This window comes from Raphanus sativus, chromosome 4 (assembly GCF_000801105.2).
Source record: "Raphanus sativus cultivar WK10039 chromosome 4, ASM80110v3, whole genome shotgun sequence".
NCBI lineage: Eukaryota > Viridiplantae > Streptophyta > Magnoliopsida > Brassicales > Brassicaceae > Raphanus > Raphanus sativus.
Genome location: NC_079514.1, coordinates 45192265 through 45330060, shown reverse-complemented (window position 1 = coordinate 45330060; position 137796 = coordinate 45192265). Strand labels below are relative to the sequence as shown.

The following is a 137796-nucleotide window of genomic DNA, read 5'->3' as shown; positions in this document are numbered from 1 at the left end:
GTGTCGTTCCTGCTTGTTGGTACCTCAAGCTTCTGTATACAATCTTTCTGACTGTCTTCCTTTCGATATTAATCTTTTCTTCTTCAGCTCCACCTCTTTGGAGTAAGATGAAGTCACCACCTCCCTAACCGTGAGAGTATCTTTCTATCTACCATATTGTAGGGTATGAATCAGTGGCTCAGAATGGAGGAAGTCCTGATAACAGTTGTATGACTTGATCTTCATCTGAGATTGAGACTTTGATATTGGCCAAGTCATCAATCAGCTTCAGAAAAAAATCAAAGTTTTCTTCCATAGTCTTGTTTTCTTCCATCTTGTAACACAAGAACTTCTTATTTAGTAGAGACTCTTTGGTAGGGATTTTGTTTGATAATCCTTCTCGAATGTCTTCCATATTCCAAAGACTATTGTCTCATGCATAATCTACCTCATGATCACATCACTAAGACATGTGCTGAACAAGCTTTTCTGGCTTGTAGATCCCGTTCTGACTTTCTCGAGTCTTTCTTCACCTCAGTACCGTCCTCAATCTTCGCTAAGTCTTTAGATGATTTTGGTTCCTTGTTGAGAACTGATAACAATCCTTGAATCTCTAGTTGTGCGAACATCTTGAGTTTCCATAATCCAAAATCTCTTTCCCCGTCAAATTTCTCAATCTCAAACCTTCCTGGTGTTGGATCCATATTTTATTTTGATGAACCTTCGTGATCATGTTACCTGCAGATAACAAACACAATCTCACTAGTAACACCGTACTACACACTCAAACCTAATCTTAACATTGCTCTATGAAACTCCTAAAGAAACAATCTATCGAGTAACAATATTTTCCTTGTAGATCAAGATGATCTTAAACGATTGCTTCTCGTGCATTCCATTGAATCCTGATCTCTCCTTCTTGTGTACCCGATCAAGTCCTTTACACGTTCTAACCGAGCTCTGATACCAATTGTAGAAGAATCCGATCAAGATATATAAACTCTAACGTTTGAACTCTGATACCCGATCAAAACTGACTCTAAGAACAATAAGCAAAGAGGAAAGAAGACACACAAGACTTTTAGAGTTCCCCTTCAATATCCGGATACATCTCCTCCAAGATCGTAACATGGTAATCCACTAAATCCTTTAGTGAGTTTACATAAGCTTTTCTCAAATCACCACAATGTTGATTCTCTTGACTCTCTCTTTCCTACAACTTAAAGATGGAGATGGTGGCTGTTAAGAGTTTTTTTACACGGGTTATAATCTGATAAGAAGCAATCACTTATAACCATGTGCACTATGGCCTTTCACTTAATTACCAAAGCCCATATCTGATACTTCTGTTTCTGTATCGACTTATGCTGAAGCCACTTGAACTTTTCAGTTCATGTGGACTGATTCAACCACCGCACTTCTCACATTTTCGTATTTTAAAAAAAAAATGATAATTCTTTTTACAACACTCTTCTGAAATAATGATTTTTACCATTAAAGTTGACAAATATATCATATTTCCTTTAACATTATGTTTTCTAATTGTTTTGACGAATTGAATTTTTATGAAATGTTAATTAGTGGGATGATTGAATTCTTTTCCGGATCATATTAATGAGATATAATATGAGTTGGTTTTGGTATTTTATTAAGGGTCTAACTGGTTCAAATGCAACTGTTGTGGGTGCAAAAGTTTGCGGATGCGAGAGTTTGCAGATGCAGGTGATTGCGGTTTCAAGCGTAATTAAGCATTTTGTATGACTAACACAACTTTTGAATATTACTGAGATATTTGTGATTTTTTGATTATGAGATATTGCAACGGCTTAATAAAAAACTACCAATGTAAACATATTATAACATTACAAAAATATAAAAACACAATATTGTGATAAAATATAATAATAATTAATATTATATGATTAATAATATTATTTGTACTTATTTAATTTTTAATTAGTTAAAATTTATACTTTTAATAATTTTTGAATATTTATATTAAAAATTTTAAAAGAACATTTTGTTTCATTTTATATATTTGTATATCTTTATATATGTATGTATATTAACTTTTAAAAAACTTTAATGAATAGCTAGTTTAAAGTTTTTATAAAACAAGTTATGATACTCTTTGTGAATTTATATATATGAAATGTGTATATATTTATATTTATAATATTTTTATTTTTAGTTTTTAATTAAAAAATTTATAATATTTTAAACATTTAATTTTATATTCATTTATCTACCCACAACTATCCGCAACCGCAAACGTTAATTAGAACCAGATTTTGATTTTAAGAAGTTCAGAACGGTTTGAAACAATTTAAGTAATTTGTATGATTATTTTAAAAAAACTGTCAACCGTTACCAACCACAAAAACTGTGTTTGCTTGTTGTAGCAAAGAAACTAATTAGGCCCTAAAAACAGCCTCAACAGTTGATATACCGAAAAAGAGTTTTTAGTTTTTTTTAATATGTTGAACAAAAAGAAAAGTTTTTAATATAAAATCTTTTCTCTAATTGTTGCGTTTATTTTTTCAATATAAAATATTTTCTCTAATATTAAGGGTCTGACTGGTGTAACCGCAGCGGTTGCGGGAGTTTGCGGATACGGGTAGTTGCGGTTTTAAGCGTTTTCTAGAGATTTGTACGACTGGTACAGCTGTTAGAAATTGTTGCGTTTGCGGGATTCTTATGACTGGTAAACTACCAAACGCAACATCTATTAAATAATAATTTAACAATATTTACATTTTAGGTAATTATAAAAATATTAAAAATCATAATAATATGATAAATATAAAATTTATATTTATAAAATCATATTATTCAATTTTAAAAATTTATAGAAAATATTTTAGTTTTGAATTTTTATAATATAAATTGAAATATAATATGAATATATTTTTCAATTTCTATTATTTCAATTGAAAATTTTTATTGGATATTTTTAGTATTATTTTATTTATTCTGTTTTTAAAGAAAAAAAATTTACCCTCCCGCAACCGCCCGCAACCGCAAACGCTAGCTGGAACCAGCTTTTGATTTTAAGAGGTTCGGAACGGTTTGAAGCGATTTGTAGCGTTTTCTGTGATTGTTTCGAAACGCCAACAACTGGTATGAATCGCAAAAGCTGCGTTTGCGGGTGGTAGCGGGAAAACCAGTCAGCCCCTAAGTGTCCAGGTAAATTTTATTTTTAAATGGTTTCGTTTACGAGTTAAGAGTTATGACTAATTTGTTGGGATGTTTAGCAGTTGTGTTGTCCAGACAAACTTTTAGAACACTTGGTGGAAATTCACGTGAGGAGAGAGCTATGAAATAAATGGATGACATTGCTAACCAGTATTGGCTTCAAAGAAGATTATTGTTTATTCATTTATGCTGATAAAACCCGAAACCTACCCAATCTAACCCGACGACTGAGTCAAACCATTAAATGAAACGAAGAGCTCAATAATTGATGGATTTTCGAAATCGATAGAATAATTATCAGCGCGTGAGATATAGCAACCAGTGGCTGCGGGTGAATGTCTGAGAGAGTGGAAGCAACTAAAATTAAAATGATGGTGTCAGAGGGTTGAATGCAGCACAACGTGCAATTACCTTTTCTTGTCTTAAAAATGGTCCCACATTTTTTCTCTGTTTATTTGTGTGATTATTTTCAATTTATAGCATTTTCTACAAAAGCAGAGTGGAAAGATCTGTTCGAGTAAAAATCTCCTTATTATTAATAGAGAATCAATTAATAAGAGTAACTTTGCTTTGGTAGATTAATTTCAATTTTGCCATTATTACTGATGTGGCAAGCTCACAGCTCTCCTCATCAATCTTAGTTAACAAGCTTTTAATTACTAGGAAATTTACAAGTATTGCCATTGGTATCTATTATACATTTTTTCTTTAACATAGGACATTACACGGTACATAAAATTAGGGGTGGGCAAAATATCTGTAAATTTTGATTCGATCCGTTATTCGTTCCGATTCGATCCGAAAAATCCGAATATCCGTAACTTAACGAATCGAAGCAAATACTAAAATCCAATATCCGTCAAAGACGAAGCAAATCACAAATACTAATATTTTTAGAAACAGATATCCGATCCGATCCATTATATACATATATATGTATACATGTTTATAAAACTATATAATATACATACTTTTATATCTTTATATAAGTTTTATAATGTTTTTATTCACTAAATTAATTATTTAGTTATTAAAAATTTTGAAAGTATGTAATTTTTTATAAAAAAAATAATAAAATATTATTATTTTATTTCAGATTTTCTTCTTTTTCTTTTATTTTTATTTATTTTTTTATTTTTTTTTTATTTTTTACGGATCGAATCGGATATCCGGAAAAATTCGGATATTCGCGGATATCCGATGTTCCGGATATCCGAAGAGTTACGGATCGGATCGGATCGAAAAATCGAATATTCGTAAAGCACGGATCGGATCACGGATATCCTTAAAATCCCGGATATCCGCTCCGTGCCCACCCCTACATAAAATAAGTCAATAACTCACTTTAATTGTCAAGTTTTCTTAACGGGTTTTCTCCACCACAACTTCGTATATAATCTCTAAAAGCTCGAACTGTTTTACAATGGAACTCCCTCCAGCAAAATAATTGACTTATTCATTCTCACCTACGATATTAACGAAACGTATCCCAATTAAAACATATTGTCATGCACAAAAATCAAGCAGAAGACAGTATATATTGTAATTGTCTTTGTTCATGACAATATGTCATTCGGTTCAAAATAATGTCAAGTTATTTTGTACAAGCATATTCTCAATAATTAAACTCAAGCTTACTACCACACTTTCTGTTCAAAACGATATGTCATATTTGCTCTATAAAACATATTAATCAGAATTAAACTCAAACTTACTATCACACCTATTGGCACCAGTTCTCCTAAAGAATTGGATCCAAGATGTCTCAAAGTCTTATTTCATTGTACTCAGAGACATTTTGACATTAACATTTCGAAGTCTTATTCATTAATATAAACTAATGAATTTACACGTACCAAAGACACTTAATCCATTATACAAGCATGTTGACGAACAATACTCACTAACTCAACTTAAGTTGTGCATATCTCATGTTAATGTTTAAAATTTTTGAAACAAAAATCAAAAACAACTCATACAATAGAGAAGCTGTTTAACTCAGACAACATATATTTGAAATTATGATTTATTATATATATATATATATTTTTTGAGAATATGATTTATTATATTCCATTCTATGATCCGGCTATCGTTTCATATCTTATACGTATGTTTTAGCTCATATGTTTATATCTTTCATGTGACCTTGAGTTATGTTTTATGTGCAGACAGAGTGAACCTCTCCTCAGTATAGGCGTAATGCATCAGTTAATTATGCAATTATTTTTGAATATATGTTAAGAAATAAATATAGAATGTTGTTAATGTGAAACTTTCTTATTCACGGCAAATCATCTAACTGGTGACCATCTCGGGAATAGTAGGAACAAAAAGGAAAATAATTGATGGGAATAAAATTATGGAAATAATGAGGAACGGTTATTCTATATCAAATTTAGTGAGGAATAATTTTGTTCTTTAATTCTCTACAATAAAAAGAATGAGAAGGAATGAAAATGAATGACCATTCCTAATGAATGGTAAAATTTGTTAGGAATATTAAAGAATGCATTATTCCTCTTCATTCCTTGGTCACCAGTTAGACCAGTATATAAATTGATAACTTCAAATTTTGGGAAGATATGATTGAGCGCATCAATCTAAATTAAATATCTTGCTAAAAGCCGGTAATTTTAATGTCGTGCTTTGATTATAAAATATTCTAATTAATCACATTGACTATATATATATATATGTATTAATTTTGTAAGTGAGTCACTCTATATGTCTTCTTACAATAAAAAACCTTATAAAGATAGATCTATTTTTTATGTAAGATTCCAATCACCTCATATAGAAGATACAAAACGAAGTTTGAAGAAACATTTAAGCTTCTTATTCAATTTTTTTTTTGCAGTTTCATTATAGGGTTTTTGTGTTATATTTTATATTTTTTATATGATATTGTCTACATACTTTCAGTAAGATTTATTGTAACGCAATTGTTTACTTTTAGCCTAATGAGTGATTTGCAAGACAAACCATGGCAGGTGTGCTTGAATCTGTCACAAAAGATAAGAATAAATAAAAAATAATATTAGTTAGAAACAAAAAAAACTTTAAAAAAAAATAATTTTAATGACATCGACAAAACACTAAACCCTAAATACTAAACCCTAAATCCTAAATACTATATCCTAAACTCTTGGGTAAATCTTAAACCCTTGGATAAATCTTAAATTCTAGGGTTTATGATTTATCCAAGGGTTTAAGATTTATCTAGGGGTTTAGGGTATAGTATTTAGAGTTTAGGGTTTAGTGTTTTGGTGACGGTACTAAAACTACTTTAAAAAATCAAGAATTTAGAATTTTTCCAAGGGTTTAGGGTTTACCCAATGGTTTAGGATTTAGGATTTAGGGTTTAGGGTTTAGCATTTTGCTGATGGTATTAAAAGTTTTTTTTAAAAATATTTTTTTTCAACTACTATTATTTTTTATTTTAATTATTGAGCTTTTATCTTTTAATTTTTAAAAAACATAACATAACTTGACAATATTTTATTTTCTTTTTAAAAAAATATTTAATATAAAATGGTGAACTCCTATTGGTGGGTGAACTTAGAGGTTCACCCTAGGGAGTGAAACCAAGAATTACTCTTACAACGGGTTGTTAGACAACTAATGTTTTTTTTTATGATTAACTTGGGGGTATCCCAGGCCCATAGAGAGGCACAGTCTAATCCCAAGGAGAGGTGCAGCCCACAGATAGATCTTTTCTTCGGGTATTCAAATGAGCTCTAAAGTATGGACTCATATCCGTGTTAGGTGACAAAGACTATTGTTACTTAGTTTCGAAGCAAGTGAGTCGAACCTGAAACATGTTAGTGTCCCAGATTCGCCACCTTACCCGCCTCTTTACCACCCGACCACAATCACTCGGTCGAGACAACAAATGTTTCATCCGTGTTGTCAAAGATAATTGTTATTAATTTTATTCCAAATATCTACAGAATGCTAAAGTATATAATAATTTTTAAATCAAATATTCACTCCGCGCAAGGCGCGGATCTTATCCTAGTAGCAATATTAAGAGCGAATCGAACATGGAAGGCGACGTCATTTTACTGATGGAGAGCAATTGAGTAATGATTGTCCTTATACACCAATGATTCAATAAGCGTAACTTTATTTACTTTTAGTATTGTTTGAATAGTAAGTGTGGTCAATGTATAAACGCAGATACACGCGTACGTTTTGCTATTTTTTGTACTAATTGAATAGTTTTTTTTTTTTGAAGACCTCCACATTTTTTCTCTGTTTATTTGTGTGATTATTTTCAATTTATAGCATTTTCTACAAAAGCAGAGTGGAAAGATCTGTTCGAGTAAAAATCTCCTTATTATTAATAGAGAATCAATTAATAAGAGTAACTTTGCTTTGGTAGATTTACTAATTGAATAGTTATGGTGACATTTTCATTTAACGTTACAAAACAAGATCTTCAATCTGTGGATATGCACAAAAGATTCTTGAAAAAATAGATAAACCAGCAAAACTTTGTCTCCTTGCTAACGTGGTACTTTACTTACTATATAGAAATGGAAAAATTAATTAATTTTACTTTGACCAACAAATACTACTTTACTAAGAAAAATTGTTTAGACGTTGGAAAAGAGAGAGTTCGTGAACGTTTTTTTTTTTGGTATAGTTTGGTGAAAGTTCCAAGGGATAGGAAGGACACGATTAGAATCACTCGCATTTGTTGATGCTCATTTTCGAAGCCAGTAATTTTATTTGAAGAAAAAATATGGGGTGGACATTTCGGTTTAGTTTCGGGTTCGGTTTGGGTTCGGTTTGGTTTGGGTCATTTGGATTTTATAAAATTCAAACCAATTAAAACCAAAGTAGCTTTGGTTTGCGTTCAGTTTGGGTTTAATTCGATTCGGTTCAGTTCGGTTTGGTTTAGTTTTGGTTCGATTTACATTATTATGGTCTAATTTAGTTCATTATAGTTCGGGTTGGTTATAAAATATGAAGGCATCAGTTTTATACTTTTATTAAAAAAAGGGAAAATTGCCAATAGAGAACAAAAAAACAAGGGTGTTGTCCCTTTGGTATAAATCTCTTTTTGTCCAATTTTTCTCCTTTTTACCCTTTGTATTTCTGAAAACTAATGAAATAAATAGTTTTGTGAATAAAAAAATATATTAAAAATATAAACAATTAATAAAACACCCATATACACAAGTTGATATTTTTTTTATTTTCAAAAAGGTTATAAATAAAAATTTGAAAATACGTTCTACTAAAGGTAGAATGTGCCTTCTACGGAAAATGGTATAGTAGAAAACGATTTCTAAAATAAACACGTTCATCTACTATTTTTAGAACGTACATTCTACTATTTACTAAATTTCTAAATAAGTAGAATGCGCATTCTACTAATCCTAAAGCTATCTACTTTTCGTCCGGATGCATCTTCTACTTTTATTAAGTATTCTAAATTTTGCGGAATGTGTTTTCTAAAATGTTTTCTTACGTCTACTAAAAGTAGAAAGCGTGTTCTGGATTTTTGTCAATCTTCTAAACTTTTAGAAGGCGCATTCTACGGATAAGATTACCTGATTTTTGCGAAAATTAATGAAAGTTTCAGTTAAGGAAATATTCTAAAAATCTCTTAAAAATATTCTAACTTCCTAAAATGTATTATTTTCGATTTTACTTGTCAAATTTTTTTAAAAATTTATTTTCTCTTGTCTTCTTCATTAATCTATGGTTTTCCCATAGTTTTTCTTTTGATTTTTTTCATAAACTCTTGTTCTATATGATACATATCTATACAACATATGGTATTTTGAAATTAGGTGCAATTTTTGTAGAGTTTTATTTTTATTTTATAAAGTTTACAAATTTTATTTTTATAAAAACATTTTTAAAAGTTTTATTTTTATTAAAAATTTCGATAAAATTAAAAAGGTTACAAAAATTTAAAACTTTTTATAAAAATAAAAGTTTCTAAAAAGTTTTTTAATAAATTTAGTTAAAGTTTTTATTAAAATTTTTTGTAAAGTTTTATTTTATTTTTATAAAGTTTAAAAATTATATTTAATTAAAGTTTATTAAAAACGTTTTAAACTTTTTATAAAAATAAAACTTTGTAAAATGTTTTTAATAAGTTTATTTAACGTTTTTATTAAAAAAACTTTGTAAATTATTTTTACTTTTATAAATTTTATTTTTATTAAAAAAATTTAAAACTTTTATTTTATTTTCCCTTTTTAAAACGTTTTTAATTAATTTTTTAAAAATTCTTTTAGTTTAATGTGTTTAATAAAAACTTTAAACAAACTTTATAAAATTTGTAAACTTTATAAAAATAAAAAGTTAAACAAACTTTATAGAAATACATTTTAATTTTTTTTTATTAAAAATTTTGATAAAATTAAAAAGTTTACATACATTTTAAACTTTTTATAAAAAATAAAACTTTGTAAACTGTTTTTATTAGGTTGATTTAACGTTTTTTTAAGGAAATTTGTAAATTATTTTTATTTTATAGATACGAATTTTATTTTATTAAAAAGTTTTAAAAAGTTTTATTTTTACATTTTAAAAACGTTTTTATTATAATTATATTAGTTTAATGTGTTTAATTAGATTAATCAAGGGTTATTTTTGGGATTATGAAAAAAATTATACTAAAGGGACAACTAAATGATGGTTTTATACTATTGGGACAACCATGCTGAATTTTTGTTCCGTTTTGGCAATTTTCCCTTAAAAAAAATCAACTCATAAACGATAGAGTGAGAACATAAAAACTTATGCTACATGATTTTATATATAATAGTATTATTTGAATCGTATTTATAATTTTTTTTAAAGATATGGAAGTTATGAAAAAATGAAAAACGAAACTTTAACTAAAATTTACAATATGTTAATATATATATATATATATATATATATATATATATATATCATATATATTTTTACTATATATATTGGATTATCGGTTTGGTTCGGTTTAAAACCTAAACCAAACCAAACCGTTCGGGTTGAGTAAAACATGAACCAATTGGGTTACATAAAGAGCATGGTTTGGGTTGGTTCGGTTTAACTTTGGTTTGATTGGTTCGGTTCGGTTCGGTTTGGGTTTTTTGCCCACCCCTAGATACTAGTATGTAGTAGTAGTAGTAATTGACTAACTAGTAAAGTTGTGAGAGTTCGAGAAGCTTGGTCCCAAAAGAAAGCCCGAAGCCGATAAAACTTATATGGCTGCTGATTAAGGACTTGATTTCAAAAAAGAATATATGAGTTTTATACTTTTGGAAACCAGAGCCAGAAAAGATCTAAAAGCTACGTAGAAAGAGAGAATTTCATTCAGATTGCAAATGAGTAATGATGTGTCGTGGTGATAATCTTATGGTTACTTTTGTAATGTTGGTTTATTTTAAGAATGCTTTTGCTATAAGCATTAACTTTCGGAAAATAAAGCTTACCTTGTTCTAGGTGGGGACCAATAATTTTGTATTTTTAACAAAAATAAAACTTTTGTATAATAGTCAAAAGAGTTGCAAGACTTTTGAGTTTAGCGTCCTAAAACGACGCTTTTGTGAGTATTGCAAATGTATCTAGTCTCTACAGTTTTAACGAAATATTTAGGTTTTAGTAGCCCTAAAAATTGTCTTCAACTTTTGGCCCATTTATAGCCCGAACGTAAGGAATTTGAGCCGTTACCAAAATTAGGACTTATTCTTTAAAAACACTTGACTAGCTTATAAAAACCTAATGGTGAGTGATCTGTCTTTTTCTTTGCTAAAGTTCTGGTAAAAAAACTATGTGAGGTGATTGAATCAGTGACATGGCAAAAAGTTGTTGCAACTATTGACTTCAAAGAGCTGGTACAGAGATAATTTAACAACTTAAGAGTGATTCTGCCTGCGAGGAGACATTCCACTATGGGAGAAATCGGTTTTGATCACAATCTAACGGATGTGTCGAGACAAGTGTTAAAAAAGTGTGGTTGTAACCTTGTGCCCATCTAAGAGACTCGTATGTTAAAGACTACGTGGGAAGGCAGTGACAAAGTACATGATGTTAGAGCATCTCATCAACCGCAATGCATAATTTTGTGATACCCGTCACCTCCAATATGGAGAATAACTTGTCACCAACAATAGTTCACAGCACACAGCTCATAACTTAATATCCGCTCATCCTAAACCCATATAAATATTCGTATGAAAAACGTCCAGTAGCAAACAATTCGTCCAAATATCATCTACTCGTCTGTCTCACTTGAAATAGAAAAAAAAAGAATGAGTAACAAAGGAATCACTTAGTAAGATATGGAAGCTAAACCCGAAATCCATTGACTCTGTCAAAACACTCCGAATAAATATAATTTAATCCTAACATATTACAAATACAACACCTAAAGTACCCAAAAACAAACAATGGTCATAATTATATACTCACACACACCCCTCACACCCACACCGGAGGGTTCATAGAATTAGGAGAGTGCCAGGCCACCTACAGTCCGGAGAGTACCATGCCACTTACAGTCTGGAGAGTGTCAGGTCACCTATAGTCTAGAGAGTGCTAGACCACCTACAGTATGGAGAGTGCCAAGCCACCTACAATCTAGAGAGTACTAGGCCACATCACATACATTCGCACATACTCATCTTAGTATCCACATATATCTATCATATTTAAATGAAACAAAAAATATTGAATATTTGGGCATCATATTTTCAGTTTAAGCAAAGAATCTAAACTAGATTCTGACCCGCCTTTAAAAGGGCGGGTATATTTTTATTTTACATTTTTTAAAAGTTTCATTTTTATATTTGTGTGTTTTAATTAAATTTGTGTTTTTATTTTTATAATATTTTTAAATGATAATAAGAGATTTTAATAATTATATTAAAATAGTTGGATCACACATATATCAATAGGTCATGTTCATGTTTTAATAGTATTGATTAATGTTAAAGTTAAAATGTTAGACTTCAAGAAAATGACGTTTGATTAGTTATTTTTAAATAATCAATTTGTATTTAAAAAACTCATAAATCATTGAAAATTCTATTTTGGAAAGTTAGATTTCTAATTGATTACGCTTGATTTTAGGAAGATAGTTAAGAAAGTTAGTTATTTTTGGTAACTGGTAAGTGAACTCTGCGGCAAAATATAAATAATTAATGTAATAGTTATAATTTGAATTAATTATTTATTTTAAATGTAGTGGCATAAGCTGTAATTATTTAGGAAAAGTCAGGGTTAAGTACTAAATGTACTTCAGTTTTAATAGTTTAGATAACTATCAAATAGATTCCAAACAGACATCATATAGACTCAATTCATGAAGACGGAAACATATTAAAACTAAATTATAGTTATTCGAAGTCCTAAGTCTGTACGAGAAATTACGAGAATATCTTTCACCTTAGTCACTGGTTGGAATAATTGACGGAAGAAGCGGTCAACTGCGACACGATAAATAAGTGTTTAGATTCCAAGTTTTCTAAAATAAAGTTTCCAAAAATGTGAACTTTCCTTAAATAAAAACTTTCTTAAAATATATTTAGGGTTTCCAAATTAAAAGATTAGGTTTATGATTTTTGGATTTGAACATATTTGATACCCGAAACTAAAATGGCCATAACTTTCTAACCGTACCTCGGTTTGTCGATCTGAAAGATGATCTGGAAAAAAGTCAACGAGGCATTTCCAATGATATCTGGCTCGTTTTGGGGTTAGGCTTCGAATGGTATGCAGACCAAGAAAACGCAGATCAAACCTAAATTGCAGATCAATCAGAACAAATGCAGATCTAACTGGCTAAAAAAATCATCAAATTAATGAATTTAACCAAATGTTAAAAATGATTTTGTAAATTAAATATTTTTTAAAAGTATAAATTTTTATCAATTATTTTTATTATTTCAATATATACAAAGAAAGTTTAAACATTATATAAATTGTAAATATAATTACAACAAAAAATCGTAAAACAATAAAAACTCTGAAACTCGACGTTAAACTCAAAAAATTCATAAATATTCAGATATTTAGGTTTCTGTAGTAAGTTTCAATTTATAAATTACATATTTAAACAAAAATTCAAAAAATATATTTGGATATTCGGATAAAAACTTGATAAAATGTTGAAAAATTTAAACATAACGTAAGTTAAATATCTTAAAACTACTTCTAGTTAAAGAGAAAAATTGCATGTGTACTACATATGTTATAATATATTTGTTAAAAGATCAACTAAACAAACGATAAAATACATGCATGTGTTATATGTTGACAAAACATGTTATAAATATATATACGAAAGAACAAAAATAATATCTGATATTTTATTGTGTAAAAATCTGAAGTAACTATAAAATAAAATTTATAAAGACTTTCAAATAAAATAAGTGTTACTAATAACATGCATGAATTTATTAAACTAATTTATGTGAAAGTATTATAAAATAAAAGTTATTTTATGTAACCAAGTATTAGTTGTCTTATTTATAGTAATTATTAGTATCAATTATGAAAATAAAAGAACTATAACGTGTATGATGTATTATATATGATTATGTAAGTTATATATTAAAATAATATAAAATAATATAGATGTAAAAGAACAGATATTTTATTAATAAGTTTGTAATTAAATTAATACATAAAATCAGAAAATTTAATAAAATATTAAATTATATTTTGAAAGAATTTGTATTATTTTTAAAGTGAATGAAATAAGTTATTAGTAAATCTATTTATAAACAACTAAAAGAGAAAAAAGGGTTAAAACATACTCCGTCAAAAAAAAAAAATTAAAAGCATGCATTATGATTGGCCCTCAGCAAGGTTATAGCAGCTGTTCAGTTTTCCTCTGCAGATCAAAAAAATACACTAGTTATTGATCTGCATCCAGTTCATTAGTTATTTTATTATTTATTTGTGTTCTGCATTTTTTTGTTTGAATGGGGAACAAATGCAGTTTAATCTGCATTTTACTTGTACTGCATCTAATCTGCATATGTAATGTTCACATTCAAAGCCTTAGTCTTGTTATATTGGAGAACGTTTATGAAGTTGACTGTTCATGGACTCGCTTTGCAGAGTTCAGTCCCAAATAGACAACCATAACATTTCAACCAAAATTCCAAATTATGATCCGTTTTCTGCTATAGATACATATAACTGTTAGTCCAAAACTTACAATGAAAGTTTGGCGTCAAAATTCAATGATTTGATCATCCGTTTCTGTCCTTTGTTTCTTCTGATCTCATATGCGTTTTGCAGAAATATTCCTTAGTAAAATACACATAACTTTCAGAATACAATTCCAATTGAAGATTCGTTTCGCTAGTACTTAGAGAAAAGAGTAGGCTACTTACTCCCAGAAGATAAAGATCAAATATGAGGTCGCAAAAGTGCTCGTTGTCTCAGTTGCGTATGATCCGATGAGGACTTGAAAGAGATGATGAAGCAACTAAGAGAGGAGAAGGGCGTGGTCTGGCTAGTAGCGGCTAATCATCTCATTGAAGATACAATTGTTTATATAATGATTAGTCTTGGTTCAGTTAACAATTAAAAACCAGTTGACATCAGTTTAAAAAAACTTAAATCTTTACAAATTTGTTGTAATAACTTATGCAGTGGGGTTAGAAATGCTATTAGTGCATCGAATGGCTGGAAGCTAAACCTGGTCATGGAAATGAGAAAGCAAATGATACAACATATGGCCTATGAGAATTGCTTGACAAGAGAGGAATGGAAGGAGACAAATTCGAAAACCAAAGATCGGGTAATGACAGGAAGGTAAATTTCTCATAATTTCTCATTTAAGTAGTTCAAATGATCAAATAGGTTTTGGGATGTCTTTTTGCGTTTGATGACTTAGTTTAAACATATAGTCAACATCATTTATATATTCATGTACCATTTTTGATGATAAATAATTCAGGGTTTTTGGTTTTGGGACTGGAAAATGATAATGTTTCTTTCTGAAGAGGTCCATAATCACATTTTACCTAATCCCTTCCTACTCAAAAAGAAAGGCATATATACACATGAATACACTTATTTTTTGGCTACCTGCATCCCTTCAAAGCTTTTTCATTTCATTTATATATTAAAAACTGAGGAATTTTTCTTTTTGCTGGTTCTATATTTGTAATAAACAAAGCTGACTATATGATTCACTTTCAAAACAACAGGTTGGTATGGCTGCACCTGATTAAATAATATAGAAGACTAATTGAACATGGTTAAAGCATATGATTGTGATGGAAAAAGTTGCATAACTCTTGTTTTGATAATTGGACGGCGATTAAAGCTCAAAAGTAGGCTCAACACAATATATTGTCCAACGCAGAAACCATTACATTCCATTGCTACAGTTTCAATACGAAGCAAAGGCAACCCCAAGACTTTACTTTATTCTATTATATCAATAAGACCAAAAACAGTTGGTAGATACACATGTTAGTTAACAAACTAATTAAGAATCCCACTCATGTTCTCATCAATTCAACAAGTAATTAGTAATACATGAACTTAATGTAAGCCAAGGATTATGTTGATTGCAAGAACAAAAGTTTATATAAACGAATCATATCTTTACATATCTTGACTTTACAAATCGAATAACAAATTACAAATATAAACCAAAACGTATATGAAATCCCACAAAAATAATACCAAATAAAATATCTTTCACTCATCCCTGCTGCATCAACAACGTTTCAAAACTTGTTTTCTTCTTCCCTTCTTCTTCTTCTAAGGTGTCTTGTTTTGGCACCCACCAAACCCTAATGCTCTTGTCAAGACCTCCACTGTAAAGCATGAATCCAGCACCCACATTGTTGGGAGAAGCTTGCAAGCATTTCACCGGACCTTCATGTCCATGTATGACTCCAAATTTACAGAGCTTACCACTCTCTTCTCTCTTCCACAGTCCAATGCTCTTATCAGCCGATCCGCTACACACCATTTCCCCAACCAAACACATACACAGAACCGCCATCTTATGTCCTCTCATCTCAAACCCTAACTTCCACTCCTCAAAGTCTCCTCCTTTCTCTCTCTTCTCCCATCCCATCACAAACCCATCTGACCCTCCTCCGTATACCCACTTCCCGTCGCCGGAAACCACCACCGAGTTCACCGAAACCTCCGCACGACCCTCCAGTGTAGCCTTCAGAACGTGTGAACAAGAAGAAGAAGAATGAGAAGAAAAAGACGAGTCCGTCTGCTTTTTCTTCTCTTTCCCCCAAATCTTGATCTTCCCGTCCGCAGACGCCGAGTACACTCTACCTTCTCCGGCGAAAAGACCGTTAATGGCATCGTCATGCGCCTTGATCGACTCAAGACACTTAAGATCCGACAATCTCCAAACTTTGAGAGTCTTGTCCCACGACCCTGAGTAGATTATTCCAGCGTGGACCGCAAGGCAAGAGATGCTGTCCGCGTGTTCGATCCAGAGACGCTTATGGTTCCTCCTTGTCTGAACGTAGTTACTCTGTTTCATAAACTTCCCCAAGTAATCTTTAGTCGTGGGCAGGGTGTCGACAAGGCGGAAAGCGTTCTCGGAGCTTCTACGAGAGACTTTCCAGACTCTGATTCTGCTGTCTTGATGAGCGGTGAACACTTTGCTTCCCACGCTGACCAAAGCCTTCACGGACCCGTCTCCTTGTCCGAACTTCGCGAAGATCTTGAGATCCGGCTGTTGCCAGACGATGATGTCTTTCCCCTGAGATGCACTGAGCAAGAACTCTCCGCAGAGGGCCAGTGAGGAAACAGAGCCGACGTGAGCGGAGAGGACGGTGAGTGGCTTGTACGCGGCGGTGATAAGGGGAGGGAGAGTGGTGAGGATGAAGCTTTTTGAGGAGGAGGATCGGCTCAGGGAATCGTCTGAGTCGGTTCCGTTGGTTGTGGTTGTTGAGGAGGAAGATGGAGACGTCATCAAGACTCCTTCTTGAATTGATCTCACCATTGCATCAAGAGATTCAAGATTTCTTCTTCTTTGTTTTCTTTTTCTTTTATTTTTTGGTACAGAGAAACCAAAAGTGGAGCGTTTGAGGAAACGTTGAAAGAGTATTTAAAAAGGGTTGAGAAGAAAGAGGAAGGTGCAACGGCTACATGACAGATGGCGTGACTTCCTTTTTCGCCTTTTTTTTCTATTAATATAGAAATAAATAAAATAGAGAATGATATGTAACATTCCTTTTCAATTCGTATTATTGGCTCATGGAATCTTTATGTACTATATAATAACAGACTGATCGTTGGTCTCTTTTGTTGACCAGTGAAATTTTAGTTGTTAATGAGGAATTGTGCATATTGACTTATTGTAACGTTAAGGACTATGTTAATTAAGATACCGATGTTTACATCTAAACATAACATAACTAGGATTTTATTCTCAACTTATATTACTCTGTTAGAATTACTCAATTGATAGATCGGATCAATGGAGCTTGGTGCACAAAAAAAAGATCAATGGAAGCTTAATCGCTTTAATGATTACTTGTATTGTTCCTTTATGTTTGGCTTTTTTCCCCCATCTTTGTCTATGTAACATGTATGATGTTATTATTCGTGGGAGAAGACAAAATTTTCAGGGAGCTCGGCCATTTAACACGGAGATCAAGAGACATATAGGCTCGAAAAGTTACCATAAACTAGTGTGGCCAAATGGAACATTTAGTTAATAAGAATTAAAAAGAGTTTGGAAAGTTAAATTTAATGTAATTCTCAAAAAAGAGAAGCTAATTTAATATAAAGATTTGTGTAAGTGTAAGCTCATGTGCTCCTTGTATGAATCATATCTTATCTACCAAATCAAACATTCCCTTGTTCTTTGTTGATATGTTGAGTTGTCCGTATTTGGTAAGATAATAGATCTGAATGAAGTCATGGATATATATTACCAAAATGGCAATGCCTACTTGTTGGTTATTTGGTCATTTACATTGATCACTGTTATGATTTGTATTAGTTGAAGTATCAATATTAGTGATGAACTAGCTTACACCCAAAAGTTAACTAAGAATAGATGATTAAACCATACATTTATATATTGTTCAAAAATCACGATTTTAACAGATATGGACTATCTAATAGCCTCTTTTAAAATGTAGGTGGAAATAGTCTATTAGAAACACTTTAAACTCAACATCTCGGAAATACCACAACAATATGAACCACTTTTACATGATATATAGGTAGAAACCATTTATGAAAAATCATATGCTAGGTCAAACATGGACTTTAATATTATATTAGTAAATAATTTAACTCACACCTAAAATTAGCTCAAAATGGAGGATTACCTATATACTTATTTATTGCTCAAAAATCACAATTGTAACCGATGTGGCACATCTAATAATTAGTCTTTAGGGACTTGTTATATTTGAATAAGCGAAATCATGTACTATTTCTAGTTGGTTCAATTGTTGATGTAAGACTATATAAAACCCATTTTTGATATCAGAGCCAGCCTGTAAAAGAGAACAAATAAATTTCAATGGAGCTTAATCTTCTTTTAATTTTTGCAAAGAATGTGAATATTGTTAATGAAAATGAACATTTGATAAAAGTTGTTAGCTGTGTTTCAAAACAAAAATACAAATGATTAGTTTGGATCCCATTCTGGTTGAAAGTTTGATGGTTTCTAAAGTGTCCAAATTTTTTAAAACAGTTAGGAAACTGATAGAGGCCTAATCTATTTATATTACTATTGATTTTAAATATTGGTATAAACACTTAGGAAACACTTAATCTATATTTTTTTCAAAAGAAAACATTTAATCTATTGATATTACTATTTGAAACATGCTCAATTTTTGTTTACGTTTTGCGAGATCGGATCAATGGAGCATACTCGATTTGATGCTAACTTGTATTGTCATTTTCTGTTTGGCCTTCCCCATTCTTTGTCTACGAACATGCATGAAGTTATTATTCATGGGAGAAGACATAATTTTCAGGGAATTCTGCTATTTAACACGGAAATCAAGACATAGGCTCTAAAATGAAACATAAACTAGTGTGATGTAATGGAACATTTAGTTACAATAATTATGAAACAGCATTGAAAGTAACTAAAAAGTAAAGATTTGGGGAAACAAATGACATATCTGCAACTAGCTAAAACAGAATGGGAGTGTAGGTTCACGTGACTCCAATTATAAATCAGATCTTATCTGCCAAATCAAACATTCCCTGTTCTTTCTTCATTTGATGAGTTGTCCTTATTTGGTAAGTAATAAAACAAAAGAACAGATCTAAATCAAGGAATGGATCTAGATACTAAAATGGCAATGCTGATTCACACCCATTTACAGATATTTACACCGCATCTTAAACTTCCCTCTATAGTCAGTTTAGCGCCAGAGTAGTGGCTAGTTAGAAGTGCATTTACGCAATTATCTAATAACTACTAGCTAGTCACAAGATAATCAAAAAATTTCAAACCTCAATTGTCTTTTTTATTGTGAAGCCCATTTATATGTTATTTTAAATCCTACTGTAGTGACAATACATTTGTAACCATGTGATTGGCGTTTCAACATTGTAACAAACAAGACATTTTAATATACTTTCAAACCTTTTTTTTTGTAAAAATGTTAGTTATTATACAATTTTATTTTTATTTTTGACAGATATTACAAAAAGCTAATAGTAGACAGAGAAACAAAAAGACAAGTAGCAAAAAAATGCATAATCTAACTAAATAAACAGCTACACACAATAACTTAATCAGAACAAAAGCAGTTAAGAAGACAACTTAGAGGTAAATAACAACGAAGAGAGCTTAGACCAAAATCAATGGTAAAGAATGAGGTGATAACTCAATTGCTGCGAGCTATCGGTAGAAATACGCTCTCAACCTTGAAGCTACGGTTCCTACAGCTTCGACCATACACAAACCAAACTAGAGAATCTAAACACGAATTCATTTCTCGGCTAAACAATAAACAGTGGTGACACGAGGAAGAGATTCTAACTGATAATGCCGTCGTTCGAAAGAGAAGCTCAAAATTGTTATCTCTAAACTTTTCAACTGTGACCGGTGTAAGATGAACCAAAAGCTCATATAGAGTTTTTTTAAGACAGACATGGAGGTACCCCAACCTCCAGAGAAACCACTCTTAGAAAAGAAAAAAGCCTTCATAACTGTCACCATGCCTCCAGCCAGACTATCCATCCCACTCTTATGACGAGCAGTCACTGTAATGTAGGACCAATGGTGAGGAATGAACTCCAAGCTAATGCAACATATGGCCAATCTGTCACAAAAAAACAGAGACAACAAGCATACACAAACAATTCATTACAAAACCGGAGCTTCATGACAAGGACAAGCCTGCACCTCACACGTTTCCACCGAAAGTTTAGAGAGGAAAGAACTGCCCCTCAAATGTGACGCTTCTCTGAGGACTTCCAGTGGAGACAGAGACTTGTACAAAATCAGAGGTCGCCAAGACTGATGAGTAGACGACACATCCAACTCACCCATGCTCAAACAGAGCACAACCACCGACTCACCACGTCAAAATCCTGGATCTGAGAATGAAGGTGAAACCAATAGCCCACACGTCATCAAACTCTTAGGAGAAGAGAAACAACAAGGGAAAACTGGATAACAATGGAGAATAGCGGTAGATATGGCGAGGAGGCCATCCACCGCCATTAACAACATCAGGAGAGCTCAAAGAGAAAAAGATCTGAGCTGTGACGCACGAGAGAAAACCACCGAAAAGATAAGAAGCCAAAGACGATAACGGGTTTCTGGCGACTGCCGTCAGATGCAGCGGCCGCCAGCGAAAATAGTGTGGCTAGGGTTTGAGTTGTGGTCGAAAGAAAGTAGAGAGGATAGTGTTTAAGAAAGAAGGGAAAATGATTTCAAAAGTTTAAAAGTGGTCTAATCTTTTTGTTGGGAACCAAAAAATGTAAATACTGTATTCCCTTCCAGCACGAGAATTAAACCTAAGTGACAAAATGCCTACTAGACGCTCTTTTACCATTAGACAAAATTTTCAAATAACAATCACTATTAACACCTGTACTTCTTCGAAATGGGGTCATTCATAATCAACATAAGTTAATGTAGTTCTTTTTTTTGCTTGAGTATGGTTGAAAAAACCATGAACTTCTTCGTAGACCATTTGAAACCTCAACTTATCTTCCGTTACATTGGTTAACAGATTGATTTAACTATATTAGTGACCAATTTTTTTTTTTTGTTAAATCCTTCTGAAACTCTTTTTTCTAAATGTTCCTCCACGGATTCGAACCCGCGACCGGAGGTACAAATACAACAAAGCCGAACCACTGAGATACTTATAATTTTATTAACTAGTATAGATACTAATAATTATTATTATTAATTTCACCGTCATCTGAAGATAATAGATTGTGAATCCTCTCTTCATCCCAGATCCCTTCTTCTCGAGCATATTCTCTATGAGCCGCACTTCCTTCACCCACGAATTCAACATTCTCTCTGTTTGGTCATTGGTAATTTGTTTCTTATCATTCTTTCAAAGTTCTGTTCACATTTCTCTTTTCTCATAACTAAGGATTTAGGTTTGAAGAAAAAAGAAGTTGGGGTTTATTAGATTTGAAAACGATATTATGTAGTCTAACAGAGATTAGTATCTTTTAAATTTAATAATATTATAAGTAGTCTAGTGGTTTAGCATTGCTGCCATTGTAAAACGCCGTTATATATTTTAAGAGAGACTAGGATAAGACTTGCGCTTTGCGCATGGTGAATATATATGAACATTATTTAAGAAATATTGTATTAAAATAAAACTTATATTCTTGATCAAATCAATATTTTTGGCCCTTAAACCATTTTTTAAAACTTTTTGTTAGTTACATAATTTGTTTACTGATTAGCTGATTTCATTTTTAAAAATATTTTGGGTCAAAAAATCACTTATTGCATAAGAACCTAACATTTAGGCCGAAGAATCTCATGCCTACTATTTGGTTATAATGTAACTATGTCAGCTCGGTTTTATATCATGATTTAGCTATATAAAAGTTAATTATGATTATAAGAAGGTTATGTTCACTTGTCAATCCTATATTTTTCAATATTTTTCTTTTTTATGTCGTTTTTTTCATGTTGGTTATTGCTTGATATAAATATTGATTTTGGAGTTTATTCTCATTTGTTCTTTTGTTTTGACCTAAGATTTAGAAATGTTTAAGATTTAAAATTATTAAAGAGATACATACTTAGGTTAAGATATGCATCTTGTGCAGAATAAATAAGATAATAGTAACTGACTATATGTGTATGATGCATAATTTATATGTGCACGCCGATTTATTACATAATAGTAACTGATTTTTTACTTATTTAATATATCAAAATCAATCTTATCTATGTATATGATGCATAATTAAATTTAAATGATATTAACATAGATGTATAGTATACTTTTAATATGGATATTTATTAAATGAGGTCTCTACTCATATGATTTTATGATTATTTGCATATTATGTAACAATATTTTAGACCAACAAATTGTTTTTTAATGTGGGATGTTTAGTGGTTTCAATAATTTATAATCATTTTAAAAAAAACAATGAAAATTTCAAAATATTAAATTTTCAGTATATGTTCATTGAAAATATCAATATAAATATGTATTTTTATGATAAATAGTTTAATTTAAACGGTATGAAATATATATATATATATATATATATATATATATTAACATAAACACCTATTAAATAAAATTATTTATTCATATGGTTGGATAATCATTTTATCTTATTACTTAAAAAAAATTTTGATAACAAAAGTTTATGTGAGACTTTTAACAGTTTTAGTAATTTATACTCGTTTTGAAAATATCAAATGCAACATATTCAAAAATCTATATTTTTGTTATATGATTAATGTAATTGTATAATTTATTTAATAATAAAAAATTAAACAAAATGATAGAAAGTATACAGATTGTTAGCAAATCTTTATTTTAAAATCATTAATTGTCATATATATATTTTAATCACATTAGTTAATTCCGTATGTTTTATTTAAGAAAAAAATAGATAATAAATTTCAATTTGATAAATAAATGGTCTATAATGGACGTACTATATAATATAAAATTCTTTAGCAATTTAATTTTGGACCAACAAAATTCTCAATTGATTCTCAAACCGCCACATAAGCAAAATTAGCATTTCAATTACGTGACAACTGAGTATGACATTTTTTTATTTAGTACAAACTACATGTTATAACTTTTTAAATATTTCTCCTTTAATATATAGGGGCTTAGTATCTGTACTAGTTAATTAAATTGTAAGTAGTCCAGTGGTTTGACTTTGCTGTATTTGCATCTCTGGTCATGGGTTTGAATCTGTGGAGGAACGTTTTAAAAATTTAAAACGAATTTAAGAAAGTTTTGACAGGAATTAGAAATGGTCGTTAACTCCGTTAAATCAATTTGCTAACCATTGTTACGGCATCTTAAAAATGGTTTAGTCAAAATATATTAGAGATATAAATGGATAGTCAAGATAAATTGAGGTTTAAAATGATCCAAGAAGAAGTTCATGCTTTTCAACAAAATTAGAAATTTGGGGACTTAAATGACAATTTTCCTGTTTTCTTTGTGTACCTAAATAATCATTTCTTTTTGTAGATTGCCATAAAACAAGTCTATTACTGCATATATTTTGAAAATACTCAAGTTTGACAATTATGATTGATAATAGTCATCTTGGAATGAAAGAATTAAAAAATGTATTTGAAGTTTCAAATTTGTTTCGTCACAAATGACTAATGGGATCAAGAAACTGAAACCTATTTTTTCTTTCTCAAAGACAATATTTCTTGAAAGTGTAGTTAATCCTGTCTAAATAATTGAATGCCCTATTATTACTTATCAGGACAACAGAAACCTAAATCAAGAAACTGAAACCGAACTTTTTCTTTCTCAAAAACAAGTATTTTCTGAAAGTGTAGTTAACCCTGTCTAAATAATTGAATGCCAAATGCAACTTGCTCCTATTGTGAGACTTTTAAACGCTTGACTCCTCACTCCTCAGACGTGATCAATACTTCAAGATCCTAACTAAAAGATGTGTAATCAAAGGTTTGTTGGATAAGCTTCAAGAGTTAGCTTAAGAAGCAAGTTATTCATAAAAGGAAAGATTGAATAACTAAAGTCTATTAGGATTAGGTTTAAGATAAGTTCCTAGTTCATGTTGTAATAGGACAAGTTAAAATTCCTGTTACCTATATAAGGTGATGCAAGTTGTAAGAGACATTACAGAAGTTAAGAGAATATATAAAACGAAGAACTGTTTTATAAACGAAAGTTTGCATACATACGATTGATCTTGCTATTACATTCGATCTTAGGCTACTATATTTGGTATCAGAGCTCTAGGTTATTCGTATCTGAGAAGACAAGAAGAAGGTATCCATGGCTGATACTAAAGACTTGACAGAAGTAAAGTCTCCGAATGCACTAGGAAGAAGAGAAGATGTTCCAAGTACAGTGGTTTGTCCTATGCTTTCGACGACAAATTACAATGTCTGGGTGAAAAAGATGAAAGCTCTCTTTAAGCTTCATAAGGTATGGGAGGCGATTGATCCAGGAACAGAGGATGAAGACAAGATAAATATGGTGATTGTACTGCTGTATCAATCAGTACCTGAAACTCTGGTAATGCAATTTGGAGATGACGATACTCCTAAGGAAATCTGGGAATCAATCAAAACAAAAAACGTAGGTGTTGAACGTGTAAAAGAAGCAAGATTGTAAACACTAATGAATGAATTCGATCGCTTAAACATGGAAGACTCTGACAGTATTGATACATTCACGAGCAAGCTAACTGAACTTGCATCAAAAGCGGCCTCGTTGGGACAGAAGATTGATCAACCAAAGCTCGTGAAGAAACTACTCAACAGTCTACCAATGAAGTTCATTCACATTACAGCTTCGATAGAACAGATGCTTGATTTAAATAAAACTTCCTTTGAAGATATTACAGGAAGACTCAAAGCATACGAAGAACGTGTTAAAGGCAAGACTGCATATGATCAACAAAACAACCTTCTTTTCGCAAGTACAGAAGCCTCGTACAATCAGAGTTCAAGAGGACGAGGAAGAGGTTGGAACCGTGGCCGTGGGCGTAGTAATGGTGGCCGAGGACGCGGTAGAAGTAGCTCTGGAGAAGGAAACAAAGAAAAGAAGGACTACTCTCAGATTGTTTGCTTCAACTGCAAGAAAAAGGGACACTTTAAATCAGTGTGCCCTGAAAAGAAAGAAGATACACAAGAGTTGAACAAAACCGAAACAGAAACAGCTGAAGTGGCGTTGTATCTACATGAACTTGTGTACCTTAACGAAGACAAGATCTTACCGAAGACTTTTGAAGAAGATAAGAAAGAAGATGGAGTGTGGTATCTAGACAACGGAGCTAGCAATCACATGACGGGTCAAAGGTCATATTTCTCTGAGCTAAACGAGAATATAAAAGGTAAAGTGAAGTTTGGAGATGGATCATATGTTGATATCGATGGGAAAGGGTCAATTCTGTTTGAAGCAAAGACCGGTGAACAGAAGCTCTTGACTGATATCTATTACATACCAAACCTGAAGAGTAACATCTTGAGTTTGGGACAAGCGACTGAACAAGGTTGTGATATCCGAATGAAAGATCACTTCCTAACGATAAGAGATTCAAAAGGAAAACTACTGGCTAGAGTACAGTGAACTCCGAATAGACTCTACAAGATAAAGTTGAAAGTCGGACGAGCAGCGTGCCTTCAGGCTAAGATAAAGGAGGAACCATGGCAATGGCATGCTAGACTTGGGCATATCAGCTTCAAAACCATAAAGGCAATTGCGACTCATGGAATGGTTATCGGTTTGCCGGAGATTGGTGAAATGAAGCAACTCTGTGATTCTTGCTTGGTAGGCAAACAAATACGACAACCCTTCCCAAAGGCCTCGTCATTCAGATCATCAAGAGCTTTAGAACTGCTACACACTGACTTATGTGGTCCTATATCACCAACTACTCTCTCTCAGAACAGATACATCTTTGTCATTATCGATGACTGCACAAGATATATGTGGTCTATACTACTAAAAGAAAAAAGTGAAGCTTTTAGTCGATTTAAGACTTTTAAGAATCTTGTGGAGAAGGATTTTGAGAAAGAGATAGTGACATTGCGTACGGACAGAGGAGGTGGATTTACTTCACATCAGTTTTAAGAGTACTGCAATGACAACGGAATAAGACGACACTTAACCGCTCCGTACACTCCACAACAGAACGGAGTGGTTGAACGGAGAAACCGCACACTGATGGAGATGACTCGAAGCATGTTGAAAGCAATGAACATGCCTAACTATTTATGGGGAGAGGCGGTACGACACGCCACATATTTGATCAATAGAGTCCCTACAAGGGCTTTGAAGAATCAAACTCCTTATGAATGTATCAAGGGCAAGAAACCGAGCTTATCACATATACAAGTATTTGGTTGTATGGCTCATGCCAAGATTGATGCTGGTCATCTAAGGAAGCTTGATGACAGATCACAAGCTTTAGTTCACCTTGGTATTGAACCTGGAACTAAAGCATATTGACTATACAACCCTGATACAAAGAAAATTGTTGTAAGCCGAGATGTGATCCTTAAAGAAGAGGTTTGCTGGAATTGGAAGGGAGAAAGCAAAGAAGCTCAGAGTGAACCAGGCATGTTTCACATGACGTGGGGAGCTACAGAAGATAGTGGCAGTGGTCGTTACAGTGGAGGACTTCTTCCTGAAACAGGCTCAGTTGCAGAACCGGAAAAGGCAGAAACAGAGTCTGTAAAAACAGAGTCTGTAGAAACAGAAACAGAGAGAAGTGACTCTGTTTCGAATGAAGGAGGCAATCAAGTACAAGATTTGAGGCGTTCATCACGACAGATAAACAAACCAGACTATCTTAAAGACTACATTCTACTTGCAAAGATAGAATGCGAGATGCTACTTCTGTCTATTAATGATGAACCGACAAGTTTTCATGAAGCCAAAGACGACAAGCGATGGACGATGGCTTGTGAAGATGAAATCACCTCTATCAACAAGAACAAAACGTGGTCACTTGTTGATAAACCGGCTGGAGTAAAAGTCATAGGTCTTAAATGGATCTTCAAGATCAAAAGGAACGCAGACGACACAATCATCAAGTTCAAAGCAAGGTTGGTCGCCAAAGGATACGTTCAAGAACATGGAATCGATTATGACGAAGTTTTCGCACCAGTGGCTCGACTAGAGACTATACGACTACTAATTGGTTTGGCTGCATCAAATCAATGGGAAATTCATCACCTAGACGTCAAAATGGCTTTCTTACACGGAGAGTTGAACGAAGATGTCTACGTATCTCAACCTGAAGGGTTTGAAAAGAAGGGAGAAGAACATGAGGTTTTCAAACTTTCAAAAGCGTTATACGGTCTAAAGCAGGCACCACGTGCCTGGAACACAAAGCTTGATCGTGTCCTGAAACGATTAAGGTTCAACAAGTGTGCAAAGGAGAGCTCAGTATATCGCAGAGAAGATAAAGATAAGCTACTCATTGTGGCAATATATGTTGATGATCTCTTTGTTACGGGAAACTCCATAAAAGAGATAAAAGATTTCAAGGTCTCAATGTCACAGCAGTTCGAGATGTCTGATCTAGGAGTCTTAACATATTATCTCGGAATGGAAGTAAAGCAGAGTTCTGTAGGTATTGCGATCAATCAAGAAGCTTATGCTTTGCGTATACTCAAGGAGGCAGGAATGGACGACTGCAACGCGACTCACATACCAATGGAATTTGGTCTGCAACTCTCTAAAGCGCTGGATGAACCAGAGATCGATGCTACGTTGTATAGAAGAAGGATAGGTTGTCTGAGATATCTGATGCATACAAGACCAGACTTGGCATTCTCTGTGGGAATACTAAGCAAGTATATGCACTCACCACGAAAGTCTCATGGTGATGCATTAAAACAGGTTTTGAGATATTTAAAAGGCACTAAAGGTTTCGGTTTGTTGTTTAAGTGTGGAGGAACTCAGAAGCTAATAGGTTTCAGTGATAGCAGTCATAACACTGATCCAGATGATGGAAAGAGTACTCGGGACACTTGTTTTGCCTCGATGACACGCAAGTCTCTTGGTGTTCACAGAAACAAGACGTAGTGGCCCTATCTTCGTGTGAAGCCGAGTACATGGCGGCAACAGAAGCTGCTAAACAAGCTATCTGGCTTCAGGAGTTGATGACTGAGATCACAGGAAAGAAGAATGAAAGAACACTGGTTCGTGTGGATAATAAATCAGCTATAGCTTTAGCAAAGAATCCAGTTCTTCACAGGCGCAGTAAACACATCCATAAGCGGTTTCATTTCATCAGAGAATGTGTAGAACGAGGACTGATTGATGTGGAACATGTACCCGGAACAGAGCAACGCGCAGACATTCTAACCAAAGCACTAGCAAAGATCAAATTCAAAGAGATGAGGGAGTTGATTCAAGTTCAAGACTTAAGCAAGTATGGCTTGAAGCTTAGAAGGAAGAATGTTGGATAAGCTTCACGAGTTAGCTTAAGAAGCAAGTTATTCATAAAAGGAAAGATTGAATAACTAAAGTCTATTAGGATTAGGTTTAAGATAAGTTCCTAGTTCATGTTGTAATAGGACAAGTTAAGATTCCTGTTACCTATATAAGGTGATGCAAGTTGTAAAAGACATTACAGAAGTTAAGAAAATATATAAAACGAAGAACTGTTTTGTAAACGAAAGTTTGCATACATACGATTGATCTTGCTATTACATTCGATCTTAGGCTACTATAATGTTTTAATAGAGAAACCGTACATCATTAATTAGTAATTCAAAAACCATGAAAATAAGCCTTAGAAGTCAGAAGTTTGAACATTGACCCGTGACTTGGAGTCGTGTCTTAGAAAAAAAATCCACAGAATAATGAAACGCAAGGTCATTTATGTTGACTTTTGACGCGGCAAGAGCCACGAAATGTGTGAGGTCATGTATCTACTTAAATCCAGATGGAATGCTCTCTTTCTTCCCCATCATCTTCCTTCACAAACCAAACCAAGAGAAAAGATAAATCATCAAGAAAAGGTTTGACTTTTCTTTGTGATCGACGAAGATGGCGGATGCTTTCACCGATGAGCAGATCCAAGAGTTTTACGAAGCCTTCTGTCTCATCGACAAAGACTCTGATGGTCTGTCTGATTTTAGTATCTTTTGTCCCTATATAATACACAGTTCTTTTTATCAGAATCGATCATCGGATTGATGATGATGAATCAGTTGACTTATATATGGTTGCGTGTGGCACAGGGTTCATCACAAAGGAGAAACTAACGAAGGTGATGAAGTCGATGGGGAAGAATCCAAATGAGGAACAACTTCAAGAGATGATGAGCCATGTCGATATCTTTGGCAACGGAGGCATCACCTTTGATGATTTCTTGTATATAATGGCTCAAAACACCTCTCAGGTATAATTAATATACACTAAAAAACTGTGAAAAATAAATATATATAAACTTAAGACAAAAAATTTAATCGAAAATATTGGTTTAGGAAGCGGGATCGGATGAGTTGATAGAAGTGTTTAGAGTGTTCGACAGAGACGGAGACGGTGTCATATCTGCACTTGAGGTAATATTTTCTTCTTTTACTATTTTAAACCAAAGATTATATAGTCATAACAAAGAAACAATATACAAAGCGTTTCTTAATAATTGGTAATATTATATTCGAAGTTCTTTTTTTTTTACTATTTTAAACTAAAGGTTTTCATGTTCATAACAAGTGACAATATACAAAGAGTTACATGATAAGTGGTAATATAGATGGTGTGCTATTTATTTATGGGCAAATGCAGTTGGGAGAAGGAATGAAAGACATGGGGATGAAGATAACGGCGGAAGAGGCGGAGCATATGGTGCGAGAAGCCGATCTTGATGGCGATGGTGTTCTCTCTTTCCACGAGTTCTCCAAAATGATGATCGCTGCCTCTTATTAGCATTTATATATCCCTATAAAGTAAATGCTATGATATAAGGGGGTTTGTTTGGATGATGCTCTGTTTTCTGAGTTTGCAATTTCTAATAAAGCTTCAAATGATAAAAAAGTGGGTTTGTTTAAGCACGTATCAACTACTTTTCCATATGTTAAACTTAAAACACACATCGAATCGTATGTCACAGTATTTTCCATGTGATATAATAAAAGTGTCGGTCCCATATCAATGAATTATTTTGAGTTAGTTAGCCTTTCTTTTGTCGTCGACAGCTTTCATCGATAGTTAAGTATTACTTGTCTTGGTCCATTTGATTACATGGTTTGTGAATTACATTTAGCCTGATTGGCTAGCTCATATGCAATGACATTTTCTTTCTACAATCTACTTAAAAGATAAATTACAAACAGTTTAATTTTTGATAATATCATGCAAATAAATGGCAAGAGCCAAACGTTTCCAACCTTGAATTTTCTCTTTGACTCGCTTGTGTTGTAAGAATACATACACATATATCACTTTTTCTCTTTGACTCGCTTGTGTTGTAAAACATATATTTTGTTTCCTCTTTGACTCACCTAGAGGTTCACCAACCAATAGGAATGTGTCATTTAAGATTCAATATTTTTTAAAAAGGAAACAAAATATTATCGAATTATATTATACTTTCAAAATAAAAATTAAATAAAAATTATACTAATCACAAAAACAAAACTTTTTAATCTAAAAAAAAATATTTTCAAAAAATATTTTTAACGCTCACGACAAACATTAAATCTTAGATTTTTGAATAAATCTTAAATTTTAAGATTTATCCAAGAATTTTGGATTTACCCAAGGGTTTAGAGTTTACCCAAAGGTTTAGGGTTTATGATTAGTATTTAGGGTATAGTTTTTTGTTGATTGTGTTATAGATAGTTTTTTTTAAATCAAAGTTTTATAATTTATCCAAAGGTTTACTAAAGGATTTAGGGTTTAACATTTAGAGATTATTGTTTTTTTGTGGTATTAATTTTTTTTTGAAAAAAATACTTATTTTTTGCATTTAGTATTATTTTATTTAGTTTTACTTTATTTTTTATTTTTAAAATGTAATATAATTTGGCAATATTTTGTTTCCTTTTTCAAAATATGTCAAATTTGAAATAACTAAATCCTATTGGTTGGTGAATCTATAGGTTCACCGTAGGGGGTGAACCCAAGAATCTATAGGAAACAAAATAATTTGCCAAATTACATTATGCTTTTAAAATAAATAAAAAGATTAAATAAATAAAAATAACAATAGTTCTCAAAATAAATTATTTAAAAAAATATTTATTTATAAGATTTAGAGTTTAGTGTTTAAGATTTATAGTTTAGAATTTATCCAAATGTTTAGTGTTTTTCCAAGGGTTAGGGTTTACCCAAGGGTTTAGGGTTTACCCAAAAGTTTAGGGTTTAGGATTATATTTTAGGGTTTAGTGTTTTGTTGACAACATGTTTAGTGTTTTTCCAAGGGTTTAGGGTTTATCCAAGGGTTTAGGGTTTAGGATTAGAGTTTAGGGTTTAGTATTAAGTTTAGAGTTTGGTGTTTTGTTGACAATATTAATTTTTAACTCGTTTTTATATACTATTTTTATTTATTTTTAAATTTTATTTTGAAAAGATAATATAATTTAATAAGTTATTTGTTTTCTTTTACCTCTAAATCAACAAACCCTAAACCCTTGGGTATACCCTAAACCCTTGGGTATACGTAATAAGTTACTTTTAGAGTTTAGGGTTTAGTATTAAGTTTAGAGTTTGGTGTTTTGTTGACAATATTAATTTTTTAACTCGTTTTTATATACTATTTTTATTTATTTTTAAATTTTATTTTGAAAAGATAATATAATTTTTATTTATTTTTAAATTTTATTTTGAAAAGATAATATAATTTAATAAGTTATTTGTTTTCTTTTACCTCTAAATCAACAAACCCTAAACCCTTGGGTATATCCTAAACCCTTGGGTATACGTAATAAGTTACTTTTAGGATTAGAGTTTAGGGTTTAGAATTTAATAAGTTACTTTTAGAGGTCATGATTTAGAGTTTAGGGTTTAGAATTTAGTTTATGATTTAGGGTTTGGTTTAAATTTAAGGATTTAGGGTATAGGATATGTCCAAGGGTTCAGCCTTTCCCCAAGGGTTTAGGATTTATTGTTTAGTATTTAGAATTTAGGGTTTAGGGTTTAGTATTTATCGACAAATTTATCAATATTAAACAAAAAACTTTTTTTTGATAATTACTACTATTTTTTATTTATCTAAAACAATTTTATTTCACTAAATTTTTATTATTTAATTTTCTTTTTTAAAAGATATCAAATCTTAAATAACTAAATCCTATTAGTGGGTGAATGTAGAGATTCACCTTAGGGGTTGAACCTAAGCTTTGTTCATTGCATAACCGAGTTTGCGAAGATCAGTCTTTATATGGTTAATTTTATTTAATAATCACAAAACAATAGTATTGACTTTAACAAAACAAAAAAATGTTATATATTATTGATCATCACAATAACTTAATTACCCGTTAATAGATTTTTTTTAAGAAACTATAGTAAGAAAATAGCAGTAGTTAATATGTTATTTATGTGGTGATTATGGTAATCAAATCAAAGAGTTATTCTTGTGTTCACCCCTAGGGTGAACCTTTAGATTCACCAACTAATAGGAATCAAGTATTTCATAATCAATATCTTTTAAAAAAAACAAAATATTATCAAATTATATTATGTTTTTAAAATAAATAAAATAAAAACAAATAAAAATAATAGTAGTTACAAAAAATGATTTAAAAAAAAATATTTTAACAAGAAAAACCCTAAACTCTAAATCCTAAACCCTAAACCCTTGGGTATACCCTAAACCCTTGGGTATACGTAAAACCATATGATAATTTTAAACTCTAAACTCTAGTATATGCAAAAAATAGATATTTTAATGTCGTCATCAAGATACTAACCCCTAAACCCTAAACTATAAACCCTAAACCCTTAGTTAAACTCTAAACACTTGGATAATCTTAAATTTTGAATCAAAAACATTAAACACTAAAACACTAAATCTTAGAAATACTAAACCGTTAATCCTAATCCCTAAACTCTTTTTATGATTAAGGATTTGGTATTTCTTATGATTTAGTGTTTAATGTTTTTAATTTAGAGTTTAGTATTTATCCAAGGGTTTAGGATTTAAAGTTTAGGGTTTAATGTTTTAATGACGGAGTTAAAATATTTTTAAAAACCTTTTTTGCATATATTACTATTTTTATTATTAGTTAACATTTTTTATTTTAAAAATATAATATAACTCGATAATATTTTGTTTTCTTTTTTAAAAGATATCAGTTGTGAAATGACTGATTTCTATTGGTTGGGTGAACCTAGAGATTCACTTTAAGGGTGAACCCAAAAATAAGTCCAAATCAAATCTATTAAAAGGGAAGTACAAATATAAACTACCCTTTAGTTTTTATAATTATTTACAATAGTAAGCCACTGAAATTATTAATTAATTTACTTTTTATGATTTTTTGTCTTTTATGTTTAGTTAATGCATTTCCTAAATCAAATTCTAACTAAAAAAATATGGCAACAATAATTAATAAATCTAGAATATATTCATTTTTTCATATTTTATTATTTATGTGTATTCTAAAATAATTGATAAACCTAACTTTAAATAGTTAATGAACAATATTGTTTTTAAATTTATGTAATTATATTTTGAGAAATTAGGACACATACCAAAGAACTTATGCCTTATTAGCTATATACCAAAGTCTACTGTTTTGACACTATTGACTTTTTTTTTGGACTCTGATGCCCCTATACGAACTTAATGAAATCTACCATTTTGATAGGTGATATCTTGCAAAAGATTTGATAAAATCTTATCTTCTGCATTTGTATCTTTTACTTCTTCTTACATCTACTTTTTTTTTTCATTAAGTTTCGAATTTCAAAATCTTTCTTTCCCCATCTTCTCTCACCTGCTCCAACTTGTAATTGCTTGAATCATCTCTCATTTTTTCTCTCTGTTTTGATAATAGTTCACAAATCTTCTCATGTCATACTCGGGCAGTGCACTGATAAAACTCAAGCTCCGGTGGTGCACTGGAATCTCAATCTCGTCACCTTTATTGCGTCTCCGGTGAATCTCTCTGCCATTTTGTTTCTTAGGGATAATTGAAAGTTATGTTTCTCAATATTGTTAACAAGCTATCAAACTTACAAAATTAACAAGCAATTTTATATACATCATAGCTAAGATTATTATTGGCATGTTCATTAATTAGTTAGCCATCCAAAAAGATTATCGTTTAGGGTGAAAAGACAAGTTATCCCGTCAACAAGATAAATAACTGTATAAGAAATCAGTTTTTTTAGATAATTTGTTTACACTTGCATGGAGGTGTAAGGGCAAGGTTGAAAATAAGTGTGTTGGTATAAAGGTTTTGATAACCACACCAAAAAATATTATACCCTAAACCCTTAATAATAAATGCTTAATCCAAACAATAAATCCAATGTCTTGAACCCTAAACTCAAAATACAAGACTCTAAACCCAATAGAAACCCCGGAATCCAACCAATGTGATTAAACCGTAAACAATAAACCTAAAATACTATACCCAAAATGCTAAACCCTAAACCGAATAGGAACCCATAACCAAAACCTAATGTCTAATCCCTATTGTATTTAGGTTTTAGTTTTTTGGGTTTAGGATTTAGGGATTAGACATTAGGGTTTGGGTTCAAGGGTTTCTATTGGGTTTATGGTTAGTATTTTAGGGTTAGGGTTTAATGACTAGGGTTTGGGTTCTGGAATTACTATTGGGTTTAGGATTTAGGGTTTAGGATTTAGGGGTTAGTGACTAGGGTTGGGGTTCCGGGCTTCCTACTGGGTTTAGGATTTAGTATTTTGGGTTTAGGGTTTAGTATTTAGGGCATTAGATTTTTTGTTTGGGTTAAGCATTTATTAACCTATGTACCTGTAATATAGAAAAAATCTAATTAACCGGTCAAAGGTTACGACACTCGGTTCATTTAGAAAGTATCCGGCTAAGCGAAAATTTTAACCGTCATGTTTTTAGGTGAACAAAGATGTTAGCTGGTTAAATCAAAAATAAATTGTATACGAATTTAGTTTTCTACATAACTTGTTTACACTTATGTTGGAGCGTAGGTGGTAGAATTGAGAATAAGGGTATAGAGTTTAGTGTTTGGGTATATGGACTAGACATTAGAGTTTGGATTCCGGGGTTACTATTGAATTTAGGATTTAGTTATTAGGGTTTTGTGTATTAGTTATTATGGTATTAAGTTAAAATCATGAATCTGCTTAGTTCTATATTCAACTAAATACCCATCTAATAAATTATGATGCCGGTTATAATTTAATAAAACCAACTAAATGGTCATTTAACAAAGTAAGATTTCTTAGTGGCTTTTGTGTCTCCGGTGAAGCTCTCGGCCGCTGCGTCTCTGATCTAGTTTTTAGCCTATGAGTCTACGACGAAGCTCCGCCCATGAGTCTCTGATGAAACTCTCCGCCTATGTATCTACTTCCTCAATTTCTATTGTTTTTGGTACTTTGCTAATATTGACTTCTTTCAAGGCATAAGTTCTTGATGATTTAATATGTGTAGGGTTTCAATTTCTCGACTATGTTTGTTTGGATAAGATCATGATGGTGAAAATTTTTCTTTTTGAGTTTGTGTGATTGAGAATGTGTCAGGTCGTCATTGGAGATGCTTACACCTGCGGAAGTTAACTGTTTGTTTCCATTTAACGAGGTATATCTTACAAATCTACTTTAGATATTATTGTACTTGTATAGATATTATAAGATTTCTACCTGTACTTTCCCTATAACCTACTACTCTAGAAGATGATCTGATCGAAAGGTCAGTCTCGACTTATCAACACCCCCCCCCCCACTTACACAATCACCTCTCCTGTTTCGCTATTTTTGGCAAATGCTTAGTTTTCATGTTTTCCTTGGTTTTTGAACAAATTATCCCTTATATTTTTATCATTTATAATAACTAAAAAATAGAAGTAACATAAAAAGAATCATTTCTATAATATATAAATATATAATCTTACATATACTTTCATATAAATAATACCCCAATATAAATTCAGTACGATAAATGTTGAAAATATAAAATATATAGCATCACTATATTTTAAATAATATATACAACAATTTTATTATACATTATCATAAAGTTTTGCTCCATTGATAGTTTACAAGACAAAATATAATTACTCAATATAAAATATAAATTATTATGTCTAGAAATGCCATATTAAAAATATTTAATTAGGTAAATGTTAAAAATATATATTATCACGTATACAAACATATACTTATTACAAATTTAGATCAAGTTCCTAGTTATTTTAGCTAATTAAAATTTTCAAAAAAATAAATACTTTTTTGAAAATCTTGATAACTAAGTTTAAAGTTAACCAAGAAGCATTAAACATTATACTCATTGAAAATGATGTTTAACATTTAGTACAAATAAAGATAAAAATGAAAACTGACACCCGCTCGGTCGAACGGATTAAAATCTAGTTAAAAATTAAATGAAAAAACATATTTTGATACAAGTTAACCCTTAAAACAATATGCGATGTGAAATCTAGATAACGATTTCAATATGTGTTAACAGGTTATTATATACGGGTAAGTTCTTGAAGCAAGGATGTGTTTTGTATGAGAATATGTAGGACTCTTATGAGTAACAGGAGGTAGTTGTACGCTTGTTAGAGAATATTACGGATAATGTATCCCACATCGGGAATTCTAAGAAATATTAAGTAATATATAAAGAGTTAGAGTTAATCCACTAATCACCAATTAGTTTTAAATTGGAAACCCATACTATAACCCGAATCTAACATGGTATCAGAGCAAATATCTTAAATACCTAAACCCCTAATTAATACTTGACCCTCTCGACCGGATATAACTGTCGTACTAAAAACTCGCTCGACCAAATATAAATGTCCTAAAGTTCTGAAATTTATGGACGATAAAAGCCATCATCTCGAAGAGAAGTATTAGGGATAATGTATTATCCCAAATCAGAAATTCTATGAAATATTAACTTATATATAAAGAATTAGGACCAATCCATTAATCACCAATTAATTTTAAGGAGGTGTTATTGGTTTGCATATTTTAATGGATTTTCAAATTCAAAACAAATCTAGTGTTATTGGTTTTATGATTTTAAAATCTATATTCAAATCTATTGTTATTGGTTTTGTGATTTTAAAATAGATTTTGAAATCAAGTGTTATTCAATTACAAGGATTTGTTTAAGTATTTGATTTGAAATTGTGCTTCAATGGATTTGTGAGTATTTTTAGGATCAAAATACAAAGAAACAAATACAGAGGTAAATCTTGTTATTTTGCTTGGATTTGTATTATATCGGTTAAACTTCAAATTTTATAAAAAACTACATTTGCACTTGCACGAGGACAAAACTGAACCACATCACCTAGGCTACAACCTCATCCAGATTGAGTCTTGATGTTCCTGTCCTCATCCTTGACAAACATATCTAAAACCTGAGTAGACTCCAACCAATAAATCTCTTGATATAGAAGAAACTGTTTTCTGGATTACTAAGCCCAGCTCCGTTTCTAGAGATGATGATAGATTGGTTGCTTATTCTGGAATACATGCTCTGCTTGAGAAAAGATGTTAGAAACTGTGAGACGCGAGGAGTATACGTAGATGCCGTTTTTAACAATAGCAGCGTCTTGAAACCTAGGGAGGTTACTGAATCTATTGTTAGTCCACGAGATGCTTCGGTTTCAGATCCTTTACAGAAGAAGAAAATATATATAGCGTATGAAGATGATGAATTAGTTGCAAATCCATTTCATTCATTTATAAAGTCCACTTAATTTGATTTTGAAATCTAATCTTTGATTTTGAAATATGTTTGTTTGATTTTGAAATCAAGAGATTTGTCAATGATTTGCAAATCCAAAACTTTTTTCTAAATCCACAAAAATACTAGAATCAATAACCTCCACTAAGTTGGAATCAATACAATTAAAATAGCCGACATTTTTTTGACATCCCCTTGCCTTTTCAACTATTTACATGAGTGCCATTATCATTTTTTTAAAAAACAAATATTATGGTAACTATTTAAATTGAGAAGATTTATTTCCTATTAATATGGAAAATTTGGTACACTGCAGATCCTATTTTCCTATTAATATGCAACATAAAGTAATTAATGAATTTTAGTACATTAAAAGTTTTTAGTATATTCTACAAATTTTTTAAAAATGGTAACTTTTAATTTCTAAATACTTCACAAGATTACAAATAATCGTAAAATAAGTCTTATACGTTAGAGACAATATCCTAATAACTTTTTTCACAAATATAAAAATCCTATTTAACAACTAAAATTAATAGATTGACAATATCCTATTAATACTTAATGTCTTCAAATAATATTACAATCTGAAATAACCAATAAATTATATTAGCTTTCAAGATATATGATCAATATACGTGGTATTAGTATATAAAATAATATATCATTTTGTTCAATTTTAATAAAATTTTAAATTATAAAAGTTATAAAAAGTAAAAATATGTTTAAGTCAATGTTTTTAAAATTTATGCAGACTTTGTACCCGACTGCTTTAGTCATTGGGTTATTGGGTCGGCTGCAAGTAATATGTATATCAATAGTTTAATCAATTCAATATATAATTATACATATAAATATTATAAATACAATAAAATAATGTTAAAAATTTAGTAAAATTTAAAATATTTTTATTTTATTTTTTGTTTCACATAAATATATAAAAACAATTAAACAGTTGGAGCTACCACATATAATAAAAAGTACAATAAAATTAAAATGGCTAAGTATTTAATATCTAATGAAAAAATTGAGATTATATTTTAAATTTAAAAAATAACAAGTTAAATCAAAATGGATTACACACCGATCACTTTTCGATTAAACTGGTAGCATCGGGTTTTAGCTATTTGCGGGTTTATTGAAGTTTTAAATAATGGTTATTTCTTAAAATCCAAGATAAATTATATATCGGATTAATAGATTTACCGGTTAGATCGCGAGTGCGGATTGAATACGGGTCTGGATTGAATTTTAAAAACGCGGATTTAAATGCAAAAGGTTAAATAGACAATATACCATGCACTTTATAATATTGTTAAAGGAATTTCACATCATAAAGTATTCCGCGCTTTGAAAGCGCGGATCAAAATCTAGTCTCATATTATAACTCGAATCTAAAAATTATGTGAGCTGATGCAACGTGTGAGCTCAAATGGCTCAAACGTCTTCTGTTACAGTTTGTTTTTTCTCATGCCAAACCAATGAGATTTAGGATAATATAATATTCTTATTTCTAGTTAGAATACGCTTGTCTATGTTGTATATAAACACTTTGATACATTAATAACAAACTACAGAATTCAGCATACAATATATTAGAGAATATGTACTGTAGATACTTGAGCGGCTAAGCCGAGGGGGCAACAGTGGCGAAGCCACCCTTTGTACTATGGGTCCATGTGCACCCCTAATAATATTTATGTTTCAGTTTTCGTGAGCTAAATCATTAAAAATTTGGTAGATCAGATGGTAAAACCTAAGTTGTGCACCCCCATTGATTCAGGTTTAAATCCTTCTTATATCTTTTTTTTTTATTATTATTAATAGTGCACCCACTACATAAAATTTCTAGCTTCGCCCTTGAGGGGAAATGAGTTATGCTTGTTAGAGAATTAATTTTTTGTTAGTCATCTCATATTCAGGAATCCTGCATATATATGTTTCATTTTTCTATGAGAAGGAAGAGTCACAAGTAGATGTCTGAAGTGTTGATAGTGCATGGAACAACAATTAGCTGCTGTCGGAAAAACTTTAGAGTACATAGCATGGAACTCTTAGTTTTTTTTTCTTTTTTTGGTAATCGTGGAGATCCGGCGATCGAGGTCAATTGATTAATCCCAAGAGATCTATAGCAGCTACATATTCTTATGAAACATTTACACCACGGGACAGTTTCAAGTTTTTAATTACAATATAGATCACTTACTGCTACCAAGGCAGTTTTTTGTAACTGCTTCCTTTTAGGCTTAACTAGCTGGTCACTATTTAATTCTAAACGCTAACTTTTTACTAACTAATTATGAGTGTATAAGCGGGAACTTCTCTCCACCCCTCATCTTTATTTTTTTGAACGGTGCAGATCATTTCTGCATTTGTTGACAAGACTTATATCTACCAATTCTCAACCATCCGATTACATCATGTCTTACATCATCTACCCCACTAACCGACGGCCCAGATTTTATTGGTTCCATTATCCCACACTCATGTTCAACTTTTGTTATCTTCTTCATTCTAACAAAAAAAATCAAAAGATCAGAAAGACATCATATTTCTGGGACGTTTTGCTGCAAAAAAAAATCAATCGAGTTTCACTTCAAGACGAGACTCTTTCGAGCGGAGATGAGATGCTTGAAAAAATATTCAAAAACGACCCCAACAACATCCCAGATTTGTGGCTGCTAGACGAAGATGAGGACACTGGACCCGACAATGGCTCAGTAGCCAAAATGTACAATGAACATGTTTGGCTACATAGCGTACATGCGTACATTTGTTGTTGTCCAAACTGTACACATGTATCTATTACACACAAAACCAGACCATGAGCCAGATTTTTCACACCACACAGTGTACAGTTTTCTCATAGTTCGTGTACATGTATTTTTATAAGTGTACACATCTGTCTACTTCACAAAACTAGCTCAGTGCCTTCATTCCCACCCCATAACCACAACGTAAACAATGTACATACATGTTGTGTACATGTGTACAATAAATGGCAATGTCCAGATATACATTTGTGTCCATGTACCCCACAGCGTACATTGTCTACACATGTAGTGTACATGTGTACACGACAGAGTGATGTACTAGTATATCTGTACTACACAAACACAATGTACTTTTATAAGTGTGATATACATGTATTTGTACATGTGTACACTAAATAGCGATACTTAGTTTTGTAAGACTGTCGTGGGTTATGGGAAAACTTATGTACATTGATTCACTCGTGTATTCATGGTGTTTAATGTTATGCTTATCCCATGTTCCATATTATTGTTTTCTTCCACATTAGATAGCTAAATGTGTGATTTTAGTATCAACGTACGCCTATATATTGCATGCATGTTCTGTTTTCCCCTCTTAATTATTAATATTATTAAATCATGCATACATTTACTTTAAAAACATTACATTCTAACATAAGCTCAATTTGCCAAGCGGTTTGCACATTTTTTTTTACCAATGCAAACTACTTTAGGTGCTTCTTTGATCTGCTTCATGCACATTATAAGGTTTTATTTCAGAAAACTTAGGTTCATGAAGTCGACATTTATTTCTTGCATGGTCTTTTTCTTTTTGTAAATTTTCTTGCACGAATTTGGTAGTGATAATTGTAGAAGGGGAGGATTAATAAATAAAGTTTTCCCATAACCCACGACAGTCTTACCTACATCACATAATGTACAATCTTCTCATAGTTAGTGTACATGTACACTAATTATGAGAAGATTGTACATTATGTGATGTAGAAAAATCGGGCACATGGTCTGGTTTCTGTGTAGTAGTTAACGGTGGACACCTGACACAACAACATATGAACATGTGTACTCTACGTATGTGTCCATGTAGATTGTACATCGCCATTAGTTTATACTAGTTCATAGCATGTACATAGGCCTTTAGTGTACACATGTACACAAATGTATGTACATAGTATGATATGCGGTAGATGTACATATATTGTACATGTGTACACCAAATAGCGATGTACATCCAATGTGCACATGTAAACACTTCATGAGAGTGTACAATGTACATGGAAACATACACAGCGTCCATGTGAATATTTTTTGTTTTGTTAGGTGTCCACACAAAACAGACCATAAGCCCATTTTGATACATCACATAGTGTACAATGTTCTGGTTGCTAGTGTACATGTGCACAACCCCTCCATACAAACACAATGTACTTTTATAAGTGTACAAATTTATCTATTACACTAAACTAGATCAGTGGCTTCATTCCCACCCCATATGAACAAAGTCTACAATATACATTCGTGCTGTGTACATGTGCACAATAAATCGCCATGTCCAAATATGCATCACAATTCCTCGTCAGCATCAATGTACAATCAAATACTGTACACGTGCACAATAAATGACGACGTCCACGTATACATAAGTGTCCATGTACTTCAAAGCGTATACATGTGTCCATGCACATAAGTGTGGCGATGTCCGGTAACTGGCGAGGAGGTCCTCCACAAGAACATCCCTGTTATTTCCGATTAGCTCTTCCCAGTACATGTAGTTCTCATCGGTCTCCGGTAACTGGTACTCAATTGTGTAGCCATCTTCAAACTCACCACAAGGCAAACCAGTAACCTCCCCGAACTCGATCAAAGAAAAACGAAACGGTTTGCCGGCAAAGACATGCCACATCTCATATTTCTTCTTGGTGACCACCTGGCGTGTCATCATGCTGTGTACAACCCATCCAGCGTACAGATTACGGGCCGGGATATTGAAGAGCCCTCCGAAACAAGAGGACAGAAGCACTAGCATCTCCGGCGACCCCTTCAGAGCGTCTCTAACCCTCAAAAGGAAGTCCGACGTCGAGTAGTAGATGTTTGTCCTCTCGCTTGGAAAACGGTCGGTAGCAAACAGCCGCTCCGGTAGTAATTGCTTGACATTCTCGACTGCGGAATCCCCAGCATCTGGAACGGAAATTAAGGCTTAAACTAAGCAACCGGAATAAAAATAAAAAACCACAGGAGATAAATAAAAAAAAACAAACCTTCCTCCCTCTCCTTGCCGCGACTGCTACGCGTTCTCGCCATCGTTAAATTCTGGAACTAGCAACGGTATGTAAGATCGTCGGAAAATCGCCACCAAATCTCACAAACCCTAAAATTGCTTCCCTAGTTTTCCCTCTGAAATCCTTGGGTTTCGGTAAAAACAGAGAAATAATGGAGGTGGTTGGAGAAAAAGAGGTATGTTGAAGAGACGCACGTTGGTTTACTCATTTTAATTAATAACCAGGCCCCACCATTTTTCAAAATTTGAAAATATCTAAACTAGTTGTCGAAACTAACTAGAGAAAAAGAGGGAACAAAACCGGTTGGGAATTAGTCAGGGGCATTTTAAGTCTTTTCACCAGAAAACTACCTCACCCCCGGTAACTGCCTTTCTTTGTAATAAAAAGACGTAAACTGTCTGAGGGTGAAAATAACTCTATTCTTATCATTTAAAGCAGATTTGACGGTCAGCAGGAATCGAACTGCGGATTCGCTGTATCGAGACTATCCCTCACACACCACTAGCCCAAACCCACTGATTGCATGTAACTCTTAGTTTTGAAAGAGAGCCAGTGACTGACATTTTAAAGGAGGAAACCTGAACAAGTCAAACTGTCTATGTGATTTCCCACCCTTTCGGATTTTTGGTTCTTGCTTGTACAAAGGGCAACCGCATTAAAGGAAAAGTATATTTCACATATAGCTATTGGCATTTGGCATACATGAAAGAATTATAACGTTCTGTAATTATACACTATTACTAATTGAAAACTGGCAAGACATATTTGGAAGATAATAAAAGCTTCAGAGTACTTGATAAAAAATAAAATAAAAAAGCTTATGGGCACAACTAAAAACCAAAGGATATCCATCTAATAGCTAGAAGTCGAAGCCAAACTCTCATTACTAAGCAACTCTTCCCAGAAACCATCATCCAGTTCTCTCTCGACCACCATATCCTCTTCTTCCTTCACATTCTTCTGTTTCCCATAGCCTTGCATCTCCAAAGCAAGAGTTTCAAGTTCCGACATCGAAGAACATCTTTCTCTCTCTGCCGCCTCATCCTCAATCTCCTTGAGTCTCATATCTCTCTGCTTCAGCAGCTGATGCAGAAACGAAGGGCTCTGCATCGCTCTAGCCAAGAAAGACATCATCTGTCTCTGTTTCCTCTCTGCTGCTTCAATCCTCTGTTCCATAGCTTTGATGTATCTCCTCGTGGTTTGTTGCTGTTGTCTCAGACACACCAGCTCCATCATTAACAACTGCTTCTCCCTACGAAGTTCGGTACAAGGATCATTGATCGATGGAGACGATGAACCGAAGGAAGCTCGTCTCTTGATGAACTTCAATAACTGTCTCTGTCCTAACAAGAACCCATCGTTTGCAAATTCCCACCTTTCTGCTTCTATTTTTCTGAAACCCTGATAATATTTTTTATGTTAACCTTTGAAACTAAATACTAAGATAATATATTTTTTTAAATAATATCAAAATCATATCTAAAACACATATTTTATGAGTTTTACATAAAAATTTCTAAAACAAATCATATGAGAACTCAATGGCATGAGAAAACCTCTTATAAAAAACCTTCCAATAGAGTTGTTGCAAGGTTTCAAAAGTCCACATGAATATATGTGATTAAACAACAACAATTATTGGCGAGCGATATTTTTTATTTTTGGAAGATAATATAAAGAATGGAACAAGTGGGCAGGCTAGTGAATAAACAAAGAGTATTGTGATAAGATTGATTACTATTTCTTGAGATTATTTTAGAAGCCAAGTTGCCACGAATCAAGATTCTAGAACTTACTAATTGTTTTAGAAGACAAGTTGACACGAAACAAGATTCTAGAACTTGCTAAAGAACCTTCTTCTACTCTACAGAATCTTCATTTTCGATGTTTCTAGAAATAACAAACAAAAAAGAGAAACTGAATTCAATACGGATTTCATTACCAAGTAAACGTTGAATCCAGAATACTCCACTTATTTTTCCAGTAACTATAATAAGATGAAGGGGGAAAAGATTTGGGATGGTAAAAGAAAAAAACAGAGCATTGCTCTGTTTTTCTTTTTCTTCTTGGGTCAGACAACATACACAAAAGAAAGAACAGAGAGAAAGGACGTACATAAGTGTTAAGCTGTCTGATGAAACTTGAGAAATTGCTGTGTTTGAAGTGTCGAGGGAGAAGAAACGTTGAGAAAGAATGCAAATCCCAAACGACAAAACTAGTACCTCCTCTGTTCCAAGATACGATGTGGTCTGTGTTTGGATCCTCCACAATCTCGAATGTCTTGATTAGAAACGGTGGCGGTCCAATCTCGTGTAATCCTTCGACTGGTTTTGGTGGTGGATCACCTTCTTGGAGCTGAAACGGATTCATCAAGTTCTCGAAACCCAAATTGAAGATTAAAAAGAAAAACAGACAACAATCTTGGATCAACGACTTGGGTTGGTTTGATGAAATTTAGACGAGAATGAATCTTGTGGTGCGACTGGCCCGTTTAAGTTCGTTGATGGCAGTTGGGTAGAGAAGAGGGAAAGGAAGGAAGCTAATCCCCACGTAAGCGATGCGAGGTGGCTTAAATAAGAAGAGTGCGAAAACTAGTGACGATATTAAATTGATTAAAATAAGATAAAGATAATAATATAGTACTCTACAACTTAGAAATTTCGAAAGTTCCGGAACAATGAGAAGAGAGAACGGGTGGGTTCGAAACTTCTCGAACTTCAAATGTTTGACGACTGTACGGTATGGTTTTCACGTGGGTACCTACCTACCCATCATCTTACTATTTACTACTTATCTACGGATAAAAAAATCGACAACATTGTATAAAATGACAATTTGCTGATGGTTTTTAGGGTTTTTTGCAAAATTGACTCACAACTTAAGTCAAATACAAAACTAACATCTATTTTTTTTTGAATTTTTTTTGCTCTATCCACTCCACAAGTTTAGATTATTCACGGAAATACCATCACTTATTATTTTATTTTTTTGAAAATAACATTTTTACTCTTTCAATCTCAACATTTTTGATTGTCATTGCTTTCAATACACCAACCACCATGAACAACCAATTTGAAGCTCTTAATGCACCTAAAATCAATTTACATTTCTTTTTTTCTCAATTTTTATGAACTAAAAACAACATCTCTTTCAATTTCTCTCCATATTCATCTAAAAAACCCAAGATTTTGATTCTGAAATTTTTTATGGTTCAAAAAGCCATTGAAAATTTTTGGTGGGTCACCTTTGTTTGAGATTCTGGATGCTTGGAGAAAACATATGTGTGCTAAACAAGTTATCTCACTAGTTAAAACTATGAAATCAATATTTTTTCGAGATCTGTTCGTCCAGACAACTTACTATCTGGCTGAAGACGATTTAACTGGTAATCGTTTGGTCAATGCAGAGCTTATTTTTGCAATTGACTTTTAAATCTGTTTTTTAAGACGACTGAAATATAAATCGTCCGCTTTTGTTTGGTTACAAAAAAATCTCTGAAAAACCTAAACGACTGAAATATAAGTCGTCATAGGTTAGTTTTGCATTTGACAGAATTATTTCAGAAGTTTGACTTTCCTGGACGACTTACATTTCAGTCGTCTGGAAAAAAATATAAATATCAATCTGTTCTATTAAAAGAGAAGGAGTCTAAATAAATCTACCTATGTAAATTGTTTTGGACCATTTTATTTAATTAATTATTTGTTTAGTCTACCTCTATATATCCTAAAAACACGTGACTTATATATATTATGGTTCTAATGTTTCCTTTTTTCACTCTAGCCATTAAAGGGGTTCTATTAATTTAATTATATTTAAACCATTCAGAACAATTTGAAGGCAACCTAATCAATTTGATAACTATACATAAATTATTGGTTGACTAATCCACGAACCAAAACAATATAATTTATATGCAATCAACTTCTGAACCAATTAATATACTTTGAAATTTATTTTAAAGAATATATATCATAATATCATACAATGTCATTTTACATTATATAGTTCCAAATATTTACAAATTCAACTTTAATAAAAACACTTTAGCAACCACCTGTTGAAAGAAATTATATATTTTACATTAAATTATTCTCTAAAAATAATTTATGATAAAAAGATCTATTTAAGATAGATTTAAAAACTATTAAAAACCTTACAAATCTATATTATTAAATTAGTCAAAAAACTGCAAAATAAATCTTAAGTCTTATCAACTCAACAAATATAGCTCTTATAAATTTACCCATACAAAATAATGAAAGAAACTAGGTTAGGGTATTCGTGTCGAATACAGATCGGTTTTCGGGTCTGAGTTCTTCAGATCCTAAACATGTGGCCATAACTAGGTATTTGAAAATTTCGGGTATGTGTTCAGGTCGGTTTTCTCAGATTCAGATATGTTCGGATACATAATTCAAATGTCTGTAAAATCCTTATAATTTTTGGATATGTAATGGGACTGGATTGTTTGGTTATTTAAGACCCAAACAAATTGAAGTACCCGAAAACCAGAAAAAAATATTAAAACATGAAAACCCAAATAAATACCAAAAAAAAAGCAAATACCCAAAGCATCCAAATTTTTATCCGAAATATGATTTGAGGAACACAAAAAATACCCAATTTTTTTTCAATACCCAAAATATTTTTTTTAGATATTGAATTTTCCTTGAAACCCAAAACTATAATCGAAAATATGAACTCATAACTTAAAAAGTATATGTAATACCTAAAACATATCTAAAATACCCAAATATATGTAATATACACAAAACATTTCATGTATTTTTGGTACCGATTGACTCTCGGGTAGGATCCGGACTCCAACAGGGATCCGTCAGTCCAAAAGAATCTAACATGTATTTTACAATGGACATATCCAAATAGCATTTACATTTTTGAGTCGATTTCGGTTTTGGTTTTCCGAGTCTGGTAAATGTCCACGCTTTCGAAAAATGTTAGATAAGAGAATACATACAAAATTTGAAATAAACTAATTGATAAATTATAATTTTAAGAAAATTTCTTTCTTCAATTTAATATGACTTTGTAACATGATATAGTATTTTATTAAAACTCGACGACTTATATTTCAGTCGTCATAGATCAGTTTTGCAATTGAATAATAAAACTTCAATATTTAATTGTATCCAGACAACTTACATTTCAGTCGTCCGTCAGACGACTTACATATAAGTCGTCCATGATTTTATTCCGAGATTCTGGTCATATTATTGGAGTTTAAATATTATGTAGTAAAATTGTTTAAAAAAAAAATAAAATTTATATCAAAATTCGTGATTTTTTATGATCTACAAACTGAGATTATCTCATTTCATTTGGATGCATATATATATATATATATTGATATATATATATATATATATATCAATTTTCACTATAATTTTTATTAGCCATTAATTATATTTATTGTAGTATTAAGTTTTAAAACTAATTAATATATAAAAATGATTAAAACTATATCATTTTATTTATTTAAGTTAATTATAACCGAAATTATTATTAGTATGTAACTATTAAATCATAAAAATAAAGAAATATGAATTATAAATGGTGGGGTAGGATGTTGAATTTTGTTAAAAAACCATTGTAGAAGTTAAAAATGAAATGAGTGTTGGATAATTAGGTGGAAGAGAAAAAAGATGATGTGGAGTGTTAAAAGAGAAAAATAGGGTGGTGAATTAATTCAACACCCTCTCCTTCATCTTTTAACACTCCATGTCATCATTCAACACATGTTCAACTCATACCCACTATAATGGTTTTGTTGAATAATATTCAACACCCTATTTTACTAATTAATATTATTTTTTCTATATCCAAATTAAATATACTTAATCACTATTTATAGAGAATTTAAAATGATAAATTTTCCATTTGACCAATTAGCATTTGTTCAATTTATCATTTTAAATTTTCTATAAATAGTGATTAAGTATATTTAATTTGGATATAAAAAAATAATTATTAATTAGTAAAATAGGATGTTGAATATAATTCAACAAAACCATTATAATGAGTATTTGTTGAACATGTGTTGAATGATGAACTTGAAGAAAGAGAAGATGACATGGAGTGTTAAAAGATGAAGCAGAGGGTGTTGAATCTTGAACCATTGTATATAGTCTAAAACTATATACAATGGTGAATTGATTCAACATCCTATTTTTCTCTTTTTAACTTTCCACATCATCTTTTCTATCTTCCACCTAATTATCCAACACTCATTTCATTTTTAACTTCTACAATAGTTTTTTAACAAAATTCAACACCATACCCCACCATTTATAATTCATATTTCTTTATGTTATGATTTAATAGTTACATATTAATAATAATTTCGGTTCTAATTAACTTAAATAAATAAAATGATATAGTTTTAATCATTTTTATATAATAATTAGTTTTAAAAATTAATACTAAAATAAATATAATTAATGGCTAATAAAAATTATAGTGAAAATTGATATATATATGCATCCAAATGAAATGAGATAATCTCTGTTTGTAGATCATCAAAAATCATGAATTTTGTTATAAATTTTATTTTTTTAAAACAATTTTACTACATAATATTTAAACTCCAATAATATGAAGAGATAAAAATCTCCCAATTATTTGATAACCAATGAAATTAGAGCATCTTTTTCCAAAAGATAAGTTGGCTATGTATGCAATGCATTTCTCCATCAGTTTCAATCTCTTACATTTCGACACATGTATTTGAAGAGTCCACTCAAATTTTGTTCAACCCGTTAAAACTTTTTAACTTCGATTAAACTGTTGAATCACTAATTTAACAGCTCCATTGCTCTTAGTGGAAGGATCATACAAATGTTAAAAGTTGAAATTTTAAGATATAACACATACTCTCTGTTCTTAAAAGTTAAAGATAAATATTTAAAATAAATTTTGTTTAGAAATATATGGTTTAAGTTTTTTATGGAATTTTATTAGGTAATAATGGTAAATAAATTTCAAAACTAACTGTACTATTTTAAATACTGTTATTTCTGAATTATGGGAAATTGGTAAATATAAAAATAATATTTATTATCAAAATATATTATATTTTTAATAAGTGTTTGAAAACACATATACATATTTCTTTTAGAAACAGATGAAATATATATACATATTTACCACTAATTGTATCGAAGAATGGTTAGAAAACTATTTTTAAAAATATGGAAAGAGACAAGTGCATTAAATATATGTCTTAAATCTATACTATTAAAAGTTCGCTTTTGAGGCACCAGGGAGCGTTCACATCGTTTTAGAGATCCTCTTCGAAAAGAAGCCACGTGGCATAACTAATATGATTATCTTATTATGTTTAGTTTTACATTTTTCGAAATATTGATATAATGTATAGTTTTACATTTTAATATTACTAATAAATAGAATTTTGAAAATAATAAATAATATGTAAATAACATTAAAAACTATCTTAAAATCTAAATATATATATATATATATTAAGTAAATATATAATAAAAATAATATTAATAAGTAAATACATAATATGAAAAATAGAAAAAATACATTAAGCATTAAACATCTATCTTAAACTGTAAATATAATTTCGAAAATAATAAATAATATGTAAATATAAAAATTATAAATGGAAATACTAAATTAAACATATGTAAGATTACCATGATATATATAATTGTGAAAATAATAAATAACATGTAAATATACAACATTAGAAATGAAAAATTAAACATATGTAAGATTACCAAATATATAATTTCAAAAATAATAAATAATGTATATAATAAATAAGTAAAATAATATTAATAAGTAAATATATAATATTAAAAATAGAAAAATACATTAAGAATTGAACATCTGTTTTAAAATGTAAAATACACAATTTACAAAAATATCCTTATTACTAATAAAAGTGAGCTTTTGAGGCTCCAGAGAGCGTCCACATCGTTTAAGAGACCTTCTTCGAAAAGAAGCCACGCGGCATGACTAATATTATTACCTTATTATGTTTAGTTTTTACATTTTTTTGAAATATTGATATAATGTATAGTTTTACATTTTAATATTACTGATAAATATAATTTCAAAAATAATAAATAATATGTAAATAACATTGAAAATCTATCTTAAAATCTAAAATGTATATATATATAAAGTAAATATATAATATAAAAATAATATTAATAAGTAAATACATAATATAAAAATAGAAATACATTAAGCATTAAACATCTATCTTAAACTGTAAATATAATTTCAAAAATAATAAATAATATGTAAATATAAAAAGTTATAAATGGAAATACTAAATTAAACATATGTAAGATTACCATGATATATATAATTGTGAAAATAATAAATAATATGTAAATATAAAAATTAGAAATGGAAAATTAAACATATGTAAGATTACCATATATATATATATAATTTAGAAAATAATAAATAATATGTAAATATACAAAATTAAAAATGGAAATATTACATTAAACATATGTAATATTACCATGATATATATAATTTTGAAAATAATAAATAATATGTAAATATACAACATTAGAAATTGAAATACTACATTAAACATATGTAAGATTACCAAATATATAATTTCAAAAATAATAAATAATATGTATATAATAAATAAGTAAGATAATATTAAAAGTAAATATATAATATTAAAAATGGGAAAATACATTAAGAATTAAACATATATTTTAAAATGTAAAATACACAATTTACAAAAATAGAAAAAGTACATTAAGCATTAAACATCTATCTTAAAATGTAAAAAAAAATAATTAAAAAATGGAAATACTACTACTACATCAGTTTTATATAATAAGCCTTGGCGAGGCAAAGAAAGTGGGAGAATAAGACTATTCAGATCTTTGTAAAGGTTGGTGGTAATGATAAGTAAAAGTTTCTCATGGAAAACCTCTCTAAAAAGATTCTTCGAGTTTCTCTTGATCTCATGTTGGCGCAAGAATTTCTCCAAACAAAAAAAACCACAAGCTACTTTAACTATGTTTGAAAGGTAAAAAATGTCAAGGTTTATACGCTTCAATACATTACGGATGTTTGGTCCTACTAAAGACAATTTTTTCATATAAATAAATTGCAGGTACATGAGACAGATGTTTAGAAGAGTGTGAATCCGTGAAATACATGATAAGCTTGATGGTGTTTTCTGGATTAGTCTTACTTCTAGCATATTTGTCTATAGTTGTTTGGGATGTAATGATCAACATCTGAGTTTATTCAGAGTATCTGTTATAGTGAATTTAAGGTTTACAATTTCCTAAAGCAAAGGACATGTTCATATTGCATAAATACAAGAAAGTGACACATGTTGTCGGGTTTCTAGCATTGTTGTTTAAACCAGACCAAAAATCAAAATAATTAAACCCAAGTTAAATCAAAATTTATAAATAACTGAACGATTTTTATATTTCTTAAACCGACAACCGAAAATCATAACCGAACCAGAACCAAACTGAAAAAAAAAATACGACCTGGAAGAAAATCAAAACACCTAAACATATTCGTCAACGAACAGTATAAAAATATATTCAAAATTGATGACAATTTTTATCAAACATATCCAATAATAAGTTTTTAATATGAAACATATGATTCATTAAAAAAATCACTTGGAAAATTGAACTTCAGATAAAACATATTTTGGTTACATATACATATTGATCTACTAGAACATATTATTTCGTATATATTTATTAATAAATTTAATTAATCTTTCATAAATATTTTATGTACATACAAATTATTGATAAATTATTTAGTAACTCTCAAAATTATATACACAGATAAAAATAGTAAATTTATGTTAAAAGTATAATTTTCAAAATTCACATGAAAAACATTAATGTATATTCTTCTTATATTTGAATTTTCAATTTAGGATGAAAACATATTTTCGTTAATACGACGCAACAAAATGGAAAACATTAAATTTATGTTTTATAAGAGGAGATAATATAAATTTCAAAACTATATTATATTTAATGTATATAATATCATGTTAATATCATTTAAATTTTAGAAAAGTAAAAGCACATAAATTCAATAATAGAAGAAAATATACATAATATGAATTTAAGAGCGGAAAAATTAATGTTTTCATTATTTGTCTGTATTATAGCATCTTTTTAGTTTAATGTCATTTTTCCTCAATTACTAAGCAACATTTCATATTGTTAGTTATTAGTAATTTTTATTATTTATTCACCTGCATGTGGGTTCAAAGTATGAATTTTAGAGTCAAAACATATGATGATTTTGTTCATCATATAATCAATCAGAGAGACTCTTTTTGACATAGCTCATAATTCAAAAACTGATTATGTGAACTAGAGATTTTTCGCGGAAATTTTCAAGAGGCAAACACATAAAAGAAGAAAATGATTTATTTTTGGAGAAAAAAACTGTTTTGTTTAGTCGAAAGATGATGAGTTTTCACGATAAAAGCAGATGAGCTTAATTACGATAATATATTTTTACTTTTTGTGTGTGACTGTGTATAAAAAAGAAAGACAGTTTTAAAAATTTAACATTAGATTTAGATTAAAACTACAACTATTAGTTAAATATTTCTTTGCTAAAAATAATCGAGGTGACATCGTTAGAAGTTAAATTAGACCAAGTTTGCTAAAAAGAAGAATTATATTTTATGGTTTGTAATTTAATTTGTTAAATAATTAGATTCTGTTTAGCTAACTAAGTTTATGATTTATAAAATAAATAGATAAATTTGACTTGTAATTTTTAGCTAAAAATAATAAAATCACACTAATGAAGAAACATACGGAAAGAGAAGAAGATATGAAAAAGATGAAAAAAGAGAGAATGCGAAGATGAGAAGAGATGAAATCACAAGAAGAAACGGCCACAATGGTGTAAATATAAATCCACAAAAGACAAAGTCAAATGATATCATTGATAAAGACCTCTACTTTAGAAATCGCTAAACACACAAGGATCCAAATTTTATAGTTTGTACCCAAACTAAATTTAATCAAAACTAAATATCAGAAAAACACATTAACTGATTCAAACAATTATCTCAATTTTGGCTATACAAAAGAGAAGTCAATGCAGCAAGTACGAAAAAAGAAATAAAGATACTCACTACCATGATTGAGAAAGAACATGATCAAGCTTGAGAGTAAGAAGAAAGGTTAAGGAGAAGAGCAAACATGCGCTGAAATCGCTTGAAACGACTCACTACTCTTCTCTAACTCATTACTCTTCTCTGAACCAATATTGTTTTTATCCTTAAGTCTCTAAATCACTCAGAGAGGTCTTTTTTTTTACACAATTCACAATTCAAAATCGGATTGTTTGAAACTGGAGTTTTTTCGCGAAAAAATTCAAGAGGCAACGTACATAATAGAAGAGAAAATGATTTGTTCTTAGAGAAAAGAAACGATTTGTTCGAGTCGACAAATGACGAGTTTTCATAACAAAGCAAATGATGACAAACTTAGTTTATGATAATACATTTTTTACTTTTTGTGTGTGACTGTGTATAAAAGTGAATGGGAATTTAGAAAATTTAACATTATATTTAACTATTAGTTATATGTTTCTTTTTTAAAAATAGTCAATGTGACATATCGATATAAGCTAAACTATAACAATCTTTTAAAAAAACTATATTTTTATTATTTTGACAGTTAATTAAGTTTATGATTTGTAAAATAAATAGATAAATTTAACATGATAAAAACTAATTTTATTTTCAGAAAAATAAATTAAACATTTTAATATATTTATATTAATTATTTATCCGTCCGTAGGGCGAGTTTAATCCTAGTAATGATCGAAAATGACAGATACATGAGAACCAAGAGTTAATTTCATATAATGCGAACAATAATTATGAAAATATATGAAACTTATGGATTCAAAATTATGGAAATTCAAATTGATGACTATTTTTAAACTATAAACATATTTAAACCATATTAGGATATAATTTTGTTTTGAATGACAAAAAGGGACGTCTAAGTGGGAATAATTTAGGGCACTTAGATAGAGTTAAAAAAATATTATGACAAAATCATTATACAAAATTATTAAATTAGCACTAACTAAAAAATAAAATGACTAAATTACTCTAAACGTCCTAACTTTATTTTCTAAATCATAAACCCTAAATTTTAATAGCTAAAAACATATATAAATATCAAATAAAATCTATTTGTAATTTTTAGTTAGTATGAATACAAAAGCAAAAAAGTTTTCGTACACCTGATGAGGGATTGTGGTGTTTTTCAGCCGGTGGTGATTACAATGAGGGTCGTATTTACATGTGAAGGGAATTTTAGTGGTTGTTGTTATGCATCTCAACTCATTACATATATGTGGGGTGTGTGGTGGAGAAGCAACTCAAGAGCGCCCATATTAATACACTGCTCTGCGCCTCTGCCTGTTGTGTATGATGCAATGGATAACCAAGAATGCTGCAACAACTGAGATACAAACTCTTACTGATAAGAAGTTTCAAGTCAAATACAGGTGGAGAAATAAGTCGCTATCGAGTATTTTGTTTGGAGTTGGTGGATCTGAAATGGGAAGGGCAGAGTGCATTTTTCTGCTGCCGTTTAACAAAAGGCTTGCTATAGTGTTCCATTTGGGGGCAATGATTACAAAGAGTGAATCATTTTTGATTCAATAAACAATGAGCGACAAGTTCTGCAATATATGAACAGATTGTGGCTAAGGGAAAAGATGCCTCATATCAGACACTTTTTACAGAAAAAATGAGTTGTAAGGCTGTTCTGCAGTTGAGGTGCAGAAGTTATGTGAAATAACGTTCAGAAAATCTACCATCACGGAAACACCGAGAAGGATACCAGACAAATGAAGTCATTTGCTTGGAAGGTTGGATAACCTTTAACATCTTTGCCATGTTCTAGTCTGTGTTGATGTAAAATGTCAACCCTGAAGTAGTCGCTGACGTAGTTGTTGAAGGAGACGTCTTGTTGAGTGATGAAGACCAGGTGGAGTCGAGATGCTGAGCTGGAGTCAACAAACTTGGAGAGCAAGAGAGTATCTTGAAGATATGGAAAGAGGAATAAACTTGAGAAGTAAGTTTATGACTTAAAGAAAAAGGAATAAATGCATTCCAAGAAAAGGAAAGTTGCACTTATTGTTATGGAAGATGTCCATATTCATGTTGCCTTGGAAACTAGGTTTCAGGAACGTGGAGAATAATATAAAATAGCTATGGAGTCGTCTGTATGAAGACAGAGACACAGAGGCTGAGTTTATAGAGAGAGAGAAGCTCTTGGAAGTGTTCTGAGTTGTGCTGAAGCAGTGGCTGAAGTACTTGACGAAGGAGATATATAAGCGGTGTAGCTTAGGAATCTTTCAGTAGCGTGTGTTAGGGTGTTAACACTAGACGTGTAAAAGCTGAATTAAGCAGATCTTGTAATAGATTGTTTAAAGAAGATTCTAATAAAGCATAGTGGTTGCTTGTTTTGTTGTGTCTCTCGGTTTACTTTCTGCAGTACTATTGGGGTGCCCCTTTTGTTCCAACAAGTGGTATCAGAGCGGGTCACCTAAGTTACTGGTGAGGATCCCGAAGGCAAGAGGAAGGAAGGGAAGATAAAGTACAGCAGAAAGCATGGTGGTTGAGTTTATGCTAGATCCAGAACAATATGGGCATTGGAAAGCAAAGATGAAGGCAAGCTTACAAAGTATTGATATGGATGTTTGGGCATCAGTAGAAGATGGCTATGAAGTTCCCAAGACAGTAGATAAAGATGGTGTTGTGGTCAACAAACCATTGGCTAAATGGACAAAGCGTGAGAAGGATATGTCAAGGCACAATGCAAAAGCTTTATTTGGTATTTTTACATCAGTCACAAAGAAACAGCTAGATCTTATTCAAGGATGCAAGAATGCAAAAGAGGCGTGGGATATTCTGCAATTACACTTTGAAGGAACTGAGAAGGTTAAGAGCTTAAGGATGGATTTTCTCAAATCAAAATTTGAGAACTTGAAGATGAAAGAACATGAATCTGTATCAGATTTTAGTTCTCAACTCAGTGGGTTAGCACAAGAGGCTCGTGTTCTGGGCATGGAATACAAGGACAAGAAACTGGTGAAGAAGTTTTTAAGGTGTCTACCAGAAAGATTCACAGCTTATAAGGCAGCAATGTTTGTGTCTCTTGACATAGATAAATTCAGCTTTCATGAAGTTGTAGGGATGTTAAAAGCTCATGAGATGGAGCTTGATGACGTGGGGAATCATACTGAAGTGAATTTGGCAGTTGATGAAACAACAAGTCAAAAATCAGAGAATGAAGATGAGGTGATCAAGATGATTCGCGTGCTTCACCAAGTACTACAGGAAATGATAAAGTGGCAAGGACATGAGAAAGTTGGTTTGAGAAAGCGAAGACATGAAGCTGGCGAGCAATGCGTCAATACAGAGGTGCAATGTTACAAATGCAGAGGATATGGGCACTTCAAAAGGGAGTGTCCAACTTTCAAGAGACTAAGATTCAAAAGCTTTGAGGGTAATGAATTTGGTAATGCTCAGAAGAAATGTGACAATTTACTGAAGCAAAAAAAAATAACAGTGACGTCAAGAATGAATCTGATATTGATTCAGATGATAGTGAAGAGTTGAAGAACTTGGTGGCGTTTACAACTTTTGAGTCTGGTTCTAAGACGAAATCTGCGGCGGGATCTGCATCAGCATCTGTGACAGGGGCTTCATGTGGAAGTGATGATGATGATGGGGATTTTGATCTTGCTGAGAATTCTGGAAAACTGTATGAGAATTGGCTCAAACAGGTTGAGGCGAATTCAAAGTTGACAAAGGAGAAGGTTAAGCTAGAAGCTCAAGTTGCTGAAGCACTTAAGTATGCTTCAGAGAAAGAAGAAGAAGCACGACAGATTAGTGCTCAACTTGCAGAGACTCAGAAGGGTTTGAGGATGCTGAATGGTGGGACGAAGCAGCTAGATCATCTTCTCAGTATTGGGAAAAGTGATCGATGTGGCCTTGGATATCAAGGAGAAAGTTCTACAGCTAAAGGTATTTTTGTATCAGCAGGAAAAACTGGGGTTTTAGCTACGTCTGCTACAAGACCAGGAGTTAAAGTGTCTGCAAAGAAGACATCCAATGGAAAGACTACAATGAAGACTGTAACTGATGTGAAGAACACGACTGCTACACGTACTGCTACGGCAACTGCTACGGTGACTGCTCCAGAGAGAGTTTCTAGATTGAAGAGTGCAACTCAACGGAAGTTTCGGCATGTTTGTCATCATTGTGGTGTTATTGGGCACATTAGGCCAAGGTGTTACAAGTTATTGAGGGAGAAGAACCAAACGGTGCAAGCTTATGGTATGAGGAGACATGGTCCTATATGTTATTCTTGTGGAGTTCAAGGACATATTCGACGTGAGTGTTTCAAGTCTGTTCAAAGGGCTAATCATGGAGGATTTGGGCTCAGGAATAAGTGGTCTAGGAGATTTGATCACTATGGAGATGGTGGAATGAGATTTCCTCCTTACTTTGGAGGATATAAATCTTCATATTAGTTTTTGACCATGATGTGACTCATAGGGGGAGAATGAAGACGTGGTTTTCTATCTAGAGGTGATGAGTTCACATACATAGTCAAAAAGGGGGAGAAAAGTATTAGTTCGCGGAGTACTACATGAGGTAGTACGTAACATGTTACATGAAGCTGGAGTTATATTAGAGTACGTGTGTTGATTGCCTGAGCTTGGAAAAAGAAAGAAGATATGTGCCTTATGAGAAAGATAGACCTCGTAGAATAAATAGAGAGGTTTCCTTAGTGTATGTTACTGCTTGGTGTCGAAGCAGTGTTTGAAGTAGTTCATATTGGAGTCCGATGTGGACTTAGTTTTATGGCATTGGAGTTGATGTTCTGTGTGGTGGAGTTAGCCATCGTGTGGAGCTCGTGGTGAGCGTGTGGTACGTTGAAGATAACGTGCTCTTGGTGTCACTGGTGTGCGTTAGGTGCTGACGTACTTGGTGAAGTACTTCCGAGAAGTGGACAAGATTGAAGCATAGACTCAGGGGGAGTTTGTCTATAAGGCTTGACATTTAAGCATCTGTGTTTTAGCTTAGTATGCAATCAAGCAGGGGGAGAATGGTGACGTTCTGGTACAAGGAGTGCATATCTCGTGAGGGAGAAGAGTATGGTGGATGACGTCCTGATGTAGATTGTGCTTATCTCATGGGGGAGAAAAGCATGGTGTGGTGCACATCCCGTGGGGGGAGAAAAGCACAATTAGCATGGAAGCTTCCATGTGGGAAACATGGTTGTTGAACCAGAACGGTATTGTGCTTGATTGGCACACAAAGCTAAAAGGGGGAGATTGTTGATGTAAAATGTCAACCCTGAAGTAGTCGCTGACGTAGTTGTTGAAGGAGACGTCTTGTTGAGTGATGAAGACCAGGTGGAGTCGAGATGCTGAGCTGGAGTCAACAAACTTGGAGAGCAAGAGAGTATCTTGAAGATATGGAAAGAGGAATAAACTTGAGAAGTAAGTTTATGACTTAAAGAAAAAGGAATAAATGCATTCCAAGAAAAGGAAAGTTGCACTTATTGTTATGGAAGATGTCCATATTCATGTTGTCTTGGAAACTAGGTTTCAGGAACGTGGAGAATAATATAAAATAGCTATGGAGTCGTCTGTATGAAGACAGAGACACAGAGGCTGAGTTTATAGAGAGAGAGAAGCTCTTGGAAGTGTTCTGAGTTGTGCTGAAGCAGTGGCTGAAGTACTTGACGAAGGAGATATATAAGCGGTGTAGCTTAGGAATCTTTCAGTAGCGTGTGTTAGGGTGTTAACACTAGACGTGTAAAAGCTGAATTAAGCAGATCTTGTAATAGATTGTTTAAAGAAGATTCTAATAAAGCATAGTGGTTGCTTGTTTTGTTGTGTCTCTCGGTTTACTTTCTGCAGTACTATTGGGGTGCCCCTTTTGTTCCAACAGTCTGGTGGAGAACCTAACCTATGCATGGGAGAACAATATACAGGGTGTGAGGCTCATTCAATTTTACAGAAGTTTGGGGACAAGCTTGTTTAGCGAGGGGGATATTGATAGATACCTGATGCTGAATGATTAGCTTTCAAGGAGGGAGAAGAAGCTGACGTGGAAGCTTGCTGAGCTGGATGGGTTGTTAGAGTCAACAAGTCAACAGCAGAAAGAGTATAAAGCAGAGTCGTCTTCTACATTTGAAGTGGGATAGTTTCTGGGAATTATAGAGGATACAGAGAGAAACGTCTCGTGTGTATGGGCACAAGGTCTTGTTTAAGATCTCGAGATTGTAATTGGTTCCGATAAGCAATAATTTTAAGATCTCGAGATAGTACTTAGTTGCTTATCACTTGATTTTATCTGACACAATAATGACAACTAGATCATGATCCGTGCACCTGCGCGAATTTATCTTCTGCTTCAAGAAATTTATATATGTTTTTTATATTATTTTAAATTACATAGTTTTGAGTTGTATAATAGTTAGTATGTGTGATGTATTTAATTTTATTGGAACTATATGTATTTAAAGTTGTCCATGGGTGGAATATAAATATAAACTCGTTGACACTTCAAAACGGACAAATCCAAAACATAATATCTTGTTTTTAGTATAAACAGAAATAAAACATACGGACTTGAGAATTGTAAAATGATCAAATAGAAATAAAATATACAGACTTATAAGATGTAAAATGATCTGCTATAAAATTTGTGAAAACTTTATTGATATTTGAATATAAATGGACTGTATTTTGATGTAAACTACACTTGGTCTAATGATATATTTGGTTTGATATATAGAATTTGGGTTAAAGTAATAATGAGCTAGTTCAAAATAAAAATTTGGGCTTGCATATTTACATATAAGCTTACAATCTAAATATAAGTTATGTATTTTCCTTTTATCTTGAATCTTCCTTGAATCCGGAGATTTAAATAAAAGAAATATCTTAACTATTAATTTTGATCATTTATTTTCGGAATATAATATATACGAATTTTCCTATCAAATAAAGATTTATAAAGATTTTTATTTAAAATTCTTGGGGAAAAACGTTTACCACTCATTCACGTTTAAAAATTAGATAGATACCAACTTCATAACTGAAAAAAACTATTACTATATCCAAATGGTTGGACTGTAATGTTCAACATGATGTATAGAAACTTCTAATATAATATCTTTTATTTTATGGTTTAATCATAAGAAAGACTATAAGAGAGATTATAAATAAGAAAGATTTTAAATCATGTTGAAAACTGCTTGAATTTTGAACTATGTAGGTTAATAATTAATGGTTAATAAGATAGATATAACGTAATTAAACTATAGTATAAAAATAAACAATGTTTTAAGTCACACAGATTTATAATATAATATGTTAATCGATGTATTATTAAAAATCTATCTTATAGTATTTTAGTAATCTATATTATACTATAATATGTTAGTGGATGTATGTAGTTTATAATATGATATTAAGTAATATAAGGAAACATGTGTAGTGGCTGTATAATAATTAGGTGATGGTTGTTATAAATAATGGTTGCTAAATCGGAGTATAAAAAGGGATGTCTAATAATATGGGTTAATATAGCATTAATAGCATTAATTTGAATAGGTTTAATTTAAAAATCTACCTAAAAGAAGTTGTAATGTTTCTATTTTAATAAGATAGATGTTGTCTTCGATGAAAAGACTTACTATGTATGTGTGTATATTAAACAAAACAGCTGTTGGTAATATTGACACTAGTGGTATTAGTATGATGGAGGAAATTAAGAAAATCATGGATAGAAGAGAGTTAAAGGTAACAACCGCTCCTTAATCATGAAGCAAGTAGTGGTATGCTACTTCCTTTAGGATATGCTACTTCCTTTAGGATATGTTTCCATTAATTTCTTCACAATATCCTTTTTTGATCCTCAGTTAGTATTGGCAAATCCAAAAGGAGAGGTCATGAAGAAACTAACAAGATCCAACTTTGTTGGTGATAATTTGGGCAAAGAATGGATGTTCTTGACGGTTAGGGAAGCCGTAGAGGCTTGTAGCTACATGATACACACGTTAAGAACCGTACCAGCCTCTAAAGAGCCTTGGAACAGCGTCTAGTTCCTTTTTTCTAAGTGGTTTGAGACTTTTTGTATAATATTGATGAAGAGTCGCATGCTTTTTGTACATCTCGTTAACAAAAAGTAGTTTTCTCCGGTCGAACTCAGAAACAACTAGTTACATTTTTTATTTTTCAAAAGTCGGAACGTACGTTCTGTTGTTCCAAGAACATAAAGGTTACTTGAGTATCTTCAAAGGCCACCATATAAAAGCCCATCAAGAAAGCTGTTGGTATAATCGCGTCCATCGAGGTCCACTATATGCATGCTACTTTGCACCATTTATAACAGCACACGTAAGAATAATCAGATGAGTCAGATCCACGATACTTACGATGTATCGCTTTCATTACTTCCGTGGTCTTAACTCGCCAACCAATAATAAAAATCCACGTAACGCTTCTGAGAAGAACCTCGTCGTTACGACAACAAGTGTGAACTCTCGAAACAGAGCAAAGAAGACTTTTCGAGAAAGAAACCAACAGAAGCTAAAGAGAGAAGCCATGTCGTCATCTTTGAGCAACGACGATTCACAAGGTGAGTCAAATCGTTCTGGAGAAGTAGATGGCATCGACGGAGGAAACTACAAGGCTTACGAGTCTCGGTTCCAGTCGCAGCGGTTTGACTCGTCCTTCTCTAGTTTCGAGAAAGACTTACCAAGGGGCGGCGATTCGTCTCCTTACTCCAACCAAGAAGATATCTCATCGCCGCAGAAGGAACTACCGGAAACTCAATCTCCGCCGTTGAAAAACGGTTCCGATGACTTGCCTTTTTCATCGGTCATGGAGAAAGAGGAAGGTTTTGCTCTCAGGGAGTGGCGAAGGTAAATATTTTCTTCATGCATGCAGTTTCTTGTTCCTTTACTTGCTTCGTCACGCAAGTAATCTTTGATCATAAAACCCTAATTCAGATTAATCTTTGCTCTTAAAACCTTAATTTAGATTAATCTTTGCTCGTTGACCAAAAAAAAAAGATTAATCTTTGCTCTTAAAAATACTAATTTAGCCAATCTGTTAAATACCCATTGACCAAGTCTCAACTCCAAGGTTGACCTAAACATAGTTCCATGGGGTCTTGTAGTGTTTTCAACAAGTTATCTCCCTTAAATTGAAGTACGCCAAAATTAAGTATGGTCCATGTGAGTGGCTCTGTTACTATCTGTGGTTGATACCTCTTAGCCACAATCTATGACTATGAATATCTCTAATTAGATTATATTGAAAAGTGTTGTGTTTTATGTGTGTTTCATCAAGGTTAAATGCTCTGAGATTGGAAGAGAAGGAGAAGAAGGAGAAAGAAATGGTTCAGCAGATTATAGAAACAGCAGATCAATACAAGGCAGAGTTCTACAGCAAGCGTAGCATTACTATTGAAAACAACAAGAAATCCAACCGCGAGAAAGAGAAGGTGATTTGCCTCATGAGTTCAAAATCCAACTTGTGTTTCAATCATTCAAAATTTGAGTTTAGACTTTGTGATGAGTTCTCATGCTCTTTTGATTGCCAGTTGTATTTGGAGAGCCAAGAAAAGTTTTATGCTGAAGCTGACAAAAACAGCTGGAAGGCGATTGCTGAACTCATTCCTCGTGAAGTACCAGTATTAGAGAAGAAAGGAAAGAAGAAGCAAGCTTCTGTAACTGTGATACAGGGGCCAAAACCAGGGAAGCCAACTGATTTGTCTCGTATGCGTCAAGTGATCACGAGACTCAAGCACAGTCCACCTTCTCATATGAAGCCTAAAGTACCCACACCATCTGAAGTTGACTCGTGAGTGAAAACGGTGTAGTTTGTGTTTGTGTGACAAGTTAACTTTTTCTTTGTTTTGTCTAAAGCGTATGTTATTTGTTAGCTTCATCATGTGTTTCAGACTCGAATTTTGTTTTTTTTTCGGTTATGTTACTCTGGTCTTAGCCTTGCTGGCTTCCCACACAGTTTTCAACTTGGATGCATCTATTCTAATAAAACCGACCATAATGTGTGTACATTGTGCTCCGGCCAAAAGAAGAATGGTTTGTTTGTTCACTCATCTATATCCCCTAGGAAAAATTGTTTTTAGGTAAAAAAAATAAAGGAAAATTGCTAAAACAGAACAAAAAACAGCATGGTTGTCTTTTAGTATAAAATTATTTTTGTCCATTTTATTTTGTTTTTATCCTTTTTATTTCTTAAATTAATGAAATAAATAGTTTTATAAATCAAAAAAATTATAAAAATATAAACAATTAACAAAACATTCATATACACAAACATGTATTTTTTGGCTGGAAAACTTAATAAATAAAAAATTTAAATTACATTCTACTAAAAGTAGATTGCGTCTTTTACGGAAAATGAGTTAGTAGAAAACGAATTCTAGATTAAACATATTTATCTGTTTTTTTACAAAGAACAATCTACTTTTTATATTATTCGTAAAATAGTCACTTTCCTGTGGAATGTATGTTCTACTTTTATGAAATATTCTAAAATTTCGGGAACGTAAAATCTAGAATCTACTCATATGTTCTACATGTTATTACGAAATTTAAAGAGATTTCAGTTAAGTAAATATTCTAAAACATCCTAAAAATATTTTAACTTCCTAGAATGTGTTTTGATCGATTTATTTTGTCAAAATATAAAAAAAAACGATTTTGCATTTTTTTCTTCATCAATCTATGATTTCTCCATAGTTTGTTTTGTGATTTTCACAAACTTTTGTTCTATTTTTATTTTTTCTTAAGTTTAATAAAACTAAAAAATTTACAAACGTTTTGAACTTCTTATAAAAATAAAACTTTGTAAAACATTTTTTATAAATTTTATTTAACATTTTGTACTAAAAAACTTTTGTAAATTTATTTTTATAAAGTTTTCAAATTTTATTTTTATTAAGAACGTTTTAAAAAGTTATTTTTATTAAAAAGTTTAATAAAACTAAAAAGTTTACAAAAGTTTTAAACTTTTTATAAAAATAAAACTTAGAAAAATGTTTTTTATAAAGTTTATTTAAAGTCTTTATTAAAGACTTTTTGTATGTAAAGTTTTATTTTTATAAAGTTTACAATGTTTATTTTATCAAAGTTTTATTAAAAACGTTTTAAATTTATTATAAAAATAAAACTTTGTAAAACGTTTTTTATAAAGTTTATTTAACGTTCTTATAAAAATAAAACTTTGTAAAAACGTTTTGAATATGTTTGCAATATTATGTTCAGACTTGATAAACTTCAGTGCTCCTCCTAGATTGGATGATCATGGCTTCATTTTCCTTGAATAGTTTGTAAACATCATCTGACTCTTTAACGTAGACGAATTATAATCCTCCCAGTGCTAAAATCTTCCACTTGGTAAATTCTTCATTTCCAAGAGGAAGCTTTTGTTGGATACTGGCGTTGATCTTCTGTACAGATTCATCTTTGTGCATCACAAACAGAAAGGGATCACCAAAATCCTTTAGAACCAATTCATCACCAACTTCATTGATAGATGATTCATAGTGACATCACTGAAATGCTAGAATTGTGATATCAGTTGAACTGATATTTTTCCTCTTCATGGACCTCCTCAGCTTGTAAATTGATCAGTCACATCTTTATGGCTTTCACATCCTTTATGGCTTTAAGTTTGGGATAATCTCGACAATCACGTGGTTAACAACATAGCACAATTTCAACTCAGAATCCTTGTGTGAGAGGACAACCTTTGATTTCATCTCCTTGATAATGTTCTCCGACGCGAATCTCTCCGCCATTCCGTTATCACAACAGACTTCTTCTCCGTCGCGAATCGCTCACAGATCAATCCGCCTATCGAGCAAGTTGCAATCTCGTCTTCTTCGTCGTCGTCAAATCAGAGTCAAACGCACAGCAGATTCGTCTTCTCCGACGTCGAGAATCGCTTCACATCAGAGATTCATCCACCGATCGATCAAGTTGCAACTTCTTCGTACAGTACCACGATGGAGCCGGTCAGCTTCCATAACCGCAAGTTGTGGAAAGGAAACATCGCTGCTAAAATCGAAAGTAAGTCCTATGGCTTTGGAGTTGAGGGGCACTACAGGAAATATGAGTATTAATAGCATTAGATTATAGCGTTTTTGACAATTCTGCTATTGTATATCAACACTGATTTTTTTAATAGCGTTTATAAATTTAAAACGCTATGTTTTGTATCGCGGGAAAATAAAAAAATTTAGCCGCGTTAATTTGCTAAGTGTTGGTTCCAATAATAAAAAAAAAAGATATTTTACCACCAAACAATATCACTTCTTCTTCTTCTTCTTCTTCAAAGGTACCGAAGAGGAAATCGATAGAATCTCTGCTCATGAACAGAAAGTTTTCACCTTTCAAGCCCTAGTCTCCGCTACCAACGATTTCAACCCGACCCACAAACTCGGCAAAGGTGGATTCGGACCCGTCTTAAAGGTAAACCCTCAATTCAATACGCCCAAAGATTGAAACTTTCCTTAGGGTTTAGTGTGTGTTTGTGCTGATGAGGTTTCAAACCTTTTGTGTGATTAGGGAAGGTTACCTGACGGGAGAGACGTAGCAGTGAAGAAGATATCTCAGGCTTCAAAGCAAGGGAACAACGAGTTTGTCAAAGAGGCCAAGTTGTTATCTAAAGTCCAGCATCGTAATGTCGTTAATCTCTGGGGTTACTGCACGCATGGAGAGGACAAACTCTTGGTCTACGAGTACGTCGCAAACGAGAGTCTTGACAAGGTCCTCTTCAGTAAGTTCTCTCGTTTCTTGCTTTAATGATGATGTACTAGTGTGGAGATTGGTTTTAACTAGTGTGGAGAGTCTTGACAAGGTCCTCTTATAGTTTCTCATGTTCCATATTGTTCCTAGAGTTAGACCGATGCTAAAATAAAGACTTACACAGGCATATAAGCTATACAAGAAAGGCAGGACCATGGAGATACTAGACTCAGAGAAATCAGCTTCTGCTGATCCGGAAGGACCAGAACAAGTCAGACTCTGCGTTCAGACCAACGTGATCCCCATAAGAGACCAACTATGAGACGGGTGTCTCTGCTTCTCTCGATAAAACCAGGACATTTAGAAGAACCAGAGCATCCGGGTGAAGGCTTTGTCTGGAATTTTAACCATTACTTCATTCTATTTTAACCTCCACTCTTGTTGCATCAATCCTTTGCCTTCATCTGTTGTTACTTCTCAGCCAGTAGAGTCATCTGAGGCAACAAGTCTTACTCCAGCATTGCTAATTGCAGAGAGTGTGATCACAAAGAATCGTATGTAGCAAGAGGTTTCCCTAAGAGGAACCAGTCGTTTGAGTTTGATTCTTTATTTTGATGTATTGGTACTTGAAGTTATGAATGAAAGCAAGTATATATTTCTGGTGAAAAAAAAAGTGAGACAAAGAATACAAGTTTGAGATTAATTCTTGACATTTAAATCAAATGTTAATCCATGGTTTAAAATATAATTAGAGTATATAATTTATTATATATTTAAGTGTAAAATTAAAGTTTCAGTGAATATTAATTAGATCAAAATATTTTAGGGGTTTATACCTAAACTCCAAACTTAAACCCTACATACAAAGTCATAAATCTTAACTTTTCAAATTTATCATATAAAATCAAAATATAATACAACAACTAATATGATAAAAAAATAATCTAATTCGAAAAAACAAAAATAATATTTTTACCTCAAAATCCAAACCCTAAACATGCCCTAAACCCCAACCCTAATATTTTTAACCTCAAGATATATATAAAATAGTAAAAATGATAATTCAAGTTATTTATCTAACCCTCCAAAAACCCTAAACTCTAAAAAACCTAAACCCTAAGCTTTAAAAACAACCTCAGAACTCACACATTTTCTTCTTTTAATTTCACATCTTAAGTTTCATTCAAATTTTAATATTTTTTAAAAAACATTGAATATTGTCACCCTAACCCTAAACATCTTTCTTATACTCTAAACATAAACATAAACTTCAATCTAATCTTAAAATTAAATTCAAAATTTAATCATTTAAAAAAACTAATCTTAAATTTAAACTCTAAACCTCGAACTCTAAACCTTAAACACTAGATCTTAAATCTACACACCCCAAACTTAAACTCTACATACAAAATCATAAATCCAATATCTACAAATTTATGATAGAAACTTTAAATTTAAACCCCTAAACATAAATTCTAAAATACTTCAATCTTAAACTTAAATTCAAAATTTAATAACTTTAAAAATTAATCTCGGATTTCTAATTTAAACCTCAAACACTAAATTTTAAATCTACACCCTAAATCTAACCCCAAACTTAAACCCTACATACTAAGTCATAAATCTAATCTTTTCAAACTTATAATATAAACTTTAAACTTAAACTCAAAATCTATTCTAAAACTCAAACCATATACATAACTCTAAACTAAAACCCAAAACACTATTTTACAAACCCTAAACTCACTTATTTTTATTAATCTTACATCATTACTTTTACTTAATTTAAAATTGCTTTACAAATTAAAATTAATAATTTTATTAATCTTATATCATTATTTTATAAATGTAAATGTATAACTTAATTTCTTAAGAAATATAAGTTTTAATTAATCTTCTAGATATTGAACCATTCAACATCTTAAACCATTTATCTTAACCTTACATCTAAATTTTAATACAATTCATCTTAACCCCAAATACTATTTTCAAACATTTAATTTCATATACACACAAAGCCCCCATATACATAATATAAGTTTCAAACTTGCAATAAATTTTATAGTAATTATAATTACAAAAAGATAATTTTATATTATTTTTCGTTTCAGCCATTGATTGATTCAAAATCAAAGGCCTACAATCAATCTTTTTATCAATCCTCCCCCTTTGTTTCTATTGGTTAGGCATGGATCACCATTTCAACCCTTAGATGATAATGAATTGATGACTCAGATTAATTGTTCATTTATTTATTTTTAATTATTTTCCACAGATCTGAGCAGATCTCGCGTTTGTGAGAAAGAGAGAGAGAGAGAGAGAGAGAGAGAGAGAGAGAGAGATGCATATGCTCGAAAGTAAAGATCTCATCTTCTCTATGATGATTATGGTCGATCTCGAAAGTTTTCTTCTTTCTCTCATCACCGAAACTAAACCAGAGCGCGAGGCTCACGCGGAGGCTTGAGCATCGTCCGTTCGTCATCCAGCGAAGCTTCTTCCAACTGAAGGTAAAAAATCTGAAACTTTCTGAGTCTAGAGTTATCATATTCTTGCAGAAAAATCAGATGTGTGTATGCTTGTGTAGAATCTATCTTATTTGTTTCTGTTTGGGTTTTAGAAGATTGATTAATCTGTTTCTGTTTAGGATCTGAGTTTCAATGTGATCCGTTTCTGCAAAGTTTGGAGTTTAAGTTTTAGATTTCGAAATTAATTTGTTTTTCAATTTGTTTGTTCTTGTTACAGGAAGAAGCCGGATATGAAGAAGCTGTGCTGGTGTAGATGTGCCAAGCAAGAAGAAGAAAAAGAGAAGAGGGAGAAGACGAGATGTAAGGAAGAAGAAGATGGAAGAGGAAGGTGACGACAGAGGCATAGATTAGGTTTAGTTTTGGTTGGTTTATTAGGTTTGGTTTAGATAGGGTTAGATTAATAAACCGAGTTTGTTTGTAAACCAATGTTAAGAAATAAACCAGTATTAATTGTAAACCAATATCTGTATACTGATCTTAATTAATAAATAAAGTTTAATTTTCTAATTATGAATTAATTTTCGTTTTAATTTTGAATTATTTAATTATGAATTGTGTTTTAATTAATTATATTTAGGCGTAGTTTTTTGATTTGGTAATTATTTCAAATAATTTTTTGGATAATATAAAACAAATTAATAACACGAAATATTTGCTATTGTCGTTTATTTAACAATAACATAAAGAAAAATCGCTATTAAAAAGGTCAGACCTATTATAACGGGCGATGTCAGAGCGTCCAAGGAAACGCTATTATACATTATACATAGCGTTTTCCGTCCGCTACTACTACCCTTATTTCCTGTAGTGGGGGAGATTAGAGACATCCTTGTGGATTGAGAGTTTGAGCTTCATTTTATTGAATCATCATTCCATCCTTGTTTGTGATTGCAAGCAACTTTGAAAGATAAGAACAGAATGGGTGGATGCAAGGTTCTAACTATATGGAATTCAATTTCTGTCTGTTGTTGGATCATTGGCTAAGATTAAATGCCCAAATCTTGCTCCATCTTAGACTCGCAGGTGAATTCCATTTCATCCTTATTGTATCAAATGATTATTTCATCATTGTATATCTTGAGGTGAAAGCACTTGGGATATATTGTATTATCCCTTTTTACTAACCAAGTAACGTCTGGACCTCTTTATAAACCACAAGCTATATTTCCACTCCCTCTAATCATTATTTTATTTTTGTTTTCTCTTTAAGCTAAAGTTTTTACGTTTACAAATTATGTTTAGAGTTATTCTAAGGATGATGACTGATGAGGACTTCACAGTTGTTAGAGCTATTATTGTCACATGTTTTCTAAAGGCTTCCTAAGCTATGAAAACTTTGGCTTCCGAAAATGTTTTCCCAATTCTGATAATTAATAGTATTCATTGACTATTAGTTTGTTCGTCTATATTTTAGATTTGTTTATATAGCTTCATGAGTTTTTTTTTATCAATAAGAACACTAGTATCTGATTTTGTTTATATAGCTTCATGAGTTTTTTTTTATCAGTAAGAACACTAGTATCTGGTTTTGTTTAGTACTTGAAGCTCTTCTTTTCATTAAAAAGAACTCATGAAGCTATATGAACAAATCAAGAATACACACAAAAAGAAAACTAAAATGGTTCACGAATACTATTAGTTATCAAATCTGAGAAAATATATATTTGGAAACCAAAGTTTTCATAACTTAGAGGAACCCATTAGAAAACATTTATCACTTTTATTTTTAAGCAGTGCCTCTTGTCATTGTGATTGGTTCCGTTTGATTTTCTTTTCTATTTATTTAAATTAAATTTCAAGTTGATAGATCAATAAAGATGGTCATAAACCTGATGATAAGGTAGAGCCCAAGGGCATCCCACATCAGTTGAGCATCCACATCAGTTGAGCTCTTGAGAATTTTCTCAAAACTTTTATGGATAAAAAAAAGGAAGAAAAAGTTTAGAACATCTTTTTTGAAGAGTTCTAAAAAAAAGAGAGACAGTTGACGCTTTTCAATTGCTTATTAGTTTTGATTTTTAATATATATATATATATTTTTTTTTTTTCTTTTGAGAACACTACTAGGTGTTCTACCATTGTAGATGCTCTATGTATAAAAAAATGAGATTCGTAGGAAGAAGGTAGTGATGAATCTGAAAAGTCTATATCCGAGGTGAATGATGAAGATGAAGCTAGTGAGTTTATACACAGGAGGTAATACTTCCTCTAAACAATGCAGAGTTTATACACAGGAGGTAATACTTCCTCTAAACAATGCAGAGTTTATACACGACACGTTGTGTCTTGTTGTGAGTTTTATGTTTCTGAATAATATGTTAGGCTTAATGTTTTTCTGTAGGAAGAGCAGCCAGAAAAGGACAAGAAAAAGAAGAAGTAAATATTTTCTAGTCTGTGTTGACCATATAGATCAGGAAATGGTTTTTTTTTTTCCTTCTAAGAAAGCGAAACAGTTCTGAGTTTTGTTCCAACGAAACACGTCCAGAAGCAGAAGTATAACTGTAGGTCCAAACATGAACTAGAAAAATGAAAAAAAAAAAACAAGCCAAAATACAATGTAAAACTAGTCGCTCTCAGCGAAAAATATTTTAGCGGCTCCAAAACTTTCATGTTCCAACAAAAGTCAAGAAAATAGTTGGTCAAGTTTGGTCTCGATTCCGATTATCATCGGTGATCTTCTGAAGCTGCTTCTCACTTGTGGCGATAAGGCGTTTCACCATATCAAATGTTGTAAGCCTAATGCTGGAAAAATAAACATAAAACGGCAACGTAAATTCAGTAGACCTGTTCGTATTAACAATGTGAGGTTCCTAAGACATCATACATGTTGATGATGCAATGATCATAACTATTACCATCGAATACGATACAAACTAGAATAATCAAAATAAAATGCACTGAGAATTACTAACTCTATATTCAAGAAGAGTCTAACCTGCTGTTTGGTAGAGTTTTCAATGCATTGGGTAAAAAACCGCGGTACAAGCCTATAAGCCCATCACGGTCTATGATTCCTGCTCAGAAAGATGTAAGAAACTGACTCAGTTCAAAACTCAAAAGTCTTTTGCTTTTCATACATAACAAGTAAATCAACCGATGAAGATCTTGCTCTAATGTGTAACTTACCAGCAAATGCTTCAGGGATAGATTTGTATGGAGTTCCTCTCATTTGCATTTGGCGTCTCACAGTGTCGAGAGGATAACATGTTAGTGTTGCAATACCAGCCGAAAGAACAGCTGTGAATAGAGACGATTGTGCCTTTTGTCTATATTCCTCCGGTAAAGACTTCTTCACTCTGTTCACAACAAGTGTATTAGCCCCGGTTTAAACTTGACATAAATGGAATGAAGAAAGGTTTAGTAGACTCACAGATCGAAGATACAAAAGTTAACAGCAATATATGGAGCTATTCCTACAAGAGAAGGTCCAAGGCCGTAATAGAAAGATGCAAGCCCTTCTTCCCTGAGCATACTCAAAGCAACCTGAATTTATGATTACGATAAGGCAAAAGAGAGTAAGACTGTTGAGGACTGGAGAATGAGAGCTTAAGGAGGAATGATAAAATGGAAATGGAAAACCATTTCACCTGAGACATTGTTCTGTACCCAGGTTCGACTGCCAATCTCAGTCTCAAAACATCTAGTGGGTATGTCAACTGCATAGGAATCATCAAGATGCAAAAACTAGAGTGATAAGTTAACATATCTATATATATGCTAGGAGCATTACATGACATTACATATGCCAAAACGTGTTTTTTTTTTTTGAGCAAACATATGCCAAAACTAAAATGAAGAATATACTTATTCATGACAGCTAATTAACCCGAACAAATAAGAGCAGCAACTAAACTCACAAGAACTCACCAAGGTAGATGTCATGCCAGCACAAGCACCAGCTGCAAGTCTTCCAATCACTGAGAGCTTATCATCTGTACCTTTGAATAATTTCTGATATTCAAAATGTGGAAGAATCAGTAAAACGGTACAGGTGACTATACAGAGGCAGAGCCAAGAAAGTGTATACTTCTTGCTTTAAGCGGAATGTTTTCAGTTTCAATTACAGAGAACAAAAGAAATCAACTCTCTCATAAGCTCGTGAGGACATAGACTCACCTTGTAGGTCTCGTAAGCCAAAAGCTGGACCGCACTGTAAGGCAATACTCTTATCACCTGAGGCAAGTTTCCCTTCCAGTAACCTTTCATCCCTTCTTCTTTGCCTATCAGAGTAATTGCCTAAAAAATCACTTCCAACAACTCTTGCATCAGTTTGTAGAATATGAAAATAGTAAGTAACAACAGAGCAGGGTAAACCCTGAGATTAAAGTGATCATAAATAATTTATACTCCCTCTGTTTTTTACTACGTGATGTTTTAGCTTAATGCACATATATTAAGAAATTTTACTTTTATCAAAAAGTATTACTAAAATATAATTTAAAACTAATTTATTTAATTATAAATAGATATAATAAAAATTTAATTGGTTACGCAGTTTTTTGATAAAGTTAAAGTTATCTATATTTGTGCAAACTTCATCTATTATGAAACAACAAAACTTCTCCAAAACATGTATATGTTCAAACACTTAGGCCAAAAGCAATCTTTCATTAGGTTCTATGTCAAGGAGACAGAGACGGGAAGTACATGAAACATACCTCGACAAAACCTATTGCCTTCTTTGCACTCTGATGTCCAATTCGTATACCATGTGTCTACAGATAAAACCATTGTTTTTCATAAGAAGCATGAACAAACTTAAGCTACAAGTAAAACCGTAACTATTACTGTAATAATAATTATTTAATACAAGTAAACCTGCATAAGAAGCTTGATACGGTCAAGTGGAGCCGTAACCGTTTTAGCGGCGGCTCCGGCAATAGCACCGGCGGCGAAGATGGCAGCATCCTTGGGAACAAGAGCAAGGATAGCAAGCGGGTTGCTCAAGAGCTGAGCTGCCGTCGGAGTGAACTCCCTCTGCTCGGCCATGGTAATGCAGGCGAATTTACTCCCGAAACCGACATCTCCGGGAGCTGAACTCCGCAAAACGCGGCGGCGAAACTGGAGGGTGCTGGATTTGGATGGAGAAGAGGTGAGTATGGAGGAGTTTAGGGAAGGTATACGGTGAAATGTGAGAATAGCTCTGTCTTCGTCCCCCATGGTGTAGAGAAACTTGTTAAGAGGGAAAGAGATAAGGCTTAAAGGTTTTGTTTCAAAAAAAAAGGACAAATAATAAGAAAATGGCTGCTCTGTTACGTCAAATGGCGCGATGACATTAGGGCTTGAGCGTTCTATTGGGCTCTTGTGGGCTTCTTCTATGCTTTTACACCAACATAAAAATCGCATGATTAGGAATGGCGTTCGGATATCAAGTTCAAGTTCCATTCGGCCTTCGGGTATTTTTGAGTTTGTGGGTTTGCGGTAGAGATGTCAAAGTGGAACGTAATCTGCGAGTCATGTCCAAATAGTCCATTAACTGAGTGAATCTTGACATACATACAAATCGCAATTAGCTGTAGGGTGTGTGATCAGTATAAACCAAAAAAAAATCGAGTTTGCTGGGTTAGACTACTTGGATGCAGTCAACTTGATATTTCTAACACTAATAGTTTGATGTGAATGCAATAGTCACCGTTATTATTACCAGACTATAAATAAAATTCTTAAAAATCACTGGGATTATACTTGAATTTAAGATCAATAAACATTTAGACACACATGTTAAGCAAATAACAAACTAAATTAAGAAATTTTAAATTTTAGCAATCATGAGATACAATATTCTCCAAAAAAATCATGCAAGTCCACGAATCTCTTACAAGTTACATCAACAAAAATGATGAGGAGAAGAAGAAGTGTAAAGAAAAGAAACAGTGAAACCTCTTGTGCTCGAAGGCGACGAGTTGATTGAGGCGCTTAGAAGAAGCAAGGCGTTAATCAAAGAAGAAGTGTTCGAGAAGAAAGAAGACCTGAAGCTTAGTTGAGTATCTTTGTGCGAATGAAGTGAAAGTTTGAAAAAAGGTGAAAATTTTTTTACCAAAAAAAAAAAGGTGAAAGTGTTATGTACCAATTTATGATCGACATGTTATACTTCATCATTATCTATTACTATAGTTTGGTGTTTATCTTATGTACTCCTATTAGGATAACTACATGTATTGAATATATAAGGTTATTAGTCGATGATCAATATAACAAGCTTTTCTGTTCATTATACAACAGAAAGTTTGAAGTAGAAAGAGATATAATAGAGTAATCACATTGAAAGGACTAGATTGTGGACGAGGTGATTATGATTTTCTTTAATTATCTTTTAAAAAATTGGATATAGTTCAAAGGTAAGTTGGATAAATCATTGTTCAAAAAAAAAAAAAGTTGGATAAATCATCTTTTAAAATGTTTGTCACAAGCACATTGTTGCCTCTAGGAGTCTAGGTGTAATTGTAAGTATAAAATATGTCTTACAAGTAATTTTCTGAAAGAAAAAGTCCTCACAAAGTTAATGTTGCTATCTTCTTGATGACCAGTACTTTTTTTTAGATTTGACCGGAGTTTCTCTGTTCCAAGTTGTGTAACTCCATTGGAGGGGTCCTCACCCCAAGTATCTAAAAGTATTTTTATATGTATGTAGTTGTGGGTATCTAATATTCACGTAAAATATAATTCAAAATAATTATTTTAGATATTTTGGATTACATTTTCCGTAAAATTTAGAACAACTTAATTACATATATAATATATATATATACATAAAAATATTTTTAGATACTTCAATAGAGTTGCTCTAAAATCACCTCCATTGATATGATGGAAGTGGATATCTCCAAACAAATAAATTATAAACAACAAAAAATGAGGGGAGAAAGATACATGATGGGTTCAGAGATGTGATTAGAATGTTTTAGATAATAAAATTACATTAAAATATTGATAAAAAGAGGGATGAAAACTTTTTATGGGACTGTTACCAATAAGGTTGCTCTAATAATCTCTCTTTTCGTAAATATTAAATCTGTTTTTAAAGCATTTTCATTAAATAATATTTCACCCAAAAATATAAGATTAGGATAAGATGGTGAAAACCTTTGAAAGTTTAACAAGGAACTAAATAAACATTTATATTAAAAGTACAAAAGCCTAACTAAAAATATATCTGAAATTAAAACGAATTATTTCAGATAAAAAATGTTAAAAAAAAAAATAACAAAAACGATGTCATTTGCTAGGTCAACGCTATTGATATTATAAATGCCAACAAGAAGACCAATAGTTAGTCAATCTGACAAGGAAATATTATTGGCATTAATATGAAGAGAATAACGTTCACACATTTAACAGAGGACAAGTCCGAAATCTCCATAAAAATTCTCAAATATATTGTACATAAAAGCTTGTCAAGAAATGAAAAAACAAAAAGCAAGAACAAAATCGAATTGGTGTAGCAAGAGATGATGATAAGTGTATCAACGTACTGCCATACTTACACCGTTGTCCTCCTCATGTTCATCTCCCTCGTTTTAATATTGTTTCCTGCTTGCTCTGTCTCTGCCAACACTTTTTCTGCTACAGAATCTCTCACCATCTCAAGCAACAAAACCATTCTATCTCGCGGTGAAATCTTCGAGCTTGGTTTCTTCAATCCTCCATCAAGCTCTCGTTGGTATCTCGGGATTTGGTACAAGAAAGTCTCTACAAGAACCTACGTATGGGTTGCGAACAGAGACAACCCTCTCCATAATTCCAACGGGACTCTCAACATCTCCGACAACAATCTTATCATATTCGACCAATCCGACACACCTGTATGGTCGACCAATCTGACCGATGGACAAGTAAGATCGCCAGTGGTTGCAGAGCTTCTCGACAACGGTAATTTTGTTCTCAGACACTTGAATAATAATAACGATCAAGAACCGTTCTTGTGGCAGAGTTTCGATTTTCCAACAGATACTTTACTACCGGAGATGAAATTGGGTTGGGATCATAAAACCGGACGCGACAGGTTTTTGAGATCCTGGGAAACTCCAGATGATCCATCCAGCGGCGATTTCATTACTAAACTGAAAACAAAAGGATTCCCTGAGTTTTACGTATGCAACAAAGAGTCCATAATATACCGGAGCGGTCCGTGGAACGGTATCCGGTTTAGCAGCTCACCTGAGACCAAACCACTTGACTACATAGTTTACAATTTCACTGCGACTAATGAAGAAGTGACATACTCATACCGGATTACCGAAACCAATATTTACGAGAGATTAAGACTAAGCTCCCCGGGGTTACTTGAACGACTAACTTGGATTGAGACAGCACAGAGTTGGAAACAGTTATGGTACTCACCAAAAGATCTATGCGATAACTATAAAGAGTGTGGGAGTTACAGTTACTGCGACTCAAACACTTCACCGATTTGTAATTGTATCAAAGGGTTTGGCCCTGGAAATGAGAAAACTTGGACTTTGAGAGATGATTCAGCTGGTTGCGTTAGAAGGACAAGGTTGAGCTGTGACGGTACAGATGGGTTTGTGCGGTTAAAGAAGATGAAATTGCCGGATACCACGGCGACAACTGTGGACAGAGGAATTGGGTTGAAAGAATGTGAAGAGAGGTGTCTAAAAGACTGTAATTGTACGGCGTTTGCTAATACAGATATCCGTAATGGCGGGTCAGGTTGTGTGATTTGGAGGGGAGAGATTTTTGATATCAAAAACTTTGCTAAGGGAGGTCAGGATCTCTTTGTCAGACTGGCCGCTGCTGATCTAGGTTAGTTTCTTTTTCTTTTTCTTTTTTTTCCTTTTCGGCGAAGAGGTGTCTGTTCATGCACTCAAACATAAACCAAGCGAAGATGGTCTAGTGGTCTTGAGAGAGCTTCGGCCTATTACCAAAATTCTTCGGCCGCTTGGTTTATATTTTTTTTATTAAATATAACAAACTTTTCTTTGGTAGGAATTTTTTATTTAATTAATTTGTTTTGACATCTGAGTAGAGAGAAAATATATGCCTCGTTTTTGTTGCAGAGGACAAGAGAATCAAAAACAGAAATATAATACTAGGTTTGAGTATTGGGTTGGGCATTTTTCTTCTTCTAAGCTTTATCATTTTCCGCTTTTGGAAAAGGAAGCAGAAGAAATCAATAGCAATTCCAAAGCCTATTAGTAAGTCAACAACTTTCATTCCTTTAATATATATCTGTAAATTTTAACAATCATGTCTTGACTCTTTTTGTTTGAATGGAACAATTGATCAAGTAACAAGGCAAGATTCGATAATGAATGAGGTGGTAATATCAAGCAAGGGACACACATCAGGAGATATGAAAACAGAGGATCTAGAGCTTCCATTGATGGATTTTGAAGCTATTGCCATCGCAACAAACAATTTTTCTAACACCAACAAGCTTGGACAAGGTGGTTTTGGCATTGTTTACAAGGTAAAAAAGTGATTCAAACTTTATTCCGAATAATCACGGAACAAGGTTTCATTGCATAATTAAACGTCTGGTAATAGGGAATGTTACTTGACGGGAAAGAAATTGCGGTAAAGAGACTATCAAAAATGTCTTTACAAGGGACATATGAGTTCAAGAATGAGGTTAGACTAATTGCAAGGCTGCAGCACATAAACCTTGTCCGGCTTCTTGGTTGTTGCGTCGATAAGGGAGAGAAGATGTTGATCTATGAATACCTGGAGAATCTAAGCCTTGATTCTCATCTCTTTGGTTTGTGACTGAAACATCTATTTTTTTCTAACAATTCAACATCTTCACGAATAAGTTAACATGTTTCCCGGCTGTGTCAATTTGTAGACAAAAGACGACGCTCCAACTTAAATTGGCAACTGAGATTTGATATTGCAAATGGTATTGCAAGAGGACTATTATATCTTCACCAAGATTCACGTTTTAGGATCATCCATAGAGACTTGAAAGCAAGTAACGTCTTGCTTGATAAAAATATGATTCCAAAGATCTCGGACTTTGGGATGGCAAGGATCTTTAGACGGGATGAGACAGAAGCTAATACCCGGAAGGTGGTTGGAACTTAGTAAGAATTTTATTCGCCAAAACAACAACGTCCTTTTTTCTCAAACTCATAATACATGAGTTTAATCTTCATTATGCAGTGGCTACATGTCTCCAGAATATGCAATGAATGGGATATTCTCGGTGAAGTCGGATGTCTTTAGCTTCGGAGTCTTGCTTCTTGAGATTATAAGTGGGAAGAGGAGTACAGGATTTTACAACTCAAGTGGTGACATTAGTCTCCTCGGTTGTGTAAGCTGAGAACCCCTTTAATTCGATTATTTTCTGTACTCTTAATCTGATTATTACAAAAAAAAAATGTTCCATCTTTATGCCCAGGTGTGGAGGAATTGGAAGGAAGGAAAAGGGCTAGATATCATAGATCCAATCATAATAGATTCGTCATCATCAACGTTCAAGACACATGAAATCTTAAGATGTATACATATTGGTCTCTTGTGTGTTCAAGAACGTGCTGAAGACAGACCAGCGATGTCGTCTGTCATGGTGATGCTTGGAAGCGAAAATACGACTCTTCCTGAGCCTAACCAGCCAGCATTTTGCGTTGGCAAAGGCTCTTTTGAGGCTCAGTTGAGTCAACTGGGTGACAATGAGTGGACAGCGAACCAAATCACTCTCTCGGTTATTGATGCTCGGTAAATTTGAAAGTTATTAAGCGGATCTGTTTATATGCATACTAGGATTAGGATGAGATCCACAATTTACACAAAGTGACATTATGTGAACAATATATAATGGATAATGTATTGAAAAACAAACTTTATATTTGATCGTTCATAATGTATATTCAATTCCCTATCAAATCAGATGATTTATTATTTTTCGGCTAATCTGATTAAAATATGTTGTTTACTGATGTGCCGGCCCAAACTTTATTCTGGAAAGCAGTTTGCCAAAAATTTCAAAATTCATATGTAAATCTGCACAAGATCAATGTAAATCTGATAATATCCATTATATATATTGTTTGAAGCATTATGTTCGTATGTTATGAGATGGAAATTATAATATATCAGAACTGGAAGTTTGATTAATGTTATGTTTATGAAAGTCTGCCAGGATGATAACCTTTAGTTGTTACTGTTTGTAGGTGAGGAAGCATTGAAATTAGCTAACTGCTTTACATACGCATCACTTTACGATTTGTGAAGGTTACGAATAGGACTGGGCAAAAAACCTGAATTTGAATATGAAGAACCGAACCTGATTCGAAAAAATTATATCGAACCTGAACCGAAATTGATTAAATATCCAAACGGATTCAAAATTTTGTATTTACAGAACCTAAACTGAATCTGACCTGAACAGAAGTATTCCGGATATCGGAAATAGAATTATATACCTAATATATATTAATTATTTTTAGATTAATGTATATTAAAAACATTCAAAATATATAAGATATTTTTAAGTTGTCCAAAATACTTGAAAATATATAAAAATATTCTAAATTAGTTAAAATATATTCAAAACACTAAAAATACTTAAAATACTTATTGATTCTTTATCCAAATATTCAAATTAAACTAATTTATATGTTGATTTTAGGTATTTTGACATATGTTATTCAAAACTTTATGTAATATATTATTTTGTTAATATATTTTGAGAAATTTAAAGTATTTAATGAAATTTAAAATTAATTTAAATGGGTTATCCAAACCGAACAAAAATTTAGAAATATCCAACTAGAGCGAGAATCTTTGATCCTGGAAAACCAAAACCTGAATAAACCCGTTCCGAACTCGAATGAGTATCCGAACGCCATCCCTAATAGTGAAAGAACATAGTCAATTAGCTAATTTGAATGACATATATAAACGAAACAAACTATTCAATGCTAAAGTGATGTGTATGTAAAGATATAAGCATACATATATACAGATGTACATATATAAAAACAAAATATTCTTTTAAAATCTTTCATATATATCTTCAAAAAATCATAAATTTTAACTAATTTCAAAATTAAATAAATGAGCATAATAATATTAATCATTTTATATTGATAATTATTATATTTTATCACAATAGTATATTTTCATAATGTTGTAATATGTTACAATTGGTAATTTATTATTAACCAACTGCAGTATTTCATAATCAACAAGTCATAAATATCCCGCAAACACACCAATTTCTAACCATTATACCAGTTGTACAAATAGCTTAAAACACTAGAAACCACAACCATCCACATCGCAAACTTTCGCAACCACAACCGCAACCTTTGAATTTCAACCATGCCCTAATTGTAAGGCTGCCATGTAAGCAGTGTAAGTTGTAAGGCGTTGACAACTTAAAAAATTAAAATGTAATTAATAAAAATAAGAAATTACATTATTAGATCATAAAATAATATATATGAAATTATTTTCTATCTAGTTTAAGTAATGTTTAGCAAGTTTGTATTAAATAGCAGAATCTAATCTATTAAAACTGAAGTACAAATTAGAATTGACCATGAGTTTTCCTAAATAATTACGACCTAATGCCACTGAATTAAATATACTGTTAATTATATTATTAAAAGCAACTGATACCTTAACTGTATTCTATTCGATATTTCCATAAAGTGATTTATGTAAAGTTATTCAAATCATTTATTCTTCTTTTCAACATTCAGTTTTCCTTTTGCAATCGTTCAGTTTTGCTTCGTTATTTTCCTAGACAAATCTGTTGAGATTTTAATGGGATTTGTCCATGATAAAAGAACTAAAGACTTATCCTATTTTATTGTCTTATGCACCGTTTTTATTATCCACGTTTTATTTTATAATTATTGTTCACTTATATTAATCTATATATATATACTGTATGTATTTGTATCCTGGCTTTAATTTGACAAAAACAGGGTAATAAATTAATATCTATAACTATTATATTGAAGTACGTTTTTGACATTTCCTTAATTTTTTTAATATTAAAAGTATGTCATTATTATTAATTTAAATAGTGATATTATTAAGCAAACGAATATTCCCATATTAAATGTTTTTGGAAACTATTTTTGCACCTATTAATATTGCCTAACAACTAATATTGAATCATTAATGATGCAGAATATTCATAACTATATATTTCCTTTATTATATTTATTAACTTTTCATTTGTGCATTGAAATATCCTAGCAAAAGAGATATATTGACACTTTTATTTACAACCTAAAAGTCGGATTAAGTTATCTTACAAAATTGACATGTTCAAGATTCTGAACTTCATATGTGGATTTGACTATATAAATCAAGAATGCGAGTATTACATTTTATATACACTGTCATGATATTTTTGTAGTAGATTATAGCATATATCGTAGAACCTCTATAAATTAATAATGTAAAGACTTTAAATTTTTAGTTATAGAGATGTTAATATATAAAAAAAATTCTTTTTTAGATTTTTTCTATTTTTCTATTTTTATTTGTAAAATAAAGAAAATATTTGATTTTCCGTATATACATTATTTAAATTTTTTCATATTTTTTTATACATACATTCAAAATTTATTTTTACTAAAATTATTTTCAATAACCATTATTAAAAAATTCAATATATATAAGAAAATATAATACAAAGTCAAATTTCATATACCAACTTAAATTATGATTTTTATATTTTACATTAAATTTTTTAAATATAATATATGTGAAATACTATTAATTTTATGTTTGCTGTGTTTTTAAAAGAAAAATAGATTGTGAATTAGGGGTGGACGTTCTGCTACCAATTCGGATTTGGTTTGGGTCTGTTTGAGTTTTAGGTTTCCGGGATCAAAGATTTTAGTCTCATTCGAATATTTTAAATTTTGGTTTGGATTCGATTTGGATCTTTACGGGTTTGTTCAGGTTTAGATAACAACATTTAAATTATTTGTAAAATTATTATACTTTAAATTTCTCGAAATATATAAGCAAAATAATATATTACATATAAATTTGAATAACATATTACATATATCAGAATACCTGAACTTAACATATAATTTGGTTTGATTAAATTTTTGGATAGATAATCAATAATTATTTTAAGTATTTTGGTGATTTGAGTATACTTTAACTTTTTAGATATTCACATTTGACTATTTATATATATTTTCAATTATTTAAACCAAGTTATAAGTACCATATATATTCTGGATGTTTTTTACATACATTAAATCTAAATATATATATATATATATATATAAGAGTATATAAATCTATTTCGAATACATTTGGATATCTGAAATACTTCGGTTCGGATAGAATTGGTTTCAGTTTTCTAAATACCAAAATTTTGATATTTAATCATTTCGGTTCGGGTTTGGTACTTCTTTTGGATCAGAATCTGTTCAATTTTGTGGATTCACATTTTTGTCAAACTGTAATATTGACATGAAAAACAACATATTTTATAAAATATACATCCGCACGGGCGGGCGGATCAAAAATCTAGTTGAGTTTTTAAAGAAGAGTACAAAGTTTCCGAAATGTAATTATACTATTTAGAGAAAATTGTTTGAAATACACTAAATTAGATTACACTATTACAAAATTCACTCAATCAAAAATATCTTAGCATTTGTTTTATGGCTTAGTGATTATTGTTTAGGGTTTAGCATTTACGTGTTGAGTTCATTAAATTAATACTCTATAAATTAATATACACTACAAATCTCTATAAAATAATATAATTTTATAGTCTCAAATTGAATTTTTGATTCAGTTAGTATATCGATAAATTAATAATCTTTATAAATTAATAAAAAATTATAGTTTTGATGTAATTCCAACATTATTAATTTATAAATGTTTCACTGTATTTAATTTGATTTATCAGAAGAATATGCATATATATATATATATATAAGAAAATATTAACAGATTTATCCTTAATTAACCACAAAAATACTATAAAATAAAATTAATTTGTTTAATATTTTTGCATTGATCGTGATTAGATTGTTTGATATAAATATTAGTTTGAGGCTGTCCTGTTTTACTTCTTATGCTTTTTGCTTTCGATAATATCTTTCTCATTTTTAACCTGCAGTTTAATTTTTGGCTTATTACATTTAGTTATTCATTCAGTATTTCCATTTACAAACAAAACTAATATTATATATTTTATGAAACAATAAAATTAGCATGTAACAGAGAATATGTGATCTTTATCATTTAATGTATGCTACTATATACCTTTTAAATCTGAACCAAGAATGCAGATCAACAAATATACCTTTATTGACATGTTAATTTAGAAGGATAGAAAAATGGTTAGACGTATAGATGAATAGTCACACATTATATTGAAGAATACACGACCTTAACTGTCCAAAGGAGATAACACGAGTAGGAAGCAAGCTTCGTAGCCCCAATCTATCTCTCTCAGTCAAAGAGAAACGCGTGTCATGTGTAAATAGAAGAAAAAAATGTTTATTTAATCAAAATACATCAAGGAGAACATAATCAGTCTAGTGTTCAGAAAAAGAAAAGGAACATAATCAGTCTCCTCGCTGATATGATTCAGAGTGCAAAATTTCATAGTACTATAAAACTCACTTCGCTAAGGTTTAAACCTTGATCATTATGAGTTAAATAAAAAAAATTAATCATAAGAAAAGAGAATAGAAAATTTTCTCAAACCATAAATCATGAAAGATATCAGTACCACGTTTGTGACTGAGATCCGCGGATTCTTGCAGCTACCACCACTGCCATAGAGAAACCAGCAATGGTCCTTCACATCATGGCTCACTCCCAATATCCGAATTGTAACCCGAATTTCAGTGATATGACATGTTCAACACATGGAATAGAGAAATTCAAAATCCCTGTGTCTTGTGGAGTGAAAGTTTAAGTTTTGATCTCTTTTTCTTCTCCTAAAGGAGCATATACCTTTCATTGATTGGAAATTTCTCTTCTGTTGTTTATGGTATATATGGATATTAAAAAAAAGAGTAAAGGATCGTGGATAATGGAGAAGGAACATGGGTAATGTAGTTGATTTTAAGAAACCGTTATACATTTGTTTTTTTTCCTTTTCTAAATTATTTTATTTAACTCTATTAAATTTTGTAAATATTTCCACATGTCGGTATCTGATTTGTCAGGCGACTTGCGCTTTAGTATATAAGGGATGAGGTGGGGTTGAGTTTATAACATTTTACAAATAATTTAAAACATTTATAAATAAATGAATTATGAGGTTAAATTTATCTTTTTATAATAAACTTAAAGTGTTCATGAAAATAATTATTATTTAAATATAAATTTGAAAGTGGTATAAGATTTAAGATAAAAAAAGAATTACCCCTACTATTTACTAGTCAAACAGTGGTCTAACGCAAATGCAAAATTAGACGACACTATTATTCAAGAAATCAATAAATTTCTAATATAAAACAATATTAGATGTATATAACATAACATATACAATAATAAATTTATAAATAATAAACTTATCTCACGGGAAATATCTTAGAATATTTCTAAAATAATTTATATCACAAATAAACTCCAAAAGTCAAAATGAGTAATATAAATTTTATTGAAGAGGTAAATGGTGATTATATCCCTACACTAGAGATACATAATATATATATATATATATATATATATATATATTAAAGTAATTTTTTAGATATTGACATTTTTATTTTTGAAAATACCTTTTAGAACTTGTTTTAAAAAGATCCTTTTCAATTTTTTCCGGATACATTATACCAACCTTTTTAATTTTTTTTATCGAATTTCTTTTTCGAAACAGTTTTCTTTAAAAATTTAAAAGATTTTTTCGGATGTGTATAATATCTTCATGAATTTAAGTTTAGAAAGACTTTACTGTATAAGTATAATAGTTTCATAAAATTTAGGATGTAAATATGTATAGTACCATATAATTTAGAAAAACTTTCATATATATGTATTTTAAAAGTCATTCTTAAATGAATACCGGTGTTTTAAAATGCACAACTATGAAATGATTGAAGGATCAATTCCAATTGCTTTGATCTTTAGAGTTGATTACAAAGCTATGACGAGTGCTTTTTCTTCAAAGGTAAAACTTTCTAGAAAAAAATGGGAGATCGTGTTACTTAAAACTGATCTTTCAAGATCCAACTCCGTTATTCCGAGATCCATCCAACGGAAAGATATAAATCTTCCAGACGAATGGGTCCTCAAAGAAGTCTTCAACCAAAACTCCATGCACCCCAAGAATCTATAAAACCAAACACATGTTTAAAACATATTGAAAAATTTTGTGATGGAAAAGTAAGTTGTCAATTATTAGCAATAACCAAGATAGGATTGATGAATATTTGTGTAGATCTTTTTCTAAAATGTGCAAATCTTCCTCTAATCCAAAAATTATTGATTTCTGAAGAGTCTCACAATTAGGTCAAGATATTACTAGAGAAGAAAAGAGTATGAAGTTCTGTCCCCGGTTTTCAACCTCGGATATTCCAAACTATGTTTTGAGAAATGTTAACTTTCAATCACAGATTCCAAAACCAGTTAACTCTGGGGAAACGATCTTTCACAAAATGAATTTGTTACAAATTCTGCGCCAACAAGTCCAAAATTTTCACCATTACAGATAGCATGTTTAATAAATTAAACTAGATTTTTGACCCGCACTTTTTTAGCGCGGATGTACTTTTTGTTGTTTTTTACAAATGGATTGATAAGTCTTTTGTTTTGATTTTATAATCTGTCACATGATCAAGTTTCAAATACTCATATATATTTTTTGTTGCTTAATTATAAAAAAGTGTGTATATAAATTTTTGATTATTTTTATAAAATGTACATATGTCATATGAACTTAAGTTTATAGGTTTTAGTATATTTGAGCTCAAAAACACAAATTATAAAAGCCCAAGAAGAACAAATTACAATTATTTGATTTTGAAAAAGTATTTTTTTCAAAAAAAAATTGTGACTCTACGGTGTATGTAATCATAAAAAGTTTTTTTTGTACTTAAATCTATGTTCACTGGATTTATGTAAAGTATCGCTAGCGAATTGGATTTTTTGTTATATGTAGTCATACTCAAAATACATGCATATAATAGTAACATGTTGCTAATGATATAATTTGATGAGCAACATGATACAAAATAAAACAAATGATTTTACACGACAGCAAGTAATCGGAGGAATATCAACTCCATTTCATTGTATAATAGGCCTGAATGCTTAAAATTAATTGTTGTACGAAATCAAGTCCATTTAAATGTATTATTGGCCAAAAACCGAATGATAATTATGCCATTAGTGAAAACATTAGTTTATTAATAAAGTTAAGGACAATTTTTGAAAACTTAAATATTTCATTAAGGGCATAAAATGTGAATGATCCCTTTTTAATGGTATTGATGTTTTAGAAAAAGAATTTATGATTGACAAAGAATTTTTAAGAAATGATTTCAAATCTAAAAATAATAGTCAAAAAAAGAGTTGGCTTTTTAGAAACTTTTTAAAAGAAATAAAAAACCTTCAAAATAAATTTTACAATTATCTTCAAACAAATAAGGTACAAACTTTATTTTTAACTAGTTTGAAGATTATGCTTCTGAAAATAATATAAATTTCCCTTTTTCTAATACTATTGATGATTTCCAAAGATCAAATTTATCAAATCTCGAAAATGAATTTTCTAAGAACAATTTTTTCTATAAAAACTGAAAAACGTGATATTTAACTTACAAAACCTTTTGAGACAATTCATTTATTTTCTAAAAGTGCTTTGCAAAGGCATAGATAATTTAAAAAAAAAATATTCATATTCGTTTAGTCCAAGTTGGTTTAAAACCTCTTTCAAAAGCAGGATTAAATACTTCAATATCAGCTATTTTAAGAGACACACGGTATAAAGTATTGAAGATTCTCTGCGAAGCTCAGTTGAATCTAGTATATGTACGGGACCAATTTATTTTGATTGTTATCCAAACGTTACTGTTTCTCTAAGTGAAAAAATATTTTAAAATTTCCGTTGTTACAAGTTAAACGCACCACTATGAAATGATTGAAGGATCAATTCCAATTGCTTTGATCTTTAGAATTCATTACAAAGCTATGACGAGTGATTTTTCTTCAAAGGTAATGAACTCCAATAGAAGCAATTTCTTTTAAACGACCTCAAGAAGATGATAATGCTAACGTAAAAATATCATTGTCCAAAACAATTTTTCAAACACTAATCTTGGTACGATAAGCAAGCAACTTAAATAGTTCATCTTCTGATTCAGAGTTCAATGAAAAGAATGTTTATGTTCTTACAAAAGATCAAGAATTACAACTCGAAATACTAAGTTCCATTTCTGATCCAAAATTAAAACAAAAATTTCTTGAAAAGATCTTTTCTTCTTTAAACGAGAAAGATTTTTAAAAACACAGAGAGTTCTCCAAAATCCTATGTTCCAACTTTTCCCAAAACCTCTTATGATCTCACCACCATTCTTAACAAAAGAAAGAAGGATACTTTGAAAACAACGATACAAGATCTTAGGATTGAAATAAAAGAAATAAAAAATGATCTAAAATTCCTCAAAGAAAAACAAAAACGAGATTCTGAGTATGTTCACTCAATTATATCTTCTACCAAAGGTGATCATGATTCTAGTTCTGAAGAACAAGAAAATGATATCTTAAACAATGAATCTATCTTTGTTACTAATATGTAGGATACAGTTACATTGTTACGAATATTTTCCACGATCTCTTGTCGCAACACCCGAGAAAAATCCAAAAACATCAATAAGTGCTATCTCCTGTTGCCACGAAAACCAAGGTCCACTTCCAGCAGACAGCAAGCAATTATGGAGCTTAATGGAGCTAGCTTTTGCTAGTGGTATTATCCATATATGCCTTTTTATTTTTATGTATAATTGCACCCTTGAAAACTCCTATATAAAAGAGTCTTTGCTTCAGTTCTAGAACATGTTCTCATTCTCTCGTTCTCCTTCCCTTTCATTTATATCCTCTCTTTCATCCTCTCTCATCCTTGTAATCGAGAACATTGCTGCAATCTCCTTTTAAGTAAGTTTTAATAAATAAAGTTTCAATATTATTAGTTCTTGTCTCATTTTATGGTTTTTAATCTTCTTTTTTTTTGTGTTTAAGTGGCTGGTCTAACCGCCCATATTTCTGTTTTATTATTTTAAGTTTTGTTTAGATTATATCTCGTCTATGTCCTAATATACATTTTATTTATTACATAATTTAAAATGTGCTTTCAATGTTCTCGACCACTAATGGTATCAGAGCCATGGTTGAGTAGGCGTCTATTAATTTTTGGTGTTGGTGATCTATTAATTATCAATTTTGGTTCTTATAGGATTAAATCTTTGTCGTCCTGAGTGCTTTCTCCGGTCTAAGAAAAGTCCTAAATCCCGTAGGTGTTGGACTACACCAATATGAATATATTTAAAATTATTTTCTCTATGCCTTTGCAAATCACTTTCAGAAAATAAAGGAATTGTCTCAAAAAGGTTTTGTAAGTTGAATATCACGTTCTTCAATTTTTATTGAAAAAATTGTTCTTAGAAAATGAATTGTCTCAAAGAATTTCTAAGCAAGGTCCTAAATCCTGTAGGTTTTGGGAAAACAAAACCTCTCCAGACAGGATTGTAAGGAGTCTTAGCTTTTCACCTTTAAATATCAAAAATGGAATCGTATTGTAGATCTTGATCATACAAATCCCAATCCACTCTTCTTCTTCCAGATCGGAAAAGAAAGCTATAAAAGATTCAAAAAAGATAGTAACTAGTCAAGAAACTACTATAGATGATCTCCAAGGATCAATTGATAATTGGGAGATCCCAAGAGTACATAAAGATCAAATTTATCAAATCTCGAAAATGAATTTTCTAAGAACAATTTTTTTTCTATAAAAACTGAAGAATGTGATATTTAACTTACAAAACCTTTTGAGACAATTCATTTATTTTCTGAAATTTCTTTGCAAAGGCATAGAGAAAAGAATTTTAAATATATTCATATTGGTTTAGTCCAGCACCTACGGGATTTGGGACCTTGCTTAGACCGGCAAAAACACCCAGGATGACAAAGATTTAATCCTACAAGAACCAAAATCGAAAATTAATTGATCACTAACACCAAAAATTAATAGACGCCTACTCAACCATGGCTCTGATACCATTAGGGGTCGAGAACATTGAAAGCATATTTTAAAATTATGTAATAAATAAAACATAGATTAAGACAGACGAGATATAATCTAAACAAAACTTAAAATAATAAAACAGAAATATGGGCGGTTAAACCAGCCATTTAAACACAAAACAAAATATTAAAATCCATAAAATGAGACAAGAACTAATAATATTGAAACTTAATTTATTAAAACTTACTTAAAAGGAGATTGTAACAATGTTCTCGATTACAAGGATGAAAGAGGATGGAAGAGAGGATATGAATGAAAGAGAAGGAGAACTAGAGAATGAGAACCTGCTCTACAACTGAAGCAAATACTTCTTTATATAGGAGTTTACAAGGGTGCAGGTATACATAAAAATAAAAATAAGTGCCATATATTGATATTACCACTAGCAAAAACTAGGTCCATTAAGCTCCATAATTGCTTGCTGTCTGATGGAAGTGGACATTGGTCTTCATGGCTACAGGAGATAGCACTTATTGATATTTTTGGATTTTTCTCGGGTATTGAGACAAAAGATTGGGGAAAATATTCGTAACAATGTAACCGTATCCTGCAGATTCGTAACAAAGATATCTTCTTGATTTTGAGGATATTTGTATATCTTGAGGAAAGAGAGAGAGAGAGAGAGAGAGAGAGAGAGAGAGAGAGAGAGAGAGAGAGAGAGAGAGAGAGAGAGAGAGAGGAGAGAGAGAGAGAGAGAGAGAGAGAGAGAGAGAGAGAGAGAGATAGAGATCAAACTCCACTGTTGCAAAAGCAAAGAACAGTTATACATAAAAAATAAAAATAAAAGTGACATATATGGATAATACCACTAGAAAAAGGTACCTCCATTAAGCTCCATAATTGCTTGCTGTCTGTTGGAAGTGGACCTTGGTCTTCATGGCTACATGAGATAGCACTTATTGATGTTTTTTGAGGAGATTTGTATTTCCTGAGGAGAGAGAGAGAGAGAGAGAGAGAGAGAGAGAGAGAGAGAGAGAGAGAGAGAGAGAGAGAGAGAGAGAGAGAGAGAGAGAGAGAGAGAGAGAGAGAGAGAGAGAGAGAGAGAGAGATCAAACTCCACTGTTGCCAAAAAGAGATTTGATCTGACATTGACGGTAGAAATTGTAAGGAGATTACCTTAATTTCTTCTTCAGATTTTGCACCTGCCAACATTGCTAATATTTTGGATTTTTGAGCCAAGAAAAAGGTTGTCTCTGGTGTTTGGTTTGATGTTTGGATTTTTGAGTTTTTGTTCCTTTTTCCTGGTTAGGATTTTTGACAGATAAAGATTCGAGGGAATTTTTTATTTATCCCACCATTTGACTCTGAATTATTCAAGGGTCCATGAAAATACCCAAGGAAAATGGAATTTTGAGTGAAAAAGGGCTAGTGGTGGAAATTTCTGTTCTTCTTCAGACGGAATAAAATTTTCCTTGAAGATCTGGAATGATTTTTGGACATTGGGTTTTAAATATTTCTGTGACAGAACCAAAGTAGTTCCACCATGGCATGAACTAATAGAGAGATCTGGATAAGTTACAGGTGGTGTCAAAGAATATCAACCACGTGTTTTTGTGTCTAGGAGATTGGATTAAAAAATAATTGTACGATGCCTAACAATAATCCCAGTAGTTAAAGGAGACATTGTAACAAGGGATATTTTTAAGATATTCTGGAAAATTTAAATTGTCTTTAAGACAATAATCCCAATCACTTTGTGCAATGATTTTATGGATTTTGAATGTGGAATAAGCAGCATCAGTGTGGTTTTTCGTTTAGATAAAAGTGTTTGAAAGACACTGAATCCGTAATTTCCAAAATGGTTGAGAGAATAACACAGTTTTATATGTATTATATGTGGTTTGAAGAATTTTTTTCTACAAAATATTTTTCGAGTGTTAAAAATGGATCATTGTTTACAAAAAAAAAATCATTTTTCAATATTTTCAATATTTTGGTAGGTATTTCTCAAAATATTCAGACTGAATGTTTTGGGAAATCTCCTTCAGAATAATCTGTGAATTATCCGAAGGTTTTAAAACAATTTTAGAGGTCTGGTTTTCTCTTGAAATCATTTTTGAAGGGACCTCGTTAGATTTTGAAATAGCTTGTGAAAGGAAGTTTTTGGGAGATTCTCCCGACTCTTGCTTTGAAAAACTGAGCTCGAAAACCTTTTGTAATTGTAACATTTGATTCATGATAGCCTCTGGTGTTTGAAGAGACTTTGGAGTGGTTGATATTTCTTCTTTTTAGCACTCTTTTTTGTAACTTAGATTCAGGGTTCTGTTTTTGGGTGAATGTTTTTTGGTTCGGTTTTTTCTGAGATGGTTTCAAGGAAATCCCTTTGCATTTGTCAATCATCTTCTTCAGAGGCATTGTATTGGAGAAATTCTCGTGCAAGAAATCTGGGACAGAGTTTGAATCTCCTTTTATAAATTCAATTTCAAAATAAACAAATACTCAAAATCGTTTGCCACCTCGCAAAAATTTGTTTTGATGCAAGGTTTTTCACATCTTTTTGTAAAACATCTTTATCACTTTTGCACTCAATTCTTAAAATAATTTTTTTTATCTAAAAGATCGCCTTGAATTTTTTGAATATAAAAAACTATATTTAAATTTTCTTTTTTTGATAGTAGAATAGTTCTTTTGGATGTCATTCCAATATGATGATGTAAACTGGACAATACTTTTGTGGCCATCTAAATTCTTGCTTAAGAATACCCCCATATCATACATATGAAGCGTCTGTTTCTACGATTTTCTCTAAATCCAGATCTGCTATATGCAGACATGGGATTTCTAAGACCTGTTTTTAATCCTTTGAATTATTTCGGTATGTTCTTTTGTCCATGGAACTGGGTTTTTATTTAGAAGACTATGTAAAGGTTTAGCTATCCTATTAATATTTGGACAGAAATATAGAACAAAATTGAGACTTCCAAAGAACCTTTGTAATTGAGTTTTATCAATAATTTTGTCTGGAAATTTATTTGCAAATTCTAAAGATCTTTCAATGGGTGTTAAAATACCTTGTGATTTGTAGTGACCTAGAAATCATATCTTAGTTTGAAATAGGGACATTTCGGTTTTGGAAACAACTAGACCATTTGTCCTCGCAACATAGTAAAATGTCATGAGATTCTTGAAATGTTCATCAATAGAATTTGAAAATATTAATATATCATCAATATATACAATGCAAAATTTTGAATAGTCATAAATATATCATTCATAATTCTTTGAAATTCAGAAGGTGCATTTTTAAACCAAATGGCATTACATTACATTTCATTGGTATTGGCCAAAAGGGACAGTAAATGCTGTTTTATAATTATCATTTTCAGATATCTGAATTTGCCAAAATTCTAATTTTAGGTAAGACTTTAAAACCCCTCAACTAAGTTTGTTTTGGGTAAAAAAACCTAAACTAAGTATTTAACGGGAAAACCCTCCCAAACTTACTTTATTTAATGAATTAAACCCTCTGTTTACAGTGCCGGTCAAAATAACCAGTATAACCGGTAAAGCTTTAGTTTAGGGATTTTCACACTAACTAAATATAGTTGAGTTTTACCATTAAAAATCTAATTTTTCTATAAAAAATTCATAATATAATAAATCATCTACAAAGTAACTTAAATTTTCAAAATTAGCATTTGGTTTTTTTTTGTAAATAGATGAGTCTGATCTTTTTTTTTAAAATCAACATTATATGTATAATTTAAAAATGTTAAAACCCAGAAAATATAATAGAAAATACTAAAACAGAAGATTAGAGTCAAAAAAAAACTTTAATCCCCTGGAGAACTCGAGCGAGTTTTCATGGGCATCTCTTTAATTGAGAGTGATTTGCTTCACATTAAAATAATAATTTGGGTTTAGTTTCTCATATATAATATGATTTTAAAATGATTTATTTATTTATTTATTTATTTTGTTAGCTGACCATCTATGCTAGATCAAGTGGAAGACAGACGAGTTAACTCTCCGAGGAGCATCTCTATCTATCCGGGTCTGATCTATATGGGAAAAGGTATCGCCTCTGATCCTTGCTTCTTTTGCTAAGGCCATTCCTACTCCGAGGAATATGGGACATGCTCACATCTTCGAAGCCTTCATGTAATCTCTGGAACACCTCGATCTATGTCGCGAATGATGGCCAATCCATCGGTTTTGTAGTCATGTCCGGTACGTCTGAGCAGTCTGTCTCGAACCGTATCGAGGTTATCCTTCTGTCTCTCATACATGAGGTTAGTAAACATTCTATCTCAGCATGCAAAGCTGAGAGGCTCCTGTTGCATGCCTGTAATCCAAAAATTTCTGAGCCCATTTGATCCTTAAGACTCCACCATAAGACACTGATGCTGCCATTATTGATCCATGATGGATCAATTTGATAGGTAGGGTTTCGAGGTATCCAAAAGGACACTGTCTCAACCTCTCTAGTTGCGGGATCGTCATAATCCTCGTTTGCTTCCTCCTTTTCTTTAGCCTTCCTCCAACATTCTGCTTCAAGGGACGCATGTCGGAGAGCTTCAATCGAGGACATGTCTTTCCCATTAAAGAGTTTGTCGTTCATCGACTTCCAAATTTAAAATGAATTTATTTGAAGAATCAATTTTGAAAATGTTAGTAACAAATTTTTTTAGATAATTAGTTAATCGCTGGTGTCAGAGAAAAAAACCACTTTTACTTGTAAATCTTTCGATAATTCTAATTTTATTTTATTTCTGTTACATTTTTAATTTATACATATATAATGTTGATTTTAAAACAAATAAAACTCATATTTTTGTCATCGATGAACTCATCTATTTGCATAAGTTTTAAGTTACTAATTTTAGATAATGTTATTATATTTTTATATTTTCTTTTTTCTGATTTTCATGGTAAACTCCCTCAACTATTTTATTTTAATGTAAAAAACCCTAAATTAAAGATTTATTGGTAGTAATGGTAATTTTGACCGTACTGTACATAGATGGTTCAATTCATTAAGTAAAATTAGTTTAGAAATTTTCCATCAAATACTTAGTTTATGGGTTTTTACCCGAAACAAACTTAGTTGAGGGATTTTCAAATTAAAAATTCAAGTTCAAATGAATTTGAAGGAATTGAAGTTTCCACTAACTTATTATGTTATTCAATCATGGATTTCACGTAATTCTTTTAAATTCTTGTGTTATTGGATTAAGTATTTGTAATCATTCTTCTAAAATCCTATAAATTCTAGTGTTATTCAATTTAATGAATTTCTAATTCTATTAAATATTTGGTTATTCAATTTTTCTCGATTTTGTGGTAATAGTATTTGGAAGGAATTTAATGGAAATTTATCAAAAAAATGTAAAGAACCAATTATTTGTTTTAGGCTGGAATTTAAAGATGATTATATTATTTATCTATCAGATGAAGATTATTGATCATTATAATTCAAGAGATTTGAAAATATAAATTTCATTATAAATTTAAAATATATTATCTTTTTGTCAACATTTAAAATATGTTATCATTTTTTCGAATGTTAAAATATATCAATTTTCATAGTTGATTACTAAAAATCAGTCTAGACAGCTAATCAAACATAAGCAAAATCGGTGTTTTTAAAACCGGATCGGAAGTTGAACCGGAAATTTTTTGGGTCATAGTTCAATATGGTTCGACCGGGTCAAACCTGATTCAAGAATCTGATTTAATATATTGTTATTATATACATTTTAAAATAATTTTAGTAAATATGATACATAATTAAAATATAAATAAATTTAAACATAAGACATTATAAATGTAAACTAATTTTATATTCATGTGGATGATTTATAGATTTTTGATAGTTTAGTGGTTTTATCAGTTTAATAACTTTGATATCTAATCCGGCTACATGATCGGTTCATGGTTGAACCAATTATTAGACACAACTCGATTATATGATCGGTTCCTGGTCGAATCCGGTCCAACCATCGTATCGGTCCGATTTTTAAAAACACTGGTATATATATAAGTTTCAGCAGCGGAAATATTCAAATACCTAAGATGAATAGAATAAGGATTTTAATATTAGTCATATATTTTTTGTTTTGAGATTATATCAATATTCATCATTTCTGAGTCTTAAGAAAATATATATTCATTATATTTCTAATTTATTTTGCAATGTTTTTTTCTAGAATTAATAATAATCTTTAGTCTTTTAAAATAAATAGAAATTTAAAATTTTAGACCAATCATAGTATATTTTTTTTCTTAAACTTCCTATAGTTCAAAAATGCGGCATAGGCGGCCGGTTAATCGCCGAAACTTTGAAATGATATATATGTTTTATATTTGTTATACTTTGATAAAAAGAAATGAGAATAACACGAACTCACGAAGTATCAATGAAATTGCAAAAAAAAAAATTGAAAACGGCTATTGTTCTGACAGAAATCGCAAGTGAAAGAGGAAGACAAGACTATTCTTGTCATTTTGAAATTCATTAACCCTAAATTTTTTAAAAAGATGTAAATATGGGATTTCTGTTATTTGAACCTGGGTCGGATATGAAGTGATAAAAGCCCTTAACCAATACACTACTTGTAAACAATGATGACATTTATACATATTTATTATATAGACTAGAATTGATATAAAAACCCTAAAATTACTCCCCGATTAATCCCCGTAAAATGTGAGATGTAAATTAGAAATATAAAGAAATATACATATAGACTAGACTAACTTAAAATGAATATCAAGTTTTTGTTTCATGTATTAACAAAAGTTACATCCAAATTCTAAAAAACAATAGCCAAATTAATGTCTATTTATTTTTGAAATGTTATTTCCAAATCAATTAATCATTTAGTCTATTTGAAAAAGGATCAATTAATCGAAAGCTAATTTTTAAATACAAAAAACTTAAAAAATAAATTTTTTTCTTTCAAAATCTAAATATCTGAACCTGATTCAAAATAACCGAACCCGAATTAAAAAATATCCAAACCCGACTCAAATTACATAAATATCCGAACATGTTCTATATCCCTATACCGATAGGATGAGTGTTACGCTTTGTGGACGTTGATTGCTATTTTGATAGCTTTGCAGGCCAATAGTGTAGGGGGTTGCTGCCTTGCTGGTGTAGTCAGTCAGTTGATGTTGATGGTCTAAGAGCTGAGACAAGGATAGTAGGGACTAACTACTAGGTAGCGTTCTTGTTAAATTTGAAATCAGCCCGATGATATATCGATTATATTTTAATAAAATATGCTTGAGATGATGTATTCAAAAGTTTAAATTGTCTTGTTCATATCGCTAAAGAGGTTAAGGCCGACAAAAGAATATTACATACAACAAAGGTCCTTGTTTTTCTTCTACACATCAAAACATTGATTCTCATGTCTTTGGCCTTTCTACCACAAGAAGCTAAACAACACAAACACAATACAAAAAAGAACACAGATAGCATAAATCACCCGAAAAAAAAAAGAAGTTAAAAACGAAAGATTTACAACAAAACAAAAGATCCAATTCTGAGTCCGTGACGTGAGAGATAAACTCTACAAAAATCTAATACGGGCTTACTGCTATTCGTTGCCTAGGTTCAAAGATCCGTCCTTCATTAGCTTGATGCTTAGGCTATTGAATCTCCCTCTCGAGTAATGTCGAGACGCCTTTCTCCAATCCGTTCCTGTTTTCATCATTGCCGCAAACTCTTCGTAGCTTATTCTCCCATCCTAATGTGTCAGTAATCCATATTAGGCATGACCAAAAGAAACATCATTTACACTACCTACATGATGATAAGTGAACTCTCTACACAAAAGTAATTGCAGCACATTCAACACTGAAATCACTCTTGCTTTAGTTTATGGGGACCGCTTACACAACAGTCATAGACCAGAAAAAAGTGACTAAAGCTACTACATGTTTTGTCCTCGCATGCTTTAAGAACTTTTGCAAAGCATGTTTCCATTACCTATTTGCATGTCTGTAATTTCAGGTGGAAAAAGAGATTTAAAAACCATACTTTCCTAAAAACTTTGATTTCCTGATAGTCTTTGCAAAAGGACAAATCTTTGAACATGAGATCATACCATGAATAGAAGATTTGACACTTACCTTGTCTGTGTCAACTTCTTGGAATATATCATTGGCGACATTCACACAGTCATCCCCTCCATCTTCCTTTAAGGCTTCACAAAGCTCTTGGGGCAAAATGTACCCATTTCCATCCTTGTCAAAGTAGGAGAATGCTTTCCGGAGATGCTCATCGTTCGCTACCTTTTGCAGGTGGAGAGAGACTGCAACAAACTCCCCATAGTCTAGTGTTCCTTTCCCTTTAGTATCCACCTATGTTTAGGAAATTCAAATACCATATTAATGAGAGGATCATGCAAAAAATTTTGACTTTACTTGTTCGGTCAAGCAATTAATAATTGAAAATATGATAAGTAGAAGGGGGAAAAGTATGTGCACCGCTTCAATAAGCATCTGAACTTCTGATTCAGCTAGCTGTGTACCAAAATCTCGAAGCCCAGCTTTCAACTCCTCGATGGTAACAATACCATCTTTATCAGTATCCATCTTGTTGAACATCTCTTTGATGTCTTCTACTTCTTGGAAGATAAGAATTCGGCAATAACCTGGTTTGAACAAAGGTAAGTAAGCTAACTTTGGTCTAAAAAAAACGCAACTCATGCAAAATAAACAAGTGTTTGAAGCTGATTAACAAACCCTCAAAGCTTTTCTCTTGAATCTGTTCATCACTGAAAACTGCTTTAATCTGGACTTCACAACATCTCCAAGAGGAACATTTGGAGCTTTCTTGGCATTTTGAATCCATGGGTGCTCTACAAAATGATAAATAAAATCAAATTTAGGAATAAGGATAGTAACAGATGCAGGGAGTAAGAACAGGGGTAAAGGTGGATTATATGTACCAAGCACTTGCTTTGCAGTCAGCCGACGCTTTGGATCAGGCTCTAACATTTGCCTGACAAGATTCTTAGCAGTCTCCGAAATGTGTGGCCACGGTTCCCTCTTAAAATCAATCACCCCGCGTAGGATAGCCTGAGCAACTCCCTGTTCGGACTCTGTGGTTGAAAGAAGGAAAAAAAATACTGGCTGAAATTATGAAAACTAGCTTTGCTAATACTACAATCTGTGAAATAACATAGATGCAAGAAGAGGAAGGGTGTGAACAAACCTGCCCAGAAAGGAGGAACTCCACACAGCAGAATATAAAGAATCACTCCAGCACTCCATATATCTATTTCGGGTCCATAGCTCCGCTTAAGCACCTCAGGTGCCATGTAATATGGACTCCCAACTATCTCCGAGAACTTCTCACCTGAAAACGTCTTAGCCTTATAAGATAATAGCATTAAGGACAACTAAACTGGGCCAAGATGCATCTAAGAAACTAGGACTGGGAAAAAAATTATAAACCCGAGATCTGAACCGAACACGAACTTGAAAAACAAATCCTAGCTGTAAAGAATACATGAATAAATCATAGGGTGATATAAAATGTAAAAATCAGAAGTATTATTAACTGAACCTCCTAAAAACTCAGAAAATCTGAATAACTCCAAGAAAACTAACCTGAAAATATGAACTAGCATCCGAAATAAATATTCAAAACCTAACTAAATCATTTTAAATACTACATTCTAATGTTTATTTTGATATGATATCTAAAAATACCCAAAATTATCAGAGGTTCTGATTCGGATTGGATATATATAAAAACCCGATCCTAACCCGATGCCTAGACCTACTAAGAAGAACAATGAGCCTGCAAAAACAAGAAGCACACACCTGGCTTGAAGAAGATGGACAAACCAAAATCAATAGCTTTGAGAGGAGAGTTCTCCTTCTTGTTAGCGAACAAAAAGTTCTCAGGCTTCAAATCTCTATGAATAACCCCATGCTTATGGCACAACTGCACAACCTCAACAATCGTCTTCGTAACCCCCGCGGCGGCCCGCTCAGTGTAATGCCCTCTCGCAACGATCCGATCGAAAAGCTCACCGCCTTCGCAGAGCTCCATCACCAAATGCACCGCGCCGTCGTCCTCGCAGGCCTCCTTGAGCGTCACGATACTCGAGCTCTCGGGGAGATGCTTCATGATCGCCACCTCTCTCTTCACGTCCTCGATGTCCACCGCCGTCCTCAGCTTCCGCTTCGAGATCGACTTGCAGGCGAGGAGGTCGCGCGTGGACCTCTCGATGCAGAGGTAGGTGACGCCGAACTCGCCGCGTCCGAGCTCTCTGTCGAGTAAGTAACGGTCCTCGATGTTCTCCTTCGGGACGTCGCTGAGGACTCGGATCGGAGCTGGTTTTTTCCCGCCGGAAGCGTGGTGGTCGCGCCCGGAGTAGTTCGATTTGACGTCTTCTCTGGCTACAGCGGCGGGAGATCTGCAACAGTTCCCCATTAGAGAGGCTCAAGGTTTCGTTAGTAGGTAGAGAGAGAGATCTTAACTAGCTAATCTAGGGTTCCACATTCTAGCTTTTGGAGAGGATGGTGACAGTGGAATCTATGAAAGCCAGCTAGAGAGAGAGAAGAGCATTAGATCGAAGAAGCGTACGGTGAAGAATGATGAGTAGCTAGAGGTCTCTCTCCTTTTGATATTTTCTATAAATCTTTTTCCTTTTTTTCTTCATGTGATATTTTTGCTATCTTTGTGAAACTCAATCATGATGTGGTGGTCTCTCTGGTTTCTTTTTCTTTTTGAAAAACGGTCTTTGCTTGTTTGGTAAATCAAACACTTTATACGATTTATTTTTTTGACGACAACAAAAGTAAGATTTATATATAACATATAAATTTCCCAATGTTTATTAGAAACGGAAATATACTTGATGACTTTCACGAGAAATTATATAAATATATGATTTTACTTGTAAAACGTATATACATATTTATTCTATAAAAGTAGTTCTAGATTTTTGAACCGCATTGCGTTTTGAAAAATGTTCAATATTTTGGTTTTAAATTTATGTAATGAAAATTATGAATTGTATACATGTTTAAATACTTCTAAGTTTTTTATATAAGTTTATAAATTTTTATAGAATACCCAATTATCTCACGCCAATAAATTTTTCAAATAGTCTGATTTGCATTAGCCCACCGCAGATTAGACAGCCTAAAACTGCAAAACAAAATATAAGTTAATTTACTAATGTAATTTAATATAAATATTACCTAATTGTTAATAAATTATTTTATCAAATAAAAATATATTTATTTATAAATAAATAATCTGACTTTAGGTAGTTTTATATTATAAAGTGATACTAATTGTTTTATTCAAATATTTCTTTATTGATATTTTGTTTTAAAAATTTGAAGTAAATTCTCAAATGCATTAGTATATGTTATTTTGTATGTATAATTATTTAATAGAATTTATTATTGATACATTATTTTGTATAAGAGTTTGTGTTTTATACTATTTAACTATATTTATTATTTTGTATAATAATTTAATTAGGCTTGGTATTTCTTATATAAAGTATTATATACAACCTAACTAGATATACCATATAATTCATTTAAAACATAATATAAATTTAATGTTTGTAACATAATAAAATATCGTATCATTCGAATAACATAACTATAATTTGTGTGCACAAAATAACATAACTACATAAGTATGTGTTTCCCAACATGAAATTTTTTTATATAATCAACAATGTGTGTTATTCAATTCTTATCAAAATCTAATCTATTGATATTGTTATCATTTTTACCAGGGGGTAAATTAGATCAATTTAACCAACTACTGTTTAATTCTTGTGAATTCATGTCAGTTTTTCTTCTATTAATTATTCAAATTCTAGGTGATCTGAGTAACTATACCAGAATAAAACAATTAGTGTAATAAAGTTCACTATAAAAAGATATAGCAATTTTAACTAAAGAGTCCAAAATTTCATTATCTAATCTATTAAAATTGAAGTACATTTAGAAAATCACCTTTATTTCATCTTAATATTTACAGCTTTATGCCACTCATATTTAAACTATTTATTACTTCTTTAATTAAAGTTATTTTGTAATATAATTACCACAACTCATTTCCTACCTAGCTATAACACACAGCTTGATTTCCAATTAATACTAGCTAGATTTTAGCTTCCAAATCTAAACCAATTTAGTAGCTATATACTAATATTAGGAAAACCAAAATCTATTATTGGTAAGCCTTTGAATATAACGAGCATTAACTATCTTAAAAAATATTCCTAAAAAGTAGACAATCAATTATTTATTTAAATAATTCCTAAAATATATTAGTTAACTACTTCAAAAAGTAGTTTCCATATTTTGTTTTTGACACCTTAACAATTAACTAAAATTTGACATGCACTTCCACACAGATATATTTTAAAAATTATGTTACTATTTATTTTTCATGTCACTATTATATATCATATATGTGTTATCATATAATTAATCGTATTTTATGAGTATCATTATATAAATAATCACATATTATATTTTAAAACTTAATGTGAAATATAAAAATTATAATTTAAGTTGGTGTTTGAAAATGTGCTTTGTATTGTATTTTTCATATATATATATATATATATATATATATATATATATATATATATATATATTGAAAACATTTTTATAATGGTTATTGGAAAATAATTTAGTAAAAAACAATTTTTGAATTATATATATATTTTTTTTTTGAATCAACTTTGATATAAACTAATTTTAAATTATTATTTTGATTTGAAATATGTATATAAGGTTTGATTATTTTATTATTATTTCCAAATAACATTATATTTCTTTTTCATAATATTTTCATGTTTTCAAACAATTCACAAAATTAATTATGTTTTAATAATATAGATAAGATAGATATAATTTTATTTTTCATTAAGGTACATATTATTTATTAGTTGATTTCGGAAAAAAATAATTTAAAACATTGAATTTCATAACCGATACGTTATGATCCGAGAAATAAATAAAAAGCCAATTTCTGAATACCCAAAATACTTTAAAAATTGAAATGAAAATCGAAAACCTAAATGTAAAATCGAAAACCTGAATCCAAAACTTAAAAAGTATTCGTAATACCCAAAACATATTCATATAATACAATACTCAAATATATTTAATATACACAAAATATTTCAAGTATTTGGGTATTCAACCAGGTCCCGGGTATAATGTTGACTCGAAAAAATATGCGGGTTCAAAAAAATCGAAAAATGTAAAGCTGGACCTCAAACCACACCTATATCAACAGGTCGATTTCAGGTTTGGTAAAATGTTCATGCCTAAAAAAATTATATAAAAGTATATATACAGAATATTAAATAAACTAATTCATGAATTATATAACTTAAACAAATTATCTTCAATATCATATGATTTTGTAACATAACAATGTATAAAATTTCAAAAATAATAACTCACATTTTTTATATACAATTCAAAGAAAAAAACCCGCGCTTCGAAAGCACGGGTCAAAATCTAGTGTATCTTTGGAATATGAGAGATCTTGAAAATCTGGGAAACAAATCTACAGTGACTTTACAGCATTCAGTTTTGTTGCGAAACTTGACCAATCTTGAGGCTCCTTTATCATCGTGATTAGATCCTTGCAATATATTACAAAGCTCTAACATGATGAATGTTGTATCATGCTCTCTATTGCCCATCGTTGTGCTTCTACTTCCGAATGTAAAACAGTCACCCGCTTTCATAAGTTTCGCATTCATATGAGCTGAATCTTTTCAAAACTGTTATTCCAAACCTAGCCACAACCACTGAATTAAGCTGTGGAAATCCAAGAACAATCCACCATGCAGATATTGTCCAAAGAACCAAATATCTCACTTTTTTTGACTTTGCACCAGTGATTTCACTATTATAGATATTGTCCAAGTTTATGACATGGAGTTCCTCGTTACTATGGTTTTGTGGGCGTGTAAGACCCGATCATGGCCTTAAGACCCAACTAGATCCGCGGACATACTTTGAGATATTTTTGCTTGTTTGATTCATTTTCAAGTCTGATTATTTACTAAGTCATATTAGAATATGAGATTCATAAGCAGTCGACAAGAGAGTATAAGAACATAAGGTAAATTGCATGTATTATTAATCAAAATGAGATCCGATACAGAATTTGCAATATGTGCTAAAAGTTATGATAAGTTCATTCCTAACACGATCTACCCACACGCCACAGCCTCTCATTGATAGAGTTTTCACGGCTCCTTGGCTTTACCATGATCAGCCTCAGTTCCTGAAACCATAACTAGCTTAAGCGTTAATCATAACCGAAGACAGAACGGTTGATACGCCAATGCGTGGCTTCGTTCCTAGAACTATGATAAACTTCAATTAAGACAATCATAGAATAATCCGAACCTGTCTACGATATCCTAAGTCAATCATCCAACCACCCCCACATGACTCAGAACAGATAGACAGCCCAGACAAACAACATAACACGACTAGAACCGTGTCGCCCAAAGACCAATCCATCCATTCGGATAGAGTCTAGGTTCGACCGGCCAATCTTGAAGTCCGGCCCATAAGCCCAAGGACTTCCTTACCTGATCTGGCACCAAGCCTGGATCCATACAACCGAGTAAGGCCCAAGTCCATATGGATTGCCTTACAACTAATCGAACCTTGCGACTCATTACTCCGGTTAAACAAACCGTACATATGTCCGACTTAGATAAGTCATGGACTGAACCACATGGATTGTCCACAACCTTAACCCATTGGTACCATTTGTAACTTGCACCCTTTGAACACTTGTACCCTTTGGTAACTCATACCCCTTCGCTACTTGCACCCTTTGAAAACTCATGCCTCTTTGGTACTTGCCCCCTTTAGTAACTCGTGTCTTTTGGCGACTAGTACCTCTTGGCAACACGCAACCTTTGACCACTTGTGCCTCTAGGCAACTCGTGTCCTCTGGTTGATCGTGCCCCTTCAGGTTAGACCCAACTATTAGACCTAACCGACCAGAGGTTTTGGTTAGTACACACACGAATCCGGCCTTAGCAGAGGACCGCATATTGAATGTGCATGGAACAGTCTAGGGTCGTAAACCATTTTACCCAACCATCACAACCAATATGTAACCAGAAAGAGAAGAAGAAAAAATGAATTGAAATAGATTAAGGAGAAAAAAATGTAACCATCGAACCAATCATACCATAGACTCGACCAAACGGTCTGCTTGTCTCCACGTTCTTCTCCTTGCCAGATCCTCCCATCTTCAACCGGAATTCCTTTCCCAACTATGTGAACTTGGCGGAAAACAACCACTACAATCGGTCTTTCCCTTGGCCGGAATCTCTATCTCTCTCTCTTTCTCTCACACGATATTTCTCTGAGTTTTTACTCTGGAAACTGATGATAGAAATCGATGGAGAGGCCCTCTATATATAGAGAATGATCTGCCAAGACTTTCCCAGCGAACAGGTACGACTTGATGGGCGAATGGGCATGACTTGCTCGAAAGGTTACACCCCTTTGCCGATTGCACCCCAGCACCTGTAACTGCCCCTTACTGGGTTCATCTCGAGCCCAACCAGATAGCCAAGTCCTCTGGACTTAGCCCATGGCCTATCCCAAGGACCCCACCGGACCATAGACCACATGGCTGGACTAACCAGCCCGCCATCGGCCAAGACCCAGACCAACTGCCTGAGACCTATAACACTCCGTCTAGTTGAGATTAGCTGACTCCCAGCTGAACCAGCTGAGTGAGGTAAAAGCTCAGCTAGGAGAGCTGATTTAGTTTGGATCGAGCAAAAGTGAATTCGACCAAGCTCTGATTACCTGGTCGGACTACTCGTCCACTTCGTCCATCTACCTTACGGCACGTTTAGCTCCCTTAACTCGTTTCTCACTTTTTTTGGCTAATTCTTGAAGACTTAACCTTCCTTTTGGACCATGGAACGCTTGTCTTATGATCAGAATGATCAGCTGTACGTCTCCTCGAACCATGGTCTGTCCCGACGATCCTATCTAGGATCGGGGGCGTGAGAGAGCGGGGTAGTGGCCATCTCATTCCCATTGAAACATGTTTGGTATTTACTTTCTGCATATTGGACTAGCTCTAGAGGATCTTTGCCAATTCCACTAAAGAGTTTGTCATTCCAAACCTTCAAGATATACCAACCTCATCAGGGATAAGGTCCAATTCTGGTTCAACAATGTTATTTTTCTTTAGAATAGATAATCCATATTGGCATAAATACTTGGTAAATGAAAAAAATATTGAAGCTTGATAGGGTTGCTGATAGTGACCACACTTGCAGAACTGAAGAACATTCAAATATGGCATGAGTAACAGTTTTTTGTAGTTCTTTGCATCTTAGGCAATAATTATTGCAACTCATATCACAGTGATTCAAGTTTCTCTTGTTACAGACGCATGTCTCATTATCAACTACCACATTAGTTGACATATCTTCTTGAAGTGCTTTAACTTTTCAATTAAAGGCTTTTAGTTTGGTTATATTGGATTCCAAAACCTCTTCTTGAGTCTTCGATATGTTTCGAGTTATTCAATAACCAAATTTAACTGTATACCGGCTTATTTCTAATGTAACTTCAGCGGAATGTATCAGAACTCATGTCAGTCTATCTCAATAAATATTCCCTCGTTGCATAAATAAACTTGACACATTTCATACACTTATCATTTACATTTTATAAGAATATTCTTTTCAATAATTTACATAGATCCAAATCCTCGAAACTACTAATTTCATTCGTTATTCTTATTTATTCCTTTCACATCGTTATCAAAGACTATTATGATCCGTGGATCACACTCGACTGGTTCAAGATTCAATTACTGTATGTACATATTTCAATTTTCTAATTCTTTCAATCAATCACTGCTCTAACTTAAAAGGTTCAAATGGTGCAATGGAAGAAAAACAATTCATCTTTACATGCATTATTCCTCTATTATACAATCATCATTTACTATTTTCGTTTTAAATGTTTTTAGTAGGAGATCTGTAAATAATTCAATATTTTTTATTTTTTTCTGAAAAGCATGGATACTGTTTACCAAGGGTGAGCAAAGACCAGATATCCATATTTTTAGAATTATTTGTGATTTGTTTTGTATATTACGGATATCAAATTTTTCTATTTATTTTACTTTGGAAAAATACGGATATTCAGAAAACCAAATATCCGAAAAATATGTAGATATTTGCGAATACTTATGACATATCATTTCATTTTAGATAATACAAATTATCTAGATAAATCAAGATAAATTTGTTCTTTAAAATATTTTATATGACATATAAAATAAAAAAATAAAAGAAGCAGTGAAACTATATGTGTAAATTTTAAAATTAGTTATAAGAAAGAAAAAACTTAAGAAAAAATTATAAATATCATAATTTTTAGTACCTTTATAAATAATAATGTGAATACAATTTATTAAATCATATGATGAAGTAACAATTATATTAAATTATACATTTAAAACTCTACATTTAATAAATATATATATATATATATATATATATATATATATATATATATATATATATGAATTTATATAGCTTCCGGAGAGGAGCGGTTATTCGGTTATTAAAATTTTAGTATTTGTGATTTGCTTTGTTTTCTAACGGATTTTTGATTTTTATTATTTGATTTATTCCGAAACTTTACGAATATCCGGATTTTTTTTTGGATTGAATCGAAACAAATAACGGATTGAATCAAATTTAACGGATAAAATACATAGCCCTACATACAAATCTCACAACTTCAACAATACAAAGCACTCTCGTTACCTACTTATCGCTCTTTTTATTTTCATTATATAATTTTATTATTTATTAAAGTTATTATTATATATATAATTTGTGTATTTTTAGTTATGATATGTATTATGTAAATATATATTATTGTATTTATATATGCATATTATTGGAACATGTATATATTTTGTTAATTGGAAATGGTATTTCATATTTTAATTTTAAAATTGCAATAATATGCTTTTAGTGTAATATTTATTGTCATTTATGTATTATATATATTATGTTTTTATGTTTTTATATTTTAAATATATGATTTGTTCCATTTGAACTGTTTTTATCATTCAAAACAATAATAAACTATTTGATATGTTCTATATGCATCATCATTTGGAAAACTTATAATAACTTCAAATGGTGACACATATTAAAATATGCAGATAAAAAAATAATGTAGTTGGGTTTCTTAGAAACTTGGATTACCTGGATAATGCGATGTATCAATTCGGTCAAGTACAAAGTGGTTATGAATGGGCAACCAAAAGTACATATTTTTTTTCGAGAGAAGTCTACGACAAGGAGATCACTGTCTCTTTTCATCTTTACTCTATGCACCGAAGCGTTTGTTAGCCTTCTTAATCAAGTAGAGAACTAATAGAAGATAAAAAGGGATGCGCATTACACGTGCACGTCCCTCAGTATCCCACTTTCTTTTTGCTGATGATAACCTTTTCTTTTTTTAGTGCGGAACTCCATGAAGAAGTGATGAAAATAATTAGAAAATATGGACAAGCTTCAGAGAGGGAGAGAGAGAGAGAGAGAGAGAGAGAGAGAGAGAGAAGAGAGAGAGAGAGAGAGAGAGAGAGAGAGAGAGAGAGAGAGTTGTAACTGAAAAACACATGCATGTGTGTCTGCAAAGTTACAAATGTTTATTTGGTGATGAGTGGATCAGAAAATTGTTTGAGAAGTTATAAACATTTATCCGGTTACTACATACTGTAAGAAGCAACAATGATGGGTTCACATCGACCAGTTAATGCTAATCAACTATATCTTAAGATCATCTACAATATATTTCTCTATTTTTACTTCTAAAATAAATGAACTCTATAATAGAGACGGATTTTACTCTGATTATTTCTCTAAAATAGAAATTTCTAGATATAAAATAAAATATAGAGAAATGTTATTTATTTTTCTATAAAATAAATAAATAGTGATGAGTTCGAGATGCTTCGAGATAGAGTAAAGATGCATTCACACAGACAAGTTCACATCTTCCTAACTTATCTGGCGTATTTAAAATGCGTTCACACATGACATTTATCGGCTATCTTTTTTTTCACTTCTTGCGTACTTTTCTTGGATTTTCAAAGAATTATATTGGTTTCGTTTTTAGCAATTAACCAATATGGTTACTATGTTAAATAAACATAGGTTTTTTTTTTCCCAAATTGAATATATTAATTAAAAGGGCCAAGCCCCATAACCGGCCGAAGCCCACATACACTACAATCCAAACAGGAGGCCCAAAAGAAACAGGCTACACCAAGAGATCTAAACGGGCCATCGGCCCAGACAAAAACCAACAAGACTACTCGGGTAGACGCGCCAAGGAAGCTCGACACGTGGAATGATATTCACCGTCAGAACGCCACGTCTCAGAACGCCTCGACTTGACCGCCACCGCCGCGAGAAGTCACCGGAGTACCACCACCTACACCATCGTTTCGTCGGAGCTCAGGAACCGAAGAGCCTCCAACGCAACCCTAACTGTTCTTCACCGCTCTGTCTTCACATCGGAGTGTTCATCGCTCTACGAGATCTCCTCCGACTATGTGTGTCTTCAAACCCTTGACAGACGAACCAAGAACCGCTGCTGACTTTCTCTAAACCATCAACGCCGTCATCGGAGAGCTTCATCACCGAGATCTCATCCGTCATGACCGAACACAACCACTGCGACGCTTAATGCCACATCGCCACTCTAACCACCTCGAAACAGTATCAACAACCCAAAGGACTCAGGGTTCCAAAACCGACAGCGTGGAGCTTTGCTAGCCTCCACTCTCCGGGACAAAACCGGCGAAAAACGGAGCTGAATAAATCTCCCTTTCCCGGGAACTAAGACCGGCGACGGTGAAACGTGAGGAAGCTTCCACCTCCCGAAGAAAACCCGACGACAACGGAGCTACGGTAGCCTCCGTCTCCCGGTAGCAACGCCTGAACATGCAAGCCCATCCATCTAACCCGGAGCCTCCAAACAACCACGTCGTTGCTCCAAAAGCCGCCCCACCATTGAACGGAAATTGCGGAATCATAACTCAGACAAGGCGGTCGTTGATGGTCGGCGATGAAAGAGCAGAAGGGAACAACAATCGTGGAAAGAAAGGGGGCTCCGGCGCCGGCACGGACGCTCACGCGCCGGCCGTACGCCGGACCGGAAAAAAGGGATCTAGTTTCGCTCTCCTCTCCGGTTTGATTGCGCTGTTATTGAGTAAGAAATGTTTGCTACTTTGAAAAATAAACATAGGTTTCATTTCAACTGTTAGATAAACATAGGTTTCATTTCAACTTGCTTGGAGTGCGTTGGCAAATTTATTGAACAGCGTGTAACTTTTGATATTATTAGCTCATTACTTTTATGTGTAGTGTGTCTTATACCACTCTTTGAACCTATTCTCTTATACTCCCTCTGTTTTTTTAAGATGTATGTTTTGGAGTTTTCACACATATTAAGAAAACACATTAATCATCCATTGTTTTTAGAAAATATCAAATTTCAATGCATTTTAACCAATAGCCTTTCAATAAATTCAATTAGTTTTATTGAAAATTGCAATTTTTATATAGAAAACATAAAAAATACATCTTTTTGAAACAAATATTTTTTCCAAAACATGCATCTTTTAAAAACAGAGGGAGTAATTGACTGACAAAAATCCATAACAGAATATCCTATTGTCACAACAGCCAAACCTCATAAATCCATTAATATTCATTTCTTGAGCGTCCGTAAGCTATCCACCCAAAGCTTTACATCATGGTGTCTTTGTTAATTTAAGACAATATAGACACAATTGGTCAAACATAATTATTACATTTCTTAACTTAAAAGGCAAAGATTTATCGGCGGGACACACAAGGTAGATGGAGATATGAATTAATGTATAGTTTCTCATAAATAAAATCATAAACATACATTTTATTTATATATATAAAAGAAGTAGTTGATGATGTTTTTGTAAAAAGTTAATTGTGTTGGGCTTGTCGTTTTCTCAATTGTCGTAAAGTCCATGGTATAAGCGAAAAGCATAGAATGATGGGCCATCTGAATATAAACTCAAGTATGCTACAAAAACAAGGTTTCAATGCACTCATCTCGTATAACATTTCTATTTATTTTTTGTTCATGTGCCCCCATTAGCTTGGCAATAAAGTTCCGTCATGTTGATGGTATTTAAGTACGATTGATGGTATTTAAATACGAGTTTATTCTTAGTTAATCAAATTTAAATACAAGTTTAATGAGGAGTATAAAACTAAATACTATATATCTATTGTTGTTGTTTACTATGTTCTTCTTTTTACATATAAATATTAGACATAGCTTTACTTTTTTGTTCAGAAAACAAATAACAACACTAAATAACTTTTATGCAATATTATATAAATTAAAAGCATATATGTTATACTTGACTTTTTTATTGATGATGATTAACATAAATAAACTAATTACAGTGGTGTACAAAATTTAAATATCAATGGGAAATTTTCTAAAATAATTATTTTTTATTTTTTATATCACAAGAATAGTTCTCAATGAGAAAAATTACTATAAAATGTTTCATTAAAATTATAAAAGATTTTTATATCATTTGCTTTGTAGATATGTAAATTGAAAATCGAATTATGTATTTTCAAATTTGAACTCTTTTCTTTTTCCAACTTTTTTCAAATTTTCCTTTTGAAATTCGAAAATGTTTTTGAAACTATTTAGAAAAATTATTTCTTATTTTTAAAAAATTTAAATCACTAAAAGTATCTGAAACTATCCGAATGTACACATATAGTTTTTTTCCAAAATATCCAAAGTAATCAGAAATATTAAAATTATTATCTAAATCATCCTAATTAATTGATATTTTACTTTAAATAACTAATATTTTATCTGAATTATCCGAACCTAAACCAAATGAGAACCAATTTTTTCTGCATATTTCCTAGTTCCTAGTTTACTATCCAAACCAAACCAAACATGTAATTATCCGTACCGAACCGATAATAGGTTAAATTTTAAATGGATCCTCTAATCCCCTATGCAAATTACCCGATATCCGAAATATCCAAATTGAACCAAACTGATATCGCAAATGCTCAAGTCTAATAACTTTTGTAACTGTGATGAATTTTCAACATAATATTTATTACTTATTTATAATAAGTTGTATTTTGTTTGGATAAAATAATTTTTATCTTATAATTTGATATTTATTTAAATATAATAATTTATTAATTAACTTGATCTGCGCTTGTTCTATTTGATCTGCATTTGTTCTATTTGATCTACATTCCTATTTGATGTGCATTTTTTTATTTGCGTCTGCCCATTCAAAGCCATTGTATAAAATTTTTCTTTTGTTTTTTTCCAACGAAACAAACTACTTCGGTCTCACTGATAGTTCTTTTGGTTCCTCTATTATTATTTTTTTTTATAAAAAGGGCATTCTATTAAGCATTAAAAAGAAACTAAAAGATACAAACCCAGCCAGGTATTGTTTTGGGGCCTTAACCCAATAGTTAAATATGACAGCACATAATAGTTAACCAACTGAAAGTAATGAAGCCCAGCCCATAGCCAAGGATAGTGAAAAGGCCCCCTAGTTTAGTCACGCGTTCCACCACTGGCGAACCTACGTTGCCCAGGGTGGTAGCAAATGTCCCTAAAAAAATTGAATTTGTTAAATACACCTAAATTTTACTTATTTAACTTATACTAAATAACATTTTCTAATTATATTTTTAAAGTTTATATAGAACTGCCCCCACCAAAATATTATTCTACATTCGCCACTGCTCCACACCGCAAAGAGAGAAGGTGAAAGGCGAGGAGATTGATCACGGAGTGCCGCGATCTTCGATCTGATCGTTGCTTGAATCTGAGACGAGATTGAGTGGGGAGGTTTGAAGACTTTACGATGCAGACGGGAGTTCCTTTCCGACCAAACATAATAGAGAGTGCACTGCCAAGCAAGGAGGCAGATGATCTGCAGATGTCGATGGCCAGAAGTTTGTTGCATGTTGCTTACTTCCCGATTCCAGTCCCGATCAGGTACATGTCCTACTCTTCCTGCAATTTCAGTCCAAATATTCCAAGAGTAATGACACTGAAAGTAAATGTGGTCTCTACTTTCAGGAGCGGCGTTGCAGAGTAGACAGAGTGGATCAGTTTGTAAGCCCCATCCTAGCAGTCGGTCTCTTGTTGGACAACGATTCTGGATCAGAAGCCACGCGTTGAAGTTATGTCTGGGGATGCCTCTCGGCGATCAAACAATCTTGTTCCAAGGCACAATGGGATTGTGATGTGTCAGCTCTCTATAGACCATACCCGTTGAGAAGACTTGCGAGGAGCCATTTAAGTTCCAGGAGTGGTGATCTTGTGTAGTCGTCAACGACATCGAGGTTAAATGGATGTGCAAGAGCAGCTGTTCTTCAGAGCGTGCTGGAGGGAGATTCCAAGAGCCATTAGAGTAGAGATCATGTAGTGTAGCAGTTTCCGGGATGCCTAAGCGTGATCTTGGAGGCAGTTGTAGGAAGTCAGAGATACGCCCGAAGGGGCTCCAGTTGTCACTCCAGAACCTTACTGTTTGTCCATTCCCCACTTCAGTAGTAATCCAGTTGTAGATGAGAGGCCTAAGTCTCAACAGGCGCTTCACAAGCCAAGAGTGGTTGTTTCTTTCTTTTATAGTCTAGAAGTTAGAGAGGTTGCCACTGAGGATCTCTTCTACAAACCATGCCACCCAAATAGATCCACTCCTAAAAAATAACAGCCATATCAGCCTCAGGTTTGAAGCTATGTCCCACGTTACCAAGTCCCTCACTCCCAGCCCGCCTTCTTCCTTTGAGTGTGTGATCGTGTCCCATGAGACTCTTGCCGAGTGATTGCCCTCTATCGTTCCCTTCCATAAATAAGCCCCGCAGAGAGAGTTGATCATCTTAATGCAGAACTTAGGCAGTGTGAAGGTCGCACACCAGAAGTTTGTTACACCAGAGATGACCGTCTTTATAAGCAGCAGTCTGCCCGCGAAAGATAACGTCTTAGCACTCCAAGAGCTTAGCTTGCCTTTGATGCTAGAGATCAGGGGTTCACAGTTGGACATCGACAGCTTCCGTGTGCATAAAAGTACACCTAGATATCTTATAGGCAGAGTTCCATGCGCAAGTCCACTTGTCTGATGTATATGATCAATTTCAGGTTGAGGCAGGCCGCAAGAGAAGAAGCAAGTTTTTGATAAACTCACTCCCAGACCTGATTGCATCTCAAAATCCCTTAGAACCTCCAGCACTCCATTCACCGACGCAACAGTACCTTCTATGAATATCAACAAGTCATCAGCAAAGCAAAGGTGAGTTAATTTGGAAACCTTACAGTTAGGGTGATAGCCATATTTTCCATCTTCAGCGCCTTTGTTGAGTAGGACTGATAGACAATTCATTGCTATTACGAACAGGTATGGCGAGAGAGGATCAACCTGACGAAGACCCCTTTTGCTTCTGAAGTAACCTTGTACTGTCCCGTTGTAGCCCACTGTGAAGTTAGGCGTACACACACATGCTTGCAGCCATCTTATGTCGAGAGAAGGGAGGCCGATGCTGTACAGACAAGTGAAAATGAAGTCCCAACTGATGGTGTCAAAGGCCTTGGCTATATCCACCTTTATTGCAATCCATTTAGCTCCTTTATTCCGATGATAGCCATTCACAACTTCCGCTGCTAAGACTGTGTTTTCAACAAGCAATCGTCCTTGGACAAAAGCTGTTTGATTGGGGAGGATAAGGTCAGTTAGCATCGGCTTCATTCTATGTACTAGCATCTTAGATATGGCCTTGTAGATTGTGTTGCAACAAGATATGGGCCAAAAGTCACTGACTGCAGATGCTCCTGGTCGCTTTGGTACTAATGTCAGTATCGTTGCATTTGTTGTTGCATGCATGAAGGCGGTAGCAAAGAAGTTGAGGATTGCTGTTATAACCTCCGGTCCCAGGATGCTCCATGTCGCTTTAAAGAAGCCAGAAGAGAACCCATCAGGGCCAAGTGATTCGTTGCTGTTTAGTTTCATGATCACTCTGCAAATTTCTTCCTGGTCAGGGATTCTTAACATTGTTTGCATCAGTTGGACAGGACAATGATATTGTAGAACACTCTGGAACCAGACCGAGGTACACACTGAGACAGGCAAATTGAGTGGTGCTAGGATAGACTGAAAGTAGCTGACAGCATGCTGTCCCATTGCTATCGGGTCTGTAAGGACAACACCAGAAGGCAGCAGGAAGGAGAGAATGGAGTTGAACGAGGCACGCACTTGAACTAGTCTGTGAAAGTAAGCCGTATTAAGATCCCCCTCTTTGAGCCAGTTGACACGAGATTTTTGCTTGGAATATGACTCCTCTACAGAACGCAGGAAGCACCACTGATCGTATAGCTCTTTTTCTTCCCGGAAGATATCAGTTGTAGGATTGGTTAGAGCTTGTACCTGCACAGCTTGAAGCAAACAGTTAGTAGCTCTCACTCTCTCTTGTATTCCAGAAAAATTTGAACGATTTAAAAATTTTAATGCTCCCTTTATTTTTCTAAGTTTGTAGGAGAGGCTCGAGAGATTCAACGCAAAGCCACCGGCCTGATTCCACGCTTCCACAACGGTTTGGGAGAAAAGGTGGTGCTTGGTAAGATAGTTGTAGAACTTAAAGGGTCGGGTTCCGGCTATTGGTAAAGGGACTAATAGGTCTACTAAGCAGGGAGAGTGGTCAGAGAACTCAGGGGGGAAGAAAGGAGGCTAAGCTGTTAGAGTAATGGGTGATCCATTCATGATTAGCAAGAAGCCTGTCAAGTTTTTCTGCAATGGGGTTGGTGGGGCACTTGTTTGTCCATGTGTGGAGTGGACCAGAGTAGCGTAGATCAAACGCTTCCAACTGGTTTAGAACATCCTTGAACGAAATCATAGGGGCTGTAAGGCAGTTCACTGATTGAGAAGAGTGTGCAGCTGGGTGGATAATTTGGTTGAAATCCCCTCCAATAAGCCACGGTGCAGAGTAGAGTTCAAGAGTCTGCTGGGTGTTGATCAGTTCAACCCATAGGTCTTGCCTCTCATCGTGGGTGTTGGCAGCATATACAGCGGTGAAGTAAATCCTGTGGGAGTGTGCAAGAGTGATCTCACACGTTATCGCTTGTCTTGAGCAGGTTAGAATCTTCACAGCCACAGGGGTTTCCAAATAAGTATTATCCTTCCGTCGGGATCAGCTGAATGGTTACTGGTGTAGTTCCATCCATGGCAGGCTTTCGTCATTACATAATTCAGTTGAGGTTCCTTTATGTGCGTCTCCAAAAGAGCTCCAAAAATAGGCTTATGATATAGAAGCCACTGGCTAAGCGGGTTGTGTTTACTCGGTTCATTAAGCCCCCGTGCGTTCCAAAAAAAGAGTTTAGTACTCACAGAGAAAGTTCATGAGGCACTCCTTGGAGAAGGAGAGGACCTACACGAGGAGTAGCAAAAGGATTAGAAGAGGAGGATGGAGGGTCAGGTTCTATAGGTGGGTGGTTCTGATCAGAGGCAGTGGAAAATTTAAGGGTTTTTTTGGGAGAGGAGATCAGAATTGCAAAAGGGTTTTTGTCTAGGATGGAGGAATGGTTCCTCTATTATTGCTGTATTATCATTTTGCTTTGTCAGTGCATGATCGCCAAAGTTCTCGTTGTCTATGAAACATTAGAGTTTCCATGCCGTAGTCTAAAAAGTTACATAAAAACTACAACATAAATAATTTTCGTATTGAAAAATCAGAAAAAGGTGCGATAATAAACTGATGTGGAACCGTTCAATGACAAAGTGATGAAACTAACTATTTGTAATCTTTTTTATTCTCTTCTTACAAACTAATTTTCAAAGCTCCCATAGTAATAGTCATCTCATGCGATAATACGACAAACGAATAGCAACAATGTATATTCGCTGCTGTCGTTGATAAAAGGTTAACGACACAATTTGTGGACCATTCGTAGCTAAAAATTCTAAACATCTCGTTACCCTTCGCCAGTGTTTTTAAACCCGGACCGAACCGGCGGTCGAACCGGCGGTCGGACCGGGTTCAACCGTGAACCGGATACCAAGCCGGATTGGATTAATGCCAAAACCCAATCAAAGTTAAACCGACTAAAAACCCATATTGAACCGTTAAAAACTCGGGAACCGGTGACCCAACGAACCAGTTAAATCCTGGTTCGTATAGAAAACAAAAATTTTGTTAATAAAATAATTTGTTTTTTTTCAAAATAAAAAATAGAGTTTGTAACAAACTAAAACTGAAGGTATTTCTGTATTTGACATCTTTTTTCTTTAAGTTCTGTGATTTTTCACAAGGTATTTTATATTTCTCAAAGTATTATCTTTCTGAGTAAAATTAATAATTGAAAACTTAGGGTTGTGTCTTTGATGTTCTCTACAAAAAATTTGCAGTGTATTAAGCAATGGAAGAAAATGATTAAGAAATTCCACTTCCATCAAATTCAAACATAGAAAATCAACAACCGCCACAATGTGTATATAATTGTTTTAAAAAAAGATAAAGATTTATATTGATAAAAATCCAGAAATAAACTTTAAATGTGTTTTTTTCTATTGATTTAGATTTGAACTATTAAATTGTTTTATTACTTTTATTACATTTCAGTTTGCTATTTTCTAAATTAATTTGTTAACATATGCATATTATATACAAAACATTATTAAATTCAGTTTAGTACATCAAATCCGGTCGATTCCAATCGAACCAGGTCAAACCACATTGACCCGTGACCTAAAATATTTTTGGTTCGTTCGCCGGTCCAGTTTTAATAACACTGCCCTTCGCCTTATTGTTCAAAATCATTGTTCAGAATAAGTAGATGGGGCCCGTACGTAACGTCTACATTTTTACTTTAGCAACAAACAAAAACCGCAAATATATCTGAAGCCCGTTTTTTAAAAAACTGACTTTTCTAAACGTAGGGTCTAACTGGTGACCAATGAATGAAGAGGAATAATACATTCCTTAATGTTTCTAACAAATTTTACCATTCATTAGAAATAGTCATTCCTTTGCATTCATTTTCATTCCTTCTCATTCCTTTTTTTTTTTTGCCACTTGGGGAAATCTCACACCCAGAAACCCCTGAATGTGGAGTCGAACCCCGGTGCCTTGGATACAACTTAGCCACTAGACTAAAGCTGACCCGGCTCTCATTCCTTTTATTGTAGAGAATTAAAGAACAAATTTATTCCTCACTAAATTTGATATGGAATAACCGTTCCTTATCATTCTCATAATTTTATTCCCATCAATTCTCCCATCTTTATTTTGTATCTGCTCAAGAAAATAAAACAAAACTATGAGAAAAAGGTATATAATCTTAACTCACCCCCTCCCCAAAAAGTGATTTTATCTAAAAAAATCTGGATCTGGTTTTATTCTTATAAAATATTTATAAAACTAGGTGTTTTGCCCGCACATGCGGGCATAATTTTTTTATAAATACTTATTAGTTTATGTTTTATTAATCTAAAACCAGCATAATAAATTATTATTTGTTTTTTAAATAGTTAAATCAAACATCAAAATATTTATATATGTCAAATAATTTTAATCAAAATATCAAAATCTATACTATTATTTATGAAGTAATTTTGCTTACTTGTCATGTTCTCCATGATTTTAGCTAATTTTGCTTATTTGTCATATTTTTATTAAGTTTAAGCTAAATTATCATTGATGTATTATTTGTTTTGAGCTGAGTCATTAAATCACTAATTTAAAATAATAGTCTTGATGAATATTCTAAATAAAAACGAATTTTATTTTATTAATATTAAATTTATATGTTATATTAGCTTTCCTTATTTGTCATATTTTTATTAGGTTTTAGACTTTTAGATAGGTTATTAATTTATTATTAGTTTCTAACTATTCACTAATTTATTTTAATAATATAAAGTTTATATGTTATATGCTATATTAAATAACTGATTACAAATAATATTTTAGAATTATCTAAAAAAGATAATTCTTCTATATATTTTTTTTGTGCCTATCTGAAAACAATATTTTTATTATAAAAGTTAAGAAAAAATTAAGATACAAAACAATTTATTATTAAATATTAGTCAACCAAAAAATATAAATATATTTTCTAAACTATCTCTAAGATATGAGTGTTTTAAAAACTTAACACAATAATAATTATAAATAAATTAGTGAATAAATTATTATTCACTAATACATCAATGATAATTTAGCTTAAAAATATGACAAATAAGCAAAATTAGCTAAAATCATGGAGAACATGACAAGTAAGCAAAATTATCTAGGTGTTTTGCCCGCATGTGGGGGCATAAATTTCTTATAAATACTTATTAGTTTATGTCTTATTAATCTAAAATCAGCATAATAAATTATTATTTATGTTTTAAATAGTTAAATCAAACATCAAAATATTTATATATGTCAAATACTTTTAATCAAAATATATACTTATTATTGTGTTAAGTTTTTTAAAACATTCATATCTTAGAGATAGTTTAAAAAATATATTTATATTTTTTGGTTGACTAATATTTAATAATAAATTATTTTGTATCTTAATTTTTTTTTAACTTTTATAATAAAAATATTATTTTCAGATAGGCACAAAAAAATAATATATATAGAAGAATTATCTTTTTTGATAATTCTAAAATATTATTTTGTAATCAATTATTTAATATATCATATAACATATAAACTTTATATCATTAAAATAAATTAGTGAATAGTTAGAAACTAATAATAAATTAATAACCTATTTAAAAGTCTAAAACCTAATAAAAATATGACAAATAAGAAAAGCTGATATAACATATAAATTTATATAAATTAATAAAATAAAATAAAATTCGTTTTTATTTATATAGAATATTCATCAAGGCTATTATTTTAAATTAATGATTTAGTGACTCAGCTCAAAACAAATAATACATTAATGATAATTTAGCTTAAACTTAATAAAAATATGACAAATAAGCAAAATTAGCTAAAACTATGGAGAAGCTGACACATAAGCCAAATCACTTCATAAATAATAGTATAGATATAAATCTTAAAAACGTATTTTTAGTTTTGAATACAAACCGTGATTAGTCAATAACTTATATATAATAATAAAAATACATTTTCTCGGAAAGCATTTATATAAAAAATATTTTGAATAGCTTACCTGAAAATAAATTCTAAATAAAGATCCACACAAGCGGGTCGGGTCGGGTCTTGAATCAGGACTCCTGATTATTTCATTTCATTAAATCCAATTATATCGGTTTTCGTTCCTATCACGAAGCCAAAGAAGCTTTCCATCACGATCATCGCCATGACTGTGCTCTCATCTGCAGATCGAGGTTCGTCTTCCTTCTTTTTCTTCTCATCGTTATTTGCATGCCTAGTCTTCTGTGATCTCCAAAAATTGACATAACTTTTCTTCGTCGATTACCGATCGAACAAGTAACGTCGTTGGTTCCGTCAAATGAGATTGTGTATAGAGAGATTGGCGAAGTTTGCGATTTCAAATTCGTAGGATGTTTTCGTTTGTAGATGGATGATGCATGTCAGTCTATATAGGAAACAAGAACGAGTAAGTGAATGAGGTTTTGGATTTGTGTGTTGCAGATAATGGTGAGAAGAAGGTGAAGAGTTCGTATTTTGATTTGCCGTCTATGGAAATATCTGTAGCGTTTCCTCAAGCAACACCAGCCTCCAAGTTCCCACCGTGCAGTAAGAGGATCTCTTGTGGAGAAATTAATACATTTTTTGGATCATTCGTTGTGGCCTCAAACTGTTTTTATTATTCTATACTTGATACAGCTTCAGACTATTATCATTTTGATGATCTATTGACTCCGGAGGAACAGGCTGTTCGGAAGAGGGTTAGAGAGTTCATGGAGAAAGAAGTTGCTCCCATTATGACTGAGGTTAATGTGATGGAGATTGACATCTTCATGTTCAGGATGTTTTGTGTCGCATAATTGTTCTTATTTTGATTTTTATTCATCAGTACTGGGAGAAGGCAGAGTTTCCTTTCCATATCATTCCAAAGTTTGGAGCTTTGGGTGTTGCTGGTGGCTCCATCAAGGTAATTTCCAGTGCTTTGTTTCTGGGATTTTTTTTTATTATTATTGTTTTTTTTTTTAAATTTGGTCTGACTTGTCAGGGTTATGGCTGTCCTGGACTCTCCATCACAGCGAACGCTATTGCAACTGCAGAAATATCTAGAGTTGATGCAAGCTGTGGGACTTTTAATTTGGTGCACACCTCTTTGGGCATGCTCACTATTGGTAAGAGCTCCTAATATTTCTTTCTTAGCTTAAAAGTGCTCAGTTTTTTTTTTTTTTCTGATAAACCGCAAAGCATACTATGATTTGCATAAGCATATTTTCTTATGTTTTTTTTTTGTTGTTGTCAAGAACAGCACTTTGTGGATCAGAAGCACAAAAGCAGAAATATTTGCCTGATTTGGCTCAGATGAAAACTGTGACTTGTTGGGTGAGTACGTGGATCTTATTTGACTTCAGACGATTTTGCATCCCGTGAATAACCTTTTTATGTTATGTAAACCTGATGTTGATACCATTACATATATTGGACTTGTATAAAGGCCTTGACAGAACCTGACAATGGAAGCGATGCAAGTGCTCTAAAAACAACTGCCACAAAGGTTTAACCTTCTTGTGCCCTTTTACTCAGTTGCTTGTACGAGAGAACGTTTCATTGTTTTGACTTGTTTCAATTGTCGAAGGTTGAAGGAGGTTGGGTACTTGAGGGACAAAAGCGTTGGATTGGAAACAGCACCTTTGCAGATCTTTTGGTCATCCTTGCTAGGAATACGACAACAAACCAAGTCAACGGGTATGTTAGGTCTAGGGTTTCTTAGATCTTAGGTGTAGAGGTCGTTTCGAATCTGAAGTGGCTCTTGATTTCAACTTATGATAGATGTGAAAATCCAGTTTTTAATATGCTGAACTAGGTTGCTCTGTGATTGGATGTACTGAAGATTAAATTTATTATGGACCTTAATCAATAGCATACTGGACTGATGTGTTAATATACTCATTCGGATAGATATTATTTACTGCATTATAAAATGATACACCTACCGTCTTACAGATTCTTAGTCCAGAAAGATGCGCCTGGCCTAACGGTTACTAAGATCCCGAATAAAATAGGTTTACGTATTGTTCAGAATGGAGACATTCTACTACAGAATGTCTTTGTTCCGGATGAGGAGCGGTTACCTGGGGTAAATTCATTTCAGGACACAAGCAAGGTACTGTTGTGCTAACTGATAACTCCACATGATCCAGAAATGCATTTTTGTCATTTCTTGGTGCTATTTAACTGCTTTTCTGTACTATACTTTGAATAGGTCCTGGCTGTCTCACGTGTAATGGTGGCCTGGCAACCAATTGGTATATCAATGGGAGTCTACGATATGTGTCACAGGTATTTCAGTCAGATCTCAGGAGTGAAGCATTCATTTCGTTAGCTATAAAGGAATGTGATTTGTTTCAAGGTATCTAAAGGAGAGGAAACAGTTTGGAGCACCGTTGGCTGCTTTCCAGATAAACCAACAGAAGCTTGTGAAGATGCTGGGCAATGTTCAAGCGATGTTTATGATGGGTTGGCGCCTCTGCAAGCTATATGAGACGGGTCAGATGACTCCAGGTCAAGCCAGTTTAGGAAAGGTATCTTTTCTGTTGCTTTCAAACCATTCAAGTTCATCTTCGCTTTATGTTGATGTATCCACTGAGCACGAGAAAATGGATGAATCAAACATAGCTCAGTATGATATCTTCATTTGTATAACCAATGATGTGGTTTAACTAGGCATGGATTACATCCAAGGCAAGGGAAACTGCTTCGCTAGGTCGGGAATTACTCGGTGGGAACGGAGTTTTAGGGGATTTTCTGGTGGCAAAGGTGAGAGAGCTAATCTTCATATCTGACTCGGTTGGCTAATAACAAATAAATTGATATAAACGTGTAACTTAATTGCAGGCTTTCGGTGACCTTGAACCCATTTTTACATACGAAGGGACGTACGACATAAACACCTTAGTGACGGGGAGGGAAGTTACCGGGATTGCGAGTTTCAAACCGCCAGCTTCACGGGGCCGTAGCCGTCTTTAAGGTTGTGCAGTGTTTGTTGCTGTTGGCTGCTAATTATATTTACCTGGAGTACAAAGTGCGCCAGATAATATTGGCATAAAGGGACATATTGCAATAATGGGCCCGTGCTCTGTAAGGCATGTTGGGTGGGAATAATCCTTTCGTAAACATTTAATGAATTCAAGGATGAAATGATAAATTACCTTTCGTTAATTGGTTGCCAACATTGAACATGTGCTTGGCGGTATATTTTTTGTTTCTTGTCATCTGAAATTTTATTATTCACACATTACAAACCCAAACATGGGTGGTTACAAGTCTGAAACATCAGAAAGAATAATAAGAGATAAACCAAGTCGGCAATTTAGATGAGATTTGAACTCTAAGGCGGTTGCTAAACCGCCAACCCAGAGCCTAAACGACCATAAGCAAAACTCCAAATCAAATACAGACATTTGAGTCGCCATCATGATTCACAAAATGAAATTCAAAGAATTTTCATGAATAAACTAAGGGTAGAAGTCTACGCCAGTGACGAGAGAAGCTACCAATCTATTGAAGCTACAAGGACTTAAGACAACTCAATCATCTCGAACCACTATAACCGCAGTTGCAGTTGGGTTTCAGAATCCGCTTGCAAACACTGAAATCTCAAAGACCACACAATAATGACTTTTCAAAACTCAAAGACAAACGAAAACAACTAGAAAGTACCAAAGACTAAAAACTAGGGATGTTAACAATGGATAGTTACCCGTAGGGTACTCTAAACCCTTCAAAAAATTCAAACCTAAAAACCTACCCTATTTGACTAAACAGATCAAGGTAAAAAATGGGCGGGTATCCTAATATCCGTGTTTAAATAGGGTTTTCTTTATCGGATTTAGAGCAAGTATAGGTCTTTTCAGTGAAACTAATATTTTTAATAATTTAAAATATAACAATTTCATTTTTCTCTCACAAATACAAAATCTTATTTTTCAAAATAATGTAAAATCTTGTTTCATTGTTAAAAAGGAAAATCATATCCCCCCCCCCCCCAAAAAAAGTAAGATTTTGGTTTCTGATAAAATGCAATATTTTCGCAAAAAATACAATACTCTAAGAGTATTTTCTCGACAGAAATGCAAAATCATGTTTTTGTGTTAAAAAATACAAAATCCCTCTTTCCCGTTAAAAATGCAAAGTCCCATTTTCCCACAAAATGCTAAATCATATTTTGCGTCAAAAATACGAAATCATGTTATTTGCCAAAAACGTAAAATCATGTTTTCCACCCAAAACACAAAATCACATTTTCTCACCAAAATGCAATATCATGTTTTCTCGTCGAACGTAAAATTATGTTTTCCACCAAAAACGTAAAATTCTATTTTTCCGCCAAAAACACAAAATATTATTTTTTTCCACCGCCAAAATACAAAATCACCTTTTCATGCCTATAAACGTAAAATCTTATTTTTCCACCAAAAATGGAAGATCCTATTTTCCCGCCAAAGACACAAAATCCTGCTTTTCATGAAAACACAAAATCTTATTTCCCAACAAAAACCTAAAACATGTCTGATATAAATTATTCATAAATAAATAAAATTAACAGGTGGGTGTAAACCCAAGGAAATAATGAAATTAGCAAAATAACAATAAAAGTGAAACATAAGTTTTTTATATGATGTTACATATATTACGAGACTGACTAGTATAACTGCAATGGTTGCGGACATTTGCAGATGTGAGTGGTTGCGATGTTAAGTGTTATTAAGAGATTTATACGGCTGGTACAGTGGTTAGAAATGAATGTGTTTGCAAGATATTTATGACTTGTTAACTATCAAATGCAACAATGTTTAAATAATAAATTAACTATATTTACATTTTATATAGTTATAAAATATTAAAATCATATTACTATAATAAATATAAAAATTATATTTATAAAATTATACTATTATTTTTAAAAGTTACAGTAAATAATTTTGTTTTAAAGTTTTATAATATAAATTAAATATAACATATAATTTTTTATTATTTCAATTAATTTTAAATTTTAATTTTCTGTTTTAAAGTTATCTATTATTTCAATTTTATATAGATTTTTTCTTTTAAAAGTTTTTCTAATCTTCTGCAAACCACAAACGCTAGCCGGAACTAAATTTCCAGTTTAAGAGGTTTAGAGTTGTTTGAAGTGATTTATAGCGTTTTTGTGATTATTGTAAAATGTCAGTAACCGCTACTAACCATAAAATTTGCGTTTGCGGATGGTATCAGGAAAATTAGTCATGTCCTAAAAGACGATTGTGCTTTTTTCAACCGAAATTATTAGAATTTTCATGGGTTTACTTAGGTCGTACAAAATAATAAATATGTAAATATAAAATTAGTTGGTAAACAATTTTGCTACCGACACTACAATATATATTAGCCGTGTATGTGACTGTCATTTATTTAGCTAGCTATGCAAAAATCATATTTTTTCACCGCATGTAAATCAGGAAGTTTGAGAAAAGCAATATCACCAATGCTGACTTTAAATTTAGGGTGTGGGAAGTTTGAATAAATGTTAAATACTTCCGATGTTGAAGAAGATGAGTGACGGTGATATTGTTATAAAATATAACTAGATTTTGATCTGCGCCTTAAAAGCACGGATATATTTTTATTTTAATAAAATTTAAATTAATTTATAATTTTAATTAGAGAATAAATAATTTTAAAAAATTTCTATTTGTGTTTTAAAAAAATTATTCTATTATAATAATTGATTTTCGAACGGTGTTTTCATACTCAACCCAGACCTATGGTTAAACCGATAAATCCAGTGATATGTGTATAATTCAGTTCAATTTAATAAAAAGATTTTAATTATAATCTTAGAAAACCTGGTAAAATTTTAAAAATCCGCTATTAACGTAACATTCGATATGAGATGACCCGCTTGAAACCAAAATAATAAATAATATTTTTGAAATATTTATTAAATAATTCATACTTCTTAATATTATATAAAATTGAAAAGTAATTATTTAGACTTTAATGAGATTCGTATTATGTCATTTGAAGAAAATGAAACAATGGTAATAGGAAACTTTGTTATTGATATGAAAATATTATTTTCTTTCTTTGGTTACTATGAGAAGTTTGTATTTTTATTTATGTTTAGATCTAAAACTTAATTTTAAGATAAGTTTAAAAAAAAATTGAACACTCAAAATTGGCATATCATTATTATGTAAAAATGGCATAATAACATTTTTTAATTTGCATGTATATATTCATATCTAATCTTTAAATAATATTGTAGATGAAAAAAAATGATATTCAAATTAAATGGAAAGTATAATCTGCATAAAAATTAAAATTATTATCATTCAAAAAATATGAAAAGTATTAATTACCATAGTTATAGAGAATATTATATTTTTAGTTTAAATTAAATGACAATGGAAAAATTTGTAAATATATTGAAATGCAGGTACGTAATCCTAAAATTTTAAAATAAGATCTGCTTTAATAGTATAGATACTGATCTCATGCCTCTCGAATTCTCTAAATCTCCTTTTAAAGAATACAAATGTATACACTTGGTTTTGTTGACTTTGATGTTTTGATCTTAGAATGGAGCTTTTTCTTTATGATATTGTTAACTCTAATATTCATCTGGGCTTATTGCCAAGTTATGACAATACCACAAAATATTAACCGTCAATATTTTGTTTACTCTAACAACAGTATATATTAACCGGATATACTATTTATCATTAACAATAATTTTGTATAAGAGATGATATTAGTCTTCAATATGTGTAAAACATTCATAAATTTAATCAGATAAATATATTGTCATAAGCTTTTAAATATGTTAGCCGCTTAACAATGGATCTCAAAACATAATTAAATGATACATGTAAACATATTATTAAGTTGTGATATGTTATTAAATATGTTAGAAAGCTAACATTAAGTTATTATATGTTAATTAATATGTTAGCGGACTAACATTGAATTTCACCAACAAATTCATAGATATATCTAAATATATGGTCTGTTATAAACTATTGCAATTGTTGCTGTCTAACGATGAATTTTAATGGTATCAATTATCTTAGCAACCTACCAATGAATTTGGAAGAAAAAATAATTAATGTTTTTGCTAAAAAATTTATTACTTTGAATAAATATGTAGGAGACGTTCAACAATTCTTTTATCACACATATATTATTTTACAAGTTAATTAAATTTTGAACACATGAATAAAAATCAACTGAGGAATCCAAACTGGAAACTAGTCGCATAAATTTCACTGGAAATTTTAAATCTTTGGAGACTCCACTTCATCTCAGTTTTCATTGTGTGCTTCATCCTGAAATTCTTCGTACTGAAAAAAGAATCCATTTTCTTGTTTCAACATATTTTCAGAATTAAAAGTTAAATATACTACAAAAAAATAATCTAATCTTATCACAAATTCAAATAAGAACTTACTTGTGAACAATCTTTCAATTTTTTTCTCTGAACTTTTCTTCACTGGTAATATCAAGAACACAAGCTCCCTACTGATAAAAAATGTTTTATGCTCATATTCAAAGAGCTAGAATTCGTTAACAATACTCTCAACGTCTTCAAAAAGAGTGTAAGCATAAATTAAAACAGAGAGAGATGAAAAAGATATAGGGTTTAATTATAAAAATGTTGCAGATTAATGAAGGAAAGAGAGAGAAAATTGTTTCGAAATTCAAATTGTTTGGTAAAACTCAAAGAGGTAAAGGATAGAATTACGCTTGATCTGACGTCAACGCAATATATGAGTACACATGAATCAAATCTTACAAAATATTTTAAAAAGATTTTGCCTATGTCAAGTATTGTTCAAAGCGAATATATAGAGACAGCAGAGTCACGGTTAATTACACACAGTGTTGGACACATAGGGTTTTGGCATATTGTTAATTATAGGATTATAGGATAGTTTTTTGGTAGGAGAGCTAATTTCTCATGTAAATAATTCAAATAAAATTAACAAACTGTAACAAAGTATTAGGTTACCCACATGTAACCCAAAAATTAGAGGGTTGATTACCCTAACAAGTTAAGAATTTATTCAAGTGTTTCATAGTAGAGTTTTTTTATGGACGGGTTTTTTCGGATTCAGGTAGGGTAGAGTATTTTACACATGATAACATCCCTACTGAAGCCCCTAGATGGTAATCAAAGTGAAAATGGGAGAACCAAAATGTCATGTTAGTAATGAAACAATTGCTGCAAATGCGCTTCATCTCCATTTAAAACTCGCCATCAGAATTTGATCGGACTCTTCACGCGCCTGCTACATGCCACCACACCATCACAAAGCCAAGAGGAGCTTTGAATTCACCATCCTTATTAATACAGCCAGTAACCATTGACCCTAACTACCATAGACCACCATATATGTCAATATTGGAGTTGGTGGAATCTAATTTGATATTTTCCGCTTTAAATTTAAGATTTGAAGCTCTATATCAGATTTGTAATACGTTTAGTCATGTTTTACACTATTTTATATTTCGTCTATTTGTGATATTTTCGTGATCTTTTTTTTTTGAAATTCAGTCGCAAACCTAAAATGATTGTTTCTTAACTATATGATTAATTTTTACTAGTGAAAATATATTAAAAACACACACAAGTATTAGATTTTCTCTGTATAAAATTCAAAAACCATTGATCCGGTTTTTGAAATAGAAGTCCATTTTAGACGTTTTGCTTGAATCAAATTTCTTTTAAATAACAATGGAAAGAAAAAGTCAGAGGAGATAATTTGTATTGTCTTCATAATGATAGTGTTGAGGTGAAGAAACAAAAACCTCAAGACAACTACAATCTCCTTCCTCTAATCTTCTTGAAAACATGCAAGAGCAAGAACATAAGAAGCTATTAGAGCTTCAAACACATCTAACTTTTATTTATAATACCTCTGGAATTTTTAGGACATGCTACTATAATCTTTCATCAATCAAACGAAAGCTGACATGAATTTCAGGCTCTAGGCAGAGATCCAATTCACTGAGTATTTTAGAATGCTTTTCCTTCAAATTTCAATAGTGGTATAATTCTTCCACTTAAAAGTATATAGATGGGACATCAAACTTTCTGGAACTGAACTTGGTTCTCTTCAGTGACCTATAATGAGCATGGTGGAATTAGGACATTCAGATAAAAACCAGACCAATCTAAATAAAAGAATTAATTGAAACCGAATCAATGTACAAAATATTTTAACAATTCTTATTTTCTTATATCTGAAAATCCGAAAACATCAAAACCAAACCAAGAATCAAATATATATTCAAATATCCAAATTAATGCAATTTATATATTTAGATATGTTATATTTAATCTTAAATAAAAAAATATAGAAAACTAATTTATAAACATAATATTTATATATTTATTGATAAAGTAGAGGGAAAAAAATACAAGAAGGAATGGAGGGGTATTTTTAAACAAGTAGAGAAATAAGATTATCAAGGAGAGAATTTTGGTCCACGTGGTGCCACGATGCTTTTCAAAAATCTTATCCAAGCCTTGGTACCTCTTCGTCCTCCCTTCTCCAATGGATCCCTTTCTTCTCTCCCAACAATGAACAAACCAAACAATTAAACCAATAAAAACATGGCGACCGCTATGTTCTCCTTCTCTCCTCTCGCTCAGTTCCATTCTTCTTCTTTTTCCCTCAGACCGACACAGTTTTATGGCAAGACACAACATCAGCTTCACCACAAAATCTTCATCACCCCGAATCACCAATCTACACCTTCCCGCTTCTCAGCCGTTTCAAGGGACGACGCCACAACGCCTGAACTCGAAGAAGATGCGGTTGAGACACGAAGAAGAGAGGAGGAGAAATTCGCAGTTCTGAACACTGGAATCTACGAGTGCAGATCGTGCGGGTACAAGTACGACGAGTCCGCGGGTGATCCCTCGTACCCGATCCCTCCTGGGTTCCAGTTTGACAAGTTGCCTGAAGACTGGAGATGTCCAACTTGTGGAGCAGCTCAGAGTTTCTTCGAGAGTAAAATGGTTGAGATTGCTGGTTTTGCTCAGAATCAACAATATGGGCTTGGGGGTAACGCACTTACCTCTGGTCAGAAGACTGCTTTGATCTTCGGGAGTCTCCTCCTCTTTTTCCTGCTTTTCTTGAGTGGCTATTTCATCCAATAGAGCGCGTTTCATGTTTTTACTATTATTATGTTAATCATGTTGTTATCTATCATACACCATTAGTCTCCTTTTTATAAACGGAAGCTACATTATACATTTGGATTCAGCTTCAGGCTGGAGAAAAAATCAAGAACTACAACAAGTAGGATTGAAAACTAACTATGTTTTTCTTAAATTCAGAGTGCCAAACAGCACTTAATTTGCCTTCATCTAGAATCTTTAGATGATTAATCACAGTAGATACAGCTTCTTACCATACTACAAAACGGCACTACAGCAAATGAAAGAAACTCGTGTCTTAGCCCATAATAAACCATTTTCTTTCCCGACCTTGCGGTTTGTACCAATCCATTGGGTGGGAGGTGATGGCAATGGGTTGAGATTTGCAATATCAGTTTCTGTATAACTTGACTACAATTATTTTCTTTTGGAGAAAACTTTGACATAGCCAAACAGATTCTCTTACACGCTGAAACAAAAAACTAAATCAGTCATCGCAGACTCCTTTGGAGCAACATACCTTGTCCGGAATGATCGCTCCATAGGTGGTTCTGGGAGCTTGAGTCTATTTCTTTCTAAAAAATATTTAGCAAAAGAAAATAAAGAAGAGAAAAAAATTATTTGTCTTCATAATAATATTGTTGAGGTGACCAAAACAATTCCTACAATCTCCTTCCTCTAACCTTCTTGAAAACATGCAAGAGCAAGAACATAAGAAGCTATAAGAGCTTCGAACACATCTATACTGAAGGCCATATTAAAACCCCTTTTACCACTCGAAGATTCAACCAAAAAGTTCCTATTCCTCCGACATTAACAAGAACACAAGAGATGAATTATGTAAAATCTAAGTTCCAGCATCATAAATGACAATACTCACTGTATCAAGCGAAACCCTAACAAACTCGGAGCAGAGAAGTAGAACCAAAACCTAAACCATTGGAGATTGTTTTTGTTGCTCTATGCTTTGAAGGGAAACGAATGAGTTCAGAGATTTGGAAGTCTGACGGAAAAGAGAGGGAGTGAGAGGAGTGTGATAGCTTCGTTGGGTAAATGGGCTCAAAAATATATAGCCCAAACTAATATTCAAGGCCCATAAAATACTAAACACAACCTTCTCTACATTCACTCTATTTCCGACCTAAAATTAGAAAGTTTTATGTGCCATTCACATAAATATGTTGAAAACTAAATTTATTTTAAAATAAACAAAAAGTTATTTTATAATTAAAATTAAAATTTATCATTATTTTTTAATATTTTAATACTTTTTAAAAAATTAGTAAAATTAGTTTAAAATAATAAATTTGTTGATCTTATATTTACATTTACTGAATAGATATGTAGAGCTTAAAACTGTAATTTTGGAAAAAAATATCTAATATAACTAATTATTTTTATTTTTAAATTATTAAATTAATTTTAGAGTTTTATTTGAATATATTAAATTAATTAATCATATATTTCCAAATTTCTACCATAAATATAAAATTACATAATGTAAATGTCCATATAACAACTTCAAGTAAACGACGGGATAAGGTAGCTCTACTGGTTAGAGCCTTGGGGGCCAATTGTCATGCTCCCGGGTTCGACGCCAGCCGGAGGCGAACTGCCTCTTCCATGTCACCATTAGTGGTACTGGGCTTCGGCCCAGGTTAATACCCTCCCGGGTGAAGTGGACCGCTGCCTGACCGGGCCCAGGGATTGATCCGCGAAGCGGGGAACCCTGGATTACCAAAAAAAAAAAAAAAAAAAAACAACAACTTCAAGTAATATCATATTTATTAGAAAGTCATGTCATTTTTTCCATTGAGAATAAATGTAGTGATGACACATAGGTCAATTTAAAAAAAATCATTTGATAAATAATGTAAGAATGATAGAATTTGGAGTAAAATCTCCTCAACCCTATTTTATTATTTTTCGACTCTATAATAAAGCAAATAATGAGTTTAGTACATAATTGATATAATGTATTTTTCAATTTTTTCTATTTTCTAGTCTAATACTCCTCAGTTTCAAAATAAATAATGTTTTGGAAAGTTTTTGATGTTTCAAAATAGATGATATTTGATATTTGATATTTTTATATTAATTTTATTTTTATTGAAAACTGTGTGATCATGATGTTTTATACTTATTTTTTTAAGATTGGAAGAATTAATTTTAGTTTAGTTTTTAATGTTATCTTTAGGAAATAGTGTATTCATTAGTTCTCGACTTCTTGTTCATAACAGAGAGAATATAAAGTATGGTTGGAAAAAAATACAATTCTATCATGGAACTAATCAACTATTTAAAAGCAAAAAAAAAAAAAAACTAATTAAATAGAGTTCTGCATTAAAAATGCTCTAGGTGCGATATTTTTCCTACTTGCTAGAAATTAGGTATGGGCAAATTATCCGGATCCAAAAATCCGAACCGGTAATTACCCGAAAAGCTGGGTTTCGGGTTGAGTTCGGTTCTAAAAAAATACCCGGTCGGATGAGATTTTAAAACTCGTCCGGTACCGGATCAGTTACGGGTATATCCGAGATCCGTACGAGTATCCGAGAGACCCGAGATCCGTACGGATATCTAAAAGACCCGAGTTAAACCTTAATTAAGGGCCTGACTGGTGTAACCGCAGCGGTTGCGGTTGCGGTTGCGGGAGTTTGTGGATGCAGATGGTTGCGGTTTTAAGCGTTTTCTAGAGATTTGTACGACTGGTACATGTGTTAGAAATTGTTGCGTTTGCGGGACTCTTATGACTGGTAACTACCAAACGCAACATCTGTTAAATAATAATTTAACAATATTACATTTTATGTAATTATAAAAATATTAAAATCATAATAATATGTTAAATATAAAATTTATATTTATAAAATCATATTATTCAATTTTAAAAATTTATAGAAAATATTTAGTTTTGAATTTTTATAATATAAATTGAAATATAATATGAATACATTTTACAATTTCTATTATTTCATTGAAAATTTTTATTGTATATTTTTAGTATTATTTTTATTTAATCTGTTTTTAAAGAAAAAAATTTACCCTCCCGCAACCGCCCGCAACCGCAAACGTTAGCTGGAACCAGCTTTTGATTTTAAGAGGTTCGGAGCGGTTTGAAAGCGATTTGTAGCGTTTTCTGTGATTGTTTCGAAACGCCAACAACCGCTATGAACCGCAAGCTGCGTTTGCGGTGGTAGCGGGAAAACCAGTCAGCCCCTAAGATGATCTTAATAAATTAGACCGATTTTATCAGCTTAATCCCACATAAATTTCGACTATTTGGCAAATTATGGGCTTATGTTTGAAGTCCAATAGCAAGCAAGGACTCATCCTGGCTGGTGAGTATTAAAAAAAATTAAACGTGAAATTTAATATGCATCACTAGCGGATCGAACCATGAACCTCATCCTACACTTACCACATCACGTGACACTAAACCAACGCATCATATAGTATTTATATATGTATTTTAAAGTTTATATCTATATATACATTAAAATTTATAAATATTAACCGGGTCCGTTAATTTTTTGGTTACTTCGGATATAACCGGATCCGAACCAGATCCGACAGATACCGAACCGTATCCGAGCCAAAAATTTAAATTATCCGATTGGTACCATTTTCACTAGTTCTGAAATATCTAAAATCCGAAATATCCGACCCGAATCCGAACGGTAATGTGAATGCCCAGGGCTACTAAAAATGGTTATTTCAAATTCCATTTGGTGCATTTCTAAAGAAGGAAATAATGAAGGAATATCAAAGGAGAGGGACAAGCTTCTTCTCTTACAACAAGTTCAGCATTAGAAAGTTCAAAGCTCTACTTATGGCGATGCAAAATTCTTGGTCAAACGGATACACAAGGGTCATATTTGAAAGGGACAGCAAGGTTCTGGTGGATCTCATTACCAAGAAGTCAATCAACTTCGGGCCTATACAATTACATACGAGATATTTGGAGATGGAGTGCAAAGTTTGAAGACATAAAATTCTATTGGATTCCAAGAGAAAAAAAACAAAGCAGCTGATATCATTCATTTGTAGTTGTACCATCTGTAATCTTAAATCCTTTACATCTTTGACTAAATTGAATCATCAATATAATTCAATTTCCGGTTCAGAACCTCATCCGGTTTACTCTACTACAAAATAATAAAAACGACAACACGTGGTTGCACAAAATAAAGAACCGGGGCGTGATCTCGTTTCTCGCCAACAACTTCAACCCGTCTTATTAGTTTACGAGAAAAGAGTGTATACATTACGTGGAAAGATTGAAAAGAAGCGTTTCCCCCACCCAGTTCCTTTTCTTTATGCTTACGTAATCGCATACGTCACAGACCAGTGACGTCGTTACAGTCGTTCCACTATTTAAACGCCCATAAGTGACACTCCTTTCTTCTCCACTAAACTCCATAGTTCTCTTCTTCTACTTCACCATCTTCCTGGCAAACATGGCTCCATCTACGAAGACGGTCAGTGGGTTTCACGATCACGATATCATACTTTTTTCCCCTTCCTCGTACATAACGAGTTTTATTTTCTGGCGTCTCTTTAGGTTTTGATCCCTATTGCGCACGGTACGGAGCCTCTAGAAGCGGTGGCGATGATCACCACGTTACGGCGAGGTGGCGCTCACGTGACGGTGGCGTCCGTCGAGACTCAGGTTGGCGTCGATGCTTGTCATGGTATCAAGATGGTCGCTGATACTCTCCTCTCTGATATTACCGATTCTATTTTCGACCTTATTGTGCTCCCTGTAAGTCTCTCGATAGATTATTGCTTGCTTCTCATGTTTGCTTGATAATTATTTTGCTATTATTAATATTTAATTGGTAAAAAGGGAGGGCTTCCGGGAGGCGAGACTCTAAAAAACTGTAAACCATTAGAGAATATGGTAAAGAAAACAAGACGCAGATGGACGACTTAACGCAGCTATATAGTTGTGCTCCTGCGTTGGCCCTTGGTACTTGGGGGTCTACTACAAGGCAAAAAAGTAAGTATCCAGAATCTTGTTTTCTTGTGATCTTATTTTCTTGATTTATGTATATGGTGTTTTCTTGTAGGCAACGGGTTACCCGGTTTTTATGGAAAAAACTTGCTGCTACTTGTGCCACTGCTGTTGAGTCAAGAGTGCAGATAGATGGAAGAATAGTGACCAGTCGTGGACCGGGGACCACCATAGAATTCTCCATCACGCTTGTAGAGCAGTTGTACGGGAAAGAGAAAGCTGATGAAGTCTCTAGTATCTTGGTATATATGTTTTTGTCTCAAACAGAGAATCTTAGTATATTCTCTTAGATTTACCTGTTCTCCTTTTGAAATCAGCTGGTTCGTCCTAAACCTGGCGAGGAAATATACTTTTACTGAGCTTACAAAACAGAAGTGGTTATTTGAAGATACGCCACAGGTATGTATATGTTGAGTTGCCTCTCCACTTGTTACTTTTATTTTAACTGGTCGTTTATAAGCCTGAAAGATAGTGTCTTCCCATTTCAGATTCTTGTACCCATTGCAGAGGATTCAGAGGAGACTGAAGCTATAGCCCTTGCAGATATCCTGAGGCGGGCAAGCAAATGTGGTGATTGCTGCAATTGGTAATAGTTTGGAAGTTGTAGGATCATGCAAAGTTAACCTAGTAGCAGATGTGCTTCTTGATGAGGTTTCAGAGAAGTCATTCGATCTGATTGTGCTGCCTGTGAGTTAGTGCTAACTCTCAAAACATGACAACTTATGATAAGTCTCAAACAACATTTTGGAGTTATATGTTACAATGACAAATAATCAAAACTACAGGGCGGTAATGGTGCTCAAAGATTGGCAAGCTGTGAGACACTGGTGAATATGTTAAAGAAACAGGCAGAAGCAAACAAACCATACGGAGGAATCTGTAAAAGCGTCTGTATACGTCTTTGAGTCTAATGGTTTACTCAAGGTGCATTTTTATCAATCAAGCAAATCAATACTTGAATAGTTTCCTTGTTAATGTAGCTGTTGAGTCATTAACTAAGATATAAGAGCCATGTTTTTGTATAGGGTAAGAAGGCTACTACTCATCCAAGGGTGAGCAACGAGCTTTCAGACCAGAGTCACATTGAGCACAGAGTCGTGGTTGACGGAAACGTCACAACGAGCAGAGCTCCAGGGACTGCAATGGAGTTTTCACTTGCGATTGTGGAGAAGTTTTACGGCCGAGAGAAAGCGCTTCAGCTTGCAAAGGCAACGCTTGTTTGAGAAGCTTCAGCCTTTGAGAAGTTGTTATGTATCTATCCTGGGTGAGATGAGTTACTTTGTAATATGAGCTAGTGTTTGTGTGTGTAATTTTGTCTTATCTTATACTATTATTTGCGAACTGATTTTTCGTGACAGGAGCTCTCAGTTTAAAAATATTAGACTGGTTTAATATGTTATATACTTAATAAATAAAATATAAAAATAATTGTAAATCAAGGAAAAAATGAAAATAAATTTATTTGATTAGTAACTGATTAAAATTAATGATACTAAGAATTATCCGAAATCTAAAAATATATATTAATAAAAAAGATAATTTCTAT

The 137796-nt window shown here is 32.2% G+C and overlaps 10 protein-coding genes and 2 long non-coding RNA genes across 14 annotated transcripts; 7 read left to right on the top strand and 5 right to left on the bottom strand.

The window, feature by feature from the left end:
- Positions 1 to 15710: 15710 nt before the first annotated feature.
- LOC130511007 (protein JINGUBANG-like) lies at positions 15711 to 17214 on the bottom strand. Its single transcript, XM_057007785.1, has one exon. It carries the CDS (start codon positions 17129 to 17131, stop codon positions 15857 to 15859), a length of 1275 nt encoding a protein of 424 aa, XP_056863765.1. The 5' UTR covers positions 17132 to 17214; the 3' UTR covers positions 15711 to 15856.
- A 2551-nt stretch (positions 17215 to 19765) lies between these two features.
- LOC130510715 (uncharacterized) lies at positions 19766 to 21105 on the bottom strand. The gene is made up of 2 exons (XR_008944443.1): positions 20516 to 21105; positions 19766 to 20432 (listed from the first exon to the last, which is right to left on the bottom strand). It is a non-coding gene; the product is annotated as an uncharacterized LOC130510715 (long non-coding RNA).
- Positions 21106 to 29253: 8148 nt separating this feature from the next.
- On the top strand, positions 29254 to 30473 carry LOC130510684 (calmodulin-like protein 9). Its single transcript, XM_057007247.1, has 4 exons — positions 29254 to 29421; positions 29540 to 29700; positions 29786 to 29863; positions 30090 to 30473. Exons 1-4 carry the CDS (start codon positions 29346 to 29348, stop codon positions 30228 to 30230), a joined length of 456 nt encoding a protein of 151 aa, XP_056863227.1. The 5' UTR covers positions 29254 to 29345; the 3' UTR covers positions 30231 to 30473.
- Positions 30474 to 43881: 13408 nt separating this feature from the next.
- LOC130510905 (heat stress transcription factor A-7a) lies at positions 43882 to 45826 on the bottom strand. The gene is made up of 2 exons (XM_057007612.1): positions 45342 to 45826; positions 43882 to 44627 (listed from the first exon to the last, which is right to left on the bottom strand). Exons 1-2 carry the CDS (start codon positions 45594 to 45596, stop codon positions 44079 to 44081), a joined length of 804 nt encoding a protein of 267 aa, XP_056863592.1. The 5' UTR covers positions 45597 to 45826; the 3' UTR covers positions 43882 to 44078.
- Positions 45827 to 62732: 16906 nt separating this feature from the next.
- On the top strand, positions 62733 to 64393 carry LOC108849739 (clathrin light chain 3). Its single transcript, XM_018623341.2, has 3 exons — positions 62733 to 63235; positions 63666 to 63819; positions 63919 to 64393. Exons 1-3 carry the CDS (start codon positions 62748 to 62750, stop codon positions 64180 to 64182), a joined length of 906 nt encoding a protein of 301 aa, XP_018478843.2. The 5' UTR covers positions 62733 to 62747; the 3' UTR covers positions 64183 to 64393.
- Positions 64394 to 69233: 4840 nt separating this feature from the next.
- On the top strand, positions 69234 to 70128 carry LOC108855206 (uncharacterized). The gene is made up of 2 exons (XR_001949997.2): positions 69234 to 69600; positions 69836 to 70128. It is a non-coding gene; the product is annotated as an uncharacterized LOC108855206 (long non-coding RNA).
- A 1896-nt stretch (positions 70129 to 72024) lies between these two features.
- On the bottom strand, positions 72025 to 74842 carry LOC108855205 (probable envelope ADP,ATP carrier protein, chloroplastic). The gene is made up of 9 exons (XM_018628966.2): positions 74437 to 74842; positions 74277 to 74333; positions 73735 to 73854; positions 73486 to 73569; positions 73206 to 73274; positions 72989 to 73101; positions 72745 to 72914; positions 72554 to 72632; positions 72025 to 72360 (listed from the first exon to the last, which is right to left on the bottom strand). Exons 1-9 carry the CDS (start codon positions 74776 to 74778, stop codon positions 72258 to 72260), a joined length of 1137 nt encoding a protein of 378 aa, XP_018484468.1. The 5' UTR covers positions 74779 to 74842; the 3' UTR covers positions 72025 to 72257.
- A 2140-nt stretch (positions 74843 to 76982) lies between these two features.
- Positions 76983 to 80471, top strand: LOC130511721 (receptor-like serine/threonine-protein kinase SD1-7). 3 transcript variants are annotated; one of them, XR_008945232.1, is made up of 7 exons: positions 76983 to 78381; positions 78636 to 78773; positions 78867 to 79048; positions 79126 to 79336; positions 79424 to 79647; positions 79741 to 79891; positions 79979 to 80120. XR_008945232.1 is itself a non-coding variant. In XM_057009179.1 (7 exons), exons 1-7 carry the CDS (start codon positions 77067 to 77069, stop codon positions 80297 to 80299), a joined length of 2556 nt encoding a protein of 851 aa, XP_056865159.1. In that variant the 5' UTR covers positions 76985 to 77066; the 3' UTR covers positions 80300 to 80471. The 3 variants fall into 3 exon arrangements, 2 of the variants coding, with proteins under 2 accessions (XP_056865160.1, XP_056865159.1); XM_057009179.1 differs by having other exon boundaries at positions 76985 to 78381; positions 79424 to 79661; positions 79979 to 80471; XM_057009180.1 differs by lacking the exon at positions 79979 to 80120 and having other exon boundaries at positions 79424 to 79661; positions 79758 to 79893.
- Positions 80472 to 98118: 17647 nt separating this feature from the next.
- On the bottom strand, positions 98119 to 101462 carry LOC108830930 (calcium-dependent protein kinase 13). Its single transcript, XM_018604499.2, is given in 8 exon segments — positions 98119 to 98526; positions 98912 to 99142; positions 99269 to 99414; positions 99417 to 99435; positions 99527 to 99642; positions 99733 to 99885; positions 99999 to 100142; positions 100613 to 101462. Coding segments are annotated over 8 exon segments (1575 nt in total). The 5' UTR covers positions 101229 to 101462; the 3' UTR covers positions 98119 to 98376.
- A 19667-nt stretch (positions 101463 to 121129) lies between these two features.
- LOC108849033 (acyl-coenzyme A oxidase 4, peroxisomal) lies at positions 121130 to 124245 on the top strand. Its single transcript, XM_018622528.2, has 13 exons — positions 121130 to 121268; positions 121537 to 121641; positions 121732 to 121838; positions 121922 to 121999; positions 122078 to 122201; positions 122336 to 122409; positions 122522 to 122581; positions 122663 to 122772; positions 123031 to 123190; positions 123290 to 123366; positions 123437 to 123608; positions 123751 to 123843; positions 123922 to 124245. Exons 1-13 carry the CDS (start codon positions 121241 to 121243, stop codon positions 124051 to 124053), a joined length of 1320 nt encoding a protein of 439 aa, XP_018478030.2. The 5' UTR covers positions 121130 to 121240; the 3' UTR covers positions 124054 to 124245.
- Positions 124246 to 130545: 6300 nt separating this feature from the next.
- LOC108854946 (uncharacterized) lies at positions 130546 to 131329 on the top strand. Its single transcript, XM_018628623.2, has one exon. The coding sequence runs from the start codon at positions 130685 to 130687 to the stop codon at positions 131231 to 131233; it is 549 nt and encodes a 182-aa protein (XP_018484125.2). The 5' UTR covers positions 130546 to 130684; the 3' UTR covers positions 131234 to 131329.
- A 4282-nt stretch (positions 131330 to 135611) lies between these two features.
- Positions 135612 to 137563, top strand: LOC108851838 (protein DJ-1 homolog A). Its single transcript, XM_057009823.1, is given in 15 exon segments — positions 135612 to 135714; positions 135798 to 135998; positions 136083 to 136142; positions 136144 to 136179; positions 136181 to 136213; positions 136215 to 136235; positions 136306 to 136332; positions 136334 to 136492; positions 136568 to 136594; positions 136596 to 136649; positions 136739 to 136809; positions 136811 to 136937; positions 137036 to 137137; positions 137139 to 137174; positions 137276 to 137563. Coding segments are annotated over 15 exon segments (1173 nt in total). The 5' UTR covers positions 135612 to 135693; the 3' UTR covers positions 137474 to 137563.
- The last annotated feature ends 233 nt before the right edge of the window (positions 137564 to 137796 follow it).

Coding starts and splice junctions, on each gene's coding strand:
- LOC130511007 (XM_057007785.1), bottom strand. CDS start 17,131: ATGGTGAGATCAATTCAAGAAGGAGTCTTGATGACGTCTCCATCTTCC.
- LOC130510684 (XM_057007247.1), top strand. CDS start 29,346: ATGGCGGATGCTTTCACCGATGAGCAGATCCAAGAGTTTTACGAAGCC. Junction 29,422..29,539: donor CATCGACAAAGACTCTGATG/GTCTGTCTGATT, acceptor CGTGTGGCACAG/GGTTCATCACAAAGGAGAAA. Junction 29,864..30,089: donor GTGTCATATCTGCACTTGAG/GTAATATTTTCT, acceptor GGGCAAATGCAG/TTGGGAGAAGGAATGAAAGA.
- LOC130510905 (XM_057007612.1), bottom strand. CDS start 45,596: ATGAATCCGTTTCAGCTCCAAGAAGGTGATCCACCACCAAAACCAGTC. Junction 44,628..45,341: donor TCAGACAGCTTAACACTTAT/GTACGTCCTTTC, acceptor AAATATTATCAG/GGTTTCAGAAAAATAGAAGC.
- LOC108849739 (XM_018623341.2), top strand. CDS start 62,748: ATGTATCGCTTTCATTACTTCCGTGGTCTTAACTCGCCAACCAATAAT. Junction 63,236..63,665: donor GCTCTCAGGGAGTGGCGAAG/GTAAATATTTTC, acceptor TGTTTCATCAAG/GTTAAATGCTCTGAGATTGG. Junction 63,820..63,918: donor CCAACCGCGAGAAAGAGAAG/GTGATTTGCCTC, acceptor TTTGATTGCCAG/TTGTATTTGGAGAGCCAAGA.
- LOC108855205 (XM_018628966.2), bottom strand. CDS start 74,778: ATGGGGGACGAAGACAGAGCTATTCTCACATTTCACCGTATACCTTCC. Junction 73,102..73,205: donor GGTACAGAACAATGTCTCAG/GTGAAATGGTTT, acceptor TCATAAATTCAG/GTTGCTTTGAGTATGCTCAG. Junction 72,361..72,553: donor AAAACTCTACCAAACAGCAG/GTTAGACTCTTC, acceptor TTATTTTTCCAG/CATTAGGCTTACAACATTTG.
- LOC130511721 (XM_057009179.1), top strand. CDS start 77,067: ATGATGATAAGTGTATCAACGTACTGCCATACTTACACCGTTGTCCTC. Junction 78,382..78,635: donor ACTGGCCGCTGCTGATCTAG/GTTAGTTTCTTT, acceptor TTTTTGTTGCAG/AGGACAAGAGAATCAAAAAC. Junction 78,774..78,866: donor AGCAATTCCAAAGCCTATTA/GTAAGTCAACAA, acceptor CAATTGATCAAG/TAACAAGGCAAGATTCGATA.
- LOC108849033 (XM_018622528.2), top strand. CDS start 121,241: ATGACTGTGCTCTCATCTGCAGATCGAG. Junction 121,642..121,731: donor CTCCAAGTTCCCACCGTGCA/GTAAGAGGATCT, acceptor TACTTGATACAG/CTTCAGACTATTATCATTTT. Junction 121,839..121,921: donor TTGCTCCCATTATGACTGAG/GTTAATGTGATG, acceptor TTTATTCATCAG/TACTGGGAGAAGGCAGAGTT.
- LOC108854946 (XM_018628623.2), top strand. CDS start 130,685: ATGGCGACCGCTATGTTCTCCTTCTCTCCTCTCGCTCAGTTCCATTCT.